At 38.9% G+C, this 142,436-nt stretch overlaps 10 protein-coding genes, 1 long non-coding RNA gene and 1 pseudogene across 37 annotated transcripts; 6 read left to right on the top strand and 6 right to left on the bottom strand.

The window, feature by feature from the left end:
• The first annotated feature begins 29,452 nt into the window (after positions 1–29,452).
• Positions 29,453–38,662, top strand: LOC110182709 (cyclin-dependent kinase-like 1). Of its 6 annotated transcripts, XM_086837229.1 has the most exons (5): positions 35,669–35,776; positions 35,863–35,900; positions 37,229–37,415; positions 37,471–38,343; positions 38,410–38,662. In XM_086837229.1, the coding sequence occupies exons 1-5, from the start codon at positions 35,774–35,776 to the stop codon at positions 38,545–38,547; spliced, it is 1,239 nt and encodes a 412-aa protein (XP_086693355.1). In that variant the 5' UTR covers positions 35,669–35,773; the 3' UTR covers positions 38,548–38,662. The 6 variants fall into 6 exon arrangements, with proteins under 6 accessions (XP_086693353.1, XP_086693352.1, XP_020806466.2 ...); XM_086837227.1 differs by lacking the exons at positions 35,669–35,776; positions 35,863–35,900 and adding an exon at positions 29,453–30,039; XM_086837226.1 differs by lacking the exons at positions 35,669–35,776; positions 35,863–35,900 and adding an exon at positions 32,211–32,815.
• Positions 31,527–34,242, bottom strand: LOC147643010 (uncharacterized). Its single transcript, XR_015272670.1, has 2 exons — positions 32,721–34,242; positions 31,527–32,672 (listed from the first exon to the last, which is right to left on the bottom strand). It is a non-coding gene; the product is annotated as an uncharacterized LOC147643010 (long non-coding RNA).
• Positions 38,663–40,440: 1,778 nt separating the features above from the next.
• Positions 40,441–42,863, bottom strand: LOC110182720 (uncharacterized). Its single transcript, XM_020950820.2, has 5 exons — positions 42,697–42,863; positions 42,502–42,640; positions 42,361–42,446; positions 42,156–42,309; positions 40,441–42,073 (listed from the first exon to the last, which is right to left on the bottom strand). The coding sequence occupies exons 1-5, from the start codon at positions 42,769–42,771 to the stop codon at positions 41,610–41,612; spliced, it is 918 nt and encodes a 305-aa protein (XP_020806479.2). The 5' UTR covers positions 42,772–42,863; the 3' UTR covers positions 40,441–41,609.
• Positions 42,864–43,041: 178 nt separating this feature from the next.
• Positions 43,042–45,540, top strand: LOC110182717 (uncharacterized). The gene is made up of 5 exons (XM_086837225.1): positions 43,042–43,168; positions 43,231–43,363; positions 44,691–44,776; positions 44,836–44,989; positions 45,046–45,540. The coding sequence occupies exons 1-5, from the start codon at positions 43,094–43,096 to the stop codon at positions 45,420–45,422; spliced, it is 825 nt and encodes a 274-aa protein (XP_086693351.1). The 5' UTR covers positions 43,042–43,093; the 3' UTR covers positions 45,423–45,540.
• Positions 43,888–44,497, top strand: LOC110182697 (uncharacterized; annotated as a pseudogene).
• Positions 45,541–45,750: 210 nt separating the features above from the next.
• Positions 45,751–49,294, bottom strand: LOC110182707 (beta-1,4-glucuronyltransferase 1). Its single transcript, XM_020950804.2, has 4 exons — positions 49,156–49,294; positions 47,703–48,215; positions 46,743–47,517; positions 45,751–46,683 (listed from the first exon to the last, which is right to left on the bottom strand). Exons 2-4 carry the CDS (start codon positions 48,140–48,142, stop codon positions 46,483–46,485), a joined length of 1,416 nt encoding a protein of 471 aa, XP_020806463.2. The 5' UTR covers positions 48,143–48,215; positions 49,156–49,294; the 3' UTR covers positions 45,751–46,482.
• Positions 49,295–49,961: 667 nt separating this feature from the next.
• On the bottom strand, positions 49,962–53,224 carry sip1 (septin interacting protein 1). The gene is made up of 3 exons (XM_020950798.2): positions 52,688–53,224; positions 50,303–52,626; positions 49,962–50,221 (listed from the first exon to the last, which is right to left on the bottom strand). The coding sequence occupies exons 1-3, from the start codon at positions 52,794–52,796 to the stop codon at positions 50,090–50,092; spliced, it is 2,565 nt and encodes an 854-aa protein (XP_020806457.2). The 5' UTR covers positions 52,797–53,224; the 3' UTR covers positions 49,962–50,089.
• On the top strand, positions 53,130–62,241 carry yuri (yuri gagarin). 8 transcript variants are annotated; one of them, XM_086837217.1, is made up of 14 exons: positions 53,130–53,263; positions 53,849–54,421; positions 54,644–54,979; positions 55,142–55,300; positions 55,838–56,167; positions 56,227–56,449; positions 56,505–56,593; positions 56,693–56,830; positions 60,211–60,489; positions 60,579–60,735; positions 60,791–60,996; positions 61,064–61,332; positions 61,401–61,707; positions 61,958–62,241. In XM_086837217.1, exons 2-14 carry the CDS (start codon positions 54,032–54,034, stop codon positions 62,129–62,131), a joined length of 3,057 nt encoding a protein of 1,018 aa, XP_086693343.1. In that variant the 5' UTR covers positions 53,130–53,263; positions 53,849–54,031; the 3' UTR covers positions 62,132–62,241. The 8 variants fall into 8 exon arrangements, 7 of the variants coding, with proteins under 7 accessions (XP_086693343.1, XP_086693347.1, XP_086693348.1 ...); XR_015272669.1 differs by having other exon boundaries at positions 53,165–53,697; positions 61,376–61,707; XM_086837216.1 differs by having other exon boundaries at positions 53,165–53,697.
• Positions 62,242–62,303: 62 nt separating this feature from the next.
• On the bottom strand, positions 62,304–63,102 carry Uxt (Uxt prefoldin-like subunit). Its single transcript, XM_020950813.2, has 2 exons — positions 62,923–63,102; positions 62,304–62,866 (listed from the first exon to the last, which is right to left on the bottom strand). The coding sequence occupies exons 1-2, from the start codon at positions 62,967–62,969 to the stop codon at positions 62,425–62,427; spliced, it is 489 nt and encodes a 162-aa protein (XP_020806472.2). The 5' UTR covers positions 62,970–63,102; the 3' UTR covers positions 62,304–62,424.
• An 11,680-nt stretch (positions 63,103–74,782) lies between these two features.
• Positions 74,783–119,122, top strand: spir (spire type actin nucleation factor). Of its 8 annotated transcripts, none has more exons than XR_015272667.1 (17): positions 74,783–76,095; positions 88,380–88,453; positions 101,849–101,966; positions 102,407–102,516; positions 104,296–104,413; positions 104,472–104,554; positions 107,581–107,711; positions 107,925–108,036; positions 108,344–108,476; positions 113,386–113,459; positions 113,522–113,732; positions 115,496–116,176; positions 116,491–116,636; positions 116,694–117,035; positions 117,097–117,300; positions 117,363–117,679; positions 117,735–119,122. XR_015272667.1 is itself a non-coding variant. In XM_086837209.1 (17 exons), exons 1-17 carry the CDS (start codon positions 75,489–75,491, stop codon positions 117,952–117,954), a joined length of 3,084 nt encoding a protein of 1,027 aa, XP_086693335.1. In that variant the 5' UTR covers positions 74,783–75,488; the 3' UTR covers positions 117,955–119,122. The 8 variants fall into 8 exon arrangements, 6 of the variants coding, with proteins under 6 accessions (XP_086693335.1, XP_086693338.1, XP_086693337.1 ...); XM_086837209.1 differs by having other exon boundaries at positions 116,093–116,176; XR_015272668.1 differs by having other exon boundaries at positions 74,789–76,095; positions 104,475–104,554.
• A 36-nt stretch (positions 119,123–119,158) lies between these two features.
• La (La autoantigen-like) lies at positions 119,159–120,824 on the bottom strand. Its single transcript, XM_020950799.2, has 2 exons — positions 119,734–120,824; positions 119,159–119,664 (listed from the first exon to the last, which is right to left on the bottom strand). The coding sequence occupies exons 1-2, from the start codon at positions 120,706–120,708 to the stop codon at positions 119,467–119,469; spliced, it is 1,173 nt and encodes a 390-aa protein (XP_020806458.2). The 5' UTR covers positions 120,709–120,824; the 3' UTR covers positions 119,159–119,466.
• Positions 120,825–124,054: 3,230 nt separating this feature from the next.
• RtGEF (Rho-type guanine nucleotide exchange factor) lies at positions 124,055–141,042 on the top strand. 8 transcript variants are annotated; one of them, XM_086837201.1, is made up of 9 exons: positions 124,055–124,570; positions 130,083–130,475; positions 130,538–130,738; positions 131,077–131,497; positions 131,560–131,799; positions 135,099–135,510; positions 135,575–135,829; positions 137,262–138,104; positions 139,826–141,042. In XM_086837201.1, exons 2-9 carry the CDS (start codon positions 130,138–130,140, stop codon positions 140,017–140,019), a joined length of 2,904 nt encoding a protein of 967 aa, XP_086693327.1. In that variant the 5' UTR covers positions 124,055–124,570; positions 130,083–130,137; the 3' UTR covers positions 140,020–141,042. The 8 variants fall into 8 exon arrangements, with proteins under 8 accessions (XP_086693327.1, XP_086693332.1, XP_086693330.1 ...); XM_086837202.1 differs by lacking the exon at positions 124,055–124,570 and adding an exon at positions 127,876–128,088; XM_086837206.1 differs by lacking the exon at positions 137,262–138,104 and having other exon boundaries at positions 140,912–141,042.
• The last annotated feature ends 1,394 nt before the right edge of the window (positions 141,043–142,436 follow it).

The following is a 142,436-nucleotide window of genomic DNA, read 5'->3' as shown; positions in this document are numbered from 1 at the left end:
ATACTGAAAATGCCGCATCATTTGCAAAACACAACCGCAGAACTTATTTGGGCGCACACATAAATCTCGGCGGTCTATAGAAAATATTCTCCTGGCATAATAGTGATGTTCCGAGCCGGCGGCTAAAGGCCGTTTAATAAGTCTGGCCACAACAGAGCCCGTGACAAATGTATGCGACTGCATTGTGGCGACTCGAAAGGAGCAGGAGGGCATCCTCCACACTTGCCACTGGATCCGGTCAGGACTGTCGATTGGGGCCGCTGCATTGGCCATAAATTTTATTGGCCGCCTATTGAAACGTTGACATGGCACAGATATTTTGTCGCATAATTTTTGATAAATTGTTGTAAATACTTAAAGGGCAGACTGCAGGCAGCAATTGAAAACAAGGGGAAAATTGTACAATTCTGGGTTCATAGCAAGCCATATCAGGAATTATATATACTTGAAACTTAATCATTGTTCAACAGTTTCAAGAGAAAATATATACTTGAATACTTGAGTTTCCTATAAATCCCTTTAGTTTTAATCACCGAAAATGCAAACTCAAAGCGTAATCAATTGATTGATAGTCTCAGTCTCAACACCATTAATACATAATACTTAAACTTTTGCCATTGAAGCTCTTTCACCTTTCATCCGTGTCTCTGGCATGCCCAATGAAGTTCATGGAGCCACAAGTTTATTTGCTCATTCAGCTCAATCACAGATCAAATAGCTGGGAAAAAGTGCTGCACTGAAAATACCTGGCAAACAATTTGAACTACGCTCAACCTTTAAACTGCCGGCAAAGAGGAGCAGATTGCCAGCTGTAGTAGCTCCGGCACACAGAGTCAGACAATTGCCCCCGAGGAGACGACGGGTCGGGCAGCATAAATTGCTCTGACACGAAGAAGTTGGATTGCCGGTCTAAGGCTAAGCAGCCTCCTCATCCTCCTCCGATCATCCTGGCTCGACTGTTCCTCTGCCTGTGTCTTCTTTGTTTTCCCTGCAAACAATTTGCCAAATCCGGGCCAGAGATTGAACAAAAGAAATGCATATGCATAACTTTGGAGAGCGTTCCTTGGGCAGACCATGCCAGAGATGTCACAATAATAGTGATTTTCAGACAGTGAAAATATCAAAAATGTATATGCTATATATAAAATTATAGAGTTATTTGATTGGTAATTGCCTAGAACTATTTAAAAGTAGATTTAGCTTAACGCTTAAGCAAAACAAAATTAAATCTGCACTCCATGCGGTAGCTTGTTTTGTGAAATTTAAACAATTTACACATTAAAGATATACAAATTCAATTTCTCACGAACTTCTTTAGTTATGTTTTTCTTGAATTGATATATTTTCTAGAAAAGAATTCCCTTTGATTCATATTTTTAATAATATCACGTTCGCAGTGAAATTTGATTGCTACTCTTTTGGCAATCCCAGCACTGGCACTGTCTAAGGCCAGGCTAATGCAGTTTTATGGGCTCCTTTGATTTCCCAATTGGATTCGCCAAATAACTCACATGCCTGCGAGGAGCACGCAAGGATGGCGGCAGACATGGTTCGAACGGAAGTGCAAATGTGGCACCCGCATTTAGATAATTTCGGAAATGACTTCGAATCGGTGTATTAACTCTCGAACTACAATCAATCTATTTTATACTCCCCGAAAAACACTGGCTCTCTGACTCTGGGCGAACAAAATGATTAAAACAACTGTCAGTGTGATTGACAGGAAACAAAGGCGTTCGGCGCCAGGCTACGAGCGCATAAATTACAAAATAAATAACATAAATTTTATTTATTTTCGACATTGTCGTTGCCTGGCACAGCACCCCCGAAAATTATGCAGCGATAACTCGTCGAGGTGTCGTCCTGACAGCCCGCAAATTACAATGAGCAGACTTTGCCATGTCCTAGTGCCAGGCAAGGATAACTCATACCATTCTACTTTCCAATATCGCACTTAGTGTATGCCACAGAATGTGTGTTGCAAAAATGGTAGAACATTTGACTGACGGCTACCCAAAATAATAGGGCGAATGAACTTTAACTTTTCCTTTTTGAAGGATATTTTGGAGAGAAGCCTTTTACCCATGGTTTAAATTGCAGAGAATTGTGAAACATGATTTTCTAGACAGGATAACAGAGGTTACCTAATGAGAACATGTTTCTTTGACGAGTAAAATAGTCTTAATTCAATATTAAATTAAGTAAGTCAAATTTTACGATACCCTTATGACAAATAGAGCTTTCTTATTTATAAAAGTAAATATAAATATACCCAAGACAGTTAAAAAATCATTTTTATTTAAAATTTAATAGGGATTTTTCGGTAATAACGTATCAAATTAAATAGTAGCAGCTCCTGGCTTGATTCGTGAATAAATAAACCATAACAAAGCCATTAGCCATTCTCTGTTTAATTTGATTTTGTCCACAAACTATAGAAACCGTATCGCAGCCTAGCCCATAAATACGTAAATATATTGCAATCATTGTGTGCCCAGCAAAAACAATGAACACACCTATGTTATTGGTTTGCCTACAGGCAAGCGATATATAGCTTTTCCCCTACCCCCTATCCGTTCCCCAAAAGGCTCTTTCCGTTGGCATAAACAAGTTAAATCCAATAAAAACATTTTGCTTAGTGAATTTATTTTGTAAACGACCTTGTCAACAGGATGATGAACACGTTTTCCAAATATTTGTATACGACTTATATCTGTGTGAGCAAACACATGCGTGTATTTGAGGGGTATTTTGTTGATTTTGGCTGTTGTTGTGCATGTTCTCTAGGTCAGTGCCAAAAGAATGCTTGTCTCGATACAAATTAAATTAAATTGATATATTTTTTGAACTGGAAAACTTGAGCTGGAAAACTTTCTGCTAATTGAATTTATGGCATAATAAAAACCTCAAAACACAAAAATCAGCAACCAAAAACGGTGAAGTGAATGCAATTAGCACTCGACGCGACAAGGACCAAAAAGGACTAGATAGTGAATAGGACCGGAAAAGTGCGGGAAAGTTGGTAAAGTGGCAGCTCTGAAGAATGAAGACCGTGACAATGACTCCGGCAAACGGAGACGTCAGAAAAATGTATAGCAGCAGGAGCTAATTAAAAAAAATTACGGAAACACAATTCATTTACAACGTCCTCCTTAGAACTGTGGCACTTGCAAATTGCCAGGACTCGCTTTTCAACTCGGAAATGAACAATTTGTAATGCAATAATTTGATAGTTGGGCAACCGCAATAGAAAGCAAAAACAAATATATAAAAAAATATAAATAAGGGAAAGCAGTTTCAAATTGGTATATACGAATTTAAAAATAATTTAAAGGTCTACCTTGGAATGTCGGTTTTAATTGGAGTTTAAATTATTTCTTAAACAAAGGGTAATAAAATGTATACATTTTTAAATGCTTTGTTTGACAATATTTTTATTGTTGATTCAAGTGGTTTATTGTTGTGTTAAAATCCTTCAACGAGCTCTTAATACCACTCATAATTATATTGAAGCCAAATTAATGACAGCGAAACGCATTGAATTTTAAGTATTTGACTATTCATAATGGAATATTAATGGCATGCCGCCGTACAATTAACTGGCACTGCAAATGCCACCCGACAGGACATTCCACCAACTGTTGCCACGTGCCGAAAACAATAAATGTATCGAGTCCAAACAACGTGTAAATTACGCATATTAATTGCATGCTGCATGCTCTGTGCGGCTCTGTTTGTAATTCGCCGATGATAAATAAATATGGAAAATGAAAAACTGTTTGCGTAGCACCCTTTCACCCAACACTCTCTGCAGCATTGTCCGGTCATATATATTATTTGTTTTATTTTACCATATTTAATTAGTTGACACCAAACACAGCGGAGAGGGGAGAAAAATGGCCGAAAGCGTTGACACAGTCGATTATGTTAATAAAGTCAAGATGGGGCAAAGGGATGGTCGGTTGGCACGTTGAATGCAACTTGACATGGCCGCAACTCCATTTGCAGCTTTACATTTAATTGTTCATTGATGTGTATCGTGGCGTGTAAATGTGCCAGCTCATTGGCTCCGCCTCCCATCTCCCCCCTGCCAACCAATGACCTTGTTTGTCGGCGAACCTCTTTCATCTTTCAACTGTCAAGCGGCTTTATGCCATACACACCAGTGAGTGTGTGTGTGTTTACTTACCCCCTCTCTGCACGCCTCTGTATGCATTTCATTGGTTTAAGTGCATTTATTTAATTGCAGGACATTTGCGCTGCGTTTAATTCGCATTAATGGGACATGACATTTTAATTGGATTAATTGAGTTTATTAAGTGCAGCCACCCCTCCTCTCCCGCCCTCTCAGCCTTTCGGCTGGGTGAAAGTGAAAAGCTGATTGAGTTTCTCCGTTCAACCGTCAGTCACAGATTGGTTGGCATATCAATCAGAGTCAGTGGAAAAACCAAAGGTACAAGGATAATTCCCCTAACTATACAGAAATTACTTAGCTTTTGTATAGTTTATATCTCACTAACTACATTGTTTTCAAGATATCATCTTATAACACAGGAAAGCACTATCTCTGTAGAAGATAAATTCATATTTTGGACCATGAAACATAACCGAAAATTCCTATAGAAACTTGTTCATTATATTCCCCTGCTGGACATAATTCAAACAAGGGCTCTCTCTCTCTCTCTTTCCTCTGCTCTTGTTCCCTTCAAGGCAGTTAAGTTAATAAAATATAAATAAGCATAAATCACGCACACAAGCACACAACAGGAACATGATTAACAAGGTCATTTAACGGCACTTGTTTTTCCAACCGCCCCCTTGTAACTTTGGTCATGTTCCGACCAGGCCAAAAGGCTTAACCATGGCCCATAAAAGCACGATTGGCCATACACAAAATTCGATTAGTGTGTTAAGCGAATGCCACGCCCACTAACCCCCAGACAAAAGCATTCTATTCGAGGCGTTTACTCCTCCCAAAAGGAAAAACGAAGGCGAAGGGAAAAACGAATGCGTATTCCTAGATATATATTACTCTGGGGAGACATTTGATAATAACTTGCGGCCAATGCGGACTATAATCAGCATAAGTTAGACAACTTTTAGTCTGTTTTGTTGTTTGCACTAGCAGTTAACAGATGTAACCGGTCGTTGATGTATGTGCACTGAGAGAATTCATGGGGTATATGTCTCATGAACCAATTATGAGCTTTAGGGGATGAATATTTAAATAAGTTCTTCTTTGGCTTAACTTATACTTAGGGGTTTTATAAAATGCTGGGTTAAATACAAATATAGGAGATCGAATCACGTTCATAAGTGTATCAATTAAAGATATAGCTTAGCCAATGATAACTACTTTTTAATTAAAAATCATTTAAAAGTAAGCTTAAAATAAGGTTTATTTTTTCCCTAATTCCTCTAAGTGCTGCGATCTATACAAAGTCGGTTGGAAAAACCTTTACACCATCGTCTTTTCCTTTGGCTATGGAAAAGTCATCTATCTGCGAGAGGGCACAGACAGGCAGCATATATTTTTCGGCTGACACAGCGTACATTAATCATTTGTAAATGTTCATTCTTATTTTCTTCGCTCTTTTTCTGGGGCAAACAAGTCAATTCCTGGATTGTTATTGAGGTGGAGGTGGAACATTTGATTAGTTCGTAGTCAAATTTAAGTAAAACCCAACATATTCCGGAAGAAATAAACGAAAGAGTCAATCTTAAATACTCACAAGGAACAGAGACATAAGCAACTAATAATTCGTATAATCCTCATATTTTGTGTACACATTTTTTTTGTTAAAGGAAAATTGCACAGGATATCTTACTCTTTTATTGTCTCTGTTCATTCCAATCCATAGATGAAAAGGATGCACAAAAAGGCAAATGAATTTCGAAAAAAAAAAATGTTGACTGTGAGTAGAAAAAGTACAATTTAGCCAAATGCTTGGCCATTTGTAGATATGGTCTGAAAAGCGAGTCAATTGTTCATGGATTTTGTGTGGATGTCTGTCCTCGAAATCCCTCAATTTGCCTTTCCGTTTTCCCACCGAAAACCAGCAGCCATTTTGATTTCTTGATGAGAGAATGACGGCGCTTTTCCACTTGAAAATGCATTGACAAGCTTTTCGGGCGTTTCCCCACTAGCAACAACATGCTCAAAGTCTCAGTAAACCACTGGCAGCTCCATCGTTTTGGTTTTTCTTTTTGCGATGAGCAGAAAGAATGGTTACCACCCGCTGAGAAGGTGCCGGGGTGAATAAAAAATTATGTTGCATGCCACATGGCGTCTAATGTCTTGGCATATGCAGCAAATAATTTAATTTGGGAAAACAACGGGCTATGAAATGGGGTGCAAGACGAAGTACGGATGCTCTTACAGGCAGTGTTATAAATCTGATTTTTAAAAAAGATATACTTATAATAAACATGTTATTTAATTGATATTCTGTAAGGTAAACAACAAAGTTTAACTGGTCCCTTAAGCTTTGTTACTATATAATAAAGTACGCAAAAATAATTTGTAATAAATTCTTTAATATAGAGATTTAATTTATTGATTAATGTGACAAAACACCCTACCAACAACCATCGCAGATCTTATATACCTTTTAACTTTTAATAGAACAAAAGAATACAATTTATGAGCACGCTTCGCACCTGATTTTTATCTGCCTGCCACAAAACCCGATTAGGGCCAACTCTGACACACACACTCCCTGCTACCTGAGCCAAAAATTTTAATATATCAAAAAAAAGAAAGATATAAAATTTATTAAGCGCACTTTGTGTCGGCATAAAAAATTGATGCAACTTTATTGCGCTGGAGCCTAAGAGTAGGCAATGGAAAATTTAAAGCAACTCGGCGAGAGTGCGAGTGTGTTTGTTTCACTGCGAGTGTGTGTGTGTGTGTGTGTGCTCGCTGGCTGCTGTTAGCTGAGCAAATAAACAGCGCTTTGCCATTTTTCATTTCAGGCGCCACCACACACACGCACACACACACAACATACTGGGCCAAATGGAAAAGTGAAAGCAGTTAAAACAAACAAAATCAAACACGGGATAAGCGACTGCAAATACGTGTGTATTTGCTGCAGATGCATACCAGTGATGGCAAAAGGTACTTTGAAGGGTTTTCTAAGGCAGATATAGCAAAGATCAGAAAGCAAAAGTTTTCAATGCTTTTTATATACATATATTTAATACAATAAGTTTACAAAAAATTAAATATAAATATCTTTTCGTTGTACTTCTGTTAATAATCCAGTTGAATAAGAAGACCAAAGTGCTTTGATAACGTAATTAGATTAATTTGAAATATGTATTATATATATTATTATAAATTAGTATTAGTATGAATATATTTTTTTAAGCTTGATACCACATATATATCCTATCCCTTATCTAAGTGCGATGATCAACCTCAAAAAGTAATATTTACTTCTAAATTAAACAGAGAATATAAATCTTAAGAGCTCAGAAAATACACTAAATAAATTGTACCTATAGGTACAAATCTCTCTAGGTACTATCCAGCACTACCTCCGCTTGCGGAGGCGCATCCATGTGTGGCAGCTTGGCGTCGGCTTGTTGCACTTGTTGCAATCGGTGCCGCAAAACGCTGGGCGTAAAAATGTTTCCAGCAAATAAAATCCCCAACCAGGACGATAGAGAGGTGCGGTGTGGATATACCCTAGTGCTCATCCATCCTGCTCTCGCCCAGCTACCTCCCACCTCCGCCCCCTCTCTGTCTCTGTGCAGCCAGCAAATGAATTAACAAATTAAAAGCGTAACAAATTGGCCAAGGGCTCAGGGGAAGTTGCATGCCGGCTGCGCTGGCAGCTTTAAGTTGGTTTTAATTAAATTAGAAAGAGCGCAACACATGTCAACGATATGGGTTACCGAGGAGGAGGCAGAGGCTTCCGGGGGTTTTTAGCCGGGCCAAGAGCGGCTGAGTAAGCTGTCCTAGATGGAAAGGCCCTCAGTTGCACTGATTATTTAACAAAAACATACAGAGCAGGAGTAACATCTGGCCTATATAAACCAGACTACAACTGGAGAGGAAAACTGTGGAGCAATCCATTCAAGTCAAGACCAGTGAAGAGTGCCTGGCAAATTTGACTTTAGTTGACTTCACTTGCGCTGCATCAACACCTCATCAGGGCCATCGATGCCAGCATCCATGGATAGCCAGAGCCAGAGCCAAAGTCTGGCCAATTCTGGTGCGATCCGTTCCGTCAACGCCGCGGGTATCTGTATCTGCGGGCCGCCGACACGGCCGTTAAATTGCAGATGCCGAAAATTGACGACACCAGCGGCGGAGCAACACCATCATCCAAAGCCAGCAAAGCCATCCAGCCAGGCAGCCATCCAACGATGTCCGGCCGGATCGAGTGGCGCCGGGAAATTGCAATGTTTGACCCCGAGGCCCCCGCACTGCGGACTCCCCTGACTTGCCAATGTTCTGACATCCTGGCTGGCTGACTGACTGCTTGCTGTCCAGGACAGGCAGGCAGACGGACGAGATGGATGGAAGGATGGCCTGCGACTGGGCCCGCGTCCACATCCGGCTGATGTGCAAATCAAATAACAAATGATTGTCTCTGCCAAGCCGGGCGACTCGGGACTGTGATTAAGCCCAGGAAAGTGGACTTCATGGAGATGGGGAACTGTCCTTCTGCCAAATGAGTATTCTATATTTCCTGCACCTCGTTCAGCACTCGCATATTTTTCCTGAGCGCAATCAAAACAGATTGTATATTGCCTTTTGTCAAGCTAAATTGAATCAAGCTTAGCCTGACGTATGGTTTTTGTGGAATAAAAATTGAGGGAAAAGCGTCGTATTTTCACAATTGTATGTGAGCCAGGTGTGATGCGATAAGCCCGGCTTTCTTTTGTAATTGTTAGCTTTAAGCCGAGGAATCCCTCAAATGGAAATTTCTCAAAAAATAAATGCCCCACAGCATTCTCTTGGCCAGCTCATAAAATCCTCATTCAAACAAAGAGCTAAGCCACAAAAAAAAGTATATATAGTATATAACAAAAGCTTCTCTGAAACCCACACAGTCACATATATTTATATATATATATATATATATATATATATATATAATTCGTGCAGGAAGATAAAAATGCAATAAAATGCCGACGGCGTCTGGGCCAAGTTACAAATGTTCCCGTTGTGTATTGTAATCACTCAGCTGACTTTCCTTTCCCCCTATTCTGGCCAGGACTGCCTTTATCTGAAGGGGGTTCCCCCCAACCGCGGTTGGCTCTAGACAACGGCGCAAAGGAAACAAATTCCAGGAAATCCACGGCTATGAAAACGGGTTTATTAAATCAAGAGAGCTTTAAAGTATAAATGTTTTATGCAGTTCAACCACGTGGCAGCTCTTAAATGTGGATTTCTTGATTGCAATTTAAGAGTTTGTGTGCGGAAAAAATAAATAAAAGGGGTAAAGAATAAAACCTAAGACGCTATTTTATCTGAATTTGAATATATATTTTTAAAATAGATATATATTTACATTCTTCTATTTCCAAATTTTTTTTGATTTTGTATCCTGAAAATAGAATAAAGCGATTAAAAACAAACATAAAACTCTATTTCTTCCAAATCAATTTCAACATAGAAGTACCTTAATTACAATACAAATGTAAATATTAATTGCTTAATTTATTTACTACTTTTTGAGCTTTTAAAATGTTCGTAATTTCTATTTTCAAATTTATCTTGACTTCCTTTGTCTGTTTCTTTCAATTTGCACTGTTGCAATCTATGCAAAATGTCCTTCTCCTTGAGACATTGTCCCTGCATTAGATTTTCGTTTGCTTTCGCTTTCAGTCCTTACTTTTTGGCCCTACAATCTCCATTCAGTTTCGCCGAGCAAAAACTTTTGTTTTATTTTAATTTTTCCCTCCCTCCCTCGCCCCATGCTCTTGGGGATACCAAAAATCGCAAGTAAATGTCTTTTACAAGTTGAATTTAAGCTAAAAACTTTTCTAATTAAAATTAAATAGAAACTTCGCCTTCAGTGAAGTTTTGATTATTATTTGGACTTGTTTTTCATATACTTGATTCGCTGCATTCTCTTATATTTCCCTGGTTACCCAGTTAATACTGTCATTGAGGTCATGCATCGAATGGCCAAGAGACGGCGATGAATGGAAAATGGGAAAATACTGAACAAGGAAAGTTTCCCCTTATATAGAAAAAAAAACTTGAACGAGTCGGTTGAAGTCAAGCTGTGAAGGTCAAGAGGCGGTTGGGAATTTACCAAAAAGTTGGAAACTGCATTCTAGAAACTGGGCAAAGTGACGTCTTGGCCAAAGTTAAAAGAAGCCGTTTAGGAAAATCACCAAGAGTCCAAGTGGATCTCATTAGCAAGAATGCTTGGCATATTTTTGCAGCCAAGTTCTTTAGTCAAACCAATTGAAACCTTTGGAAATAAGATGTAAAAATATAAAATTTCTTGACAGAATATATAAGAGAAACTGTTGCTAATTAGAGGATGGTATTTAAGACAAAGTAATTTGTTAGTGGTTAGATTATCTAACTAAAATTATATTTAACTATTAGATAAATAAGAACCAAGACAATATGTAACCTAATTTAATTTTGATACACTTCACCTTCAAAATCAGGATTCTCTACTAAAAACTTCCTTATTTTTCCTTAAAGCTCTGCATTCTATATTTGAGCCCTAAGACCTTTCATTAGCCATGCTAATTTGCATTTAATTTAATAAAAATACGACCTATCCTCTCATAAATTTGTTGACTTTCGCTTTGGCTCAAGACACTTTCCCTGCGCCTTTAATGAAGGCCATGGATAAATTTCCATTTGCCACAGTTGGAGAGGGATTTTTGCGCCTACAATTTACATAATTTATTAACGAGAGTTTGAGCGTCAACTTCCGAGCGGCAAACTGAGCCCGGCCAGACGGAGTGAGAGATCTCATGCATAATTAAACACGTAATTAACCATTATTATCAGCGTCTGATTTCAGTTAGATCCTGGTGAGCCCTTGTCCGACCTGTAATGAGTTTCAAAAGAACTCTGTGGCAAAAGTTTTACCCTCGTTCTCGGGCAATCAGACAGCCCACACGCATTTTGATTTGTGCGAATAGCCTGCCAGGGCGAAGCAGGTTCTACTGCCAAATTACACCGACTAATGAACATTAATTAATTAGGGGCGTCTCGAGTGGCCCCGAGGAACGTGCCACTCTGGGGCAGGTGCTACTGAAAGTGAAAGTGAAAGTGAAACTGAAACTGAAGGACAGGCCAACAGGTCAATTATGTCAGATAGACTTGGCATCACCCTCGGGGCTTATCCTCCACTTTCCGGGCTGAAAAGGGTTTCCGCCTAATACCTCTGAATGTCTGCAGTTTAAAACGATTTAATTGACCAGCAAAGTGAAAATCATGACAGTATAAACGTATACGAATGCCAAATATAAAACATTCCTATTGAATTGTGAATACATTCAAATTATTTCGTACCCATTTATTGAATCGTTTTGTATCGCTCAGTTAATTATTATTTTTGTGGTGCCTGGTGACTGCTAATTGGCGTGTGTAAAATCCCATTTCCGTGGCCATTTTGTGTGGCCAGCACAGCACCAATATTAACTGACCAAAATCCAGCGCCAATAATTGCGGCCGCTTCATGTAGAGCCAGTAATTAAATGCAAATCAGAAATGGAAAGCGCTTTAAAACTCTATACAGGAGCCCATAAATTAGGCAATTTTTTACCTGCCTTAAACAATTAAATATATTTTTCCGCTCGAGCATTCATATAACCTTCCCGCACTGCCGCTCTTTGTTAATTTTCCTCACATTTCAGCCGCATTTTTCACGGCTCCTTCTCCGTGGATTCCCCATGGCGGCGTACATCAAAGCAATGGTTCACCTTTTCCAGGACAACCCACCCACCAGCCACGTCCTTCAGCCATTTGGCTCATAATTTCCACAATTAGCAGACGACAAGCTGGCTTGGAATTTTACATTTGGTGTGAACAGCGGGAAAGCCAGGAAAAAAATTTTAATTTAAAACAATTTCTGAGCAAATAAATCTCCATGACGGGTTGCCTGGCTAAAGAGGTAAGCAGTCGATGGGGGGTTCTTTATACAAGTCTTTAGTTGTAAATTAATATGGCAAATATTTCAGTTATTAAGCAGAATGCTAGAAGGTTGCTAGTGTGTTTATTTTCCTCTAAGGATAGCTTACACGTTAGGTTATAATTTCAAGGAAACATTGGCTTCAATAATTAAAGATGCTCAATGACTTATATTGAATTAAAGAAATTGTTCTAAATAAGCAAATAAAAAGATATGGCAAATAATTTAGTTAATTAAGCTTGATGCTAATCACGTTGCCTTTTATTTAATATGGCTTAAATATACATATAAACATATATATTGGTTAATACTTACCTAAGTAGAAGACACGCTGTTAACCTTTGTCGTCACTGCTTAATTCCTTCCTGAGTGGAATTCTATTCCTGGTGACTTCAATTTGACTATCATCAAAATTTGCTTCTTCCTGGTTATCCGAATGTATGGTCAGCAGATATTATTGGGATCGCTGAGCAAGCACTATCACTATCACCACTATCACTCAAGATGTTAACAGGTGGAGGGCCACGTACAGACTGAGGCCAGCGGGACGGGTGTGCCTCTATTTATAGTCCCCGAGTGAAGAGAACAGAGAAAGTGAGAGCGAGAGAGTAAGAGCTACCTCTTGAGAAGGGCAGAGAGAGATAGAGGCAAAGCATCATCTAGAGCTACACAGAGAGAGATGGACATACCGAAGCAGAGCGAGAGAGGGAGAGCGATCACTTTTCTCTGCATGTAATGGCAGCTATATGTTATAGTCGTTCGATCCGCTCCGTCAAGGGAATACAAAATACCAACTGCAATGTTTCTTTTTTATATCTATAAAAGCTTAATAATTGATATTTAAATATTTTAAATTATGGTATTCATTTGAATATTCTTGCACCCCAATACTCCTATATTTAAAAAACATTGTCACATTAAAGAGACATCTTTATCAATCCTTAGCCTTAGCTTAACTTCTAAAAATTATACCAAGCCTTAGAATACCACCTGGGCTGATGGTAACATTTCACAATAGCCCCATAAATTCTCCACAATTTATAATTTCACACCTACAAAGGGGGGCGGCCATAACGAGGCGAAGAAGGAAAAAAATAAAGAAATGGGCTAACTATTTGCCAATGTGCATGGGTCGGCTTGTCAGTGGCAGAAAATGACAAATGTTCGTTAGACAGGCAGGCAGGCAGGAAAGCCAGCTAAAGAGCCTCCTCCGACAGGACTTCCCTAGCCCGCAGGACTATTTCTAGAGTTTGGGGGGTGTCCTTTCTAATGACAAGCCGCCGTTTACAACAGGCTTTGCATGTTTGCTCAGTGTTAATCATAAATGGCCGGAACGCGGAACGAAACCTAATAGGTTATGCCGAAATTCCGCAAGCCGCAGTTTACCCAAATTTATGCTGACATCCTCGCATTGATCTCATTAGAAGGACTTCTCCTCCTCGTCCTGCGTTTGAATGCAGCGTCAAGGAATGCCCAATGGCTGCTGGCTGCAGGACGATATTAAAATCACCGTGGAACGGCAATTACCCGCGCACTTTTTCCACTCTCGCACAACGAGCTGGAAATAAATTGTGGCAGCTATTTAGGCGTTCGAGCGGCGGCAATGCTAATGGAAAGCTTGTGAGCGCTTGATTTATTGCCAGGATGATGACAAAGCGGCATGCAACCATGCCGAGCTCAACGAAACGCTTTCCACGGAGTGTGTGTGTGTGTGGAAAAGAATTTCATTAAATTGCCACAGGTTGTGCGCCAGAGAGGTAACGAATGGTTAAAAGTGTGTAGTGACAGATAGTTTAAGTTTATGTAAGTGATGTTTCCCTCGATATTTAAGTCTCTATAATCTATGATTATCTATGATTAGTGTAATTAGACACTGGCACGATTTACTGGGTACGACAATTAATAATATTAAATGCAGTTGCATGTCTGTCGATTCCCATAAGAGACCTAATCGATTGGTTTAGTAAAGTTGATCAAGCTTTGGCATTTCAATACAACAGCGGCTATTAAATATTCTAAATAAAACCTTGAAACGACACGTTCTTACCTTAAAGTATATAATAAGCATAGTTTTTTTAATCTCCAACTGCTTAAAAACTCCTTCAAATGGAGAAATTTATTCTCTGCTAAACGACCGGAGATTTGCTAATCCACCTCTTGATGAGCAATGCTCCTAGGGAAGTGATATTTTATAAACTCAAGTCGTATCTTAACCTGCTATTTTATTTACATATTTAGAATAGTAATTATATATCAAAAATAATCAATCTTTCAATTTGATTTTAAACTAATAGATCTGTGTGATCGCATCCAAACCAGTTGCAGACAATCCTTTACCAACTAAACCCAATTAACTTTGCGACCTAATCAAGCTAAACTCATTTGGCAATCAAGTGATATTCGGGGGTTAATTCCGGATACTTTTTTGGGTGCGAAAAGAACCGAGTCCGAATACAACTGTCGCTGTCTGCTTTCTTGGCACTTAATCAAATTGTGTTCCATGTCTCATTCGCCCTTGGCTACTGTTCTTTCACTTTTTTATAATACCATTAGTTGGACCGAGTTTTAGTTTTCACCCGGCGTCATTTTTCATTTTCTCCTCTCGTTTTCCTTCTTGGTTTCCCAGTTTTCCCATTGCGGCCAGCCGAAGACGCTCCAGAGATAAGCGGGCGGTTTTCCTTGTGGCCGCACGTCTGTGGCCGGCGAAAGGGAAACCTGAGGAGGCAGCCGAAGAAGCCTGACTTTCCTCCGGCCGTACACCCTTGACTACGGCTGTTACGGGTAATAGATCCCAGGACGGGTCTCTTTTTTTGTGCAGATTGAAAGGAACGAGTTAATTGGCAAATGGACGGGAAATAATGTAACTGCGATGGGACTTTAAAGAAACGCCAATTGAGGGATTTCGTGGTGAGCGCTGTAACAATCCAATTACCCCAATGGTGCAGCCAAAAATGCCATAATGGCCATAAATTGGTCACAACCCATTCGAAAGACAACAGAAACCAATTTCAATTAGCAAGCTAACCGAATTGTCATAATTTTGACACCGAAATGCCAAAATGAACATAATCAGCTTAAATTGTTTTCCCGATGTTTCGCGCCGAGCATTTTGCAGTTTTAAATTTTATTCAACATTATTGAAACGAACTTCAGAGCCCCATTATAATTTCTGCTGGTTTGTTACAGTTCATAACTAATAATTTAATATTTTATGCATGACTGGCAAAATAAACAGAAATTTTTATTATGCCCGCTCCGTTTTTTTTGTTATCTTTTTTGTTTGCTGGTGGAGCTTGTTGTTTTGGGGGCGGCAGCCTAACTTTGGTGGAAAAGTTTGCAACGGAAAAAGGGAAAGAAACTGAGCAGAAAAGTTAATATTAACGAAAGGCGACGCATTTGGACTTAATATTTTTCCTCCTTTTGCTTTCCACACGCGGCCATTTTGACGCCGAACACGTAGACAGCTTTTCCTGCTTTGCCTTTTGTCCGGGAAAATCTTGTTAAGGGTACTTTTTGCTTTATTTGCATGCCGCCCGCCCCCCACTTTCTGAAAATCGTTTAGCCCTTAAGTATATTTTGTTGTGTAAATTTTCAATGCGCCTTGTCGGGCATACAAAAGCAGACAATTCCCAAGGAGGACAAAAGTATATCAAACAATTAGTTGTCAGCTGCAATTTAAATGTCTTTGTCGGGGGATTCAATACAAGAAATCATGTTTACTCCAAAATTATGCCTCTGGCTCCATTGGCAGCAAATAAATTTGTAGATATTCAAGATTGAGCCTCAAAGTGCGTTCTATTTGCATTGGCAAACTTCTGTAAAACTTTATAATTACTTAAACAAATATCGTTTGTTGTTGTTGTTTTGAAGTCCAACAGCTAATTGGCCTGGCAGGCTTACTTCGTGGTCAGCAGCAAGGACAATGAAGCAGCAGCTACAGGATATTACAACTTAATATAACTCCTTTATAGTTAATAATGAAATTAAATATTATTTCGGCAAACATCGTGTCAACCAACTCATTAAGAGAGAAAGACACGCCAGCACGGATGATGGGGCTTAATGAGAAATGCAAATGATGAAATGATGGGAAAAGGATATTCAGCTACAAAGAAGGCCTCAGGGGAGGCAGAGCAGAAAAGAGAGCGAAAGAAAGCATTAAGATAAAAAGTACAAAGTTAAGGATATTTTTACTCGTAAACAAAGTGCAGCTCAAGGATATGTGTGTGCGCTCCTCTCGAAACTTCTCCTCCGCTGCGCTCTGTCTGCGTGAAGATTTAATTATTCATCCGCCCTGTCTGCCCGCAAAGTGCAGTCAAGGAAGACACTGAACCCCCATGCAGGCGCAAGCAAAAGGGAAAAACTTTTCCACCGGCTTTTCCCATCGTCTGAAGTTGTTGTTAACAAAATATGGGGGCGTGACCGAGGGGTAGGCGGCAAGTGAAATGCATAAAAGTTGGCCCAAGTGAAATTGGAAAGTGCAAGCACAACAAATATGAAAATTTTCAAGTTGTAATAAAATTAACTTTTGTTTTGGCATTCGCAAGCAAAGAAGTGTCAACAGTTAATTGAAAAGCCCAAAATTTTCTTCATTGCGGCACAACATTTGATTTAAGGGAAAATGTATATACAAAATGATATATATACTTTATATATACTCTTGTATTAAGAGAATTAAGTTACCGAAGTCAAGAGTTGCCGCAGTATTCAACAATATTTCCATGATAAATATATATTAAGGTATAAAAGTTCTTTGAAGTTGATGTAACCACCTTATTATATTTATTATAAATACTATACAAGTGTAAAATAAATATAAATGGACTAAATTTTCACCTGTTATAGCATCTACTCTAATACCTTTTAACTTACATTCTCTGCAACTTTCGAGCTAATCCCACAAGATCCCTGCTGTCAGCTTTAAAGTGTCAACGGGAATCGGCATCGCCTTTGCATTATCAGCTATCAGCACGTTCATCAAGCTGAGTATTTTCCAGCTCCCAGTTGTCTACTTTCCCAGCTTATACACGGGCGTGTAGATGGCACCCCAACACGCGCCACTCGCTCGCTGCATTTTTATGTCCTTCACACATCATTCAGCAACAAATTGCTGCAGGCGAGGAATGCTCACATTGCTGCCGGAGCTGCTTGAAATCTATTTGAGGGACAAAAAACTCAAATGCGAACGGAAAGGAGTCATAGGGGGGAAGGGAATGGAATGTCAACAGCCAGCAAAAAGTGTCTCGAGACCAGGAAATCGTGACCAGGCTGCGTGTCCGTTGGAGTCAGCACGTGCCACCCGTTTTATTATCATGAGCTGCAAGCCCCGGCAACTTTTTATTATCCTTTGGCTCCTTGCGAAGGCGACTTCAACACTTTCTGCCCGGGGTCCAGCTGAACTTGTGCCGTAAATATGACCTAATGGAGTTTAAAGTAGTCGCCACGGCCTTGCCGGTCTGCATGGTTTTAACGATCTGACCCACGGACCAGTCTCTTCATCTACATTATCGTAAAAATCAGCTTTCGATATCTTTTCGGAAACACCAAGAGCCATAAAACCCAACTGCTCTTAGCACAAATTGGTAACGTGTTTCAAGTGCAACTCTTCAGTTTCAACCTGCAACAGGACAGCGCTCCTGATGAGTTAACATCGAGTAGAATATTAAGTGTGAATTCATTTAAGATGGCTTGATAATGTTTTATTTTATTACCTATATACAGCAAGTTGTGTTTTTCTAAGCTACTCTTGCGGCTATCACATAATTTTCAAATTTAAGATAGTTTTTAACAGACCGAAAACCTTGAAATAGTTGTAGCAGATATATAATGTAAGGGAAAAAACCCTAAGTACCTACCAACACATCATTTTTCAAGTATAAAAACCATTTTCTGGCTAAGAAAACAAACTTATGAGTCTATATATTTTGCATTGGATTCTGTATTGGCATGCGCATAACCAGAAATAAATTGCAAAACAAAATTCAATTACTAAATGCAAATCCAAGGCGTCTTTCGTGCTCCTTCAGCCACAAAAAAGAAATATGTAACAAAAATCCCACAACCCTTCATATCTGTGTCAAAAAGCCGGAGCCAAAAGGCATTTGCCGTTTATTCAACATATTTTGTTTCGCATTTCTCTCGTATCGGGCCAAGTGCTGGGCGTGTCGCCGTCGCCTTATTTATATGTTTATATATACACATTTTGGAAATTATTGAAAAGAGTTCAAGAGGCCTTTGTGTGTGCAGAGAGTGTGTGTGTAAGAAGTTGGCACAGTCTGGCGGAAGCTCGTTCCTTGGCATCCTCTGCCATTCGATGCTCTTTTTGGGAACAGGAAAAAAACAATTGGGCGCTCAGAGTTGGCAATACGAATACTCAGATCGCGTAAGGCTCTTCTATTATAAATAATTCATTCATTCAATTTCTCCTTTAATTGCTCTGCAAAGTCCTGTGAAATCTAACTCTCGACATAAATCAATTTTAATGCATTTTCTCGACCGCAAAATCCCATAAAATTCCGAAATTGAAGCAGAAAAAAAAGTACATAAAAACTTTAAGCTCAGATTCAATTCCTACATAGTTTATGGAAAAAAAATTCCGCCTAAGTGAAAAAAATGGAAAACATTCCCGAACTGTGCATAAAATTTCAGACAAAAAGAAGTAAAAAAAAAAACGAATCGAAAACAATTAAAAATATATTGCGCAACTAAAGGAAAAGTGTTTCACTGAAATCGACGTTTATATTCACTTTTTGAAATAATTATTATTATTATTTACCTTACAGAGTTTTATATAAAAAGCATACTTTTCTATGAAAAATGTATACAATTTTTTAAGCCAAAAAAGTTATATTTTTGTACCTTTGAGAGATATTTTAATTTAAGTTACAAGCTTGTACCACAATGAAGGAATCATTTCGGACCCTATAAAACATATATATTCGTGATCAGCATACAAAGCAGAGTCGATTGAGACTTCTCCGAAAGAAAAAATAAGTTCAAAAAATTTTTTAAATTTTTTAAGGGGTGGCATCGTTAAAATTTTCTACAATTGAATAAAATGCTAATTTTTATTTTATTTTAAATTTAGTGCACAGATTATAAACCTAATAAAAAACAACATAGGAAAGCTTTCCGATTTCAAATTAATGATTTTTTGGCGTAGTTTTGCATATTTTTAACATTAATTTTTCGAAGAAATCGTTATAGAAAATTATTGATTAATATTAATTAAAAAAATAGGAAATTATTGAGCTTATTTGTGATCAATTTCCGATTGCATCCTATAATTCAATTGCAAACTGAAACGGTATATAAACTTCTGTCTTCCGATGATAGTTTCCCTTCTTTATATTAATTGCACTTTAACCATTTTTTTAAGATTCAGACAAATTATATTAGTTTTAAATAAAAATAGGTAAAATGATTCCTATACAATATATTATATTTAAAATCAATTTCATTACGCTGTCATGTTATAACACATAAACCTTCTTTCTCTCTCGATTTACCACCATCTCAATCAACTTTTTCGCGCTGAAATAAACTTTTCCACTCTATCTTCAACACTTTCCGGGGGGCTTTTTTTTGTTTTGTTTTTGATTTGTTGTTTCGTAAATGCAAGGCTCACTCCTAGCAAAGCGTAAGCGTTTCCTTAACTCAAAACCAAACATGGGCCAGCCCTCGATGACGCTGAAGCTGGTTGTTGACCGCAAATAAACAACACCCACAACAAAACTAACAGCAAACAACAGGCACCAAACACCAGTGCTGTTTAAAAAACTTTATCCAGCCAGTTAAAAAGCCAGGAAGAGCAAAAAAAAAAAAAAAACAAACTAAATAAACGAAGGGAACTTCAGTTCGCAGTTGAGTTTTTCCGACAGCCGCTGGCCTCAATGCGCATTTCAATTGCTTTCGGACTCCTCTCATGCACCATTCGGTCCAAAAGTTTAAGTTAATCAAGTGCTAAATTAACTAAATTGCACCTATAGACAAAGGAAGAAAAAAAAGATCAGGAAACTAAACGGAAAAGTAAACAGTACAAATTGTATGTCTGTCTATGGTGGCGTATACGTAATGCATTTGGCAGATATATTAAGTATACGCCATGTGGTAAGTCAAAATTGGGAAAGGTACTTTTAAATGGTTCTTAAATCTTGTAATGAAAAGTTATTATAAAAAGCAATACAAATTTTATATCTATCTGATCTCTTCGGCACATATTAAGTATACGCCATATGGATCATCTTCAAGGTAGGTCAAAGATGGAAGACGCACTTTCAAATGGTTCTTAAATCTGGAATTAAAAATTAAACAACAAAACATCTCGTATTATATGCCTGTCAATAAGGGCTTATACGTGATGCATTTGGCATATATTAAGTATACGCCATGTGGATCATCTTCAAGGTAGGTCAAAGATGGAAGACGCACTTTCAAATGGTTCTTAAATCTGGAATTAAAAAATTACAAAAAAAAAACAGTTCTCATTTTTTGCCTGTCCATGTGGCGAATACGTAATGTATTTTGCATTTATTAAGTATACGCCATGAGGAACATCTGCAAGGTAAGGCACATTTTTTTCTAATGATTCTTAAATTTTGTATTGAAAAATAAAGAAAAGCATTGTTCACCACTTCATGGTGGCGTATACGTGATTTATATTAAGCATATATTAAGTATACGCCATGAGGAACATTCTACAGGTAAAATAAAATATTGAATAGGTTTTTTTTTCGTTTTCTTTAATCTGGGATTGAAAAATTATACAAAAAAGAAACGGAAAACAAATTGGATGCCTATCCATTGTGGCATATACGCGATCTATTTGACATATATTAAGTATACGTCGTTGAGTATAATCACTTGTTGATCGAAAGATAGCACGTTTTTTGTAAGCGTTCTTAAATCTATTATTAAAAACTATATCGTATTATCTAATTATAGATATAAGAATCTCGATATGAAATCGAAAGAAATATCTAGTCTCTCAAGAACTTCTTAAACTTACACTCATAGTAAACCATTACCTTTTGTTTATCATATTAAATTCTTGGAATAACATCGAAATGATGACTATTTCTAAAGGTAATCGACCTCTCCGAGTCCCTCCCCAAATATCATTAAGACGAATGAATTTCCGCCCCGTTAACACCTCAGAGGTCAACAAAGCGTAACGGGAACCGACAATTGCGATAATTACTCGCCTGACCAGTTCCGGCTGCGAATGAGCAGCCATAACAACCGACTAAGAGCATAAACACCCAAGGAGCACCATGCCTTCCCTTCACTTTCCTTTCCTTTCCCTCATCCTCGAAAAGTTGTTTGCATTATTAGCTTGTCGAGATTGTGCTCGTTTTCGCCTTTGGAAAAGCGAAGAAGCTGAGGGAGACTTGCTTGCTTCCTTGCCAGCCATGTCTTATCTAACGCAGAGGATTACCCTCCCTTTTCTGCCATGGCTTAGTGCGTGCCACTAATTATTACATAATGATTATGTTTCATTAGCCAATTCCGGCACTAAAATGGGAAAACTTTGGCCATGTATATTTCATGGCGATTTTCCTAGCTGCCAGCTAACGCGAAAATGAGAAGAGAACTTTAAGAAAACACTTTACACGCTCCTGGGGAAAGGCAGGGAGCAAAAAGTGCAAGTAATACTTGGCAGAATCACCGAACCTGCCATGCCGCACTTTGCCCTCGGTTGCATTTTAATAACAACCTGTAAAATTTTATGAAACTCCGTAACAAAACGTAGTGAGGCAATCGCATAAAAAATCACAGACGGACAGAAACCGAGAGCAAGTAATAAGAGAATACGCGATGAAGATGAACCAAAGTGTAAGAGCTCAACATGGGAAGAAAAACCACTATATAAATGTTGTTATAGAGAATTGAGTTTATTAGAAAAAGATCATCTTTAGAAGACAATAAAATGTATGGATTACAGCGCTTGAAGGGAATAAAGTAGAAAGTACTAAGGTAAAGGTTAAGTATCAGTCACAACGTCTGGTAAAGTTTTACTAGCTAAGATTATGTTTATAGAATTCAATAAGAAATTGTTCATTACATAATATTAATCCCTTTAAAGCAACTTTTTTAATAAATTCACATTAGGAATTACTCTGTAAAAATTTCTTTACCAGTTTTCTTTAATATATCATTAAGGATTCAAGTTATTTTTTCCTTTGGATTAATTCAACACAAAAAATGTCCCAAAAATAACATCTTTTCCTTTGTTTCCAGTGCAAACGCAAGTGCAAGTCATGGTGCACTTCGTGAGCAATTTTCGCTGTGCATTGAACTGCAAATAAAATGGCGAGCTGCACATAAATGTCACTAAATGCACACTCACTCACACCCACTCATACCCACACGAACACACACACACACACACATGCACACACCACCCCCATAGAAAGCCTGACAAAATGGCGAACAAAAACAGGTGTCACATTGTTGTCGCTGACTGTTGCGCCGTTTCCTTGTTCTGGTTTTTATGTCATTTTAACATTTCCTAATGCACGTGGCATATTACGCGGCCACAAAAATAACAATGGCAGGGACCCAGTGAGCCGTGGAAGAAAGACAAAACTTGCCAGCGGTGACAAAAACTACGGGTAGATGCCACAGTTATGACAACTAAGAGCGAGAGCTGCGGCATTACGAAGCACTTGCATCACACACGAGGTCTTAACTAAGTTCCTCCGGGTTTTTATGGCTCCACAGTGGCTGAGTGGCTGCTGGATGGATATTATTGAGCTGTTTGAAGATGACTAAGCACCGCCACTAAGAGTGGAAGAAAGATTGAATTGAGCTGTAAAAATAGGAAACTTTCTGCCACAAAACTCGTAAATTATTTTGGAGCAGTGAAACAAGGCCGCACGGAATGTAAACTTGTGCCTGCTCAGGCCACTCAATTAAGCCAATAAATATTCTCTGAATGTCAACAAGTGGCATGGAGAGCAGCCTGAATGCCTTACAGAACCCAATTTTGGGGCCATAAGAATTGCACAAGCGGCTAAATCGATGCCACACTCCAGCTAACACACACACACACACATGCCTGCGTAATGCAATTTAAGTCAAATTTAATCAATGCGCAACACAGGCGCTCCACCAAGGAACCCTTGACTCGAAACGCCTCCCAAACTTTTGCCATGTTTCCGAAACTACTATCGAATTGCAGTGGAGGACGCAGTAAAGGATTCAGAGTTACTGGAGAAGGGGTAGTCAATAGAGTCAAAAGTTATGCTTCACTGCCAGCTTGAATGAGTGAGTGAGTGAACGGGGCTTCATTGTACTTGCAGCAGTAATCAAAAGTAGTTTGGCCCCTTTTTCGAGGGCGGAAACTAAACCCCAAAGCGTAGTTTAGCCTTGCCTGTGCCAGACTATTGAAACTTTCAAGCAAATATGTATTCGGGTGAATTTTTGATACGCCCCCTTCCTCTGTCCTCTCCATTTTGAATGCATTTGGAAATTGTTGGAAATGGGAAATCGAAGTTACATCGAGTTATTACAAAGTATTATTAAGGGCCTCACTATATAGTGTTCTAAATGTTGTGAAATTATCAAATTTAATCCTGATCTATTTGGTTAATAATCATATTTACACATTTTACTCTTTGTCACCTTCCTTAGTTAATTGCTGGCCAAGCTCTTAGGCTTAATAATGTTTAGTTATTTTCCTGAGGCCCTGAATTGTCTGCCAAAAATCGAAATATTCCCCTCAGGCTCTGCACACTTCACACTTATCCATCAACAGTTTTGGCCAGTAATAACATCGATTCGGGCACATAAACCATAACGTCATAACAAGCACTTGTAGCCTATCCACAAGCCGAAGCAATTAAAGCGAAATTCCGTCCTCGCTCAAGGCTCCTCTATGTTGGTTCCTACCATGGATCTACTTAACCCCTGAGTTTGCAGCATTTTGGATGGACACTGCCTAGAGATGAGACATATTAATCGGAACTTGACTGTATAAATTATATTCTCAATACACAATTGTATAATAATTAAGAGTGCAAAAGAAGAGTGAAATTAAATAGTTTGGTAAGACTAAAAGTACAGTTATGAAACTCCTGTTTATATGTAGTACAATCACTACTTAATCGTAGTTATTATTAAATTTTAAGTCATTTGTATAACTATTGAATAATCCACTAGATATTTTCATATCGGTATAATAATTCCATGAGTATCTTTTTATATTTAAATTAATTTAGTTTCCTGTTCAAAAACTTAAGGAATTCCAAATATTTTTTAGAAAGTTGTAAAGTTTTAACTGACAGAGAAACGGTTGTTAAATATAAAGGATCAGTTAGTATCTTTCAAAAGAAAGTTACTATGAGAAGTAAGTAACTATGAGCAGTAATTAACTATGATCAGTAATTATCTATGATCAGTAATTAAGAAAGTATAAATGAACATTAGGTAACTATGAACAGTAAGAATCTATTACCAGTAAGTATGTATGTATGATCAGTTACTAACTTTGAACACTAATTAGGAATGACTTGCAACTTTTGTAACACAACACATTTCTGAGACTTGGCTGGCAGCAGTCACTTCGTTCCGGGGATGTGAGAACCAGTTGGGAATCATATGTCCTGATGATTAACTATGAACAGCAAGTATCAATGGACATTAAGTAACTCGGAACAGTAAGTATCTATGACCAGTAAGGAACTAAGATCAGCAAGTTTCAATGAACATTAAGTATCTATGACTAGTAAGTAACTATGATCAGTAAATATCTATTACCAGTTAGTATGTATGTATGATCAGTTACTTACTTTGAACACTAATAAACAATGACTTGCAACTTTTGTAACACAGTCTGAGACTTGGCCGGCTGAAGTCACTTCGTTCCGGGGATGTAAGAACCAGTTGGGAATCATAAGTACAGATTTCCGAAATTTGTTTTGGAACAAATTTAAGCTATTTTAATGAAACTATGGAGTTATTTTTCTATATAATTTGACTAGTATTTAAGTCGGAGCATAACGAATTGGTGGACTTTATATATACAAATATATAGCTACCATAGGAACGATCGGAAGTTTTTAAGAATATAAATAATGCCTATTCTAGTTTTCAACACATTTTCATCGAATTTAAAATATAGCCATTCTATTTTAATTCACGATTTTTTTGTGTAGAATTTTATGAAAATCGGACTACTATTTTCATATAGCTCCCATACAAACGATCGTCTAGAATTAAAGAATGATTTCAAATATTATTTGCTTAATATTTTATCATATCTCACTCTCCCATCTCTAGATCCTGGCAGCCTCCAGGACTGCGGACCTTTCCCCTATGTTCCCTTGTGCCATGCACGATATTGGTATGCACATTGACCGCAGACATTTGCATAGGCACAGGGCTCAAAACAGCAGTCAACTGGCGCTTATGTTTTGATAGCCATGTAATTTCCGCCCATAAACATGAGTGCTGCGAGGGAGTGCCAGAGTGCTGCTGGACAGGGGGGCGGGGTCAGATTTGGATCCAGTTAAGGGCAAATGGTCAAGTGCAAAGTGTGTATAATGAAGTCTGGTCAGGTCCCCTCAGGCACCGAAACACTGATAGTTTAATGGGCTAAACAGGTTACTTAACATTTGTGTTGTTAACAATTTTGGTAGCTGAAGGTGTAGTTTAGATTAAAGGACTTAAGTTAGGGATAATTTTTAGATGATAATATAATTTTACATATGTAGTAAGTGAGCTTTGGTTTCCTGGCAACCCCAAAGTTCAAACTACAACCAATAAAGCTGTATTTAACAAAGTATTCCCAAACCTCTTACCAATTCGTAAGCTTCAAATTGGTATAAAGCTCCCAACAAGTGTGTACCCACCCAATAAAGGAACTCACTTTATTTATGCCGCCAACAAAGGTAACCAAAAAACAGACATACCCTAGTCAAGGACTTAATACCCAAAGTTAACGGCGGCTGGTAAAGTCAAAACACCCATATATACAATATTTACAGCGCTATCAATGCCATTATCAGGCAACATAACTTTACACAAGCCAACACACTTAAGCGAAAAGTTATTAACATAAATTCTTGTACAAACACCGAGGAGGCGGTCTCGAACTCGAACTCGAACTCTGGAGCTCCGGCTCAAACTCTTGCCCAGGTTATAAAGCAAAAAAAAAAAAAAAATCAAAACTTTGCCACCGCAAAAGTCAAAAGTGTTGGGCAACACAGAGAGGCACCTTAGCCACCATTGCCATCATCATCAACATCGTCATCATTATCATCATTGAAAAAGTGGAGCATTTCTTTCCAGCCATTTAAACTTTGCCACATTTTCCCAGCGATCGTCTCGAGGCGAGTGCGAGAAAGCGCAGCTCGAGTATTTAGAAATTTATTTAAAAGTTCCACCAAGTGAGTTCCCCCCTTAGGTCCATCCCTTTCTCCCTATTTTTCCCGGCTTTGCCAGCAGTTTTCCTTTCACTACGCCCAGTTACGCGCATAAATTGTGTTATGGAACTTTTCGCAGGGCTGTTGTTGCCGCCGGAATGTGTGAAAGAGCTGGAGAAGCGGGAGAAATGGGAGAAATTGAGAATGCCAGTGAAAGTTTCTTGCAGCAGCAGGATCCGCTTGTCTTGCTTCAACTTTTATTTCAACAATAAGAATGTGTGTTAGGCGACCACAATTGTTCACTCGGCCACAAAATGGCCAAGTAAATAATTTTTAGGGTAAGAAAAACAAGAGATGATGAGGTGCAATGGAACTTTAATAAGAGTTGAAAAAAAAAATAAAATAATGTACAATATGTTTTATAACTTATGTATGTATTTTAAAACCAATTAAATAAATAAGCAGACTTGTTGTTTACTTATGCTTGCATAATGCTTTTATTTAGCGTTTTAAATAATAATTAGGAAACCTTTAATTAATAATATCCTTAAGCTAAACATTCGCTTCACTCCTTAAATTCCAGATATTCAGATAACCTACTACTAAGCCCCATGTTAGTATCTCTCTCCATCTGGTGTCGCCTCAAGAAATCCCCATTTTCGGGAAAGTGTCAGCTCAGGGTAATCCCTAAAAACCTGCACCCTCCAAGAAACCATCCCTGCTTGGTGGCATAAATTCCCTGGATATCGTTAACTTTCCATTTTTGCACGGGTCCCTGCACATTAGAATGCCAACCTTCTAATGCAAACGAAATGCGGCTGTGGAAAAACCGGGCACTCTGCTGCACTTTCCTTTTCACATTATCTGGGAGGACCGTAACTCTCCGTTAAGTCGCCGCCGCTGGCAAAATTCCGGTGGAAATGAGGACCAAAACTAGCACATAACTTGGACCGATGCAAGGAATTTGCGCACGCAAAAAGCTTGTAAACAAATACAATAAATTCGGGGCTTGGCGCCGCACACAAAACAGGTGTTAATCCTGCACTGTTGGAGCTTTTCTTCTACTTTCATAAACCACTTTTTACAGTTCCTTTGGCTCTCTCTCTCTGTTGCCACCAGTTTTCCACCGAATTTCACAGAACAACTTAAAGCTGCCGGCGAAGGATTCTTTTAGCCACAGACCAACCAAAAAAAAAAAACAAAAAAAAAACAAAAAACAGGATAATCATAAAAAATTTGTTGCACATGGAAAACAATTGCACTCATTTGTAACACGTGGGGAGAAGAGAGCAGCAGAGAGTGAAAGAGTAAGAGAGCCAACCGCAATTTGCATTTGTTTTTGGCTTCAAGTTGCCGTTTGTCAGTTGTCCTGGCAACCAAGTTGCCAAGAGTGAAGCAAAACGTTGGGCTAAGGACTCTTACGACTATCAGATACCCAGCAGGAAACTTACTTTAGTGATGGATATTTGCTACATAAAACTAAGAAGACTTACCAGTGCCAGTTTATAACTAAGTAGGTAAGTGGGTACTTGTAACTGATCCTCTTAGAAAATATTAGTTAAAGAAACTGTAGAGTTAACACCACAGAGTTCTGATAATCCTTACAAACATGGCTCTCTCTTATCTACAATTAAAAACATACAAATTTTCTAATATTTCAATATAAAACAAGGACTACTTCAAACTCCTTTCTCTCCACTGAATATACCCTTCTTTCCACCTCAACTCAAGGATACCTGCGAGCCAGAGAGAGAGAGAAACGAGGGAACTCCTGGGATGAGGGGTTCCTGCAGTTATTGTACTCCAAACAACTAGCATTACTATTCTCTCACTCACACACACACAGAAGGTCTTGCAGTCGGTCTACCTCTGTGTCCTGGTTGCTATTTGGCTCTAATGCCGTTATTTAGTTTTAGCATACGAGCAGCTTTTAGAAGGTTATCTCATTTCGGTCATTCTTTTGTGTTGTCCTGTGTTTTGCCGCTGGAAAAGTGAAATCGCATAGAAACAAAATAGAAGAATCCCCCCCGAAAAAAACGGGGAGAATAAAACTGGTAACGGTAAAGGACGAGTAAAAGCTTAAAATGCAAAGCGCATTCAACGCAGAAAAATAAATGTATGTGTAAGCACACATATGTGCAAGTGAATCGGTGTGTGTGTTTGAGGTCCTGGCCGGCTTTTGGTTGTTGTGAGCGTGTATTGGTGCCGGTGAATTTGCCGTTACTTTGGCAACAGGCAAAATGCCCAAGGCATTGCCAGGCTTAAAGTGGCCAGGTAAGAGCTTTCGCGGCTCTGATTGAGCCGTTGCCAATGTTATTGCTGATGCCATTGTCCGTGGTGAATTTCCAATAAACAATGATTGCATTTTGCACAATGGTTCAGGTTAACGTTATTGTTTTGATAGAAGAAAGCTTGCTGTAAGGAACTTGAATATTTGGGAATATTTCATTATAAATTTATAAAAAATATATTATTTTTAAAAGGTCCTTGCCTAGGTGCAGTCTGTGCATTTGCAGTTATTCTTCATTTCTGTAGAAACTCTTTGTCTGCAAACCAGAACTAGTTTTGTAAGAAAAATGTTTTCAAAGTGAAAACACATTATTTGTCGAGAACACAAAATATTTACTAATAGGAAAATGTGTAGGTCATAAAATAAATAAAAGAAAAAAATTCAAAGATTAATCTAAAGAACACAGCTCTAACCGAAAACAACCAATCATATTTGTGTAAGATCATAAACTGTCTTACCCAAAGGTTATAGTTACATGTCATAATCTTAATACCTTTATGAAAATATATCAATGATCAGCTAATAGCAATTAATGATTATTTGACCCTAATGACTCCCAAAAAATAAACCCGACAATGGTTTCTAATTTTATCCCTGCACGTGGGTCCTTGGTAATTGCTTTCTAAACGTTTTTCCATCACCGATACACGCAATTTCCTCACACAAATTTCTAGAATATATATTTTCGCTCAAAATCAAAGCGTAAACTTTTGGCTCAAATTTGCTGTTTGTTTTTAATGACAACAGATTGACAACGCGCAAACACAAACAACAAGCTAGAAACAAACTATAACAACACTATTAATAACTAAAATACAACGAAAACCAACCCTGGGAGGGATTCGGATACGTATTTGGACTTCCCTCCTCGAAAGCGTTGCCAATGTCAACCGTCGCCAACACCCCAACAATCCCCACCTTCCCGGAATGACGCCGACCCATTGTCTTCGGCATTTTCAATGCCGGCGCATGTGAAAAATTCCGGCTAAATTTACGGCGGGAATCTGGCTTATAAACAAAGTACGTTAATATTTTCAAGCCAACGGACGCGAAATTATTGCCTCGCATTGCGCGTGTGAAAGTAAATACAGTTTTGGTTGATGTGAAGAAAATGTGGAAAACACTTTTGAAACAAGGCCCAAAATAGGGCGTTTTCTGAACAATTTTCCTGAACAATTAGTGAGTGCTTGTCTATGGACAAATGGTTTGGAGAGAAGCGTCTGTGGCTGTTTGGTAATCACCTTCCACTTTTGCCCAGGAGGTAAGTTATATTGGTTGTAATAACTTAACGAGATTTGAAATCATTTGAAGAGCTTGTTGAACGTATTGTTGATATTTGGTAAATAAAAGTCTTACTATTCAAGTGCAAATTTTGAAGAATTACTTTCCTATATTCAAAGAATTTAAGTAGTTCTTTAAATCTATCATAAGAGCTTAGTAAATATGTAAATTAGACCCCAAAATACGTTGACTTATTTAAATACAAATCAATTATGCATTCAACTTTTTTTTACTGATTTCAAATCTTTGGAAATTTCTTTTAATAGTAACTTATGTACCATTATTATTCCAAAAACTTTGCATTGCTTTGCTTTGGCGCAGAGAAGTTCTTTGAAACATTCTTGCATTGTTTTGGCCTGAGCTTGACATTGAAGATTCTTTTGTTGATAAAAGTATTTCGCCATCGTAAATGCTATTAACCCTGATATTGTTTTCAGTTAACCTCCAGACTCGCGGTTGACCTTATGACATTTTTTTTGGCACCAGTCCTTTGAATATTACCATTATACATTTTACTTAATTACTGCCTGGTTTTCTGCCATTACTTTCGTTCTCTTAAATAATCCTCATCTAAATAAAGAAAAGAAATGAAAATACCAACAAAAGTCTACTCAACTAACACAAAACTTGGACAACAAACCAAGGAGACAGAGAGCAGACAAAAACTCCAATCAAATTGAAATTCAATCAAAAGGAATATGTGTTTGGGAGATAGGGAGAAAAAGAACAAAAGCCAGAAGAAAAGGAATCAAGTACACAGACATCAAATTGCATTGAAATGCGTTCGTCGCTTTGTTTGCCTTTTTTGTTTGGTTTTCCCAGGCCCCAAAATCCAACCCATCGAAGCCACCAAACCACCGCCCAGTGTCAGACAGTCCAGACAAGCAACTCAAAAGGAATATTGCATACTTATTGGCAGCAGGAGCAGGAGCAGGAGCAGCGGTGGTGGTGGCAGCGGATGATTTAGCGGTTTTTAATGCTTTTCCTCCATGCAGACGGAGTGGAAACCCTTTTGGGCACATGTCAACGCCATTTGCGCTTCTGCTTCGGCGAAACCGAACTGAAAATATGGAAAAAATTGTATAAAATATACACAGAGACACTTTTTTTTTTTCCTTTGCCGCACTAGTATTGCTTGATTGAAATCATTTCGAGAGGTCTGCTTCACGAGCGACTGGAATGTGAGCAGAAATGAGAGATCGATGAGAAGGGCTAAGGGAATCAATAGTTGTTAAACATACTGAAAAACATATTGCAAGAATATTTATCGAGTGAATAACAGACAAAAGAAATCAGGATAAAGAGTCATAGACCAGAAAATTAAATATAAAGTATAAGAAAATAGTTTATATGAATATATAGTTTTTAAACTCTTCCAGCCAGAGTCATGGAATGCTTTAAAGGGGTAATTTCCGATCCTATAAATCATATATATGTATTATTAATCAGTATTGAAAGCTGAGTCAATCTAGCTATGTCCGGCTTAAATGTATTTGTCTCAAAATTTAAAAAATTTGATAAGGGGTTACATCATTAAAATTTTCAAAAATTTAAGAAAATTTTACATTATTAAAATACTAAATGCAGTTTGCAGATTGGTTAATCTAAAGAAATCTAGCACAACAAATCTTTCCGATTGCAAATTTATGCATTTTTGACTTTGTTATGACTAACTTTCTCTCCCTAAGTTTCCCATAATTAGCTTCCTTTCGTGTTTTCAATTTAAGACAAGGAAGTGGTTAACTTTAACATATTGATTTTGTCTTTTAAGTAATAAGCTCATAGGAGATCTTTAAATGCCACCCGAGTGCCATAAATTTAATTTAAAATTTTAGAAAATGTATGGGTAAATTTTTGGACTTTTGATTTCTTGAAAAATTAAGGAATTTAATACGTTAATTTACCTAGTATTCTAATTACTAAGTAGATCAAACTTATAGCTTCCTTAAAGAGAACATATGTGTATAAAAAATATTCCTCAGAAATCCCGAAACCTCTAGAAAAGGACCAGCGACTAAGGAGACCCTCCAAAATAGGATTTCAGTTCCGTGAAATCACTTTTTCTGATGTTTCTTGCCCACCTGCGGGTTCATGGCATTTGACAGCCGCTCTCATTCCCACAGTAAATCTCACCTTTCCCGGTTCCTTTCCCTTCTCCTCCTCCACCGATTCCACCGAATCCCTTGCATGATTGAACCCCTGCCTCGAGTTGGCTGCTTTTTCCCCTTCACGGGTCTTGGACCCCTGATTTCGTGTGCCTCATTTTTGCATGTGGCGAATTCTGTTTTAGCCAGGTCCTAGAATCTGTTTTCTGTTCCCTCCGTCGCAACTCTCACTTCGCGCATAATGTTCTTTGGGTACATTTGCATGTGCCTCCACCATGTTTGTTGACCCAAAAAAAAAGATGGTAGAAACAAAAATGGAAAAGTGCTGCCGGCACGAGACACGTCAGAATCGGAGCTGTTTCTTGCACCTGTCTGCGCTGCTGGGCGACTCATGCATCAAATATTCATGATGTCCGATGCATTTTAAAGCCGGGTATCGATAAAATAAATAGACAAGACCCGGCCGGGCCGAGGCTTAGTCATTCTGGGATCCTGGCGCTGTGCGAATCTACGGAGGAAATGATTCAATGAGATGTTCCAGAGCTACTCATCCTACCTGCCGCAGTCGCTTCAGAACTCGTTCCTGTACCGCCTCATCCAGAAGATCCAGGTGTGCCATGAGCCCCATCTAGTCGAGGCCGGGGAGTACAGGTGGGTGCATCCATCGGTCGATTAGTTTTCCCTCTTCGTGGGCCTAATTAGCTTTGCTAACTTTTTCTGTGGAAAGAAATGAAAGTGAAAAATTGTGCTAGAGGATAAAGTTTTCCGCAATGACATTTGCGGCCTGGTGGTGTTGCAACGGCCTTGGCCTTTGTTTGCACACGCACACGTATGGCCGGTGGCGCCAATAAGTGTGCTACGATTTTTGCACATCCTCACAGGAAGCCTCGACGCGCCTCCTCTCCTCGCTTCGCTTCCGTTCGTTTCAGTTCAGTTCGGTGCGTGTGCGAGCATTTGGCATTAATGGCTTGTTATTTATTGCATTTTACGCTTGTTTTCCCACAAGGCCACGTCAACACAACACCAACTAACTATTCTTGGCTGCCCCTGCCACGTTCCAGGGGAAAGGTAAAAAGGTTGCAGCTCTGCGCTATAAAACTTTTCATTGCCTGGCATATTTATTTTTATATTTTACCAACCCCCTTACACTTTTGGCCAAAAATTCTCTCATTGCATTGCTTATTTTTAAACCGCGTTTCGTTGTTTTTAGACCACTTTATGAATTGTGAGCAAGGTTCTTCGCCAAAAAGGGCAGTTCAGTCCAAAGTTCAGGTATTTTAAGCTTAACTCGGTTTCAAGTCAATAATTGTATGCAAATTTAAAAGCTGAATTATATTTAATTAAAGAGCAGAGTATGTTGTCCAAGGTTTGGAACTTATTTTGTTACATCATAATATTAATGAGTATTTTAAATATGTATTTAAATAATAAATAAACCTTGCGGAATGCAGATTTAGGGTGCCTTTAAAATTGTTTTTTGTTTGTATTTCACACTCCCTTCACAGAATGTATACATTTTTCTGGCTTTTAAAGCTTAAGCCTTTAGAAATATTAAATGGATAAAACATAAAATTAAATTAAATTGCATTACAAAAGGATTTATCTATACAAAAAGAGATAGGTATTAAATAATCAATCGATTTTAATTACCTTTATCAAACAGTTAATGCTCTCACTTGGAAAAAATAATAAATAGAAGTAAGCCATATTTTTTGCCAATTATTCCCTCCAATCCAGACATAAGTCAATTCTCGAGAAACTTTTATATATATTTCGCACTTGTGGTGCTTCAACCTCCACACAAACCCCATGGCAAAGGGTCAATAGCTGAGGGCTTTCGTACAATAGTTCCGCCTACGGAAAAGTTAAATGGTTGAATAGCCAATGAGCTGGGAAGCATTGACCCCAAAAATCAAAAGCAAACATCAGGCTAAAGAGAACAATAAATTACTATGGTAGGCAAATAGCAAGAACAATAAATACAAGTACACACACACACACAAAAATATAATTAAAAGCCACAAGAGCCTTTAATAAACGAGAACTCAAGCGCGGGGAGGAAGTTAAAGTGTTTATGCGGAAAACAAAGGCTGTCAAATGTATAAATAGGCAAGCAGGCACAGAGTGGGCGGTGGTCGACGGGGCTTCACTGTAATTATGCAAATTAAATTGCAGAAACCACTTGAGCAACGTACTGTGGCTCTGTGGCCGTCAGTCAGAAAGGTCAAAGGCTGTGAAAACCACAAGCCAAGAAGGAGATATTTGACCAGGATCGACTCTTCTCCTCAAATGCGACCACGTGGCGTATGCGTGATACTCCTTCATAATTCATATTAGACGCTCGCTTTCGTGTTACTCAATTGCATTTTAATGCATATTTAATGCCGCACGCGAGCCACAAGCAAACAAAAACAGGGGAATCAAAGTCGCCAGAGGCCAACATGGCGTATGTGCAATGTCCGCAGCTGCAATCGAGCCGCTACAACTCCACTTTCCGTCCAAACTGGTTCTAGCCAAAAAAAGAAAGCAATAACGGCTCAGTCGTTTGCCGGCTCTTAGCGTCTTCACATCGTGTCGTTCTACCAACTCGCTTTCGCGCAGGTCTTCTGGCCCAAATTGGAGTGTACACGGAAAAGCCTCAAAGGCAGGCAAAAAATATAAACAAAAAAGAGTTAGCTTGGTGAAAATTTGGGTTAGCAATGAAAATGTTCGAGATTTCCAAGTTGTTTTCCCTGAGAAGGTAAGACAGCAAAAAACTCAAAACTAAATATGTAATTATAAGGAAACTTCATCAGAAGTATATTTACCAAAATCATATTTCATTAAAGTGTGTGCTCGTAATTTATAATGTTGTGAAATTAAAAGGCAAAATATTTGCTAAATTATGAAAGGGAAAGTTTTAATGCTGATTGAAATACAAACACGTAAGAGTTAACTTTTAAGTGGCCTTTGAGTTATCAAAATTAACTCTACCCAGGACTATTTACCATTATACAACCGAGTTGAACCAAAGATGTATAAGTATAAAGTCTTTGGTTGAACTACCCTTAATAACGATATAATTGCCGGTGATTCAAGCATTAATAAGTAATATGAAACCCGAATGAAAGGCAAGACCCTCCCTTGGGGCACTCATTGCACTGCTGCACCAGTTTGCTGGTAACTTTTCTGATATTCCATTGCAAAAGTGTACCCAGTTTGCCGAGCACTCCAGGCAGCCAAACTCCTCCAGGTAACCTCAAAAAAAAAGGAAGGAAAGGAAAAGAAACCAAAGAACCGAGCTAAGAATGCCAAAGAAGCACGCCTCAAATGCCTTCCGGTCGACGCTGGAAAAATAAAACAAACACGAGGGGGGAGAAACTTCTTGAAAAACTTTGGGGGGCAACTGCGCATGGTTTTGGTTTTTGTTGTGGTTTTTCCGCTTTGTTAACTCCGGTCGCATTGCTATGACATTGGCCAACCCGGGACAGAGCACCCGTCCGGCGATAGATTTTCCCCCATTTCAGTGCTTGGTTGTCAGTCAAAACAAACGTCTGTTCTAGCGGTCTGGCCGCCGAAAAATTATTTATTGATCCACGACGACAACGGTCGAGGGCCGTGGATGAGCGCATGGTGTGTATCGTAGAAATATCCTCGATTCCATTGAATTGTTTTGTATAAAACCGAGATTCATCCACAATTTCAATACGATACTCTAGTTGCAAATACGTCAAATCTTAGCCAGATGGGTGCCTAGGTAAGTCATCTGTTTGCCACACTTTCGGTGTCCTCTGTTTGTTGCTTACTCAGCTCAACTCAACTCAACTCACCTGTGTTAGCCATCAATCCACCTGCACATGAACATGAATACTTAATTGCATGTTATGCTTATGACCTACACACACACACATTCCATTCCGTTCTCCAAGGGAGGCTCAAGTGAAGTTCAATTACCTCGGCTTTGAGTTGGCATTGAACTGCCAGGCCGTATCACTCATAAAATCCTCGAACAGCCAAAAAGGAACATGGTCTAGAGCTACGAGTTTGGGCCAAAAAATCAATATGGCTTTCGTGCTCAAACGGGGATTCAATGGGGGGTGCAGGTGGAGGTTAATTGGTCTGGTCTCTGTATCTAATGAAGGCTTCACATTAACAATATCGATTTATTTAATTCAGTAAAAGATATAAATTAGTATTAGAAGGGATTTTTATCTACGATTTGTGGTAAAGGAAAGCAAAGAACTATTGTAGGTTTAGAGATCTTTTGAATTTTATTGAATACTTTTTTATTTAGTATTTAGTCTAGATTTTTCTTCTACCATATTGATTAATTTGTTCAAAAGCATAATCTGGAAAAGATCAATTATGTATAGGTAAATTTCATTAAACTAGAAGTTGGAATAGTTTAAAGGCCTCTTAATAGTTCGGGTGAAATTTTAAAAGTATTTTAATACTATTTTACTGTCAACTGAAAGGTATAATTAAAAAATTAACATAAAATACAATCTCTAACTAATAATTTCACTCTGACAGCAACTAAATCTGTCTAAGATTCAGAAATTCTCAAGAAAACTTACATTTATTTTTACACACTCTACACAATTTTATTTGATCACCTCCATCAAAAGTTTCTAAATAAATTTACTCATTCTAAACGATTTCTCATTTGTTATTCGTTTCATTTCATCGAAAGCAACTAAACCAAATCATAACAAATTCGTAAACCCAAAGACTCTCTCGACAACAACGTTCTGGAAAACCCAATACATGAAACCAAACTAAATGTTAAACTGAAAAAAAAAAAACTCTGTAAATATATACACATAAAAATCATCGAATTGTCCAGAACGAAAATCACTCCATTCCCGTACTCGTACTCGATCCCATATGTGTTCGTGTCTGAGCTATCAAACAGAAAAACTTTTAAACATTTTATGTGCTCAATGCAAAGCAATGCGACGTGCAAACATCAAACGTGGTCAGTGTTTGAGCTTAAGGTAAAATCCACTCTCAACTCAGCCTGAATGTTAACCGCACTCGAATGGGGATTCCGGGAATAACTCGACTTTGTGCTATTCCTTACAGACCACAAGGTAGCAGCAAGATGGATCGCTACGAGAAGTTGAGTCGGCTGGGCGAGGGCTCCTACGGTGTGGTCTACAAGTGTCGGGATCGGGAGACAGGAGCTCTGGTTGCGGTCAAGAGGTTTGTGGAGTCTGAGGACGATCCAGCCATAAGGAAAATAGCACTGCGAGAGATAAGGCTACTCAAGGTAATCATATCATAAATATTTTTATATTATTTGCTTAATTATTCTCGCTTAACAGAACCTCAAGCATCCAAACCTGGTCTCCCTTTTGGAAGTGTTCCGTCGCAAGCGTCGCCTGCACTTGGTCTTCGAGTTCTGTGAACTTACAGTACTCCATGAGCTGGAGCGGCATCCGCAGGGCTGTCCCGAGCACCTGACCAAACAGATCTGCTATCAAACTCTGCTGGGTGTTGCCTATTGCCATAAGCAGGGCTGCCTGCATCGGGACATCAAGCCTGAGAATATTTTGCTAACTGCACAGGGTCAGGTGAAGCTCTGCGACTTTGGCTTTGCCCGAATGCTTAGTCCTGGGGAGAACTACACGGACTATGTGGCCACCAGATGGTATCGGGCGCCAGAACTCCTCGTGGGTGACACACAATATGGCACACCCGTGGATGTATGGGCCATTGGCTGCCTCTTTGCGGAACTGGTGCGTGGAGAGGCCCTGTGGCCAGGACGTAGTGATGTGGATCAGCTTTACCTAATCCGCAAGACACTCGGCGACCTGCTGCCACGTCACATCCAGATCTTCGGGCAGAATGAGTACTTTAAGGGAATCACATTGCCAGTGCCGCCAACGCTGGAGCCACTCGAAGATAAGATGCCGCCCAAGTCATTGCAGAACCCGCTGACCATAGACTTTCTGCGCAAGTGTCTTGACAAGGATCCGGCCAAGCGTTGGTCCTGCGACAAGCTGATCAAGCACTCCTACTTCGAGGACTACATAGCCAAGCAGCGGGAGCAGGAGCATGTCACCAGCCTGGAGGCGGCCAATCATCGCCAGCAGCAGCTCGCCTCCCAGCAATTTATGTTGGCCACGGCAGCCCAGCAGCTGCAGACGGGGCCAGCTCAGGCGGCAGCCATTGCAGCGGCCCGTGATAAATCAAAGGTTAATTGAAACACTTTCATTTATTTCTATATAAGATTTTAAATTGAAATCCCTTTTATTTTGCAGACTTCAAACACCTCATTGCCGTTGCTTCCGAGCACACAGCATCATCATCATCCGCATCAGGACTATGTGAAGCTGCAGCCGCTGAACAAGAATGCTAACCTCCTTCATCGCACCGAGCATCATCTGCCCACAATCTGAGGTGGAAATTGTAATTAAGAACTGTCATTGCGTTGCAAAGTGTTTTGTGCAGAAAGTTGCACAGAATTTATATTATTTATTGCTGGTAATAAATGTGTAAAATGTGTAAAAGTAATCCCTAAATAAATCACTGGGCGGAGTTGGAAACGTAAAATGCAAAATAACATAAAACCTGTCACTGCAGCAGGATATCTCAGCTTTTTCTATAAAATTTTCAATTGTAAATTCGTTCTCATGAAAGATTCGCAAATCACTCTCGATTGGAGCAACTAAGTCAAGTTGATATTTAATTCACTTTCGAGCTGGAGCCATCCGCCCCGAAGGCAAATCCGTTTTAGCTTTGCACATACACGCACATTGAATTAAAAATCCCAGCTGCCATTTATATAAGGCGTGTCTCTGCCAGTGAAGCCAGTTACTTGCCACCTGCAGCTCTCTGTCCCATCCACTTGTTGGGGGATAGACCGGAGCAGATAATCACCTCCGCCTGCGATAGAATCATCCAGGAGCGGAGTTCCTATTGACTTCAGTGAAAAGCCAAAAAAAAGGGTAAAGAATCCACACCTGGAGGAACGCTTTGTCGTCGACAAGTTCTCGTCTTTTGGCAGCCCTGCCACGTTTTTTGGCAACTTAATTCAGTGCTAAGCACACGGCAGATAATCAGCGACACGTAGCGGCTTACGTGTGTCCTATCCGTGTCCTGGAGAGTTTGCCGAAGGATATACACAAATGTAAGTATAATGTTGGGCCTGATTAAGGTGATAATGTCATGAAATTATTAGCAAAACCTACAGAGCTGTATAAATATTATAAAAGCAACAATATTTTATCACTTAAAAGGTATTTAAAATAAGAAGTTATGCCTTCTTGAAATACTGCAACTAAATTATTTACAATATAAACATCCTTCACACACAAAAGGTATCAAAAAGTGTTGATTTATGTTATAAATTTAGACTCATGGACTTAAATATTATTTTCTTGCGGCATCGACAGCTGTATGCTATTATTATTCGACCCAGTTGAAACTCTCTACGGACCAAGAGGATCAGCACTGATTGACTTAACTGTGCACACTTTTTTTCATCGTTTTTTATTATGAAAACTTTTAATTAAATTAGAGTAAAAGTTGTGCCGCCAACACCAGCTTCAACAGCAGCAGGAGCCGGAGTAGAAACTGAAGCTGGAAAATAGTCAGCAGTCAACAAAACTGTCAGCACATAACGCAGAAATCTCCTGAGGACAAGCCATGTCCATGTGGCCGGGATTTTTCCTGCCAGAGAGCTGAGAATTGGAGAAAACAAGAGGAAAATGGTATAGAGAGAGGGAAATTGAGTGTATCGCTGGATGCCAGAGCCAGATTCCTGGCCCAACTCCATGCCATGCTCCATTGCAGAACCGTCACCAATTGTTAGACACTTTGATTTTTGTCGTTTGGCCAACACACAACAATGGTCCGCCGAGGACTTTCTTTCCAATTTTTTTTATTTTTGGTATTTTTCCCCCCTGTGCTCTCTGTTGCTTTTCCGGTCGCTGTGCATTTTGTTGGGAATGTAAAATGGGCAAAAGCATTTGTAAGTCGAGCCGGCCATCGAAGCATCCCGCTTCCTGGACCAGGATATGCAAAGTGTCTCCCAGACAGTTGCATAATCTGTAGTGCCGTTTATGCAAAGTGCTCACCGAAAAACCAAAACCAAAGCGCACAACCCAGGCAGATAGAAAGTTTTCGTCCTGGCGGATAGCTAAGGATATTGTCGAGGAGGTGTCCCTGAATTGCTAAGCTCGCCAAAGTGCAGAAAAGAGGAATCGAAGTTTTATTGAATTAGTTGATAAGGCTGTTTTTCCAGAAAACCACTTGGGAATTGAGTCAGTTATGTAGGACAGAGGTTTATTTGTTGGAATATTTATTGTATTTAAATATTTATGAAATTTAAAGAAGGAAGATAAGTTTTTACTAAAATTTAGTTAAAGAATATATTTTTGTGTTGAGTTTATTGTGTTTGTTTAATAAAGGATTTCAAATACCATTGTATTGCAATATCAGAAAAGGTTTCTTCTCAACTTAAACTCAGTTAAAACTAGTTCTATCGGAAATAAATATTATATAAAAGGAATCGAGATTTTATTTAAGATTATTTTCAATTAATCGCCAGAAATTGTACAAATATTTGCTCTTTAAAATCGTTATAATAACTTTTATGAGAATTTGATCTATTTTTCTAATTTTAATTCATTAAACTTTGGGATCAGTTCGTTATGATCATATATAATCGGTAAAAATGGCAAGCAAATATCATAAAATACAATTCTTGGGGTATTAATTGGATAATAAGGGTATTTTATCATTATGCTATAACTATATAAATGATATTTTTTGTATGGTTTAATCAAGGTATTTATACTATACCTTTGCAATACATTATAGTTTTAGTTAGAAGCTTGAAACGCTTGAAGAAATAATAAAGGAAAGGGCTTACATGGTTAAAATTTTCAAAAATTACTAAATTTGAATGTTTTTAAATTTGTAAATTGAGTATGCAGATTTATTAACCTTATAAAAACTAACACAGAATAGTTTTCCGAATTGAAATTAATGCCTTTTTGGCTTAGTTATGACAAAATACTATTTACACCAGTGCGTATACGTAATATATTTTTTTATAAATTCTATACTTAAAATTTAACAAAATAACGTTAAAAAGAGGATTTTTAAGATCTTTCTTTAAAGCCATCCATCAGCTAATAAGTGAATAATTCATGTTAAAGCCGTGTTTTCGATCTAAATTATAACAGTAACAAAAATTACGTATACGCACTGGTGTATTAAAGTTTTAAGAAATTTTGGTCAAAGTTTATTTCATTTCCCTGTAGTTTTCATTGAAATTAATCAAGAACTTTTGACTGAGAGTAATGTTTCGAAAATCGATTGATTTCTGATTCGATTCTATAATTCATATGCAAACTGGTAGGGTATATTAATTTCAGCTATCCAAAGTTAGTTTATATGTTTTTTCGAGGTATTTTTTCTTTCTATTATGTGGTACTTTTCCTTTCGTAATATATCAGTACCATCGATGCATCTGACTTTCTGCATACCGCCTATTAAGGTCATTCTTGCGCTGGACATCGCCACCCACTCCGTTTAGGAGCTCCCGCGGCTGCCAGTTGCGGTAGACGGAAGGATCCTGCACCTTATCCTCGCCAGTGTCCAATGCCTGCTGTTGCCACCACTTCAACTGGGGCGGTGGAAACTGCGTCTGCACGGGGAGAACGGAGACCACAGGCGGATGCCTACGTGGCCACAGGCCCAGTTTGCTCAGGCGTTTCTGTTCGTCGATGTCCGTGTCGTGCATGTCGTGCATGTGGAGAACCGGGAGTGGCTTCTGGGAATCGTTGAAACGATTAGGTTTTATAGCCAAAGGATGAAAAGGATCATCGCCATAGAGCTCACGATAGCGAGCACTCTTCACCAGCCCAATGATCTGGAACATGGCTATACAGGTAAAGGCATTATAGCCCAGAAAAACTAGGACCAACAAGACAATGATTAATAAAATGACAAATAAACTGAAAAGGTTACAAAATAGTTATTTTAAAGTTATACTTACATATGTAAAAACAACCAACCAATGTCAGAATTATAAGTAAGCCCAGATTGATCTGTTTCTTTAGCATAATCATCAAGACTATATGCAATATGGTGATGTTTATGAAGTAGACAAACTCAAAGAAGGCCAGGGGCAGCAAAAACCATTTCTGCAACTAATTGGGGGATATTAAAATGTCTTAAATTCCAAAAAGACAAGGATATACCTTCAAAGCACCCCAGATTCTAATTACGGCAACAGCCATGTGAAAAAAGGACACGACCTGAAAGAGTGTTAAGAAGCTCTCAGGAGCTGCAAGAAAGTAAATATTAAGCAAAATCCCCTATAAGTGACCTTGAAAACTCACAGTTCTCCATCCAATTTATGTACTTCCTCACCCACTTCCGGTTCTTGTAGTCGGCATCGTGTTCAAACAAATCGATTAGCGGGTCGAAAAACTTCACACCCATCGTAAAAAGTATAATACTTTGGGCCATGCTTCGTATCTGGGGTAGAAGGAGTTCATTAAATTCAGTAATGGAGACTGACCGGGCTCACCTACAATGACCATAACTGCCACAATGATGACACCGAGCCGCACCGAGCAGTAGCACATATAGGATTCCATAAATAACATATTGAATTTGGTATTTCTCGTAATTTCGGTCCATAAATCAGAACGCAACTATGTTATGTACCTCGATCCATTGAGGGTCACAAAGCGACTGTGGTGAATCAACCTCTTCCAGTGGCAAACAAACAAAGGGGGAGCAATTACCGCCCGAGCAAATGACAAAAGCATGTTCGAGATGCCAATCTCTCTGGCCGGCATGGTAATGGAACCCAGAGAGCCAAAAAAGCCTCAAACGCAGACCGGAATGGCCATCATCTATCATTCACTGGCCAGGACCCATGAAGGTAGCAACGATGTCGCGCTTTTCAGTTAGTCCTTCCCCGACATGGTTCTCATGGAGAGCTACTTTTTCTGCGCCTCGGTTCGATTGGGTGTCCTTATCATCTGTTTTGTGACCGCTGTGAGTCCTCCAAAGGATTTCAGACTGGGCTTGATGTGTTATTAGGTGTCATTTTTCTCTAGCTGAAAAGCACCATCATTATGTGGTTGATCTTCACCGATGGAACTGCCTTTCTCTATGTCATCATTAACATTTTCGAATCCCATTACAAGACGAGTACAATTGTCCATGAATCGGTCAACTGGATAGAGCAGTGTAAGTTGAAGCTTAACCAAATATATTGTTTGTAACTAAATCAGGAAAATTAATTGATTAATTCTGCATTTCTATACAAATTTAAATAAAGATATCTAACAGAGAAACCCTTATATATTATTGTATAATTAAATATGATCTGTATGCTGATCTTAAATATTTATATGTCCAGTAACCCCATTATATGTATATCCATTTATAACCATGACAATGAACTATTCATTGTTTGTCTCCTTAGGTAATCATGAACATAATTGCAAAAATAGAACACAAAATTAATTTTTAATGATTTTTTAACTATTTTACTAGACAATCTACTGGAAGAATCTGGAAAAGTGTATTGTTTTGAAATTGTTCAAGCGGAAATTGAGTCTACAATAAAATTTTTAATAATGCTTAATTTGTTTGAATAATATTTAATATACAGTTTTCCACTGTTTGCTCATAACAAATATTAGTAGGAACTTAACTCCCATAAGATGCGGTTTCAAATATTATATGCCACTCTAATTTTACTCCTAATCATGCCAAGTTCTACTGTAAGTTTATAAATTCATATTCCTCTGTTATTTAAATGATAAAACCACTTATGTAGCTGGCTGTTGTGTTCAAGTTTACAAACTTTGTTTGCCAAACCTACAACCAATTCTGATTTCAATTTCAAGAATGTCGCCTGAAGGCTGTATCTAGAGACAAGGTATTATTGAATATGAATGGAACCATACTCTATCCAGTGAATAAGGCTCAGATTCAGGGCAAGTTATTCAAAAGGGAAAGTGGCTATAAGCCATGGCTTCTTGATATCCAAATTGATGCCTGTCGATTTATGCGAAAGAACTATAACACAGCTGCCAAACTTATTTTCAACATTTTCAAAGAGTTCACCGATATTAACCACACTTGTCCTTACTTGGTAAGTTATTCTCACAAAATTATTATTAAATTAACAGATTAGTTTTTTATTTAACTTTCAGGGTCCGGTGCATCTTAGAGGATTTTATCTCCAACCTGAATTATTAAAACTTCCCTTTCCCTCTGGCCAATACATGATATCATTGAGATGGTTCTTATCGCAAACTTCAATTTGATACCAATATCAGTTTTGTATTTGTTGAGGATTTGAAGAATACATAAGCTTAAAGATGTTTAAAGTTGTTGATGGAGGAAATATCTACAGAAATAAATGTTTACATTTTCTTTAGTTTTATTTTCATTCAGGAGGTTCAGATTACCAAGCTGTAGTTTTATTAATGATTGTTATTTAAAATCAAATATATTATCTTATATACTATTATATTTTATAACTCTTAAACAACTTTTCTCTTAGATCCCAAGGAGCTCATGATGTTCTTTCAACTCTACAGCTTTTGCCACATTGTGTCTTGTGTAGTTGCAGCCTATGGAGCATACAAGGTGAACTATTTTAATATAAATGTATAACTATTATTAAGAAAAACAATTTTTTTTCCTAGCTCAAAAAGTGCCACGTCATACCTTTGGCCATCTTCGAATTCTTTTACACAGTCCAAGTCGTAGTCCTAGCAACTATAGCTCTTCGGATTGTAAGACACATAGTGCCATTGGCCACGTTGATTCTTTTAACCCTAGGCTTAACATTCTACGCAAGTTGGATATCTAATAATAAGACATTAATTTTATAATACTAAACTATTAATTTTCAGTGTTGGTTGCCTACGACACCCTTCTGCTAATTGCTTTCATACAAATTATGTTTTTGGTTTGGAGTGAACGATACCAACGATTATATGGAGCTGATCCCTTAAATCCCGTCCTCAATGGGAAGACTTTTAAGGAAATGACAGACAATTCCCCTCCCATCTCGCAGCAACCAATAATAATATATGTAATGCCAAAAGTTGGTCAAAAGTTATGGAATATGCAACCACAAAAATTGTGGAAGGATGAAATTATTCAGGACGAAAATTCTGAGGAAAAAGGACTCTTGCCAGAAGACTTCTCTGATTATTTTCAACGAGAGGAACTTTTATCGAAAGTCCTTCTGAGAAATGCCATAAATGGAAGTCATTTGAAAAAATAAGTAAAGTTATTTAAAGTTTTAGGTTTAATGACGAAATTTTGGATCTTAAAAGAAATAAAAACTATGTGTTACTGTCTGTTAAAATATACATAAGTTCTACAAAATGAAGACCACAATAATTTATTCATCTTTTAAGTTATTTTTATTGTAATACATTTTTTAAAAACGTATCTTAAATAACTGAAACTAAAGGCCAGAAAAACAAAGTAATTTAGTTCATTTTAATGTAGGATACCTTATACCAGCTTAATTTGTTTTATATTTATTTAAATATTTTTATAACCTACAGGGTATTATAATTGAAGAAGCTTGAAACGCAATGACAGAGTTATTTTCGACCCTAAAAATCATATATATTATTGATCAGTATCAACAGCCGATTTGATCTAGCTATGTCCGGAAACAATTTATTTTTTCAAAAAATTTCAAAATTTCAAAATTGATAAAAAATTTGAATTTTTTTAAATGTTTTTTTTTTACACAGTTTTGTTAGCCTAATTAAACCTAACATTGTAAAGCTTTCCGAATTGAAATTAAATTTTGTCTTAGTTTTTGTATGATAATTTCCATGGTTATACTACAAGGAAATACAAACTTCGTTTTCCAAAGTTAGCTTATTGTTTCCTTCTTGTTTTATATAAATATAGAGTGCCTAATGTTTATTTGTATCCAATTTACCTAACTTTTTATTGTATGCAGTTAACTACATTAAATTATTCACACTTGGCAACAAGTAAGGTACTCATTGTTTTTAAAAGAAATAATTCAAATTATGCATTGTGTTCTTTAAAATTAATATTCTTGAATATCCTTCTTCAGGACTACTCGTTGACTAAACATAGGAACCAGGAACGTGTCATAATTTCTTCTAGCCTCAGAGCTTTGACGCATTGCCAAGCGATTAAATTATTTACCAACAGCTTAGAATCTGAATACTTCCTTCTGAATTGGGTTTCATAATAAATTAAATAAATATTTCTGATAACAATCAAAGTATTTAACAATTTGTAACACTTAAAATATCACTAGTTATTGGGGGAAAAGAAACCTATACTTATTGTCACGTCCTGCAGGCTACATTCTGTCCATAAAGAACTCTGTACTCCGGTTCGATCTTGGCCTTAATAAACTTGGTCATTTCCTTGGCATATTTCAAGCGGGTTGCCGAGGCTTTGGTTAGTTTCTTGATGCCGGGACTATGCACCAGAAAGGCAGGATGTAAGACGTGATATTCGTAGCCCAATAAGCACATGGCATAGTTCTGAAAGATGCAAAAAGAATTTAACAAGTTTATCAAGCTAATTAATATTTAATAATCACCTGAATCCTCTTATTGGACTGCCCCTCCCAGGTGACTCGCTCATCAAACAGCGGCTCCGTGTTGTCGCTCACATAGAAGGGCTCCCAGGCTCGGAATTGCTTCTCTCTACGTCCCACCCTGAATAACTCCAGATGATCCTTTACACTGGGTGCCCGATTAAGCCAATCCTGTTGACCAGGAATCGTGTGACAGGTGGAACAGAGCTTCAAATGGAAGATCTGTGCCTTCTGCCTCCTATAGAGATCCAGTAACTCAGACTTGTTGCCAGGTACTTGAGCTTCTGCCACAATCTCGAAGACTGCCAGGGGATACACCCGTCGCGGCTGGCTGGGATCCAGAGCCAGGACACTATGGTTCTGGGCCACCATATCCAGAAATTGATCCACAAAACCCAAACTGGGGTACAACTCAATGTCGCAGGCGAAAATAAAATGTGTATTGACCGCCTGCCTTGCAATATTCCTGCCCACATTGATGGGATAGGTGAGATTGGCCTTCACCTTGTAGCTATCGTTGCGATCGATGAGTGTATAAGGAGGTGGAATCAAGGAGCCATCGGCCAGAGTGCACAAGTAAGGCCGATTCAGGACCTCATCCTCGTCGTAAGGCACATTCTCTGGCATATGTTGGTTGGAGAAGTAGACATGAAAGCTTACCCAATCGCTGATGGCCTCACTGCCGGGCAAACAGTTCCGGACATACTGAATGGCATCCAAAGTGGCATTCAGATCATAGCCAGGTGCATGAATGGCAAAGCTGATGGGACCACCCCAGCTGGAAAAGATGAGATTAAAAGGATATGATTAATATTGGAATATCTGTAAACAATTGCTTCTTATATGATTATAAACGAAGCTATCTTTTTACTTTAACTAAAACCTCTTGGAATGGGAACTAAAATGCGGGAAAACCCGGACACTTCAAGATAAGCTCTGTAGATTTATGACGAAGCCACTTACCGTTCGACCACCGTTTCCAGGTTATCAAAGAATGTATAATCTCCATTTGTTGTATAAGTAATGGACTCTGTGCAGCCAACTTGACGGCTCTTTCGCCCAATCACCAAATTCTGGAGCAACCAGAATTCACCGTGCTGGAGTCTCTGGAAGCGGAGTGGACGATTCCGGCACTTAACCAGGCGTTGCAGTTCTCGGGTGCGTGGGGAATCCTGTCTGGCAGTTATCCTTATTGGTTCCTCACAGTCCAGGTAATCATCTGGAGAAAAATCCACCGACATTGACCAATTTGGCTTTGATAATTCCCGCTTGATCTGACGATTCTGTGTAAGTTGATTTGCCTGCTGTAGGTTCTTCCAAAGTAGCAGCAGAGCCACACAGAGGAGTATAAGGATCGGCCAGAGGCGGGTATATCTCCTATTCGCAAAGCTAACCGCCGTCATGGTGAGCAGCTCCAAATTTTGGGGAACCAAAACCTTAACAAACACTCCACTCCGTTGCCAAACAATAATTAACCTGCAAGCAGAATGAGAAACCCAATAAACACTGAGACTCTCTGATAGACCCAGGGCGCTGCACTTATGTACGTGCCAACCCATCTACGTGCCGAATGGGTTTTATAAAGAGAAGCCACGGTATAGAGGGGTTAATTCAATACCCTGACCCATTATATCATCCGTAATTACTATTAGAACTCGTCCGATAAGATCCCCACATAATGTCGTTGGAGTTCCAATGGCATCGCCCTTTTGATTTGGCGTGTTCCGACAACGAAAATAATTTGGTTTCATCCTTTAACTACACACAAAAATAGCTAACATAATATATAATCATTGAGAAACTGCGTAATAAATACATATGTTTTCTATAATTGGGAAAAAAGTGAACTTGTTGGAGCTCTTAACTTATCTGAATCGGCAATGGGTTCTTTATTTATAAATATTTCTTTAATTTGATAAAAACACGCTCAAAAAAGCCTCTAACTTAGCAATGGGGTTTCTTTGGGCTTATGGATGATACTGATGTCTTAAAATTAAATTTAAAATGATAATCATTTGAGGTAAATATAGACAATGTATCATCCTCCTTAGTTGCTTATATCAATGTTATTCGATTGTAGTAAAACTTTTTATTACTTTGTATGATAATGTCTTTTTTTAACTCAATGTTTTATCAGCCGAATTTAATCTGCAAAGGTCAAATTGCGCTCAGATCATTGTTGTCACAAGAAAAATGCAGCAGTCTATTTATACAGCTTGTTTTAATTCCAACACAAAAGCTCTTCAGTGTTGTTATAAACTAACTAACCTTAGGATTAAGCCCTCTTGCCTAATACACTTTAAAAGCTAGATATCTTTTACTAGTTTACTTCTACAAAATATTTGTAATTTGTGTATGCCTAAAAAACAAGGCAATTACAATCACTTCTATAATTTATTTGTATTTATTTACATACCTTTTGTTGATGGTATGTCCTATGTCAATCTTAACATATTTATATTGATAAGAGAGATAATATTTGTGACGACTTTTTCACAAATCTAATCTATAATATACTAACTTTACTAGAAATTCAATGGAATTACTACAATAAATAAGAGCTCCACCTCTTCTTCCACTTGAAACACAATCGCAAAACAAAATAACTGACCAGTCTGGTTGATAATCACGCAATTAGTTAAACTTTTGGATTTACCAATTCTGAAAATGATCAGATAACCATGAACGAAACACGATTTTAAAAATTTACCAAAGAAAATAAAATGCTTTTCCCTTTTGTTTATCAGTTAGAATCGATTACAATTTAAAAAACAAGGTGCGAGAGCACAATAAACTATATAAAACGGAGAGAGAGATGTCACACCTGTTGAAGTCGAGCGATGAAATGTAACTAAAGTATTGGAACTTGCAAGAAAACACAATTCCTAGGTAATATGCTTATCCGAGCGCAGTTATCAGGAGAGAGAATCGGCCTTATCACAGCCATTAATATGCCCAATCAATAGATAACCGAGTTAGGTGGCGGACAGGGGTCAGCAACTACTTATTATTACCGGGATATTTGACTCGAGTTTTCAGAATCACGTTTTCATGATAATACCTTATCGCTGGGAATCTTGAAATTCAAATGTCTTAATAATTATTTGATAAAGTTTCTTATTAGCAAAGATTGTGAAGAAATTAACTAATCAAATCAGAGCGAACAGATTATTAGATTATTAGATATTAAGATAACTATATAAATAAATCCATTACATACAATTACTTTTAGTTTAAAAATGTTTATCTAATTTATGGATCACATAATAATTGCTTAAATATAAACAAGTTTTATGACTTTTTGAAGACTCTTCTTCAAGTGTTCAAATTTTCGATCTTATTTTTAATTTTTAAAGTATACCCGTTTGTGATCGCTCCAGTAGCTGGTTAAGTCCCACTGGCTGCCAGTTGCTAAAGCTTCCATCGCTGAGCATGCACACGTTGCGATCAATATAACAAAACAGCTTTCCGACGCGATAAATCTGCAAATAAAACGAAGCTCATTACGATAAAAATGCAAACACTCAATAAAGCTTATAGCTTCTAATCTCAATTGCTCTCACCTGCTTGCCCATTTCCCGTCTGCCGGGAAGGGGAGCAAAGATAATGCCCAGCTCGGCGCAGCGCTGGGAAACAAGCTCCTTGAACTCCAGCTGGGCGGGCTGATGCACCAGATCCACCATCATAACAGGCGGCAGGAGACCCGTCGGAACAGGACCCGGTGGCATTGGCGGCGGTGGTGTGGCCGTGATAGTGGGCTGAAGAAGGGCATCACTGGCGCGGTGCATCATTTCAAGGGCTCTTCGTAGGTGCTCCTTGACGCTTGGCTCGCGGATAACCTGCTCACTCAGCATGCTCTTCCAGCCGGTGTACCAACGCGATATCTCAGCATAGTCAGGAGACTGATTCAACCATAACACCAGCACCTGCATCCAGCGCGGGAAGAAATGTCTGTCCAGCAGCTGAGCCATGTACATCGGTTCAATGAGCTCATGCCACTCCCAAACCTGATGCCACAACTCCAGGTCCTGGTGCAGAGGATTAATGACAAACTCGGCGAGGGTCAACTGCAGCTTTGGTAAGATGTGACGCTGCAGGAACTCCTGCATCTCCTCTTCGGGGAAGGCCTTCTGCCAAGGCGTTAACATGGCCCTGGCCGAACGATCCTGTGGCAACCAGGCGCGCAGCGCTTCCCCAAGCTTGCTTCGGATCTGCGGATAGACGGCCTCCTCCAGTTTACTACCCAGGATAGCGTGCCAGGGCAGTACCCAGCTGTCTATGGGCACGGTGTCAGTGAGGGGATCCCATTCCTGGACGCCGGTTACCAGGCGCGGCAACACCAATTGTTCCAGCACAGAGTCCAGCACCCAGGTGGGCAGCAAGGGGGCCCAGGCATCTAGCAAAGCCGCCATTGGGGGATGCTCCTTGGGCTGCCAGGCTGCGGCGCAGGTCCGGAACGATGGCATCACCCCGGCCCAAATCAGCGAGGAGTACGGGTCGAAAACATTACGTGGCTGCTGCTCTGCCGGCTCTCCACGCTGCAGCATGGCCCGCCAAGTCTTCACCATCTGCAGCGGCTCAGTTGGGTGCTCCAAGGGTTGCCAGTTGAGCAGCTCCCGCTTCAGAAGCGGTGCGATCACGCCAGCTGCCAGATCAGCCAAGCCGAACTCCTTGAACTCGGCCGCATAGTCCACGAGCAGCTCCCGAAAGATCCGCTCCGCCTGGGGCAGTTCCAGGTCGGGATTCTCGCTCAGACGCTCAACTCGGTCCAAAGCCTCCTCCAGAGTGCGTATATGATTGCGCTCCAGCTGCACGATCTCCTCCAGCTTGCGGTGCTCGGTCTCCAGCGCTGCCTGCTGGCTGGAACACTCCCGTTCCTGCTTGTCGATGGCAATGATCTGCTGCTCGGCCTGACTAACCAAGAGCTGCAAATTGTGAGTCAGCTCAGGCATTGCAAACACGGAAACGGAAGTGGCAGCTCCTTTCTCCGACGGGTCGGCGTCATACAATGTCTCCTCCGGCGTGATTTTGGCCTGTCCCAAGGCATGATAACCGCTGAGCACTCGCTTCTCCGGACCTGTCATATCAATAACTGGGACATTGCCCAGCTTCTTGCTTAGCTTCTCCGAAAGCAGGTGACTGGACTTGTTCCCCTTGGCTATCACCTCCTCTACCGATTTGTAGTAGTAGCGTTTACCTTGTCGATCCTGCGTATCGGCTCCAGAGGCGCCTCCCTTACGCCACTTGTTCAGTTGTTCCTTAAACTCCTTGGCCTCGCGCACATCCTCGTCCACCTTGATGGCCTTGGCTGCCTGTCCGCCAATGCTAGCGGCTGTTTCCGGGCCATAGGCTCCGATGGCTCCTCTGCCCTTGCGCACATGAGCCTGCACTGGTTGTGAGATTCCCTGTAGGTCCTTGCCCAATCCCTTGCCTGGTTCGTAGCCCATTTGGAGGAGCAACTTGGCCCCTATGCCGCGTGTATGCTGCTCCCAAGCTCCCACATTCCGCTCACTGGCAATGTGCGAGCGATGTTGAAAGGTGGTTCCACCGCTGCCGGACTTGCCATGACCCCTGCTTAGAGCTGGTCGCTCTGCTTCCTCAGCGGAGCTATTTGAACTGTCCTGATCGCTCTGGTCGCCGAAGGCTGGACGTGCACTGGCTGAAGAGCCGTCGCTCTGGTCATCCCGATCCTCTCCGCCGTCCTCCTTAGTCGCACCGTCGCCTTCTTCAGCTTTGAGCGCCTTTTTCTTCTTTTTACCCGCCTGCTGAATGCCGCCGGCCACGAAGTTCACCGGCATTGTGTAATCCTTGGGCTGTCGGGCGGACCGCCCCCTCCGCTTGCCGCCCTCACCGCCGCTCTCCTCCTCGCTGTCGTCTGCCCAAATGCCTGCAGGTAACACATTTAATTAAAGAAGTTCATTTACAAAGTTGGTAAAGTCATAGCTTACCATAGATTTGCTGGTGTCGACTCTGGCGTCCGCGGGGCCTGTTGATGTTGAACTCATTGTCCAGGTCGTAGTCCGTGATCTCGAAGCGTTCGTATTCGTTGTCCGACATGGCTTCAAATTGGATTTCGACTTTATAATCCTTAAAAGCCGATTTCACACAGATTTGTAAACAAAAAAACGCGATTGATAATAGGGATGGGACTTGGAAAGTGTGACCTTTCTTCGATTTTTCGAATATAACTTAGCGGTCAAATAAATATACCAAATGGTAGGAAACTCTGATCATCGTAAAAATGTTCAAAAACTTCACAAATTTGATTCAAAATTTGTAAGAACCATCAATATACGATAATTAAAGTCTATTTTTAAAATGTTTTGTAAAAACTAAATAATATTATAGTAAGTAAAAATAAATACTAACAAATATACCAAGACTTGCCTGAAATAAGCTGGCAACACTGCTGCGGGCTTGTTTGCATTGTCGGCTGGTGAAACTGATAATTCAGTTGGAATAAAACTCGATCGTAGCGACACAAACTGTAACGGAAGATTCGCTTAAGCAACGATAAGAAAGTGGTAAATAAGAAAAGCTGATATAAATCTTAAGTAAATAAAAAATGAGTACCCCAAAATCGAGTTAAAGATTCTACTTTCGGCCCTTTCGAGTGCGTGTGTTAATTGCCTTGATAGATAACTATTGATCATAAGATAGTTGCCAAATTTAATAAGCTTTTACATTTTTAAATAAGTTTGATCTAGGCCTTAAATAAAGATAAACTGGCAAGCAAAGCTTCGTTGCTCGTTGAACTCGCAGAATTCGGATCGGGCAAAAATGTAAAAAAAAAAAAATAAGCAACTGAAACCGTATACTTAATACGCACGCGTGTGTGTAGCTCGCAAAAAAAAAACAAAAACAAAACAAAAAACAAGAAAATTATAAACAAAACTACATGCTACGTCAGAAGTCTACAAACAAAAGATATGAACGCAGTGCTGACGTCGCCGCCAAGGTTCGAATCAGATATTATATTTTTTTTTTGCTGTTTTTTGCCTTAGCTGCTTGCTGTTTCTGTTTTCCATAAACTTACAACTTAACAACGTTTTTTGTTATTTTTTTATATATATATGTTTTTTGTTGTTGTGTGTGACTTTATCGCGTAGTGATTTGCGTGCACCTCAAGGCGAGGAGAACTGCATCCGAGGCCCTCTCTCTTTGGGATCAGCAGTGCCTTGAGATTGAAGTGAACGTTTCGATGTGTCTAATTACACAAGCTTTTGGAAAAAAAAATCAACCCAATGACAGCCTGAACCAAAGATAAAGAGAGCGATCTGAACATCAGCATAATGAGCTCCCAGAGAACTGGCTTCGTCCTGGACGCCAAGTCCATGGGTGTCAATAGGGGCTCCAGACCGCCATCGCCATCGTCCACGGATTGCCTGTGTGAACCCTCCTCGAATCAGGAGGAGGAGGAGGACTCCCAAAATGTGGACAGTTCCACATCCATTCAAGTCATGGAGCGGAGAGATCAGAGATCAGAGCTTGAAGACTGTGGCAACTACGCCCAGTGTAACGCCAGCACAGATCCCCTGCCCACGGAATACTACCGCGATCTGCTCCAGAAGCTAACCCAGGAGACCGGCGATGCTGGTCGGGTGAACTGCGAACTGAATAGCATTTTCCTCAAGCGACTGTGCGAGATCGATAGCCTGAATGAACAATGCGGGGATACTATGGTAAGAATAAAGCTAAAATAGAACTTAAAATTAATATACATTACCTAAAACTCAAGATCTCTAGATACTTGCCTCAAAACTTTATAGACTATCATTCGATTGTACTTAAATTTTCATAAAACTTTCACTTATGGGTATTATTTATATACGTATATAGTTTATATAATAATTTTTGTTATAATTTCAATACAATTTAATTAAATGATACTTATTTCCCTGTAGTTCAGCACCCAATTGCGACTGGTCACCTTCCAGGAGTGGGTGGACTTCCTGCTCCATGTGAACAGTGTGATATTGGGCAACATGTCCGAGTTGGAAAATGAAGCCTATGGCAAAATAGTCTCTTATTTTAACTCCATGCAGGGACAACAGCAACAGGCTCTGGATGAGAATCGGAAGCTAAGGCGAGATATTTGCACACTGATCAAATTCGTGCAAACTGGCTACCATCGGAGCAGCTGGGAGGGCATCAAGGAGATCTCTCTGGAGACACTGACTGTTAACCAGTTGCTGGGCATGAAACCGGATCAGGTCCTGCCGGAGAGTGAGAGCGAGAAGGTAGGCATTATCAAGAAACCAGGCTCCCCAAACTCCAAGATTTCTTCACCATCCCGTTGATTTTGATTTTATTTATTTATATTCTTTCTTGTTCAATAAATTCTTTATCATTATTCATTCAGAAGTCAGTTTTTCATTGTTATTTTTTTAATCCTTTCCTAGATGGCCGAGTGCATGAAGTCGTTAGTCAACGAAATGGCGGAAAAGCATGATGAGATCTGTCGCTTAAAGACACAACTGGGAAATTTAGATGAGGTTGTGCTCACGGCCAGGCAAAAGTTGCTACTCAAGGATCAATGCATAGCGCAGCTCAATCAGCAGGTGAAAAATCAAAGAACACGGGTATTAATTCATTAACTATTGGGGTATATAATTCAATTAATTATTAGTTTAAAAAACAAGAAATTTAAGGAGAGGTTTTGTAGTTTAATAAAAAGCAATAAGATACATAGCTACTTTCTCAAAAAGCCACTTTGAGGTTCATTAACTAATTTAAAACATATATTGAATTAAAACCAACTTGAAAATACATTCAAGACCCTCTTTCATAATAACTGACGTTTGTTTATGTTTTCTTTCTAAAAAAATCCCTATCACAACCCCATCGGATGAGGGTAGTGACGTTAGAAATGCTTCTTGTTCCCTCAGCTCAGTTTATTATTAGATTAATTGGAATATTATTCGATTACTCAAGCTGAGCTTATCTCTGAATCGCCTTTCGTAGCGTAAAATTGGAAACCCGATCAGCTAACGTCTCAGTTGGCTGTCATTAGAAAATTCCAATGTAGTAAATAACACTAACAGACATTCGTGGCAGACTAAAAAATATATATATACTTCAATATGTCCCAAACACAGCTGCAGGAAGTCAACCAGAGCTTAGCCAATATGCCGCAGCAGACGAAACCCGAAGAGGAATCCCCCAAGGATTTGGAACAAGACTTGAAAGGGAGTGGTGGTGTTGAGGATCTGAAGCAGGACTCAAGTGGGAGCAAGGTGGATGTAACCACCAGCGAACAGATCACCAACTGTATGCTGCAGGATCTAACGATTCAAGATTATAGAGAGAACGAGATCCTCCGGATATTGGACAATGAGCTAAACGAGTTTCTTCTGATGCACAACATTTATGAGCATCAGAGAATGGAGTCCTGGCGGAGACGTCTCTCCACCTTGTACGGGAATATGGTAAGGATATATAGAAAATGTTTCAGTTTTATTTATATCTTTATTACCATTTTCTTCAGTGTGCTGAACGTAATGACACAGTTAAGAAACTGGAATACATTCGCAGTCAGCTCAGACTTCTTCAATCGGATGTTGACAAATCCCGCCTGGTCTTTAGCCAAGCTGTAACTGATGATGTAGACTCCAAGATGGTGGAATGCCTAAAGGATCGACTGGATACTCTCAGTCAATGCAATCGGGAGCTGCAAGATAAATACATGCGTCTCGATACGTACTCCAAAAGTGAGTACATATAATTATCTTTAATTGATATCATTGAAATCGATGAATATTTCAGTGCTGCAGACAAAATACGAGTTCGAAAACGGTTTGAATGAAAGGAATTCACAAATTTTAAAGGAGATTGCCGAACTGATTTGCAAACTGGTGAGTTGAGTTACTTTTTAATGTGAAATTCACAAGAGAATACCTCAATATGTTAGGTTTTTAATTCCAAATTCGTTTTAATTATTGATTCCACTGCAGAGTTCAAAGGAATTCTCCTATAATGATATTTACTCAGAGACTGCAACCGAGAACCCATTCTGCGAAGCCATCAACGAGATATGCGATCATATGTCTTCCGTTCAGAAAACCAAAGAGGAGCTGAGTCAGGAGACAAATGTGAGTATCATATTTGACTTGGTTTCGATTTCACACACAAACGCAATTAGACGATTCCAATAACCTTGGCTGTCATATCAAATGCAGAAAGGCGACACGAAAACACCTAACCAAACAAGGATAGAGCCCACCAAAGCCAAACCCGCAGCCATGGCAAAGGCAAAGTCAACAACTAGGACCGCCACTAAGCCAACAACAAAACCTGCAACTAAGCCAACTTCTACTACAAAGACCAGGAGCAGCAAGTAGTAACTATGTCACTTGTTGTTGACCCTCCCACACATTTAGCCTAAGCTAAGCCAAGTTAACTCTACTTAAGTACTATAGCTTAAAGTTTTGCCCTCGTTGCCCTAAGTTGTAAAGTTATTTATCATCGAAATAGTTCCCGCCAAAAAACCCAAAATGATGGCGGAAGGAACGGGTATCCTTGCGAATATATATGTCTTGTTTATATACAAAAATCAACTGATATCTATATATTCACAATGAAGTAAAGCCAGGAGCTCAGTCAGATGGGGTTTAAAAAGAATAGTTATTAAACATTTTCAGTTTGGAGTTTGTCAATATATATTACTAAGCCTCAGCAGAGTTTGATTTTAAAATTAGAATTATTATTTTAAATTGAATTTGTATATATATTAAAAAGCTATGCCTCTGACCTAACTATACAAATACATTTACCTTTGCCACCGAATAGTCTCTTATGTGGTAAATGACATTCGCCTTCGGGCAAGAAGCCCCATATATAGCTTTCCATATATATAAATTTATATATATCCTGGGCAGGAATGACAACAAATATTGTTGCCATTCGAGTCGACTGATTTATTTACCCATATATTTCGTATGGTCCCGAAAGTAAGTTCCCTGCGAACTCTCCTGTCTACCTTCGACAAATACAAATCGGTCGCGAATGTGTTTATTGTGGAGGAAAGTTCAACTGCAATTGAAGGCAGGATGGGGATTGGGGATTGGGAGTTGGAGTACCTCCTCCCGACAGGCTCACCTGCCCTCCAGGAGCTGGCGAATCGGAAATAGGTTTCGTGTTATTTATTTACCCACAATCGACACGCGAGGCAGGCGAGCGAGTGATATGCATATCGATGAGAGCCCACGGGACATGGGACGGGGATTTGAGTGTCGAGAGCTGGCTCGTGATCCTCGTGAGCCGGGAATTCCCCTTAATCGAATCCGGGATAGAGTAAATTTATCTATTACTTAAGTTAATAATAAGGAATTAAATTTGTAAATACAAAAGAGGCAAATTTTGTACATATAATAATTATTTTGGTATGCCATGTTCAGATGTACAGTTGCTGACAAAGGTAATCAAAATAATTATTTTGTTCTTAAGTATGTAGGTTGTAAAATATATATTCAATAATATAGGAACTAAGTAATATAAATAATATATCAACTATTATTATATTATATTTCCTTTAATAAAAATGCATTTAAAGAGGTTCTATTCTTTTTGAGTTACATTGAGTTAGGAGTATTCAAAAATTAGGTTTTTAAAAAAGTATTTGGGTTAAACCTGATAAAATTATTATAATAGACATTGAATATACATTTTATATCCATTTTTAAAAGTATATTAATATGTTTAATTAAAAATTAAGAAGCTGTTAAGAAAATCTCCCGTAACTCCATCCAGAAACAGCCCTTTTATTGACCACTATATCTTTTAAATTAAAGTTCTTTCCAAGTCGAAAACAAAACAATACATATTTGGATATATTCCTAGTTTATAATATTATATATTTGGGAATATCCTTTTTAAATTTTTTGTTTTTCTAGTTTGGGTTGCTGTTTAAACGACAATGAAGCTCATCAATGGGAATACTATTAGTTTCCTTCAATAAAACCTTTTAATATATAAAAAATATTAAAAGATTTATACCTTTTTGTAATATTTTCACTGCTTAAAACCCTTTAAAACAATACCCTTAAGTCATAATATTAATAGAATTAATTTTTATTAATATATAATTCCCCTAACCACTCTCACGCGATCATCTCAGCGACCAACTGCTGGGTGGAAAATCAAACACAACTCGGCTGGAAGCCGTTTGCTGCACCCATGCCGGGGTCGTCGGCGCTGGGAACCGGAGTAGTTCGCTTCAGAATCCTGTCATCCGTCGTCGGTTGCTGTTTAGTCGCGTGAAACAAATCAAGGAAGCGCCAGGATTCGGCACCGGGAATAAAGCGCGCGCGTTTGCTAAATGTCCTTTCTGAACCCGCACATTAAGCGTAGACGTGAATTTACGAGCCCTAATTAGCCGCCCGCGAAATTTGGAAATTTTCCCCAACACAACCAAAGGTGCTTTACCCTCGCAAAAGGAAAAGGCATGCAATTAGTTCGAAACTTTTCCGTTCAGTCCTAGGAGCAGGTGGACGCGGTGTGGAAAAGTTTTCCAAAAAGTGCAAATTGTTTTCGAGTGTTTCGAGCGGGGAAAGCAAACTGTAAATGTGCAAATTGAGTCAGGTGAAAAGGTGTGGAAAACAGGCAGCGAAAAGTGGGCACTCTTAATGGGTTTAATGACAGCCAGACGACACAATCCTTTTGTGGTACCTGGAAATCATAACAATTCATTGCCCCCGGGTATAGTATGTTGTCTTAATCGATTTTCACAATTCCCACCTTCCCGCTCCAAGGAGGCTATCAAATTCGTACTCCTCCACGAGTATAATAATATGCCTTTAAAAGTGTTTTAAGTGCGCGAAGCCACGCTCTCCCCAGCCCCTCAAAGGAAATACTATTGGCAATCGGAGGCACAGACAGACGATATTGTAGGCTGCCACCCGCGCGGCAACTTTATTTTCAAATCGTGTCAAACAGTTGGGCCTCGCCTAAAGAGAGAGAGAGTAGAGGGGTTGGGTGCATAGTAGAATAATATAATATCTATAAAACCCCGGGGGCACCCCTTCCTCATATATACATTGTTGTTTTTCCTTGTGTTGCCAAAGTGCCAAAGAAATGGAACTTTGAAACCCGAAACCCAAAGTCTTGCCACCTACGTACGTCTTCGTAGAGTTCGATTTGGTTTTATTTTCGTGACAAACTTTTAATAGCAATATTATTGAAATGAAATGAAACGGTAATGAAGTCAAAATTCGTTTGCTCTGTGAGAGATATACCTATATTTGCAATCTGAGCACGACATCGAAAGCGATTTAAACTAAAACTGCAAAGATATATGCACTCAATGGACAAATTGACAGGTTGACTGACAGTTGATACCATTATTTCGCGATTTCGTGATTCCCCGGTTTTACGGCAATTAGTTGCAAAATATTCCGTTCCGCCATGGTAAGCTTCGCAACTCGGAAATTGTTCAGGATTCAGGAGCTGTCTCTTTTCCATTTCGCATTCGCAGAACGAAAAGACTGCCGTTGACTGTCCCCATCGGCAGCAATTGGAGCATACGCTACTCCACTGCCAGACCCAGACGGAGATCCTGCAGGCCACCAGGGATAATTATCTCAGCATAATCGATGAGTTCAAGCGGGATCTCGAGGAGCTGACCGAGCAGGTTGAACAGCAACAGAAGCAGCAGCAACAGCAGCAGCAGCTGCAGCAGACCAACCAATCCTGCCCAGAGCCAGAGCTTCATCTGGAGGAACCACCGCGAATAAACTGTGAACTGGAGATACAAGTTCGACACATTTCACCTCACTCTATCCCTTTCAAATTCACTAAAATCTTTTCTTTTTCTCTGATTTCTCTTCGATGTTTCCTCCTTAGAATGAACGCCTTGCCTGCCAAATCGAAGGACTACAGGATACGCTAAAGGATCGCGATAGCCAGATTGCTGATCTGCAGACCATGATCCAGAGCTACTCCGATGTCAGCGAGAATAATCGACTCAAAGAGCAGATACATGAGCTCAAGCTGAAGAACAGTAAGTTAGATTTCAAGTATACTCATTATATAATTACTTATATATCCTTTTCCAGGTGATCAGAGTCGCCAGATTCGTGAGCTTGCCGCTGCAATTAAGAGCAACGAGCAGGAGAGAACGGAGCTAGCCACCAAGCACGAAAACCTAATGGGTAGTCTTGAGGAAAAGTGCCAGGGACTCAAGGGAGCCGAGCGACAGGTGGAGAGTCTCCAGACGCGTTTGAGTCAGTTGGAACAGCTGCAGGAAGATCTTAAAATGGAGGTGAATATCCTGTTTCTACTGCCTTAAAATCTTTGTTAATAATTGTTCTTTCTTCTTTTAATTACAGCGCAGCATGCTGCGAGATGAGGTGGTCGCCCTCAAGGAGAAGGAGGCCGTGTCAGCGGGTCGAGAGCGAGCTCTCTTGGACCAACAGCGACTGGGTCATAAGGAGCTAGAAAAGATGCGATATATCATCCGGGATATGCAGGGTCAGCTGCAGCAGGAAGAGTCCCAGCATCGGGAAAACATTAAGCAACTGGAGCTGACCAAAGTTTCTCTACGGGAACAGATGCACAACCTTGCCGCCGACTGCCAGCGTATGCAGTCACAACTGAAGTAGGTAGTCCGGGCGGGATGGAGTGCATCCATCTAAGAGCAGATGCCATCTTCTTCCATCTCTATAGGAAACAGGTTGAGGTCAACCAACAGCAAGAGCAGATTTTGAATTCCTTTCGCACGTGGAAGGATGCCCAGGTTAGGTCCGATGAGGCGATGCGGCGACACATCAAGGAGAACGATGAAAGAATTAATTTACTGGTGGATGAGAATCATTCGCTGGCCGAAGACTACAGCTGTGTCTACAGAGACTATCAGCTTTTGGAGCAGGAAATGAAGAGGCTTAAGCAAGCGGTCAACTATGCGCCAAGTCCCTCGATGGGTTATCCTGTGTCTCCAGGTGGCGGACGATTGGATGCCGAGACGGGCAATGAAGTGAGTTTATAAATCAAAAGAAATACCTTCTAGTTTTAAGAAAACAAATTAAATTAATTACAAATTTAACCCAAAAACAAAACTACATTGAAACCTTTAAAATTCTTTGCTTCCATTCTACAATATGTCTCTTCAAAATTATAACAAATTGGAATAACATTGGATTAATATTAGATGTTTGACCAGTTGGAATAGAACCACTTTGTGTGTATAATGTTTATAACTTACCCACTGACAATCCTCCCCGCAGATGGCCAGACGCCTTCAGAGCATGGCCACCACCTCCCAGCGCGTTTCCCATCAGTACCGAACACTTAACGATTTTCCAGCGAGTGCGGTTTCCCCGTATCAAAACCGCAAGGCCCAGGGAAGACCAGCGGGAGACCAGCTAAGACCCTTTAGCTCCTCGGATGATGTGTCGTAGGGTCAACCTCCAATCATTTTCACCAACTATAAAGTCAAGTCGAGCATATTGTAAATTACTTGTAAACTAAAGTAGAAAACAACGAAAACTAATAAACATTTCAATATAAAGTTTGGGTGTTTTTTAACAAAGGCGTCATTTGATTTAAATCCCAGAAATCGCAGGATCCAGCTTGTCTTTCATTAAATATTCTTTACGGAGCTATATTCCTGAGTTATATTTAACCGAAATTGTATATTATTTAACGTAAGGTACCCTCAATCAATCTCCCATCCTGCCTGTTGCATCCTTGTCTACTTCCCATCGTCCTGCTGGTTAAGCTTGGCCCTTTCGCTGATTGCTATTAAAGCCATTTTAATTTGAGCCCGCTTCTTGACGCTCTCCTCGCGCAGAACTTCGGATTGCTTGGTCAGTATCTTGACGCGAACGTCGCTGAACTGCTCCGCCTCCGGCAGGGTCATCTCCAGATAGACATCCTTGCCCACGTTCACCAGGATGCGATCCATCTGGCGAACTCTGGCCTGCATAAAGATATTGCTACCAATGTTCACCTGCGTTTTGTAGCCCTCGGACAAATGTGTGTCGAAAGTTTGCAGCGTGTTCTTCAACTGCACGTACTCCATTATCTCCTCGTTGTACTGTCCAATCCATTGTTCCAGCTGGCGGAGCTCCTCCTTTAGGACTTCATTGATAAACTCCTCGATTTGGGTGATGCGCGCTTCATTGGCAGCCTGCCTGTGTAAATTTAATTTAAGCAGTTTATTCGTATTTCTTGATAGCTCATTACTTACTCCTGACTCTGTTGAGACGCCGCACTGGTTTTTGACTTGTTGTGCATTGTTATTTCTTTAATTATAAGCTTTAAGCCCGATAAATCCGATAAAAACGAGCAATGTTTGATTTGTTTACCTTTTTGTCGCAAAATAAGTTAACAGAGAGCTGTTGAGCGCATTCGCATGCGCACTGTTATTAACAGCCGCTGAAAGGTATGACCATGTAGGTAGAGCGGCAAACTTTTTTAGTATTTTCAGTAACAGAAATTTCGATTTGGTCGTTACAATTCAAATATTCACAGTAAACGGAAATGAGTGGGAAATACATAATGATTGCAGGGGAATCTTACAAAAAGCATTGCTAAAAATCAAACGACAATATTGTATATATCTATTATATAGATATTCGAAGTCAGTCAGCCCTTCAATCACAAGAATAATGGAATAAATATTAATGCAACTATTATAGGATTCTGTCTCTAAACAATGAGGTAATATGCCATTTCCGGTTGGTTGATTACCAAAAAAAGGAAATATATTTTAAGAGAAATTCTTCTATCTTTATTTATTTTTTGATTGTATTCGGAAACACACTCCCCTGCTGGTTACATCAGCACAAAAAAGTGTTAAGTTGTGCCAAGTTCAATTAATCCCACACATTGCAGATTTTCGCACTAATCCGATGTGACTCCCAGTTCATCGCACACTTTATATAATCCGAAACAAATGATCACAGCCATAAGACAGAAGCGAAAAATAAAGTCAATTGTCTGCGCAGGCAATTCCAAATTAATATTTTCACATCACTCTTTGAGTGTCTTATCTGCAAGTCCGAATTGAATTGAAATCACACCCGAGGCATGAATCATTAGCATTTTTAATGCCTTTTTAGCCTTTGTATTTGAACTCTGTTGTTTGTGGTGCGTATGTTTCCTGTTTAATTTATTTATGCACAGACTTATCATTATTAATAATTCTTTATTGATTTTTTAAATATATATTTACCATCCTCTTTTGTTAGTTTAAAACGCTTTAAATACTGCGATTGAAGTTCCAGCAACTGCTGCCTTTGGGAGCATCATAAAATGCCTCCAAGTTATATACCTGAGGCATCCTCTTCATTGATGGTGAAAGTGCTCGATGTTTAGATAGCGACTTGATTTACTTTACACCTAACAAAAAAATAGATCCGCTTTGGTGTCTGGGTATGTTTCCTGTTTAATTTATTTATGCACAGACTTATCATTATTAATAATTCTTTATTGATTTTTTAAATATATATTTACCATCCTCTTTTGTTAGTTTAAAACGCTTTAAATACTGCGATTGAAGTTCCAGCAACTGCTGCCTTTGGGAGGATTATAAAATGCCTTCAAGTTATATACCTGAGGCATCCTCCTCATTGATGGTGAAAGTGCTCGATGTTTAGATAGCGACTTGATTTACTTTACACCTAACAAAAAAATAGATCCGCTTTGGTGTCTGGGTACCAATTAAGGATGCGCTCCACCTCCGCCGCTAACAATATCCAAGCAATCCATTGTCCACATCCAATTAGCTGATCTCCAACACCTCTCAGCTCCTGCTGCAAGCACCATTTTCCACGGCTGCCGCCTGGCTTGCCACAAATCAAAAGGCTGGAAAACCAAACCAAAACAAATAGAAAAACAAAACGTCGGAATATCCGAAAACCAAAACAAGCTGAGGAAACCCAAAAAAGCAAAGTGCCAACTTTCATTAAAAGTATTTTTGCGCTCATTGGCAATGCATTCAATTGTGGTCTCGGCAGGCATGGGATCCCATGCCTAGTTTAAGCCAGCGACTTTGACTTTGACCACCTCCTGTTGTCTCTGGGCCTTGTTTCGCATCCAATCCTCATGATCTACAACACACCGTGACCTTCTTTGCCTTCTCTGCCCATGAGAGAAGTCTTGTGCTGCACGGGAAACAATTTCGAAATAATAATTCAAGGATGTCTAGCAGAGCTTTGTTTGACTTTAAAATATTAAATACAAAGTTGAAACTCATATTTTACTATACATAAATAGAAAATTATGGTATCATTTTGGCTTTTTAAGTTTTAATTTGAAATGTGCAATTAACACTTACCAATATTTTTAGAGGGTAAGCTTTATTAAGGATTGAATTGCTCTTAGGAAAGTATATTTTACCTCATTTATTAATATTAATAATTGAAGTTTCTTTTATTTTATTTAAATTTATTTGTATTAAAATAGGAATTTTAGATTAATATAAAAATGTATCCTTTGGTTTCCGTGTAGAGAAAGACTTGCCACAAACCGAAACGACAAACATTCGCACACTAAAATTTGAAAAAGTAAAAACCGTCGAAGGAAAGTGAATTTCTTTTTAAGCAAATCAACTTGCCACGCCCCTCCTTCGATGGGATCCCCCTTTCATTTACCCCCGGAGATTCACAGATCTTTTGGGTGAAATTTCACGTGCCATTAAACTGGTTCTGTCAGGCACAGGCACTGGACTTGTCGATTGGCTTCGAATACGTATCGGTTTGAAGATTGGGCTTAGGTTCGGCGACTTTGCAGCACTCCTTGCCACAAAATTTTCTAAAAATTAAATGGATATATCGACAGGGACTTTACCCATTTAACGAAACACACCTAAGGTATCAAGGTTTATATGTGTTTATGATGAAAAGAAAATAGTTAATATCAAGGATTAAGTCACTTTTTCTATCTTAATTTGTTATTTTAAGAAGATTTCTTCTTTTTAATTAGGTAATGTCAAAGGATATATTTATTTTAATAAGAAATCAAAGTCTTTTCATCATTAAATTAAGTAAAACCCCTTCAAATATCCCTTCTTGGCTGATTTAACTAAAGTGTCCTTAAGTATAGATAAGATTTAGACTGAAATATTTAACTTTACATTAAATAACCTGCAGCATTTATATATTTTAAAACCTAAATAAAATGAAGGATACCCCATTAGCAATGCCATTATAGGACATCTGCAGCGTGTAAATGAGGCATGTGCTCCTGCACAGAGACTGAGACTCTTCCCTTTTCACATCGCCCACATGGCCATAAAAACATGGTTAATTTCCATTTGTGGCAGCTATGGGCTGCAAAGGAAGCTGGCGACTCCTAGTGGGCGTTGCAAGATGGAAGGCAGGCCAGGCACTTGCCGCACTTGCCACACGCTGCGTTGCGTCAGTTTAGTGTGTCAGAAGCCGCCAGAAGAAGAAAGTTGCTCCACGTTCAAGCCCCATTGATCCGGTTTAGTGGAGTCAAGTCGCTACAGGTTCGTTGTTCCTTCGAATGGCGATCACTTCGTCTTTAGCGTTTTCCTCTGGGTTTTTTCTTATTTTTTATTTTTATGTTTGCTTACTTTCTGCCGCCACGAAAAATCGTCGTCCACTTTCGGTCGCAATTAATTATGCGGCGGGCAGCTGAAAATGAAAGTGCGCCCAGGTTGCAAGTCCAGATCTTGGGTTCTCACTCTCTCTTTCTCCAGCCTCGACTCCTGCACCTACTCCTGGCCCCATCCTCGTCTCGGGTCCATGTTTACTTCTCCAAAGTTGTGTGGTGGCTTATTTCTTTAAAGTGCAGCAAACGATGCCTTTTTCCCATTATTAGACATCAGTGGACTTTATTTCTGCCCAGAGAAAAGCTAAGTAGGGGGTTTTAAATGTATCTCGGAGTGTTTTAAGCTTAAAATTAAAGTGTAATGATATTCATGCAAGTTTCCTCTTTTAACAAAAATATTGTAATAGGCATTGATTGTCTATGAATGATGATAGTTTAGAGATCATGTCCTAGAATTTGGTTTCATAATTCTAAACTAAGATTTTAAACCTTTTCTTTGAATTTACAAAGCTTTTCTACTTGGAAACCCCAAATAAATATCTTCCACAATATTTACTTTTAAAAAGGCTCTCTTCCAATTTCCAAAATCTTTCTTACTGTGTACCTTAAAAAGTGAGAACATTCTTTGCCAAGATCTTCATTATCTTCAAACGAGAATGCCGATACCGGGTCCTCCATCCAGTTGCTGCCTATCGAGATGTCGTTGTCATCCTCGTCGTGGTCGTAGTGTCTGTCGGGTCCATAAAGAGTTTGCTTTATGTTAACCAATGGAACTCGCAGGTGGTCACTTAGTTTATGGCCGGGCAACCGCAAGATCCCGCACCGATCCGCGCTGATTTGTTGTCGCCATTCCCAGGCCCAAGATTGGTGGCTAAAGTGTTCTCCGAATGCTGAACCCTAGGATATTAAACAACCTCGATTACTCAGACGGATACAATATCAAGGAAGCTATTAAAGAGATGGTAATAAAATAAATAATGTATATAGAAAGGAAGTATTATTAGTATAAATAAAATAATAGTCATGGTAATAAGATATAACTTTATTTATATATATTATTATTATTATTTTAAGTCCTGAGAAGATTTATAAATTAATTTTTAATTTGTATATCCTTAAACAAGGTATTATAACCCAAGTCATTTCCTACCCTATAAATCATATATATTCCTTATTAAAGATAACTTTCAAGTACTTACACTTATCCCAAAAATAAGTACAAATTCTCTTCTTTATCCGATTGAATTATCACCACAAAACAATCCATTTTATTACCCCAATTATGTCCACCCACGATGACTGACCCATTGTCCAGGAAGAAAGGCAACCTTCGGCATCTAATTCAAAAATTTATCAAGTCTGTCAACATGCCAGTCCCCCGCGGGCTACCGATCATCGATTTGTTCCCATGAAAAACCCATTTCGGTTGCTCGCCAATAAAACTTAAGCGCCATCCAATAAAAGTTGTAGACAATTCTGTACAATAAATAAGGGGAAAAGCCCACACAGAATGGCAATCGATCGATGACGGCGGCGACACGATCAGCGGTCTTATTTGATCTATACGGGAGTGAGACTTGCAGACTGTGACCCCGTCAGCCAAAAAACAAAAATAATAATAATAATAATAAAAAACAGAAAGAAAACAATGCGATATGGAAAAACTGTGGCATGTTTTCCCAACATCAAGTTGCCTCCGAGTTGGAGCTCATAATCGTTTAGGAAAAGGAGTCTTGAAGCTTGCAGACATTGGGTCTCAGTGGAAATAGCTCTAGACACAAATTATATTAATGGGCTTTTGTTGGACTCCAGTGGAGGAGGAGGAGGAGGAGGATAGGTGAAGGAGGGAGTCTGTGGCAGGATCGGTGAAGGAGAAGAAGGAGGAGTGCCTGGGCATTATTTGTCTCTGCACGAATCACGTTTTAGAAATTGCATTGCACATAGAAGGCACCCGAAATGATCAACCAAAAAATGTACTAAATGTGCCCCAGTCACAGCTTGAAAACACTATAAGAAATTAAAGATTTAGTATAGAAATTAAATAAATATTAAACTTAAAAATTACTACAAATAAAGTAACATTTCTTTTAAGTATTCTTAAATATCTTGATTTATTTCCTATTATTTAAGAGGTTCCAAGTAATACTTCTTCCTGTGTATCATTTAGATTGGGAGTTAGACAGACAATCTCTTTGGCTGTCAGGGTTTTTTGCGCAAGTTCTTGGGATGTGGAGGAGGAGCTCTCGGGCAACGTGGTCTTAAGTGGCACTTAGCTTTAATATGTTGCCCTACCGTTTAAATGGGTCTCTTAGCTTGCAGGCAAATCGGAGTTACCTGAAATAATTGCATGAACACAAAAATTGGAGCGCTGTGGTGTAAGGGAATCGTTCTGCGATTTCAGTGATTACTTTGGTTCTTCCGCCAAAAAGATTCCGCTTTCTCCAAATCAAATGATTTCGGTGGAGAAGAGTGCTCTTGGAGGTCTCTTGTCACGTCTACTTGAGCACGATCACTAGCGATTCTTCCGCAGCCCCGATTATGGCCTCTCCGATACTTTAAGCCCCCGAAGAATGTCATATAGCCGGCGAAAATAATGCGTATTGTGATCATTGAAGTTGGGGTTCATAAAGAAAATAGAAAATATTACTTAAAGAGAGAAGGAGAGAATATATAAGACACATTCTTATTGTCGCCCGGCATTTTCTGGGTCACCTGATGGGGGAGATCTGGTATTTGGCACTTGGGTCAATATGCCACATGTGGCACAGCCTACGAATGCGATGAGTAATGGGTGTCAAGAGGCTGGAGGTTCCCAGGAAGGTCTCAATTACAGGCTAATAAGCGGAGTGGCATTAATACACTACAATAAATTTGATTGTATATCAAAGTAATAAGAGATAAGTATAAGAAGTATGTTAAGTTCATAACTTAAAGAACGATCTCCTTCAAGTATTTTCTTACCCATGGTTTCTAGGGTTCCTTAAGTATAAATTAATTAAAATTTCTAATGATTTTCAATCCGTTTAAGAGATTTATATTTTACCCATAAGACTCTTTTATTTCCTGTGCAAAGAAACCTCAAAGTACTAACCCAGAAGTGATAGAAAGTAAGCCAAATTACTGGATTTCCATTTGCAAATTGGCTTAGATGCCTTGCATTAATTAGGAAAATACATTCTAGATTTTCTCAGGCCTCCCATGAATATTCCATATACATTCATATATGTACAAATGACTGCCCATTAAATCGTGCACAAAATTCTCACACTCGAAAAATAAAAGTTCGTAATGAAGACATGTAAAAAATTGATTACCCGAGAAGGAACACGTACGATAATCATAACTCTGAGCTCCCTTTTTACACTTTTTTCCCCTCAACTCTTTTTTTGTATTCTTCATTCTTTTGAACCAAGTGCAGTGCTGCACTGCATCCAAAGGCCTAATTGCATCACGTTTTTAGAGCCGACAGAATATTACACAATTGTGAAATGGCCAGGAGACAGAGTTGAGGAAAGGCAGGGCCATTAGTTTCCATGATTTCAACACGTGAATCGAGATCTAAGCCCTGAACTGACTCTCGGTTTCCGACTGTGTTTTTTCTGTATCTCAGGCTTTGTTTGGATCCGTATCTGACGGGTTGACGGAACGCCTGACTGGCAGGTTTTGTCTTTGTGCATTTACCTTAATGAACGCCAAGACATTGGACTGTGACAATAATAACAATTTCCGAACATATCAAAAGATAGCAAAGATTTAATTTTCCTCGCCCAGATGGAAACGGGTTCTAAAAGGAAAATAAGAAAATGCAATATGTTGTTCGGATGTTAGTAAGAGAAATTATTAATAAAGGAAATAAGCAGGCCTGTGAAAGTTATAAAAAAAAAACCGGACCAATTTAAAGAAATTGAATTATCAAGGATTTAAATAATGTACATTTTCTGTATCTTAACCTTAATCTTAAGCATTTTAAATCCATTAATATATTAGGAAATTTTCTTAAAGTAAAGTCAAGATCTTTGCTTACTTAAAACCCCTTTAAGTCTACTAATTGTACAGGTAAAGATCTCATTTAAATCCCCCTACTTAGTTAAGAAGTGCAACTGTGTTTCGGCAATTTACCTGCCGGCTGCGGGGGATTTATGCAACTTCTTGGCAAAAGTGTCAGGCGCATCGAAGCGTTGCATCCTCCTCCGTTGCTGTTGCAGCAGCAACATGTGGCAACAGTCGCGGCACGCAATCTGCAGCAGCAAGATTTGGCCAAAAAGAGCGACTCGACTTGGCTGCGTTTGACACACATTTCCCAACTCCCTTTTTACCAACTAAATGCCGGCATTTAGACGCCGAAAAAAAAAAACAAAAACGGATGCACATTTCCGGTGCTACTCGCATTTCGTGACAAAGCAAACTCAGAATCCACGCCCACAAAGCTGACCAAGTCAGCCGAAGCTATAAATCTATGTATATAATAGTATAATATATAGTTGCAGTTGGATCTGAATCCGAACCTAAGTCCAGCTTGGAGCCCCAGTTTGGAGCTTGGCCAAGTGCCGCCCGCGCGACAAACGTAATTGACCAAAAATGCAACGCTTGGCTGAACCCTCCCCAGAGAACAGTCAGCAAAGCAGGGAATTGGGATGATTTCGAAAGGGATTCGACTATGAAATATCCTATAAAATTTAATAAAAATAACACCATTTAATTTATTGTAAATTATAATGCACCAATAACTAATTTTTATGTCTAAAAGTGTCTTGACTTAGTTACAAAGTCATAATGTGACTATGTGCATTGTTTAAATTCTGACCATAGTCAAGGCGGAGATATAGTAAGTTATATACCCTATTTTATACCCTATTTTTTAGTATATATACCCCACCTTACAGGGCATCATAACTACAGCTTTTCACATTTGTTAACTGGCTTTTTGTTTTTTCGCATGCACATTTATTTGGCTTTGGCCCGTCCAGTTTCTGGTGGGTGATGTTGGGTTATGGCCATAGTTAAAGTGGGTGATTCATGCGAGTCAGGTTCTATGGCCATTACCATTACCATTCCCATTCCTATTCCCATTTCCATTGCCATATATTGTGAGGAGAACAAAGAGCGATCCGATCTGAACCAGCTGCAGTCTCTGACGATTGTGGGTTGAAGTTCGCCAGCGGCTGTTGAACTCAGCAAAGCCAAAGTCGAAGTCGTAGCCGAGCCAAGATCTGGCAAATAATTATTTTTTTATCGGGTGTTAAGCCAACGCAATGCAGCCACCAGTTGGTTAATTAATTCATTAGCGATTGGGTCATAAAACGAGACAATTGCCACATCTGGATGGGATGACTGGCTCTTGGTGGAGTCTTAGGTGTCGTCCAGCTGCTGCTTTGGGCCATCTCCCTCTAGGAGGACACACTTTTTATGGCCATCCAATGATTACGTGGGCAGACATCCCCCACTCCTCTGGCTCCTCTTGCAATTAATAAAACGCACGTACGTATAGAGAGACGTCTTCTGTTTTCTCGCTTATTTACTTTTTATTATTATTATTTCTTATACGAACGGACAAAAACAAGTCGTTAAAGCTTACCGCAGATGCCGATGCTGTAATAATATTGTATGCAAATCCCTTCCCAGCCTCCATTTCCCCTAGCGAAATCGTCGGCATTGATATAAAGTTTCAATTTACGGCTCATATATCATAACTTGGCCAGCAAGCAGGCGGGGGTCGTACTTATGGGGCTTATTAACTCGTAAAAATGCGCCTGTCACCGATCTTTCAGTTACAAATGTTGTCGGGATGCTGACTGCTGGCTGAACCTTGAATGCACGCCAGCGATCAGGCGAAATCCTATATAGATAAGGCATCATCTTCCACAGCTGAATTCCGATTTAATTAGGCGAGGGGTTTTCCATTAATATGTATATTGCATTCAAAGGTATCTCAGGCTGCTTAAGTTTTTACATAACTTGTAAGAAGATAACTTAGTTTTATTTTCTTATTTATTTTCATATAACCTAAGGTATGGCTATTTTTTTAGATTTAAGAATTATTGTTTATACAAAACTTACGATTTTATGCATTTTCCTCTATATCTAACGATCGTTTGTATGGCAACTGAAACTGGAAAAGTTATAATATTTCTTCTTAACATTTTCCGATCGTTCCTATGGCTTATATATATTTATGTATATATATAGTCCACCGATTCGCCATGCTCCGACCTATATGCTAGTTAAATTATATAGAAGAATTTGTCCATTGTTTCATTCAAATAGCTTAAATTTGATCCAAAACAAATCTCACACATCTGTGCATATGATTCCCAACTGGTTCTAACATCCCCGGAACGAAGTGACTTCTACCGGCCACGTCTCAGAAATGTGTTGTGTTATAAAAGTTGCAAGTCATTGTTTATTAGTGTTCAATGTAGTAACTGATCATAGATACTTACTGGTCATAGATACTTACTGGTCATAGATACTTACTGATCATAGTTACTTACTAGTCATAGATACTTGCTGTTCATAGTTACTTAATGCTCATAGTTACTTACTGCTCATAGGTAATTACTGATCATAGTTAATTAGTGGTCATATAATTCCCAACTGGTTCTAACATCCCCGGAACGAAGTGACTGCTGCCGGCCGAGTCTTAGAAATGTGTTGTGTTATAAAAGTTGCAAGTCATTGTTTATTAGTGTTCAAAGTTAGTAACTGATCATAGATACTTACTGGTCATAGATACTTACTGGTCATCGATACTTACTGATCATAGTTACTTACTAGTTATAGATACTTGCTGTTCAGAGTTACTTAATGCTCATAGTTACTTACTGCTTATAGGTAATTACTGATTATAGTTAATTAGTGGTCATATAATTCTCAACTGGTTCTAACATCCCCAGAACGAAGTGACTGCTGCCGGCCGAGTCTTGGAAATGTGTTGTGTTACAAAAGTTGCAAGTCATTGTTTATTAGTGTTCAAAGTTAGTAAGTGATCATACATACATACTTACTGGTAATATATACTTACTGGTCATCGAAACTTTCTGATCATAGTTACTTACTAGTTATAGATACTTGCTGTTCAGAGTTACTTAATGCTCATAGTTACTTAATGCTTATAGTTACTTACTGCTTATAGGTAATTACTGATCATAGTTAATTAGTGCTCATATAATTTTGGTACTGAAGGGTACTTACTGCTCATAGTTACTACTGCTCATAGTTTACTGTTTCTCTGGCAAGTATTCCGATTATCATAAAACTAAAAACCAAATTTTATAAAAATACAAGATAGCTTTGAATCAAATAAGATACAATTCTTTTGATAATATGTATATTCGCTGTCGTCTCAATGCTCCCTGGAAATAATGGCTATACAATCTTTGTGACGGAACATTAAGCGCAACTCTAAATTGCAATTTTTAAAGCTTTATTTTAAGTTTTAACCATTTCCGGCGACGCACAGGTTTTTATGCGCCACCTGGCGGCCCATACTTACTCCCGCTTTTGACCTTAACATGATTTTTTACCGAAATTGGCAGCAACTAAATCAAAATTGCTGAACAAAAACAAAAAATAAACCATAAAGACTCAACGAAGCTAACGCAAAAGCCAAATCAAAAGCAAAAGCAATGGCAAAGGCAAAGTTTCTTATCAAACGAAAACCGGAATCAAAATAAAAAGCCAAAGAGAGAGAGAGTGTGTGAACAAGAGAGCCTAGCGAGAGTGCAACTGAGAGAGTCAAAGCAACAAAACAGCTGAGCGACTTTCAGAGCCAACATTTACCAGCTGTTTCACTAGCCGAGCACTTGCTCGCCGAGCAGTGTTGCTAAGTCATGAATAGCTAGATTCTTAGCCAAAAAAAGCTAAAATAAGCTAAAAATAAAAAATTGTCAGTTGGTTGCTTAAACGTAAGTTACAGTTAACTTCACTAATTTAAGTAGTATTAGTAGTTTTTAGATAACTAATATTACCAAGTTTGGCTCCGAAAACAGCAATTTGTCGATTAAAAAACGCTATATCTAGTGGTAAAAGGCTAGAGTAATTCCAATAATGGCCGCCTCAAAATGAAACATTTAAATTTTTATAAAAACTAAATATATTGTAATAATAAAGCATTAAACAAATTGTTACTTGCTTATAATAAACCAATTTATCTTTAAAGTTAGTCTCGGAAAATTTTAATTTTTCTTCGGCATACATCTCAGTTTCAAATTTTTAACAAATAAATAGTATATTTTTTCAGTTACGAAGGGGAATGGTAATGAAATTTACATTAATATAAACTAATTGTAGTAATTAATTTAAATATATATATTTTTGTTTGTCAAAGACAGAACAATAACACAGGCAGTGGATTAACCTTTTTCCTTATTAATTTGAAAAATATGTAGATATATCATTTATGTAAGTAAACAAACTCTTTAAGTCTTAAAAGACAGATTGCATTTTTAGTTTATTCGTAAAATAATTAATAAATGTATTTTCTTATTATACAATTTCAAATTGGCTAGGTCTGGCCAGGATAAAGCTAAGCTGCCAACACTGCTGCAGCGGTTGTTGGGGCTGAGTCGTCCGGTGAAACCTGCTGATAATTCAGTTGGAAAATAAAACTCGCGCGAGCGGACGTGGAAACGGATAACGCAAAAGCGAACAAGTGAATAGGAGAAGAAATATATTAATTGCGATTAAAGAGACGTACAGAGATTTCAATAATAATGAAATTAAATTTGGAAAAATACATACATATATCGATACCAAGAAGTGCGCGTGACTTAAACGATCTTAATCAGTGTTGTGAAATTCCATGAAGAAGCTAAGCCGCAAAGCAGAGTCCCCGAAAACATAACGGCAAATGCGAAAAGTGCAGGAAAACGTGACCACCAATAATAATTCTCGAGCATAATTTTTCGTATTTCGTGTGTTCTTTTTTGTTTCGTACCCCATCGTCGCGCGTTTGCCTTGTGTTTTGTGTTAAATGTAGTCAGCCAACAAACAAATATTCGATAATTCTGTGCGGCATTAATATTGCCTTTAGTTCCATTTACATTCCGATTGTGTTTAGTTCAAAAACCAAAACCAGAAAAAAAAAATAGTAAACCAGATACAATAAGAAAAGCAGAAAATACTGCAAAAAACAAGCAAGAATTGTGAAATTCCTAGGTTAAAACGAAGGGCGCCTCGAGTGCAAATCAATTATATGTGGCCCAAGTGCTAAGACGCGCCAAGAATCCGCTAGCCAAGATGACGGAGCACCAGGCCTCCGAGCCGGAGTCCGCGCCCGTGCCCCCGTCCAAGTTCAAGGACTCGGAGGAGGGCTTCCTCTCCACCTCGCCGGACAGCGCCAATGGCGATGCCCCCAAGGTGGCAACCAAGAATGCCGTATCCCTTGGCCAACATCAAAGTGATTCCGAAATGATGCCGGGCCACCAGCTGGTCCGCCTGGCCTTCCACCAGTGCTCCTGCCCGGAGCAGTGCGTCACCCTCAACAACATTCTGGACTCGTTCAAGGCTCCACTGTCCGAGGACCAGGCCTGGGCCCTCATCCACCAGTTCACCACGCTCTACTACAAAGTGGCCATCCAGGCGCACAGCTGCCGTCCGGCGGACTACGAGTCGGGATTGCCCGCCAGCTTTGAGCTGCACTTCCATCGCGACGGCAGCGTGCACTTCTCTGGCAAGGAGCGTCTGCCTCCGCCTGGGGATCAGCAGAGCGCGGAGCGGACCAAGGAGCACAATGCGGAATTGAACATTTCCTCGCGGGACCAGCTGGACCACAGCGCCAGCAGCAGCACAACCACAAGCAACAGCACCAACGGCGGAGACGGCAGCGCCATTGTCATCAATCGAGGTAAGTCAACAAATCGTTTGAAATATCATATTCATAGAGGTTTACAATATTATTGGAATTTCTTGGGATTGTATACATTGCCTGTAAAATTTTATAAAAGAATATAGTTTTTCTTAAAAAAAAACATACAAAGTAAAGGGTTTAGTTCATTTTTTCATTCTATAAACACATTTTCTTATCAAGGCAATTGCCTTGTACATACCCCTTAATCTATAGAATCTGTATATAAACGGAAACGCTAATTAGAACCATATAGAACATACATACATACATATATAAAGCAAGTGATTTGATTTTTGATAACGTAAGGAACTACTAACCTTAAATGACATTTTATGTGATTTTAGTGACGCTGAGAAGTTACCAAGTCAAGTTATTTCGAGTGCTATTTATTAATTTGAATGGGTTTAAATTTGAGTACTTTTCTGAGGAAGGTAGCTACACAAAGAAATGCTGTATTTTATTTTAGTTTTATTTTTTCTTTATTTCAAACTGTCAGAGGTCAGTTGGGTGTCGACTTCAGATGCGGAACTGTAGCAATGTGATGAAAACTGGGGCTGTGATTAGCTGGGCCGGAAAACCGGTTAAAGTGATGCCTTTCCGGATGGGGACGCGGCTCTTTGTCTTTTTCGGCAAACGCTTTCATTTTCAGTTAATAAGCCGCAGTTAACTTCTTTCTTTCTTTCGTTTCTGTCTTGACTGGCCTTTTATTTTGTCGGCCAGGCATTTGTGCCGTGATGTGCGTTTCCGTGTGCCATCCATCTAACTATTGGCATCGGAATCCCCTCGCTTTCCAAACAAACAACCCACACTATCCAACTATCTATCCAACTATCCAACTGATGATGACCTCTGCATTTAAGTTATGCAGCCAGCTTTGATTGAGGTTTTTCTCCTCACTTCTGTCTGATTGCGTGCTGGCTTTTGGGAAAGTGTAAACGGCGACTCCCATGAAGAAGAAGGTCCCATCCCATCCCATTCCATCTCAGCACCCAACGTACCCAGTATTTTTCACTTTCTTTTGTGGCTTTTTTAGTTGCACAGCAAGAAAATGCACATCATTTTCCTTAATGTTTTCATGATGGCAAGCTGAAATTATAAGAGTTCCAAAATGGAAACAAAAAAGAGTTATATAAGAAATGAAAAAGAATTACTAAACTTAAAAAATAATAAATATTTACATGAAATATATCTTGTACGTACTTTGTATAAGTTTTTAGTGAAGAAGAACCCTCTCTTTGTTTGTTCCTTTTCGTTTTTCTTTCACATTAATCTTTAGAAAATTACAGAATTTTCGCCCAGTGCTGAACCCAGCTTATAGAGTGTGTTTCCTAGACCCACAACTCCCTTCTTCATCTTCTGTAATTGATGGGGGGATATATATTTTGTCTCCAGATCTACGGATCTACAGAACGTGTCTCAGGTTGTCTGCCAGCTAATTGTTTAATCATTCGTCCGGGGAGACTGTCAAAATACAGGTCGGTAATCTATCGGCTTTTAGATAAGCCACGTTAATTGGAAAATGCGTTTTCTGTGAGTGGGCTGTGCGATGGGATCTTGAATCTCCTAGGTGGCCCTTTCAATGTGACTCACAATCTCTTGGGCTGCAGAGCATTAACTGCATTCTACTGCATTTTTTATACAGACATTCTGAGCGATGTCTGAGAGGTTTCTCTAGCTCTCTATTTGGCCAGGCCAACTCTGTTTATAGCCAGACTTTATGTATTGGCAAGGCCAATTAGTTGATTCTTATAAGCAATTAGCCGGGTACATGGGTATTCTTAAGGGCACACAGATACAGGAAGTTGCTTGGAGATATTAATTAAATTGTGTAGCTCGAAGGTGAAGGAACTATTAAGCAAGTAAATGCTGTTACTAGAGAATGTGCCATGAAATATTCCTATAAAAATTATATTACACCGCCCTTTTTGGGAATATTTATGGCATTTACAATTCGCTAAGCATTCACTTTTGGAATCTAAAACATATTTAACTTTTGTTATGATTTTAATTTGTAATTAATAATCTCAAGGTTATATTTATATGTTAGAAACTTAATGAAATGCAAATTACAGCTATTATTTTGGTGGCATAAATGTTAAATAAGTATATTATTTAGTTCTAGGTTTAAAGAACCTCTTGGCTTTATTATTCAAGCATAACTTTGGCCTAACCTTTGTTTATATTTATCATTCGAGGCTTTCTTCGGGGCAAACAGAGTTCACCTTGTAACACCTTAATTGCTGCTAATTTAGAAGCTTAAATCAAAGCCATTAGGTGAGAGATATCAAAAGGGTTTCCTTATATCCCAGACAAGAATAGAACCGCCGGCAGCGGCAATTAGTCTGCTCAAACAAGTTATTACCACCGGGAGATGCCCATCATTAGGACCTAGCACCTTCTAATGGTTTTTGTTCGTTTGCGCTTGTTTTATCCAAACTAAAAATCAATGGGGGGAAATATTGTATTTTTCGCAGGTTACATTTTCAGACAGGTTGGGGATTGGGGCTTTGAACTTGCCGCCGCCTCTTAATTCCGATTTCCGCCGGTCTCGAGACTGAAAATCGCGCTCCAACGTCTCCTGATAACCGCATCGCCGGGCAGAGCGAATCATTGATTGTGTCGGTCTTCCAAAGTCAAGTCTTCCCTTGGAACTCTCGGCTTCCCTCGGGACCCCCAACCAATGAACTGCAGACCATGAAAATCGGAGGCGTGGGAGATGGCAGTAATTTTGTTGGGAAAACGTCGACGGCGCCGTCGGGTCGCCGCGCCCTCTGGCGCCTCGATTAGGCTCGCAGAAAACTCAACCAGAGTTTTCCACATTTTCACTGGCTTTTGGTAGAAATTGGCGCTTGAATCTGTCAACACACAAACTCGCCATTACGTTTTTCGCCAGGCACCCAGAAATTGTTGCAAGATGGAGCTGAAAAGCGTGAGCAGGTGTTTTTGGGGTGGTGAAAATTTTCCGCTGGAAAATCTGCCCACGAAGGGGGAGCCTTTTCACTCCAAGGTCATGGGTCATGCGCAGTTCTAGGGAATCGGAAATGGGAAAACGATGGAAAATGGTGGAAAATGTTGTGGTAGGTTCTCTCTCTGTCTTTCTCTTGGCCAGCTGTTGATTGTCTTTGACTTGTGTGTTTTTCCTGAGTTTGTTTTCGTTGAGTTTTCTTTGCTTTTGGGAAACCATCATGGCATTTAATTTTGTTCTTCCGTTTTTTGTAACAAATTTCACCTGGATTAATCAAAGAGATCTTACCTCTTTCTTCACCCGAATCTACCTTTGCCTCGTCACTTGCCCGGATGGGTGATGATATTTCATTTTCATGTCTCTATGACTTTCTTGTTTTCACTGCCACAAAATTACAGACAAAACAAACAACTGACCGCTCAACTGGTTTAATGTTTAAATAATTACACTAAAAAATTACACAAACAAAATGCCCCGAAACTATGAAAACGCAAACAAAAATTATAACGAAACTAAAGCTCAGCAGCAGCAAATTGGTACATTTTTTGTTGTCCGTTTTTTATAGTTTTTCTTTTTTTTGTTTTTTTGTTTAAAAAGAAAGGAAAGAAAAACGGTCTGGCAGTTGGAAGTATCTTTAATTGGTCTGGGGCCAATTGTATCTAATTTCTGGTTAGCCGATGCTTATCTCTAGTAAGAGCTTTTTGGGTGGAGCCTAAATGAAGAGTTACCAAATGATAATTGTAATGGGCCGCCTATTTATTAGCCAGCTTTGAATCGGCTCAATTAGCCGGATGCTATGGGAGCACTTTTTTCTTTCAAATGAATCAGGCATTAGAGGGGTTTTGGGTAATAAGTGCAATTTATTTTAAGGTCAACGATTTCTAACCTGAAGTTAGTTTGATTAAGAGGGGTTAAAAATACTTTAAAATTAGGATAATTTGAAGTAATAATTCTTTTAAATATCAGGCTTAAATTGACAGTTTCTTTGGTATTATTATAATTGTTTTGAGGCTCCCTAAACTCATCTTTCTTTCAGTAAATTTAGTTAAATGTGAGTTATTTCTTTTTTAAGAAATGAAAATATAAACTAAATTTATAATAATAATAGTTTCATAATTCCTCATTTATAGGGGGAAAACGAACACTAATTTTATAGCATTCTTAATTATTATTCTTTAAAATATAGACTTTTAATATCATATTATTGTATCATAATTATTTTACTATTCCCTGTAAAACCCTCTCAAAACTTAAGGCTCATTCCATTTCATTTCACAATTCCCCAAATATTTCGATTTAGCAATTCGTGTTAACTTTGTATCCCACTCGAATTTTCTTGGAATCTGGAAGCATATATTATGTTTTATTTCAGATTAGGTAGCTCTTCGAAATGCATTTATTATGGGCAATATGCTGCAATAGTTTATGTTTTTTTGGAGACCCCACCTGAAGCTTTTGCCACGTGTTTGCCGAAACATATATCACTCTTTTTTTTGACACATTATAGACCCAAATTTAATTGCCGGCTATTGTTGTTGACGCTCCAGTTTAGTTTTTTTTTCTACAAAATTAATATAATAATTTTTTCATAATGACAACAAATGACATAAGAGCACGACGACGAACCTGAACCAAATTTGAGTGTTCCACATATAAAAAACAGACCCAAATGCGGTCTGCTATTTGTTAAATATATTTTTTTCGGGCCTCTCCTAAACTTGTCCACCTGTGCAGTTTGCATTTGAGTTACGAAATCCGTGGCTTTGACTGCATTTTGAAATGGAAATACTTTTGTCGCCTTGGGATCAATGCAAGTCTGGGTCTGGGATTTTGAAAGTGCGTCGTCGTTGTCGTCTTTGTGGTTCAATAAATCACACGATAATCCAAATTGTGGCCGATCTTTTCAACCGTTTTGTTTGGATGACACTTGTCTTGCGAGTTTGTGTGGGGTCCATTGAGCTGACATATCGGGGTTTAAGCGATCCCAAGTGACCCTGAATCATCCGTTGTTATTATACCCTTGCAGGGTATTATAATTTCAGTCAGAAGTTTGCAACGCAGTGAAGGAGGCACCTCCGACTATATAAAGTATATATATTCTTGATCAGGATCAACAGCCGAGTCGATCTAGCCATGTCCGTCTGTCCGTCTGTCCGTCTGTCCTTTTGTCCGTCTGTCCGTCTGTCCTTTTGTCCGTCTGTCCGTCTGTCCGTTTCCACGCAAACTAGTCTCTCAGTTTTGAAGCTATCTAAATGAAACTTTGTAGTTAGCCTTCTATATACTCTCACTCGTATATATGTCGGAACGGGCCGGATCGGACGACTATATCCTATAGCTTCCATAGGAATAATCGGAAAATTTTTACAAAAAAAATTTTAACTTTTTCAGTTTTCAATAGAATTGGCTCAAATTTGAGATATAGCGATTTTACTATACTCTACAATTTTGTATAAAATTTTATGAAAATCGGACTACTATATCATATAGCTCCGATAGGAACGATCGAGAAATTAATACAATTAAATTTATAACTTTTCCAGTTTTCAGCTGATTTTCATCAAATTTGAGGTATAGCCATTTCATATAAGTCTTAAATTTTGTGGCAAATTTCATGAAAATCGGACGACTATATCATATAGGTTCCATACAAACGATCGTTTGATGTAGAGGAAAAATGCAAATCTGTGACTGTAAAATTGCAAATATAATATGTATAGGTGAATGAAATGAAAGCAGGTATTACTTCATTGTTTTTTAACACAAATATATATAATTAATATTGTATGGATTCCTATTCACAGAAGTTCTATCTGCAAGGGTATATAAACTTCGGCGTGCCGAAGTTAGCTTTCTTTCTTGTTTTTCTCTGAATTATAAATACATTTTGATGCAATTAAACGCAATCGAAAATGGCAGAAGCCGTAAAGTAAATGCGCACCGATAGAGCCTAAGCCTATCTTATCGTTTTGTAAAAGTATATGTATGTATATGTACATATATGTCAGGAGGTAATGCATGTGCCGGGTGTGAATATATAGTCCAAATGTATGTCGAGTGGCAGTCACATAAAAACAACTTTACTCAAAAGGTTTATAAAGAGACAGCGAAACTTGCTAAAAGGTTTGTTAACCCTGTTTTTGCCACTAGTTTGTGCTCTGCTCCATGGGAACCCGAACTTGGCTCTTGGATATGCCAAAGAAAGTGTGGTACGATAAGCCATTTTATATATATTTGATAAGGTTCTATATTTGGAGAATTATTTCAAGACTGAATGACCTTGCTTTAAAGTGTTGAGGGATATATATTTATTTTATGTTGAATTAAAATCTTAAGAATAATTTATAGGTTTTGTTTTAAGATAAAACCACAAGTAAAGTGTGTTTTGTAGCGAATGAAGTGATTTCTATTTATGGAAAAAATTGGGTCACTTGAGAAATAGTGAGCTAGATTAGTAATTATTGACTTTTTATATAAGTGAGAGGGTTTTTCAAATTGATTAGATTATTTGATTATAGCAGAGAATTTTAGGGAATTACGAAAAATTAGTTAATCCAAATACTTAGGATTGGTCAGGTTAATGAAGTGTTTACATTTAAAATTAGCGGAAAATGTAAGAAAGAAATTTGTATAATCTAGTGATGATAAGCTTGCTAAATTCATTGTTTACTATATATGTACGTATATTTTTTATTTTTTGCCACTCCTATTGCAATCTCTCAAGTGTTTAATGGTTGTATTCATGAGACACATTCATCTTTGGCCAGAGATCCAATTTCGATTGACACATTTACCCCAAAGAGGAGGGACGCGTGGGCGTCTTCGTTGGGGTAATTCACCTTGATGGAGATTTTCCACGGGGCCGCGATGACTGCGCAGGCGCAACTAAATTGTAATCGAGACTCTCGCTTTCTACTCGGCTTGACGTGATGACTATGAAATTAGACGGTGGATTGCAGATTGGTGTAGACCGGAGACTGAAGACTGAAGACTGGTAGACCCATAGACCCGTAGAGCGGGTGCTATCCATATCTCTGTTATCATAACCGACTAACCGACCGACTGATTGACTTGACTGAATCTCACCGGCTCTCCAGTGGCTCTTTCACTTTGCATATTGCCGGGCACGGTGACTGCTGCTGAAATTGCAATATATATTCATATGGTAGAAACGATCTTTAATCAGCATTTACGCTTTCATCTTTCACATTTCTCAAAAGAGTGGAAAACAACACCAGCAACATGGCCATAAACAACAATTGTTGTTGCCGGTCTTGGAGTTTCAACCTGTTGACGAGTTGTCTGTGCCGGCGCACATTGAAATACACTGGAAAATGTAAAATCTTATTAACGATATTTGGGATTTTGTAATGGGAATTCAGGCTGTATAGAGTTTTTTTAAACTATAAAATTAAAACAGAAAATAATTACTATTATATGAAGGAATTAAGAGCCAAAACATACGACTTATATCTAGTAACAAAATGTATCTACATTTATTTACTGTGTATAAAGATACCCAGATATTCAGCCTGTGTATGTATCTTCAGTGAATTTTTGGCCTGTCTTGTGTTGGAAACTATTTTAATTTAGTGGCAAATTTGCATAGTCTGAATATTTTATAAATTTGTTCGTCTATTTGTCGAGTTTAATTCGGATTCGTTGGCCATAAACATTTATAATTTCGCTCTTTCACTCTGGTCACAAAAGATGAAAGCAAGAGTGACATTTAAAGCGGTCCAGGCCATGGATTTTTTATGGTATTTGTGTCCACCCTTTGTTTGGAATTATATTCCAGAGAGACCTTATGCAACACATCCGATAATTGAAGAATGGAGATCATGGATATAGTATGTGTGTAATATTGTGGTTTTCTGGCTGATTTCGGAATGCCATTCAGTTGATTGGGATATTTCTTGGCCTTTTTTCGTTTGTGCCGCAGGAATTGTTACTGAACTGCGGTCACAATTTGACTCTTTTCTTGGATTTATGAAGCTTGTATTGTGGATTGTTTTATGATGTAAAATAGCCGCAATCAATGAGCTTAAAAAAAAAATAGCCTGGGAACTTCAGAGGAAATGTGTATAGTTTTTGACTTAATGATGGATGAAGTAATTTTTAAAATAACGTAATGGTCATAAGTTGTGGGAATGTATTAAAACCTATAGAAGAAATGCAGATTAGCATAAATTTCCTTTCCTTAAATTTAAAAAGAAGCACTTAATGTATTCAAGGTTACCTTAAACTTTTATTTATATTAATGCCTACAGTTCGATTCTGTAAAACTTACAAAATCGTTGTTCCGCTTGATTATTAGGTAACCACTCCAAAAACTAACGCCCCTAATTAAGTTAATTACCATCTATCTATCATTTCCTGATTCATTTTTCATCCGCGCTTATTAATTATTAATTAATTAATTAACAATTTGAATGAGGAGACGCGGCATGCACTTAATTGTTACCAAAAACAAAACCCAAAAGGAGGAAAACTCATCAACAGCTTATTGCCCGCATTTGATTGATATATATTTTAGCTATATCTTAAAGATGTTGTAAAGCAAATTAGCAGCAAATTCCAGTCTCCCAAAAAAATGCTGTAAATTATTAGTTAGAAACCAAAAAATGAAAAGGCAAAGCGCACAACCAACACCAAAAAAAAGCTTTAAAGAGCCGACGATTTTTACATTTTGACGCCTCAACGGAATCGCTTAAGATTTCAGCTTTTGCTTCATTAATTTTGCGAAAAGGGTAAACCCTGATAAAAGCTAAAGAAATCTGCATAGATATCGTGTGTTTTTTCTCCCTAGATTATTTATCAATTTCTATAAAACATGTATAGTATACTATACTACAAAAAAAATATAAGAAAAATGTGCAAACATCGTAGAGAGCAGCTCTGTCTGGGGCTGCCGTTGACTTGCACATGACTTTCATGACATTAGAAAGTAAATTGCCATGAGGCCACTTGGTCAACCATCAAAGCCATGCACTCCAGCACCACCACAAATAACACAACAAAATACAACAAAAAGAAACATAAATAATAATAAAAAAACACCTAGCACCACAGCAACATTTATTAAACTTTATTATTATATACTGGTTGGTTTCCATTGAACCTGATGAAATGCAAGCGGAGGAGGACTGCGATGATGAGATTTCTGAGGTTGTGGAAGCCAAACAATTGAAAGTCAGCCAGGCAAAGTGCTTTGGCTTTGGCTTTATTATTATTAATTGGATTCGATGGTAGGAAAGTCCATTGTCTGACCCTGAACCTCCTTTTTCTTTTTTATTTTTTCACAATTTCCCAATCGGAAATGCAATTTTCCTTAGCTGAAATTCAACTTTTCTGAATTGAAACTGTCCATGCTTTAGAGCCTGCTTGCCGGTTGCCAATCTAATCTTATCGAAATGGGTTCGTTAATTTCTGTTTTCACTGCGAGCAAAGTGCACAGCACTTGAATATATATATATATGTAGATATATATATATTTTTATAGGAAAGTAGAATCCCATTCTCTTTGGTGTGAATGTTGGATCACCAATTAAGCGACTCAAAACTTGACGCATGATGATTCATTCACAGATAACGCAAAATGATTTTATTCTCTGTGGTTTTATTGATTGTTCAAGAAACATGTGAGGTGTGGACAAAATAAACGAAATTGGACACAAATTTGTACAATAATCTTGATGTGGCAACACAATTATTGGGAACTTTGCTTAATTTCCTGTTTTAACAAAGAGAGAGCATTCATTAAATGTTGATGAACTTATGGGAAAATTGAAGGAATTACTAATAGTTTCTGTTCAATAATTTTATTCAGTGTGTTCTTTGATTATTTATATATTGCATAATATGGTTGATTTAATTTTCCTTGACCTTTCCCCTAGCATAATCCATCTTAATACAGCAACTTTGAATTGGTAATCACTTGAGATTAGTGTTGACCTGTGATCGTTTGTCGAAATTGTTAATTTCAGCAGTATCAAATCCAAATTATTCACAGCTGCCGGTTTAAATCAATCGAATCGTGAGCTGGATCCTCTGTGAATTTCAAATTGTAACGTTCGCCAACTTATTCAATGGCGATCAATCAGTTTGCACATGTTGGTCCCAGACCCCAAAGAAAAAAAACGTTACGGCCTGTCCACATAAATCAAGCATTAATAAAACCCAAATTTGTGCAAATTTTCGACAGCAAAAGAAGCTGCCTTTTTGCCATCCATTTGAAATTCTTTGCTAAATGTCAATTAATTATTAACTGGAACCGTCTGCCTGCCTGCCTCAGAACATGAAATTTATTATTTAATTATTGAGTCGGGGCATGTCTCCGCCTAAAACTCCTCTTCAGAATCTCCTTGCTTCCCCAACAAGTTGCCTTTGTGCCTCTGCTTGCCTCATTTCCTGCGAAAGTGATGGACAGCCCAGCCACATTATAATGATATCATGCTGAGCATTCGAGCTCATCTCATATTTTCATATGAGCTCTGGCTTTTTGCCCCTTTTTTTGTACTATATTTTCGGTTTATTTCCGAAAAAAAGCTGTGTTCTGGTTGCCTGACCCGCAAACTCCACTAACCTGCGGTTAGGTCAAGAGTTTAATGCGGAACCAACACAATGCTCGGACCGTAATTCATGGGATGTGTGGCAGTATGATTCACCTCGCTTTGGAATTGTATAATTTTTTAGACTTAGGTAGAAAAAGAACAGGTGGGGTAGCGTTAATTAAAATAGTGAAAAAGGAACAACAAAATATATGTATATAAACTTGGGTTTTGTACAAGATGTATAAATAGATAAATATTACCCAACACATCATGGTTTAGTGGAAAATTTATAGTGCTTTAAGTGAAGAGCTTATGAGGTAACTATAAAAGTAAATAAAAAGATTTGACACTGATTCTGCAGGTAATAAACTTTGCTATTCAATTGAGAAAATCTTGTTTAAAAGTTATGCTCCTAAAAAGGTAATTAATAAGGCATATTGAAGCTTTACAATTTAAAAGTATATATTTTAAACGTGCTCCTTAATCTCTGTACATAAATGTGTAATTGTTTTTCAAGTATATACCTTTTACCTTTATACCTTAAACTTTGTTCATTATCTACCTTTGGCCTTATTAATTCTTATTTCTTATTCAATCTTCTCTTATTGGTTAAATAAGCAATTTTAGAATTTAATCCTCTTATTGGTTAAATAAGCAATTATAATATAATATAATAATGCAGCTTAGAACAACTTAGTTTAAATGAGCTTTGGTTCAGACAGGTAATATATGTTAGGATGTGATTAATCGCGGCTTTCTTCTACTTTGTTGATTTATTTTATATTTATTTAGAGGATCCAAGTATTTGCTTTGCTAAAAATAAACTAAACCCCCAATTAACATTAGCATATTGTGTTTTAATTATCTCCAGTTAAATCAAGTTGATTGCAATCACAAGCTCTCCACCTTACTGAGGTATTTGTTGGTTTGTATTTAAAGTTGGTGCAAATTTTTGGGTGTAGCAACCGGTCGGTCAGTCAGTCAGTCACGCTTAATAAATTGCAAAGTGGAATTGCTGGGCCATGATATTAGCAGACCAGGCCCAGACCCCCTTCCCTCTCCCTGCACCATTGGTCGCAGTTTGTAATCAAAAGCCGGCCGGTCAGCAAATCAAACTGAAAAATCCAACCGAAACCAAAAACCGGGCACCTTGACGATGCCAGCGGCTGAGTCAACTATTTTTTCATTATTTTTTTTTATTTAGTTGAAAATTGCATTTAATTGTTTAACAAAATGCCAAGCGCGTTATGGATACTCCGCACCAGGTTGTGTCTGTGTCGGTTTATAGAGATATAAGTTATAATACAATTGCTCGAGTTATTCATTGACAATTTTCCGCTGAACAGTTGTTGGTCATGTGCGGACCGCTCACCCCTTACTTCATCGGTCCGTCTGCACAACAAGTTTATGATTGCTGAACCCGTTTCCAAGTTTTGCTGTTTGTTATTTCTGTTACAATTTCTGCTCTTTTTTTCTATCCAGCCAGACTTTGGGTTTGGCCATCAAGTGCGGAAGTTGCAGAGCCAAGAAAAAATAGATATATAGAGAGACTCGAGAAATGTTTGCATATTTTAAAATGCAATTGGAAAGGTGAACAATTTCTGGTGTTGTGTTGTTGTTTGTCTTTCTGCTTAATTGCAATTGACTCGTTTATGGTTGTTCCAATGATTTCCCACTAACTGTAACCGAATTTATTTATTATATTTACAGACTTTTATTAATATACAATCATTAATTGTTATCGTTTGCTTTTATTTATTCAACAGCCTTCGACAATAGCAATCATCATCATCATCATCACCATAATCATCATACGCCGCTAGTGGTTTCGCATAGAAAGGTAAGTTTTTATGAGAAAATTTAACAAGGAAATGAATATTATATAGAAATAATACTATAATCTGATTTATTTACTTTGAATACTTCATCCAAAACAATTTCGAACATATCTAGTGACAGGTTGTTATATTATTTGTTTTGTTACTATATTGAGGTTTTGTCTTTAGAGCTATTTTAAAAAGTAATACCTGGCCTTTATGGCTCGTAAAGCGTTTGAAAACTCTTTCACGTGTCTCGATACTTAAGCCCACAGATTACAGATTAGAATTATGGGCCGTAAAGTTCACTCAAATGAGTTCATTGCGGCTCAGTCAGTGTCCGTGGTCATGTTTTCTGTCTTGTTACGGTTCCGGCTTGGAGTTTAATTAAGCTTTAATGATTTATGATAAAAGAAATGGGTTCTTACACCCGTGGGATAGAAGTTGGAGACTATCAACCAGCGGAAGAGTTGAATCGAGAACGGATAAATATCGAGAGAGTCGTTAAACTCTTTGAGTGTTGCATCAAACTTTAATTGCAACCAATTCAAGTTTAGCTCTCAATCAAGCTAGTAATGGTTTGGCTTTTATTTAAAGGCTTGGTAAATTAATGAAAAAGAAAGGCTCTCTTTTAGTAGTTATTAAATATTTTATTATGAACTTTACCAACATTTAATAGTTACCTTAATAGTCCTGATTATGTGCTAAATAATTGGGTGTATCTTTTCTCTCTACCAAAAACTCCTCCCTTTTAAATTCATTCAACCCAGGACACAATCCCTCCCATACACACCTTTCTCGATAGCTTTGGGCTGACATCAAATTGAACAGGTAATAAAACAAAATGAGCTACAACAGGTGAGACAAGCAGCTCCCTAGCATAATGTGTGAAAGTGTCTGCGATTTTTATGGCAATTTCAGCAGATGTTCAACACATCTCACCTGTCCCCCACTCCACCAGATGCGAAAGTGTTTTCCTCAAAAAAGCCCACAAAGAATGCACTTAAGGGTTTCTTTCGCCTCGCTGGGTTCGGTTCCCAGCAGATAGAAAAAGACTGAAAAAGGTTGGAAAACTGAAAAACTTTAAGAGCCGAGCGCTGCAAAAGCAGCTGAGGAAATGCGCAGGCGCATCGGTGGAGAATTCACAAGCTGATCGTTAGTAACCCTGTTTTTGGGGGCAGGCATGAATTGCCTGGCAAAGGTAATTAAAACAACCAGCAACTGCACCTACAAGACACTGAAAAAAATTAGGATTAACTAGATATTTCCTATAAATCAAATGTGAATAGTTAAAACACTACTTTGCTTGAAATTAAGCTTAATACACGCTTTAAAACAAGGCATTTAAGACTTGATTTTGAGGCCTTAAAAGCAATTTTATCTTACCCTATTTTAAGCAACATCTTTAATAAAAATTTCATATATATAAGCAATATTTCTTTCAGTGGCTTAACCACTAGAGGGCCTACTGCATTTAGGCCCAAGAAGATCGTAACATGGAAGCGCCAAGTTTCTCCACGCCTGAAAATTTTTTAATGTATCTTTTAGTTTGCCTCGTCTGAGATGCAAGTTGTTGGTGTAAGATGCCGTTTTCAATTAAGCACTGTTTCTGTAATGGGTGTGTGTGTGTTTGAGTGTGTAAATTGTGTGTGTGTCTGCCTGTTGTGTGTGAGAAATATGCATGTTTCACCGCTCAATGGAGGTCGCTCCTTAAGATATTCTTCTCCATCGTAGAGCGCACAAGGCAATTCCATTGTCTTCATGAGTTCATGTGAAATTTTTGAATGCATTCTTATTGCCACTGAGGGGTTACCTTAATATTCTTATAATTTACGGTCATGGAGGGCCTTATTAAAGTTGGCAAGCATACATTCTTTGGTAAACATGAATGAGTAGGTGGTAGTCACGGGAAATTCCAACAAGAACAGGTCATTGTTTTTGTTTAAGAAAATTGTATATTTCCGTAGTTTCTGTTGAAGTAAATTTATAAAAGCTTCTGGGTAGAAGAAACTCAGTCGAAAGTCTTAGGTAGTCTTAAATTTATTTAAAATATCGATTAATTTATCGACATTCCCGTCAATATATCGAAACATAGTAATATTTTCCACTATTTGGCAAGACGAAGGCTTTTGTTGTTTTTGTTTATGTTTTTAAGTGCACCCATTGAAGGAAGTATTTGCAAAGATTCCTCGTGACATCCAAAAACTGTGACTTATAAATATTTACCAATTAACTCGGTGGCCCCTCTCCAATTGCGATCCACTAAATCATGGGGCCCGTCGCCCAAAACGAACTGAAATTGGACATTATTATACAACAATTGTAAAAATTACCCAAAGGGGGTAGATTTTCGCTGGTTAAGGTCAGTCCTCCGCCCCCACGACTGGGCGTCAAAAGTGCGACTGCAATGCGCAAAAATGTACATTTGTTTTGTTTAAAAATGGAACCCCCGAAACCTGCCACCAACCACTCGCGGACAACAATTGAAATTGAGTGGAAAAAACAATTGCCGAGAGACCAAAGACTTGAGAGTTAAGAGTGACAGCGCGTGCAGTGACATTTTCCCGCTCGAAACTGCACTTTAAACATGTTTGACCTTTGGGTTTTTGAGGGGCTCCCTCGACTTGGTCTTTCCCAGAGACTAGCTGGGCTTATGCAATTGCCCCAAAGGAGCCAAGAGCGATGCGGAACCCATGGCGCCTATATCATATGACAAAGGAAGACATCATCATTGGTATATTATGCAAAATGCAAAAAAAATCGATGATCATATGCTGCCGGAGAGTAGAGATATATGCTTATGGATACAAATTACAGCTGGCAGCAACCCACTAACCGCAGAAGACTTCATCATCGCTTTTCCGGACTCGTGGCTCGTGATCTCAAACCAACAACTGACTAACTGACTAAACTCAGTAAACTCACTAAGATGACTGGCTGACAGGCTGTCTCTGCCTTTCGGGGATGCAAACTAGGAAGTCTGTGTGCGAATATTACTGCGGTTTAGTCAGACCTAAGGTCGCTTAGAAATTTTGTAATCTATATGCCCCGATAGTGAGTCAATTTGTGATGCGCTTCGCCACACTCCACTGCGTGTGGAAAAACTGGAAAATAACCAAATACAAAATACAAAAAAACCTTCAAAAGTCCCCTTCTCATCGATTTTAAATAAGGGCTTGGCCCTCCCAGCTCCATTTGTTGCGCTTGCATTGCCATAAATAGCATTTCGTAGAGTTTGAAACTTACAATGCAGGCAGAAATGTAATTGGTTTATGGGTTTCCGATATGATATTTGGGTGCGGAATAGTTGGATATTTTCTGTGATGTTTGACAGCCGCCAAGGCATGTCTCTGAGGGGTCTGCCAAATAGGATTACTTCTCTTGACGGCTTCGTTTGTCTTTATTTTTGTGGCTGTCTAATTTCCTTTAATTGGGTTATACGGGCGAATTGCAAAATACTTAAAAAATGGGGCAGGGCATAATTAAGCTGGATTGGGTCTGTCAGCGAAAATGGATAGAAGTTAATGATGGGAGAAGAAAAGGTATACATATATAGGGATAAAGCCATATAAAGAAGTTACAAATCAATGTCAACTTGAAGAGGAATTTCTAGAAACCTATTCATATTATTCCACCAAGAAATTCCTTTCTAAAATGTTAAGCAAATTAAACCATAGTTAGTTAATTCCTTATTCATCTTTTAAGGTATATTTTTGTACTGTAATTTAATTGATTTAATTATGCCTTTTGTAATTGTAATTGTTATTCTCGTAGAACTATTACCCTAACATGAAACAATTATAACTAGTTATACTTGTTACTATAATATATAAACCAAGGTTCCCTCTAGTTACCAATTAAAAATCAAATAATTAAGCTCCCTTTAATTGCGGTAGCATGATGTAATTTCCATAACCTCTACTTGGCTTAGTATCTTTGGGCTATATCTTTTTTAATCTTCATAAATGTCTTCTCTTCTAAAGCCTCTTTACACTCGGCAAACAATAATAATATTTCGTCACAAAATAAAAACCCTTTTAGTTGTCAGGGTCCCAAGAGGTCTCGTGCATAGACTTTTTTCATATCTTAAAAACAAAATAGATAACTGCAAAGAGAAGCCGTGGCCTAAATTTACTTAAGATATCGGGTGACACACTGTAGGCCACTATATAGTAATGTTATTGTTTGTGGCAGACTTGAAAATAAATGTAAATTGAGCGGAAAATAAGGCAGTAACATCTGGAATGGAATATGGAATAATTCATTAGTGAAGTCAGAGCTTTTCAATGAGCAAACCCTTAGCTATTTTTTTATTATTTACTATGACAAATATCCATTCAGATATACAATTATTTACAGTAAATGTTTTGCATGAAATCCAGCTCGAGTTCCCTTCTATTTTTTACCCATCTTCAAAAACTCTGTTATATTATATTGCATTCTTTTAAACAAAAACAAAAAAAAAGACCAGGAAAAAAGGCGAAATAAGTCATTGCTTTTTTAGAGCGTGAACAGCTGGCCCACCTGTTCCATTTAACTGGCCCGCCCGTACTTTTATGGGTTCACCTCGTCCCGGAGTACAATACCTTATGCTCCAGTAGCAACACTGGCAACAACTGTTGCTGCTGCTGCTAATGTTGCTGCTGCTGTTGCTTCCACTTGCAAACTTTTGTAGCTCCAAAAACAATAAGAGTCGCCTCTGGATGGCGGCGACTTGGTTGAGTGCCTCGACTCGCCGTTTGTTTTATGCTTCGTCTGGTTCTCTCTGGTTTTGGCTCAGGTTCCTCCGACTCTGGATCTGACTAGCTGCTATGGCTACGCATTTATAATAGGCCAAATATGGCACAGTTGGACCTATAAGTATTTTTCTAGACCAGATATTTAGTGTCTTAATGGTTTATCTATCATGTTTACTATTAAAAAGTATTTAAAAAATATTTTAAAAATATTAAAGCTGCTTTAAACTAGTATATACTTTAGTATAAATGTCATAAAACCACTGTGCCACTCGACGCCTGTCTTAGTGACGCTCCACCATGCCCCATTGTTCTAAGGAATCAATCAATGGATGGCAGGCACAGCACCAGAACTGCCAAGGAGAGGACAACAACGATTTTATAGAGGATGGACTTTTGGGAGGGGAGAAATGATGACCATGATGACCATGATGACCATGATGACCATGATGATGACGATGACAACGCGCGCACGACGTCAACATAAAAGTGTCGATCAACTAAACGTTCTCGGGCCTCCAGATGGATGGATGGATGTATGATGATGGGGATCGCGGAAAAGGGAGTGGAAATGGGATTGGGAATGGGATACATGGGGGAAAGGCTTGAGAAGAGGCAGTCAAGAGGCAAACTTCATGGCTGGCTGAAGCTGGAGCTACGTCGTGGATTGCCCCTTGGCTGGCTAGCTTTTGGTGCTGATTCTCTGGAGCAATTGTATGTTTGAGCCTCTGTAATTGCATGCACCGCCGTGTTTTTACCCAATCCACTAGCTTAATTACACTGAGGGAAAGAAAAATCCAAGAAATTAAGAAATTTTACTTGATTTAGGAGTTCTTTTTGTTTAGAAATTGTATTTCAAGCCTGGAAAATATTTATTTCCCAGTGCCATCTCCTTCGCTGTGTGTGGTGTTCGAGGAAATCTCTTCTTTTTGGGCGCCTAAATAAACATTAAATATTTGAATCGAAAGCATGTCAATATTTGACGCCTGCCCGACTCACAAAAAAAATGACCGTTAGGCAAACAATAAAAAATTCAAGAACCCCATAAAAAAAACCATGTGTAGAGATCCTAGGAACTCAAGTGGGGTCATACACGAAATTAGAATAAAATGCAAACGACTTCGAATCTATTCTGAAGAAGTCTGTGGGAAACGCTTTCCTCCGCTAGACCACAATGAAGCCATAATTCGTGGCTCCAAGTCCAGCCCAGAGCCCGGCCCATTCAAGCCCATTTCTTGGTCTGCCATGGATGTGATAAAGGACTCATTAAAACATCACTTGAATGGGCTGGCCCAGCAGCCTCCAAAAAACGAGGTGCTGCTGCAGTCGGAGGTCTCTCACATGGCCAAGACACTCCACTTACTTGTTCAATTGCTTTGCCACTTTAAGGCCCCCAAAACAGCACTGGAAAGGCGAACCAGTCTTTTGTGTGATACCCTTTTTTAACTTAGGAGGGGTAGAATAGGTTTACTAGGAAGTTTGAATACCTTTAAGAGTTCTCTGGCTAGGAACTCCTAGATCTTAGCTTAGATATAGTAATTCACAATTTTGTATTTAATTTTATTAATTCTTATTAAGAGTAATGAGTATCTGCAAGTCTGTAGCTTTTGCTACTCTTGATCTCCTCCAGCTTAACGTATTTTTTAAGCAAAATGGAAAGAAGACGCCAAACAAGTTGCTGGCTCACTTGGGAGAGTAACAGTTACTTTTTTGCTACAAACATATATACACGGATACAGCATCGTCTATATATATATATATAGTATATCTAATTTTTTTTTTGGGACCTGCACATAGAAAAGGAGTTACGGCTGGCGTCCAGTTGGGAACCCGTCATGGGAAACCGCGGGCAACTGGTTGCCAGTCACGAGTTGGTCCCGCCACCAGCTCTTCAGCTTCAGCTTCAGTTTCAGCCATTCTATTCTATTTTCCAGTACCGATTGCTACTCCTCCTTCCTTCTCTCTCTTGGCCAGCTTCGATTCATAAGCTTTTGGCTTATACACTTGCAATTGTGTGGCATAAGAGCTGTAGAGAGGATGCTGCAGAGAAATAAAAGTGGTAATAGTAAGCAAGAAACTAGAGGTTTAAAGGAAATAATCTTCAGACTAAAGATATTTTATAAACAATTTATAATGATAGTAAATAGAGGAGTAGTAGATAGTATGCCTAACATATTATTACTTTTCAAGATAGTAGATAGTATATAGTAAACAGAAGAGTGGGAGTAGTATTTTAAACACATTATTTTATGAGACTATCCTTGAAGTATACTCTTTACAACACCATATATTTTATAAACAATTTCTAATGATAGTCAATAGAAGAGTAGTAGATAGTATATTTTAAATATTACTACTTTAAAGATAGTAGATAGAATCTAAAGATAGTAGATAGTAAATAGAGATAGTATTTTAAACACATTATTATTTTATGAGACTATCGTTGAATTATACTCTTTACAACACCATATCATACCTCTTAAATCCCCCAATTTTGGTTTCTAATTTTTCTCAATGTGTGTTCTTTTTCGTGATCTTTTCGAGGGGGCCCATTTCAGTTGAGTTAAAAGTTGACTTGGAGTTGAGTTTTGTTCTTTTCTGCAGTCATGTGCGAGTATTTCAATTTCTGTTTTGCTGGTTTGCCGGTGGTAATACGTACGGTACTTGAGCCAATTACCCAATTAAACGCCATCGTTTTGTGCTATCTCATCGTCGCGATCATCAGGCCAATGTTCTGTTCAGTTTTAGACCCCTTTTTGTCGATGGTCACCACCATCACCATCACCTCCCCCTTCTACAGATGCCCAAATATTGATATATAGCCATGGCCCCGTGGCAATTTCTTTGATTTGAGTCATGTTCTAGAGGCGTGTACAATTAGCGTTTTGTTTCGGGTTCCGTTATAATGCTGTTAGGGATTACGCTTGGACACAGCTCAGAATCGGTACCCCAAAAAAACTTGTTTATCGATTATTATCGATGCGTTGTCTGTGGGTCTCCATAAAGTTTTTGACGCCTCGATCTTGAGCTGAAGCTGAAGCTGAATCTGTGGAGTCTTGAGTTTGATATTGATGCCCGATGTTCAGTGATTGCTGTAGGGCTTTGATCGCAATCTTCGATCTCTCCTTCTAAGCCTGTCTTTATGTCTAGAGCTGTGTGTGTGTGTATCTGTGTGAGCTAAGTGCTAGAGAGGGGCTTTTCCAGGTGGCCTCCTTCGAACCCAGAGCTCAAAGAACCAACCGGAACTGCATTAAGCGTTTTGATCGAGGCATTTGATATTGATGGATGGGTTGGGTAAACTGGCAATTGGCAAAATAAGTTCCCATGGTTCCATGAGAATATGGAAGAGAAGGAGAAAATTACTCTTAAGACTTAGGGGAGACTATAGGAGAGTTCACTTAAAATAAGTATATATAGGAACTATTTGAAGATATTCCTTTAAAGTACTTTATGATACTTTTATGATTTATTTTTGGATGTCTTTGATCTATATCCAAGTTCATTATGACTCATAAATAATTAGGTCTGTGGGGGGTTTTCTCATATCACTCATTGCCTTCCTTATTTCCAACATTATTATTGTCTTATTTATCAATTCTGAACAGATCGCAAATTGGCCTCTTTTGTCCATTCATTCGTATATATAGTATATATATATTTATTTATGGTATCAACAGAGAAAGAAAATAATGGGAAAATATTATTATTATAATTCACAATTTTTGCTTGTTGCTTCTTTGGCAAGAGTGTTGCGAATCGTGTGAATTGCCATTTTCTACATGAACACCAAATACAAGGCATAAACAATAATTGTAGCACCGGCAGATACAAACCCGTATTTTATATATATAAGTATGTATATATATCTATATCTATATAGGTATAGAAAATTAACCCAGTTCGCACGTCTCTGCCGAAACAAAACAAAAGTTTCCAAGGCAAAAACAAATGACAAGAAAACGACGAAAGCAGCAAACATAAAAAAAAACAAATGCCTGCGGGGGTGAGAGATGACTATGGGGAAAAAGGTGAGGCGACAGGTGAGAGGATAGTGGAAACCACCTGCCCGATAATCATGTCTCTGGCTAATTGCAAATATTATCTCAGGACAGGCACAAATACTGAATACTCATTCGCACTTTGTATCTAAGCTCATATTCACGCATTCAGATTCACATTCATACTCAGATTCTCTCATTCCCATTCACTTTCACAGCGTTTTTAAAGTGGTGGGACGACACCTTTACTGATAAGCTGAGAACGTAATTATTAGATGACAAACGGGGTACACTGAGGGAAAAATAAGTAGGTACATTCAGAGAAGATATTTATAAAAATCTTAGAACAAGAAAATGTATGATAAATATACCATCTTTCCTGCAAAATAATTAATGAGTATAAAAACCTATTTGTTTTTTTTTTGCACAATCATAATTAGAACCTATTAATTTTCCGGAAAACATTTTTTAAAATACAACTTTAATATTATAAATTATATTTTATATTAAACTATAAATCAAACAAATTAGAGACGAATCATATATAAGAATCATTTAGTAAAGTATAAAATACCTAAAGATAATTTGTAATCCACCTTTACAAAGCATCTTCATAAATATCAATTTAAATATTTATATTTTGGTATAAGAAATTTGTACTTAAGATTCTAAGCTTTAACTTCAGCTTTTCTTATATATATCTTATATTCTAATCCTTTCTTCCCTTATCTAATTTTGTAGTTTCATTTTTCCCTTTTTCGATCCCTATTTAGTTCTGTAATGTCTATCTATCTATCTATCCTTTTCTATTATTCGTTTTATTTTTATTTACTTCTAAATATTATTTTCTAAATATTTCTCAATTATTTTCCAATGTGCATCATACTCATAATATTCATAATTCTCTCAGTTGTTCGACTCTTGTCTTGAATTTGGGTCAAACATGCATACTCATTGGCGTCCCCTGGCATCTCCTTTATCACGTCAAGCCCCCCATTCCCCGTGTGCCACCTGAGCCACCTCTCCCCTGTCGGGGTCTATGTCGGTGGTGCTTGGTGGTGGATACCTGGCAAAAAAAAAAGACAAAAAAAAGAAACTGGAAAATCTAAAATTGTATAACCTGCTCTCCGGCCGGCAAATGTGGTTTCCTTCAACCCACTGTAGGCCTGTGGGCCAGGTTTTTGGACTTGGTACGTGTACGAGTATCTTCGTATCTGCGGCCATAAATTTCAGCCACTTTGATCTTGCCACATTGAATGTAAAGTGCTTAATGGGCCCAACGGTTGACCAAACAAGAAGCAAAAACCGATCCGCACTGAACCTTTTGTGTGGCATAAAATTGCATTGTAATTTACAAAAATATTTCCAGTTCTCATTGTATCTTGGTCTTGGTCTTGCTTCTTTTCTTCTTATTTTTTCTAGTTTTTTGTTTGTTTATTTGTATGTTTATTTCGTTTTTGTTTGCTGGTCCCCAAGAGATTTTAATCGTTGTCGCCAGCGTCGCCTTGTCAACGTTGTTTTGGCCCCTCATCTCCTCCTCTCCCCCCTTTTGGCTAGAAAAAAAGAGTTTCGAGCGTTTTTATGCTGCTTTACATTGGCGTCGCATTTTTTGTGCTGCAATGTTGCAGTTGCAATGTTGCTGCTGCTGCTGTTGCTGCTGCTGCTGCCAACATTGATCACGACTGACCAGATAGCCAGGAGAAGTGGCCAAGTCTAGAGAGCTACTTGTATGCCGGCTGTTCGCCCATATATATATATGTATACCTTTTATACGTATTTATATACGGCATTCTTTCTATGGAAACAATTGCATAAAATGTGAATCCTGATAGCAACAGCAACAGCTAAAAAAAGAAGGAAAACTGAGGAAGTCAAGTGGTCAGGAACAGTAGGAGATCGGAGATCGGCAACCAGGAGACGACGTCTCATAGGAAAGACAACAAGTTAATGATTCCCCCACAGATGCTCCTTGGGACAATGGGCACTCATAATGGAGGTTTTGAGAATAAAATATAACAAAGCTAAGAATTTGTGGCTCTAAAAACCAGGAAATAAATACAAAGCAAAGTCAATTTTATTAGCATTTTTGGTAGGAAGATAAATTGTAACAAGGATATTTTAAGGGATACTAAATCTAACTAATACAACAGTATTTCCTTGCACTTGAATGGACACACCTTAGTCCAAGGTTCATTGAAATATTCACACCTGAATGGACAATCCTCTTGGTGCACTTTGGCTATAAAATAATTTCCCAATTGCCACCCTAAAAATAAAGTTGGCAAAAACAAAGGCAGTAGCTGATGAGAACCAGCAGCCAGTAAATCCCAGGTCAGGCGAAAGGTTAAAATGACAAGATTGACAAGTTGAGGTGAGGGGGCGAAAGAGCTCCCTTTGTTGGCCAGAAAATAAGAGACAGAAATGGAACTTTGGCAACTGTCTTATAATTGCCGCATTGCATGTCCGTAGTTTCAACTTTGATATTAGCCAGTTTAGGCCACGGGGAGTTGTAGTTTCTTTTCGGTGAGAATTGGCGTATTGGGAACAGGCGCACCCTCAACAAATACAATCTCATTTACTTTAGCTGGATATGCAAAGTGGAAGCAAAAAAATAAAACAAAACTAAATATATAGCCACGATGGTGGTTCCCCTTTGGCATATTACACTCTTGTCTCAGTCTCATTCTGTTCACAATGCACATTCCGAATCGAAAGAGTTGGTAATTCTCCCTTTTTGTTCCCAGTTCTGTTCCCTGTTTGCTAATTACATGGGAAAATTCACAAGATTGGGACTAGATGTAAGGGTAATGATGATGGTTTCTCCTTAAAAGTAGCCTGATATCATCCTATATACTCTGTAATTATGCTACTGAGTGTGTGGGGTATGCTGATCAGTAGGTGGAATATTTTCATTAAAGCTTAATGAGTCGGGTTTTTCATTGTTTCTGCTTGGAAAAAATCTTTTTAAAGCTTCATCTTTATAGGGAAAAAAACTTATATATTAAATGCTATCCTCCTACAGATTATTTTGGAGTTTACACATACATTTTATGGCATTTCATAAAAGTTGAAATTGATTATAAAAGTCTTAAAATATACCCTTTTGAATTCAAATTATGTCATTTAAGTTTAACGACAGGAATTTACATTTTAAAAAGGGAAATTATTTAACCTGGTTTAAAGTTTAACGATTATTAACAGTTTAAAAGAATTGCGTGTGCTTTTGATTTGGGCTTTAACCATGTTTTTGAATATGCTTTAAAATTATGTAATTTTTAAGCGTATTAATATGTAGATAATAAATATAAAGTACTACTTCTTCTAAGAGTTAAAAATAATAAATAACTTGATCTCAATGACCTCAATCTTATGGCATAAGCCAAAGCCAAAGCAAACTTGCTATTAAAATAACTAAGAATTCTTAGTTAAATTCCATAAAGCTTAAGAAACTTACTTAAAGCCTATCATAGATCACAGTTGAATATATCTTAAATTAAATCTATAAAGTTTTCTAAAGCGAGTTTTTGAATAACTATCATTCAATTAAATACTCTTACTAACTTTATAATATAGAGAACAAGATTCTCTTGAATTAAATTAATAAATTACATTACCTAAGTAATTTTTCATTTACCAGAATATATATGATAGTGTATCTCCCACTTGGCCACACTTGACTTCCACCTCTTCCATAATTTTCCCATTAATTATGTCTCTCAACCTTCAACGCCTGCAACTGTGGCAAAGAGCGATTGCAACTTTGCCACTGCAACAAAGTAATGCAGCTGCAATTCTTCGGCAAATGATGTAAGGGCCCAGGCTAAAAAGAAAAACGCTGGAAGCATTTAACTGACATTTGTTGTCAACCTCTTCAGTCTGCAATCTACAGTCTTCAGGTCTTCAGTCTCCTCCAGTCTTTGGCGGTTAAAAGCCAGTGGTGGAAATGCCACTCGGCACCACTGCACAGCTGTCACAATGTTTTATCATTTAATTTCCAGCATAAAAACAAATCCATGTGAACCGGAGGCAGTATCTGAGATATATAGCAAAATATATATAGTTTGATGTCTGCGGGGGCGACATCAACCCACGTGGGGATTTCGACTTTAGATTTCGATCAAGAGCTCGGGTTCAGTGGCTGAGGCTAAAAATAAAGCAACTGCGAATTATTATTTAACCTGTTGCTGCTTCTTCGTCTTTGATGTTTTAACACCTTGTCGTAGCTTTTTCGGCAAGTGTTTTTATTTTCTTTTTTTTGTTATTTTTGTTATTTTTTCGCCAACGCCAAAGTGAAAGTGAAACAGCAGCAGCTGACACTGCACTTGGGTGTTTGAAGTTGTCGCTGCCTGTTGTCTCTCGTGTTTCTGTTGTTGCACCTGAACTCTACAACTTCCCAGATCTCAGATATACATTTGTATATATATACATTTGTAGCTGCTTTTCTACGAAACTCCCCGTCAACTTCAAACTCCAATTAGAGTGTCAGTTTAATGAACTGCCTCAACGAATAGAGCTTGTCGACCAGGTTGTCCTCCAGTACTTCAGGGGGATTAAATGCATTACAAGATGCACATTTTCATTATGACTTAACCTTCGCTCTTTTGAGCCTTTTACTTCAATTGCATTTTTATTTTCACAAGACTTGAATATTATATTTATCTTTTTTTTTTTGTTATTGTTGCAGATAATCAGCGAATTGGCGGAAATTGTCTACACCGCCTTGGATTACAATCTGCCGGAGGACGAAGAGTGCCAAATGTCACAGGAGCTGGAGAATCTTTTCAACTTTATGACGGCAGATGGTGAGTATTTGGATTTAAAAATAATAATAGTTTTCAAGCTATAAAAACAGCTTCCTGATTACATTTATAAATACTTTCCAGAGTCATTAAAATTAAAACCCTTCTAAATTGATTTACAAAGTCTGGTGTAATTGTTCTACGCTCACTTCTAATATGTGATTCAATCACATCTCTTAAACCATAATTGACTCACTAAGGGGGACTTTGTAATAAGTTCCCCTTTCTATCAAGCTTGGGGGACAGACTTCCCCAAACGAAAACCCCATTTTATCATCCAACCACAAGCGAAAACAAGATGAAGGTTAAACTTGAAATGCCATGATTCACGTAGACTTTTGATAAATTTAAATAATATAAAAATATACAAAGCCATGAAGAGATATGCTGGAGAATCACGAGAATTTGCTTTTCATTTTTTATTATTTTACATTTTATTGCAGAAACCGACGATGATTGCATTGACGAGGGCATCGATGAGGGCGACAAGCGTTGGGACGATGATTCCGAGGAGGAGCGCAACGACACCAAAGAACTAGAGCACATTATCGAGGTAGGTCTCCAATTTTGCATCGATCGTATCTGACATTTGCAATCGAATCGTGTCATGATGTGCCAAAAAAATAGCACCAAAGCCAATGCAAATTCGAACTTTGATCGGCAAAATGTGACTCAGAGAGTCTCAGACGTGGATTTATTTGTATATATATTTCTTTTTTGTGAGGGGGTGCGCCGAGATCTGACCTTTTGACCAGGCTTCAAGGCGCCCCAATTGCCTAAGAGATCTGACATATATAAATAAAGACACACCGAGAGAGAATGAGGCTGGAAACTTAAGTTATTATATATTTTTATTACTTCTGTAATGGAAATATAAAAGAAAAGAAAGCTATAGTATCTTCAAACTGCAATAACCATTATATAAATGTTTATTAAGACATTAACTTTAACCAACATTTAAGTAAAAAATTAACCATCTTAGCTTTGTTTTCCGTGCACTTGCTTCTCTATATCTATACATTTCGATATTCATTGGTGGGAAAGAAACTAGTTTGGCGCACGTTACAGTTAACCAAAGCGGGCAGAAATAAAAGTATCTGGCAGATACTCGCACTCGCACTCGCACCGCACTCGGTATCTATTTCGCGACTAAACCGCAAAACAACAAGCTCCAGTCCACAGTTTCCCCGGGTTCTAATATTTAGATTGCGATGCCCGATCCGATCGACTGGAAAACAATTTCAATTCGATGCCCGGCTCGATTGCACTGGCCGCCGCGATGGTATTAAATAACCGAAATAACCATAAAACCAAACGCTTTCGTAATCGTAGGAAATCAGCAGCAAATCTGTAAATCAGAAATCTGAATCCGCCTTACCGGTGCTGCTGCTGCTGCTGCTGCACTTGATTTCACAGTCAACTGCGCAGCAGGAATTTTCCGCATTTTCCCCCAGATCCAAAAGCAAGGTTCCTCTTGAAGATCAGAGGATACCCGAACTCGAACACGAACTCGATCCCAATCCCGATTTGGCATTGGGGCGTGTGATAAACCTCACACCGTTGCTGATTGAGTTGGTTTTCCGCCAAGGAGGAGTGGAGGAAAGCCACGGTTGGGAGGTTCACCTCTAATGAGCCAATTTATAGAATTGACACATTGCTGTCAGGCAACAGTGAGCAGGCTGGCCCCCTGAATTTTTTTCCACTTGCCTGAGTTTTCTAGCACGCCAACGAAAAGTGGAAAAGTATCTGCAACTAATATGGATAAATTTGCATTTGTTTTTAACCCGCCTCTGGCTCTGTCTGTTGGCCAGCACCGGCGACTGTCCACGGTTAGATAAGATTTCATTTTGGCGGAATAAATTGAGTTGGTCTATATATTCCACAGATATGATTTACGATAATCATAAGAAGTGAAAGGAAATTGCCAACGGCCATAAACGTAATTAGCTCTTTTCGGTATGAAGAATTTTTGTCTTGTATCTTATGCGGGTATTCCCAGAATTTCACAAGGCAAAATGTACATACAAAAAAAATAAAATAAAGTTGATACCGCAAAAAAAATATATGTGTAAAGGTAGAAAAACATTTGTTTGAGGTTTTTCGCAGGAAAAATGTAATAGATACTCGTATATTTTTAGCATAAACAAATAGCTGTGGTTAGAATGTGATATTTTTAGTTACTTTCTTAGGTAACTAAAGTGTTTAATTTCAGAACTAAGCATGAGTTTTATTTGATTGTAAAGTAAATAGCAAAGATATCCATGCATAATTTCCAAGTCTTTTCCTTTTCTTTTCCTATTTAATAAACCATAATCTCCTATTCCCTTTGCAGACCTGCAGAAATCATATAAAAGCCACCCTGCCAGAGAATCATTATAGAGCCGTTTGCAGAGCCCTCGTTACGGAGACCATAGAGCTCCGTGTGTTTCTGCAACAGGTCCTGAACAACGGTAAGTGATCGATGATAGAAAATGTTGCTTAATTAATTAATAACATTTACACGTTTAGCAGGTGCCGAGAAGTTGATCAAAGCCTCGGAATCGTCGGCCACCACGCAACAAGAACTGGCGAAGCTGGGCTTCAACGACTGGGTAAGATTCCTCAAGATCTTTCCCCTTCATTCTCCTTCGTTCTTCTCATCTTCGAGGCATGTGGTTATATAATAGACCATCTCGTGTGTGTATATGCTCCATTAATGGCCTATGGAGTGGCCAAAACAGTGGCTAAGGCGACTCACGATTTGCTTGGCGCACCTCTTGGAGCTCGGCTTTTTGGCCAAAAGCCATCATCATCATCATCATCATAATCATTATCGCAGACAGATCACGAGCATTTCTGGTGGGCTTTTCCGCTTGCGAGTATATATAGTATAAAAAAAGTGAACTATTTCATGCATTGCCAAAATGAAATTCACTTTTAATTTCAATAATTGGCCGGAGGTGGTCGCCTCCATTTCGGCCATCATCCTAATGAGTTCAACGCTATTTTAATGGGCGCTCATACCTACATATATCATCTATATATTTTTGTGACCTTTTGGTGAATATGTCGAGGCCATTCGCAGGCAGGAGTTTGCCATCATCCAACCTCTGAAAACTCATTGAGACACACACGCAAATTGGCCAGACACGCAAACCCAAAAAATTCGCTCTTGTTTTTGTTTCTGCTTTTCAATATTTATTATTCGCGTGAAAACGTATACTAGACTTGTTTTTACCGTTCCGAGGTGTGTTTGTGCTTTAATCAGATCGGAACCCAGAACTGTCAAAGAACAGTTTTTGCCAATTTGCCTTCAGAAATAGTTGATAAGAAGGCGTTTTCTTGCCATTTTTATTTGCATAATTGGTTTTGCCTTACCTTAGAAATGGAGAATATTAATATTGAGTCATAGGGAAATACTTAAAAGTTAACAGCAAAACAAATTCATAATGGAAGAATGTTTTAATTCAGTAAGCTGATAGTTTATAAAAAACTATGTAAAAACAGCTTTAAATTACAAACGAGAATCCTGCAATATGATCTCGTAAAAACGCAATTGTTTTCTTAATTAAAATCAACAGGCTTTTAATTATTTAAGCTGATATTTTATTTGCTTAAAATATCCATATGTGGTTATTAATTGCACTTTTGTTGTTATATTTATATGAACTGCTAATTGCCTAAAATCAACTCTTTCTTTGTTGCGGCAGGTTTTTAAATGAAATAAAAGCAAACCATAAAGGCTTTGTTAAACAAAGTTTTACTGCAGTAATAATAGTGTTATTGTTGAACTGAAGTCGATCTTTTTTATGCATTTTTTTTATAAAGTAGCTAAATTTTTAAGCAAATATGTTAGATGTGAAAATAAGTAAACCTCGAATTGTACTTTGATGTACATTTTCCTTAGCTGGGTTTGGCTTTTCTCCAGCAATGTTTGCATGTCCAATAGTTTAAAAACAAAAGACAAATAAGAGACCTTTGCGTGTGGAATAGACGACACATCATATGCCATAATATTTGCTCATACGGGTCCGAGACTTGCCATGAAATAGACCATAAATATTATTTTATTTTACATTTTTTGTAAACCCCCTTTACTTTTTTGTGGCAATAAATTTGCATGTGCTGAAAGCCAGGGATTAAAAAAGGTGCAGCCCTCGAATGATCCAATTAATTGGCCAGACAGGTGACTAAACAATAGGTACATTTATCTTATAAAGAAGACCGTTTCAAGTGTGTTTATTTTTCAGTGTGTTTGTATATTTTAGGTATTGCAAAACGTAATTTCAGGCAATTGTGTGTTGGGCCTTGATTAAAAGGTCTTATCATTTTTCTAGTTCTTCGATAAGCATTCATTCTCTTTTCCTGCTCTTTGTCTATTGTTTGGCATGGAGAGCGTTTTTCCGTTTTCTTATGAGACTTTTCTTTTATTTGACTTTTGGATTGCAAGAAGTGTGTCTTTAGTCAGCGTTTTTTATGGTGTCTTCTTGGAAGCCAACAGCCTTCAGAATGTCACACAGCCAACAACTGGTTGTTGTGAATAAAACATTACAAACTCAGAGACAGACTTCAAGGGGTTATTATGCTGGAATGGCGGAAATTCAGCTGGTTCTGTATTTCTTGTACTTTTTGCGTTGTTTAAACGTGTTGCTGCTGGTATAGTGGGAAAAGGTTTTCACTGGAAAATCAGCTAGAGTTTCTTATAGGTATTTCTTATACTTTTGTTAGGCAATCACATCCGCAGACTTTTCGCTTAGCTGCCTGCCAAGATGATAATGCTTTCCTATGCTAATTTTCCAATTGAAATGATCCCAATGTTGTACGCACAACAGCAACATCCAAACTCTTCCGGAAGCCGATGTTGCTGCCACACAGCATAAAGGTGTGCCGATGTTGCTGCAGTAATTGAAGCATGGAGCGGCATCTTCAGCGCATTTGCTTGTCTATGCAACATTTTGCGGCTTGTTGGCGATGAAACGATTGTGTCAAAACACATGTGCTGCCATCGATGCCTTCAACTTGAGGCTGTAATCGGACCCCAAAGCCATATTTTACTCCCTTTTTGCCGTTTTGCATGTTTAATGAGGTGTCTCAAAATGCACATTTGGGGTTCGACTTGCGAGAGGCTGACAGGAACAGGAAAGAGTAGTGAAAGTGAAATTGCGGATCACTGTTACATGTGGCGGAATATATGATGGATATAATGTATAATGTGTGGCGGTGTGTGCCCCATTGTGTGCTAAATAGTCTTCCTGCTGCCAGAGTGCAGCATTCAACACACATTACTCATACGCACAGTTAACTTGTCATGTGGCAAGTGGCATGTCTCGCATTAATCAGACGATGCCGATGGCCTGGACCGTCGCAGCGGGAGTCTAAATTATTTGCTAATTAAATGAAAATAATTGCCAAAGTGAAATGTGCCTCTCACTTGACTTAACGGCCGGTTTTTTCTTTCTTATATCTTTGTGTTTCTTCCTGTTTCAAGCACGAGCTGCAGCTGTGGAGGGCATTGCAAGTAGGTTTCAGCATGCTGCATGTTCTTTCAGTCATAGTCATAGTCCCAGTCCCAGTTCCTGTTTCTATTTTTCTATCTATAACCATTGACTTAACCACAACTCTCTAACCGTATCCACAGGCGCGCTTCTGGGTGCAGGTGATCGATGAACTGCGGCGAGGTGTTCGCCTTAAAAAGAGCAACTATGAGCGCACACCCATCGAGTTTGAGCTGACTCCCTACGAGATCCTCATGGGGGACATTAGAGCCAAGTGAGTACTGCTTAATTAAAACCTAATGGAGTTGCCAATTTGACTAAAAGCAGCACTCTAAAGAAATTTATTAGCCATTAAAATAATACGTTTTTAATAAAACTAATACTAGAATTATGACCATAATATCCTGAGTGTTTCAGGAAATTATGCTTAATTAAAAGATAACCCTTATTAGTTACGAAATAATTAATATCCTATATCATCCCACAGAAAATATCAGCTCCGCAAAGTGATGGTTAATGGAGATATTCCACCGCGCGTCAAGAAGGATGCCCATGCCATGATCTTGGAGTTCATCCGATCCCGACCGCCGCTCAAGAAGGTGTGTAAAGCTCCCAAACCCCCCGCTGCACCATCAAATTCCAAATTGAACTATGTCATCAATTTGAAACTCAATTTGAAGTCTAATCCCCAATCAAAATCCTCATTTGGCCCTTGCAGTGTGTGAAATTTTTAAACGTTGTGATATTATTCTCCTCCGCCGATAACAATTTAATTTGCCTTGACCTCCCAACCTTTTGCCTTCTTGCTTTCAAATAAAAATTGTTAGTTGTTCATCGAACACTGTCTAACTTCGAGTTCTTCTTTTCTTTTGTTTTTTTGTATCCATATCCTATGAATCTACACAGGCCTCAGAGCGACAATTGGGACCGCCGCGCATGTGCACACCTTCGCCGAGGGAACAGCTGATGGAGTCCATAAGGAAAGGCAAGGAGCTGAAGCAGATTACCCCACCGGAAGCACCCACACTGAGGCAGAGATGTAAGTAGAAGAATTTTTAAATATTTAAAGTTGTTTCTGATACTCTAAAAAAGGACAGACCATTAAGTATCCGCCTGTTGGTTTGTATAAAACGTTGCATACTTTTGGGAGTTAGAGAACACCCGAATTCACTCTTGAAATCTTTTCTCATGATTTATTCATTTGAATTTAAATAAGGAATAGTATCATTTTTACCCTGCTTCCTTTTCAATCCTCTTAAAACCAATTCCATAGTCAAACATAAAAAAAACTTGGGACACATAGTGACTGCCAAAAATAGATGCCGCCTCTAATCTTTTGCGGGTGTCCATCGCTGGATGGATCCTGCTCTTGGGCTTGGCGGTGTCTCTTCGTCGTGGTCGTCATTGATTCCTAAATTTTAAACGCCAACCGACCATAAATTGTTGTCACCCCAAGTGTACCTGTGTGTGTCTGTGTTTGGGCTTATATAGACAACCGATGTCTCCTGCCGCCGAGCCAGAGAAAGAGAAAGAAAAAAAAGAGAAAGAGAGAGAATGCAGAGGAAAACTCGTTGCCAGCCGCAAGACTTTTCACTGCACTTGTCGCCGTGGGAGCCCCATTGTGTTTGTTTGTTTGTTTCTTTGCTGGTGTGTTTGTGTGTGTTTGCCGGGTGCAGCGCGCATGCCAACATAGATCAAAAACGGCAAAACATTTTCCAATTCATGCACTGAACAAAATATGTGTATAACACTTCAAATCGAACGGTTAAAATAGATTTTCTATATTATTACTCCTTATATTAATATTAATAATATTTCCTCCTAAAAATAGTTTGTCAAAGAATTTCTTCAAATTAAAGATTTAAAAAAATTATAAAACCACCTTAAATTTCGTTTTTCTAAGAGGATTTTGGAAATACTAGAATTTTAGGATACTAGAATCTTAAGAAATTTTCTTCAAAACCTATTTTTAGGAGGTATTATTACTATTATTTTAATATAAGCGTATAACTTTTAGAAAGGCAGAAAAGATAATCTTATTTCTTTATCAGTATTGATATTGAACTCCTAATGTTTAAAAAAAAAACTTAAAATGTTGCTTAAAAATGGAATAGTTTTTTTTAAAGGAATAACCTAGAAAGGCTTATATAAAACATGGCTCAAAATATTTTTCAAGTATATTTAAATCAATCTTTTGACTAACCTTATTAAAAGTTTCTATTATAATATCAAAGAAAGGATAGAAAAAAAGATCTGCTATCAAAAATATTTAACCCCTTTTCTTCCTGTGCACTCACCATCCCGAATGGCCTATCCTCAATCTCGAATCCCCCCCAAATCCCTGCTCCTCTTCCTCCACCAAACTCTACCAGAGGAAGCGTGCAAAATTGTGACACACAAAGATAGCGACAACCCGACGACAACAAAAACAACAACAAAAATAGCAACATTATAGCAACAACAACAATTTAAGCCAAGAAAAGCCAAGGCACGACAACCTCACCTCAGACTATGTTTGCTATTGTTGAATGTTGAATGTTTTTTTCTTTCCTCTTTTCGGGGTCTCCATCTCCGGCTGGGAATCTGGTTTTCCAAAGACTTTGGCATTATTTCCAATATTGAAAACTTTAGACAACAAAATGGTTATATTTTAATTGTGAAACAATTATTTTGAAGATATTTATACGTGAAATTGGAATAAAATGTGTATTCCATATTTTAAACAGTTAAATAACCAGATTAATTTTACAAGAAAAATTCGAATTTAAAATAATAAAAATAAGAAAAGAAAAATTAAAAGTTACATTAAACTGTTAGATAATATGTTAAGATTTTTAAATCCATCATAATTAGAGTCTTCTTTATTTTACTTTGAGTATTTAAAGCTTTTAAAAATTCACAAGTTTAAGATATGATATCTTACAAAACCTAGAAGGCATTTAAATGCCATTAAAGTAATTCTTTTAATTGGAAGATAACACATCATTTGTAATTTATTTATGTTGTTTAATATATTTTCAATTAATTTAATTTCTTTTGTTTTGTTTTAAAGAAAAAAATTAGGATTTTATTGAACTAAAATTGATTTTATGATGAGAAGATATTTATTTTATTTATTACTCTGTCTCCATTCATGCTTCTAATCTATACTTTCTTTAAATACTTTTTGTATTATATTTTAATGCCTATATTATTGTTAAATCAAAGTAATATTTTCTATACATAATTTGTTTTTACATTAACTTAATACATTTGACTTTAAATTATTTTAAAGCCTAACCCAAGGCGAAGACCTAAGCTTTTTCGGAAAAGTAAAATAAAAAAGAGAAGCATACTTATCAGAGATCTATAATAAAAAAAATGATTCTATATGAAGCACCTTTATTAAAAGGGAATCCCATTGAAATCCAATTTAATATATCCTATAACTTGACCCCTAAGGTGACCTCGACTTCAATCAATTTTTCTTTCTCTCATGAAACTTTAATTGCAATGTCCTCGCAAGGGAAATTCAAGCGCTTAGTCATCCGCATGTGTGTTTATGATGCGTGTCCTTGTCACTGTGCCGACGACGTCATCACCCCAAGAGTGACGTATAAATCACCCACGCAACAAAAAAAACAACATTTATTTTTATAGAGTTTAAATGTCAAAACAAAACATTCAAGCTCTCTTTCTGCCCCTCTCTCTATCTCTCTCTGAGCAGGTAAGAGCGGTGTTAAGCGCAGGCGCGAAACGAGGTTGAGTTGACAGCTGCCACATTTCTTGGCTCTCAGTTCCGTACTGAGCTTCACTCGAGACGCCTCGCTTTTCTTAGCCACTTACCATTCTTGGCCAAGTGAAATTAAAAACGAAAGCGGACACAGGCATTAAATAAATAGAATAAACAAAGACAAGAAACTAGTTGAAAAAGTGTGAAAATCATCTTAAAATCAAGTTAAAATCAAGTGTCAAAAGCATGACAAAGTTGTGCCACTGTTATCATCAACCCTCTGTGAATTGAGAGACGAGGGTGGCTTCCCTTTTTTCCGCTGCCTTCCGTTTTCCTTTCTCCGGACTTCAAGTCACCGGATCGATAGCCCCAAATGCAACTGCTGTGAGCTTAAAGTGTGCGTGTGTGTGTGTGTGTGGAAAAGTGCGGAGTGGAAATGGATGCCCGGCCAGCGAAACGTTCTACGGCGGCCTCTGTCTTCCGGTCACATCATGTCCTCCGGGAAGCCGACTTGGTGGACATTGGCAGCGATGCCTCTCTCTATTGCGGCTCCGATGGCGAAACGGCATCAACTGTAGTCAATTCCAGCAACATATCCGGTTCCACTTCCAAGCAGCCAAAAAGCAATCCCTGCCAGAATGAGGAGCCACAGCCACAGCCAACGCCTCGGGCGGCGCCCAGAGCAACAGCCAATAATCCGCCAACTCCCAAGCCTCGTCAGGCCATCAAGTCATCAAAAGGTAGTCAACCCACTAAAAAGTATCCCAAAACGTAACATATACACTTGTATATATATATTGTAAAAAGGGAAAAACAATATATCGCTTTTTTCCCATTGTTGAATGTGCGCGCTTGCTCCACTTTGACCTGGTTTCGATTTCAGGCCGCCCCAAAAAGTGGGAGGCCCTCCGATGGAGGAGAAGTCAGGAGCTGAAGGGGAAGCCACCAGCAACAGACTTCCCCCCAAAAGGCAGGGGGCTCTTTGTGCTCAAGGAGCCACTCGGTGAGGCAACTGCAGTGGCTGCGGTAATTGCCGTCAAGATATGACTTTGGCTTTAAGCCGGAGCCATTAGAGCCACGAACAGCAAAACAAAAGTCCAGAAAAATATGTGCCAAGTTGTGAAGAAGATTGATTACTCTGCCATATGGCATAATATTAACTATGTTTTGTCATTTATTTGTTGCTTAATCCTTGGGTTATTTGTTTATTTAAAAGAATAGTATTTATGATTTATTAAAAGTCACACAAAAATGGGTCAATAATGCGTGATTACTATGAAGGTTGTTGTTTTATTTTGATTTCTAAACGCAAACAATTTAAAAACATGACTAGACAAAGATTTTTGAAGTCTTAAAGTGTCTTTAAAATATGTTAAGGAAAACCTTGAAGTTAGATTAAGTTTTTATGGCTTTAGTTTGTGTATTTATTTTGAATTTTCTTTTGTATAAAATATAAACAATATTGCTGCAAAGGAAACTCTTCAAATTACAACCTTTTCGTATCAAAAATATTCTATTCCAGACCATATTCCTTTAGAAACTATAACAAATATCAAAATAATATGAAATCTCGGAAGAACTAGAAAGATTATTTTAAATACTGATCTTTCCACATTAAGATCTTAATATGTCTTTCAAAATCATTTTAAAACCCTTCAAAATCCATTTCCCTATCTATGTAGATTCCATTCCCAACTTCCTTCTAGACCACCTAAATCGATAAACAAAAACTTTCGTGTTTCGCTCCGGGGCAAAAAGGTTATAGTTTTAGTTAGTGGATATTATGTAGCCCCCGGTGGTCATCCACCAGACGGATCACGTAGCAGTTATTATGGAGCAAAGCTTCGACTTGCATAAAAGCAAAGTGAACTCTGGCACTGCAAAATACAAGTTTCCCAGGCGGCATTATTGCACAAGCGCCGGACGGTGGTTTCATAAGTAGAACCATTAAGTGCGTTGGGTTTAACGGTCTTGGTGGAGTATTAACCAAGAAAAAACTGAAAAAACAATGAACCGGAGCGTCGACAACTTCAGGAGAAGCAAGAACCAAGATATGTCACCTTTTAATGGCGCAATGACATGGCACAGAAGCAGGCAGGAAAAGCCGGTTTTATGGGTTTTGCATGGGATGCCTGCCTGCTCCCCATTACCCAATGATATTCATTAGATAATCTAATCAAGCGTATTTTTCCCACAACTCTTACTTATTGTTTTCGTTGAACCATTTCTCTTGCAGTGCTTCCAAGTGCAAACTCCACGCTGTCGCGATCCCGACAGCGGCTCATCAAAGTGGATTTCTCCAAGTTTCAGGTGAGTTTCCTGCCTCTTACAGCATTTTATGAATATGCATATTAATTTTCTTGCATTTCCAGGACGACGAGCTCTTCTTCGATGAGTCCAGCATCAGTAGCTCCCACTCCACAGCGGCCACCCACCATCACAATCAGTATCCACACCTCAGCGAGCTGCATCGCTGTTCGCAGCCCAAGATGCCACCATATCCCATTGGTGGCTATATGGTGGCCAGCCAGGCGAGGCAAGATTCTCGGGAGACGGCGTCAATGATGCGACCCCGACGCACAAGTGAGTATCCGATTCTAACCGGCGATTGGGCAATCTCTATATATACTCTATGATGACTATAACCCGCACTTGGGACAACTGGGGCAGCACGAGCTATGGGCTACGAGCAAAAAACAAAGCACAAAGTACAAAGGCGGTGTCGGTGTCGGATCGATTGTAATTCGAGATGATTTCAATTGAGAAATATGCACATATTTTAGCTAAGATATTTGGCTTAAAGTTAGCTCACGGTTATGGTTGAGTTTTTTAGAGACTATTTAAAAAAATATTGGAAGTATTTCAAAAAGAAATCAGTCAAGTCCTGGAAAAAGAAGGATAAAGTTCTAGACATCAACTTGTTTAACTTAATAAAAACAAGAAATGAAGTTAACTCCTCCACGCCGAAGCTTGTATACCCTTGCAGATTTAAATTCGATCACTAGGAATTAATACCATATAAAATTATATATATTTCTGATGAAAAACAAAAAAGTAATGCCTGCTTTCATTTCATTTACTCCATTTTCCTCTATTTTTAACAATCGGTTGTATGGCAGCTATATGATATAATAGTCCGATTTTTATAAAACATAAGAGAAAATTTTAGATTAATAAACAAATGGCTATATATTAAATTTGATGAAAATCTGTTGATAACTGGAAAAGTTGTAATATTTTTTCTTAAAATTTTCCGATTGTTCCTATGGCAGCTATATATATGTATGTATATATATAGTCCACCGATTAGCCATGCTCCGACTTATATACTAGTAAAATTATATACAAGAATAACTCCATAGTTTCATTAAAATAGCTTTAATTTGTTCCAAAACAAATTTCGTACATCTGTACTTATGATTCCCAACTTGTTCTAACATCCCCGGAACGAAGTGACTTCTACCGGCCACGTCTCAGATATGTGTAGTGTTACAAAAGTTGCAAGTCATTGTTTATTAGTGTTCAAAATAAGTAACTGATCATACATACTGATCATACATACTGATCATACATTCTGATCATACATACATACTTACTGGTCATAGATATTTACTGATCATATATACTTACTGAACTTACTTCATCCTTGCTGTTCATAGTTACTTACTAGTCATAGATACTTGCTGTTCAGAGTTACTTACTGGTTATAAATAATTACTGATCATAGTTACTTACTGATCAAGAATATATATAATTTATATGGTTGGAGATGACTCTTTCACTGCGTTGCAAACTTCTGATTAAAATTATAATACTCTGCAAGGGTATAAATATATAGTATATTCGTTATGCTAAAGGTTCCAAATCTTTTTTGAGAATATACCTTAATGTATTATATTATTATTTTATTTAAAATATAACTATTCAAAAGCTTTCTTTACCATACAAAAACTATATAAACTGTCCCCTGATTAATTACCAAAGTTACTTTGCTTTCATAACATATAATTCATAGCTTTAAGACAAAAAAAAAACCGGCTTACTTTGTGCTTTAGTTTAAATGGATTATGGCCAAGCCATAGCTTTAATTTTGCACTAAAATATATATTTTTTATGGGTTTAAATTGCAGACAGAAAGTTGTAAAAAGCTCTCAAGACAAATAAAGGCAAGGTTTAGCTTACAAATATTTTTAAACTAAATTTAAAAAACTGTCTTATAGCAATGACAACTAACTGTCTGCGATATGGTTTAAGTTTTTATGATTTTAATTTATTTTATCTTTATTTCTTACTTTTCCTTTCCCTTCCACAACAACAAAAAAACACAAACTTAATTTCGCAAAAAGGTATTTGATCGTATTTTTCTGTGAACACAAATGCTAACTTATATATTGTTTAAATTAACTTTTATGATTTTGTAAGACACAAGCAAAACGCCCCTGCAAAATCGAGTGTATTATACTTAGTTTCCAAAAACAAAAAAACAAAAAAAACTCGCACTAAGAACAAAAAAAAAACACCAGTCAAAGTAATAACAAAAAGAAAAGGAAAGTTTGGTGTGGGCAGAAAAGTTAACAAATTAACAACAATTTGGCGATCGGTTGAGGAGCCACTCACGCACACACACACTATGAGCCGCCACCCACACACACAACACACACAAATATACACAACAAATAATCTCGAAATATATTTTGTAAAAAAATAAAAACGAAAACCTAAACGAAAACGAAAGTCTTCTGCAATTTGCCTCTTAGTATTATTTTATATCACGCACCCAAAAGTAGCTTTCTCTCTTAATTTTTGATTTGCCAAGAACGTAATAATGTATTTCCAACTTTTCGACTTCAAAATGCCAAACAAATTACGCTTAAAAAAAATGAATCAAAAAATATATATAAACAAAAAAAAAACGAACAAAATTAAATGCTGCCGATAACCAGTGGAGCCAACGAGGCAGGCGCCTCCGGAGGAGCCATCCTTCACGGAGGACGAGTACCACAGGTTCTACGACACGGCCCTGGAATGTAAATATTTGCCAAGATAAATGATATATAAATGCATTGCCATCTTGCATGATAACGTCCACCGCCCACATATGTATCTATATATTGGAACTCGAAGTCAGCTCAGTCTCATGACAGCATTATCTCACAGCTTGCTTTAAATAATAATAAACATTTGACCCTGGCAGTCGACACATTTAACATTTAGCATTTACCACCGCCACAATACCTCCTTGTCCTTTCTCGTTTACCTCGTACATACATACATAGCTCATCCGCAGTGTCCTGACCCTGACTTATGGCTCTGGCCTCCCTCTGCTCCCTCTCGTTGACAGCTTACGACCTGGCCACTCAATGCGAGTCCAGGCGCGCCTCCCTGCGACGCCACACCATTGTCGGGTGTCAAAGTAATCTGGACGAGACGCACTCTATGCCGCCAACGCGGCCAGAGTCGCGTCAATCGGATGACGTCAATAAGGAGGTAAGTCCGGGAAACAAAAGGATGTGAAATATTATTTAAATGTTACTTTCCCTGCAGACACCCAAACGCAGTCCTGTGGATCGTACAAATCCCACAGACGAGGCGGCCAATTCAACATCCTCGCTTGGGCCATGGAACAAGTCCTTTATGGACAAACAGACCTGGATGGAACGGGGGGACGATCGCCTGTCCGTCACCCTGGCGGAGATCGTTCACATCCGTTCCGTCATGACCAAGGCGGAGCTGGAGGGCCTGCCGATGGACGTGCGCGTCAAGGAGGATGTTGAAAAGCGTCGCGTCTGCTTCCTGTGCCTGCGCACCCGCTTCTCCTTCTTTGGCCCCTGGGGCATCCAGTGTAAGCTGTGCCAGCGCACAGTCTGCGCCAAGTGCTACACCAAGGTGAGTCTCTTTGAGAGTCCTTTTTGAGGCAGGAAGCTAACTTTGATTAATATCTTTCCAGATGCGCATCCCCTCGGAGCACTTTAGGAACGTGCCCCTTGTGTTGATCTCACCATCGCTGCTGTCCAGTCCGGCCAGCTCGAGCACACCCTCCCCATCCCATCACGCCCAGCAGGCGCACTCGTCCTCGACAGGGAATATCATGGATGACCAGTTCCCCAAGTCGCTGATCGAGCGTCTCCTGCGCTCCGAGTCAGATCGTAAGGTAGGGATTCAGGTTATACTTTGGAAATAAACACCCTTCTAATATTTCACTTTAATTTCCAGACTCGCAGCACTGTGGGCAGTGCCCCATCTTCACCCAAGCACCAAAGATCAAACATGAGCACGCCGGGTATTAGCGTAGGTCCCGGCGCATCATCATCAGCAGCTGCCACCGCACCTGGACAGGCTGTAGAGGCGCTGCATGATCAGGCGGCCATGTCGGCCTCCTATTCAGCGGCCATGCGACCCTCCGGAGTTCATCAGCATCAGAGGCAGCAATACAACAATGCAATGTCCCGGAGTATGGAGGGACCACGGAGTCTGCCCGTGCACAGCCCAGCATATCGACCGCTCTCCAACAACAGCACGCTGGAGAGGAAGTAAGCTAGCTTTAAATAGAATTCAAAATGTGAAATTAATTTTGACCCCTTACAGATCCCGTTTCTCAAGGGGCTTTAACCTGTTCTCCTCGGGCAGCCACCTGGCCCAGACGCCGGAGCAGAAGGAAAACCTGCGGGGCGAGCAGGTGACCGTTTGCAACGATTGCCAGGGCTTGGTCAATGAGATAACCAGCTCTGTGAAGCAGAAGCGCAGCTCGGCCCGCAACCGAACCATACAGAATCTCACCCTGGATCTGACGCCCGTCTGGAAATAGGCGACAGAGGATCCACATGGCAGTGCGTTTCGAGGTCATAAGATAGTTTCAAAGAGATTCTAACGACTGACAATTGACTTGATGACTTATAATTACGTACAACTGACTTTATTTCTGATTTCTGCGACTGTTTTGATGGCCTCTGAAACGCACTGGAATCATTTGCTATATAGATATGGATTAGATGGACTGTTGTACACTTTAAAAGAATAATAGAGACTCCAGGGGGAGACTCGTTTGTAAATCGTGTTAGTCTAGTGAATAAGCAAAGGATAATAACGAAATTCCTGGAAGCTAAAGCTTTGTACATTTTCTGCCGGCTACAGAGAGAGATCCGCTTGAGCGCACCCCCACCACATACCACATATGCTACATATAAATCTATATATATATAAATATAAAGGAGATAACTATACACACACTTTGCTATTATATATATATATTATCGCAATACAAAGCCGTTGTTTATAACTGTTTAATTTATGCATAAATGTTGATTAAGTGTACTCATAATTACTCCAACGTACAAGTTCGTATTTATACGCTCCGAGTTTATATACATATATTCCGGCTTGTGCTCTCGATATAGCACTAACCCCGATTATCATAAAGAACATGCAGTAATTTGAAGTTAATTCCCAGTTCGGAAGAATATAATTTCGCTTAGGAAAATGATGTGGTGCTTGCGCAGATCCTTTGTTCACTTGTGAAGTTTTCGTTTTCGTTTTGTTCCCTCTGATTAATAACGCAAAAGCACTATTTAGTTAATAGTTTAAATTAATTTTAGTAGGCGTTGCAATGCAACCAACACTATTTAGTTAGTTTTAAATCTCCATTTAATTTGTAAGTGACCTCTTCTTAAATTGTACAAGCTGATGATGCAAAGCAAACACACACACTTAACAGATAAAAACTTTAATTAATTAATTATAAATACGTAATCGTATCCTGCTTACCCTAATTATAGTTTTTGTAAAGAATTTTTCAATATTTTGTTTATTTTTTTCCTGTAATTGTAAATGCATTTAAATACTTGTAATTACTCTGAGTTTATATATTAAATTTTTATGCTTTTAAGATACATTTAATTTGAAATCATTTAACACAAACACACAAAAAAGAAAATACACATCAAAACAGCAATAAAAAATACAAAACAATGACGAAAGTAAGTTATTTAATTGTGAAATAATAACAAGTCCGCTTTGTTGGGTTTTACAAATTGGTTTTTATTATTTTTAGCTTGCTCTCTCTCTCTGTTTAAGAAAACAGAATTCGTAGTCTTCTAAATAAAATAAATTAGAGTTCATCTCGTTATCTATGTAATAGACTATACATATTCTTGGTGGAGACTTCTGCATCTCTTACAATTATTTTTGCCAACTACAGGAAAGCACATATGTTGTAATATATGAAGTAAATTCTTAAAGCTATCATAACTAGATCTACCAAGTAACAGTTTAGAATGGTCAACTGCATGGGAAAGGGGACTCGGGATGAAAGGATGAGGTGTTAATCCTCACGCGCCTTCTTATTGCGATGCTTGTGGTCATGGGCACCGCCGTGACGCTTGCGGTTGAAACGCTTGCCCTTGTTGCGGGCAAAGTCGCGGCGCTTCTTCATAAACTCAATGGCCTTGTCCAGGAACTCCTTCTCCTCCTCCTCGGTGGCCTTGCGGAGAGTCAGGGAGACTTCATCGTTGAACTTAAGCTGTAAAAGCAACGAGAAATAGATTAAAATAGAGTCAAGAAGCTATTGTTAGCTAAATGTTATGCTCACCTTGCCCTCCTCGACCTTGGCGATATACTTCTCGGCCGTATCCTCTTCGGTTAGACGCACTGAGCCCTTGGTTTCGCCCTTGCTGAACTCAATGTAGGCAATCTCGAAATCGCTAACCTTTTCGAAAGCTTCGCGGATCTCCTCGCGGGTCGAGGACTCCGGAGCTCCCTCGAAGACCACAATGGCATTTTTGGGCAGCTCAAAGGCCGGCTCAGGCTTCGCCTCCTTTTTGTTCTTGCGCTTTTCGTTCTTCTTCGCGAACTCCTCCTGCTTCTCCTTTAGGTAGTCCACCTGCCACTTGCGGATCAACTCGCGCTCTTTGTAGGTGATCTTCTCCTGGTCCAGGAAGCTCTTGGCTTGCTCCTTGGTCTCGAAGGTTAGGAAGATGCTGCCCTTGAATTTGTACGATTTGGTTGGCTTGTCGAAATGCTTGCGCATGGTCAAGTTAACCACCTTGTCGTAGGCATTGGCAAAGTCCAACAAAGCGCTCATCTCAGAGTCGAGCGGGAAGCCCTTGGCGTAGGCAGTGCGTTCTTGGATCTCCTTGCGACGCTCCTCGTTGTGCTCGGGAACGGGACGCTCCGGGTGACGGCGCAGGCTCTGATTGTCCTCGCTAATCTGGATCAGACCCTCCTCGGACTTGTTCAACGCAGCGATAATTTCATCAAGGTCCGTGGTCAACGCGGCCAGGCGCTTGAAGGTGATCAGCACACTTAGAGGCACCCAGCCCTCCTCGTTCTTGGCAATCTGCTCGCCCAGGAACTTGTCCCGGTTGAGATTGGCATCGCCAAAGTAGTACTCCACCTGCCGGATAATGGCGCGCTCCTGCTTCGAGAGTTCGCCGCCTTCTTCGGCCGCCGGGGCCGGTTCCTTTTTGGCAGCGCCGTTCTTGGCCTCCACCTCCTCGGCCGGCACCTCGGCTATCTTCACCTCTTCCTGGACCTCAGCACTCGTGGTTACAGCAACGTCAGCCATTGTAGGTTTCAGTATTTCGCGAAGAAATGAAAATTAAACGTGCATAGACAAACACGTGTGTGGCGGTAAGGAATGAGATGTTGGTGTTTCTCAACACTGGCGCAAAATGGTTTGATAGTGATGTGCCTAGTTGGAACCAGGGCTCCCTAATAATCGGTATATCAAAAGTTAACATTTTTAAATATAAACAAATTATATAGATCCTTATAAATAGTGCATAAATAGTTATTACGAGTCTGTTAACACTTGTGAACGCTTGTGAAACATCAGGCTTTCGTAAAAACAAACAACTTGACTTCTATTGGTATCTTCATGATTATGTTTCGATTGTTGGCAAAAAAACCATATGGGAACAAATGTCTACAATTGTATTTTATCTTGTAAAAATAACGCACCAAAATAAATAAATAAAGAAAATTAATGTATTCTAATTATTTGCAGCTGCTAAGCATAGACACTATTCGTATAATATTTTTCTAACGATTGTTGGAAAAAAACCACAGCACAATATATGACTAAAATTATATTTGGTGTTGAAAATAAACTAAAACAATTAAAATAAAGAAACTTAATGATATTTATACATATATCTTTCGTTTTAAGCGAATCGCATAACAGTAACCTCAGGGTCGGCTCCATACAAAATAAGACATCCAAAATTGTAAGGCTTATAACATCGATTTACGAGCACGTGCACATATGCACGGTATATAGGCTTACTAGGGGAAGATTAAAGAATATTTGGTGAAAATTGAAATTGTTTTTAACCCTCAGATTTCGAAAAAAATCAAATAACAGTGGGTGGTGTATTTGGGCTGATAGTAAGGCGCGAGCTATGAAAATGGAACCAGCAGAGAACCACTCGCTGAACCAGACCATGGAACCATGTTAAGACAATTACTAAATTAAATAAAAATAGCAAATTGTTGAATAAAACATTAAGAAAAGTGGCTGCCCAATAAATGGAAAAGCCATTCAAAGCAATTTGGTGGGATTTTCATCTAAATCAGGGAAAACTACCCATTTTGTTCTTTTCAGATTATTTTAGTATATATCACGGCGGAATGTTATGCCCCTCTCCCACAAGCAAAATCGACGGTAACATATACAAAAATCTTACGCCCTTAAGTGAACGCGTGGGAGCTTGCACGGTATCTCAAACGATAGGGAAAAATATTCTATAATTTCGAATTAAATCTCTATTAAATCTAACCCACAGATTTTTAGAAATTAGCGTTTTCTTTTTCCGATCTCAATCACAAACACTGGCTTTATATCGATAGGGGCGCCTCCCACACCCTATCGATGAATATCCCGCCAGCAAATATTCCTATTGATCATTTGGACAATTGTATAAAATATACATGCCCCATGAATGGAATTGACATTCCAAGCATTTTGGTAGTTGTTTTATCAAAATCCGTTCAGTCCTTCATAAGAAAACGCCACTTTTGCATTTATTGTCATAAAAGTTCATACGAAGAATAAATATATCTGGCAGCACTGCCTGCCTAAAATTAAGTCAATTTGATTTTAACTTTATGGTCAAATCTATGCAAACTGAAGATTGTCACATAGACGGCATTGCAATTCTGAACATTTTGATCTATGTTTCATCAAAATCCGTTTAGTCGTTAATGAGAAATCCCCACTTTTTCATTTATTGCCGTAAATGTATGTATGTGTGTATGTTCGACGAAGAATATTAAATAAAAGAATGTGATTTAAACTTAATGGACGTATGTATATATGCAAAAGCAATAAAATGCATCGCAGTTCTGATCATTTTAATCCATTATGTACTAGTTATAGTATATAGAAGACTAACTGCAAAGTTTTATTTAGATAGCTTTAAATATAAGGGTCTATTTTGCTTATAATTGTACAGACAGACTTGTGGACAGGCTATATACTCTCGGCTGTTGATGTTGATTAAGAATATATATACTTTATAGGATCGGAAATAATTTATTTACTGCGTTGCAAATTTTTGACCTGAAATCATATTACAAAGCAAGGGCATTGAAGCACTAGATTTGAGAAGCAAATTTTCGAAATAACATATAATAGTCTGCTCAATAAATGATATCGTTATTCTAAGCAATTTGGTAGATGTTTCATCGAAATCCGTTCAGTAGTTTTGGAGAAATTAACATTTGAATTAGTAATTTATATACAAAGGGCGCATGACTATGCACCCCTGGTACCCAACTGCAATAAATGAAAATGACGGATTTTTCATTAACGACTGAACGGATTTTGATGAAACATAGATTAAAATGTTCAGAACTGCGATGCCGTCTATGGGGCAGTCTTCCTTTTGCATAGGTTTAGCCATAAATTTTAAACCAATTTTTCTTGTTTTTAGGCAGGCAGGGCTGCGGGACATACTTTTATTTCGCCGGTACATTAATGGAAATAAATGAAAAAGTCGGGATTTCTTATGAACGACTAAACGGATTTTGATAAAACATGGATCAAAATGTTCAGAACTGTGATGCGGTTTATTGTATTACCTTTCTGTTGCATTAACCATAAAGTTTAAATCAAATTGACTTATTTAAACAGGTAGTGATGCCGGACTTATTTATTCTTCGCTGGTTCAGCGAGCGGTTCTCTGCTGGTTCCCATCTGGTTCCATTTTCATAGTTCGCGCCCTAGCTATCAGCCCAAATACCCCCACCCACTGTTATTCGATTTTCTCAAAATCTGATGGTTAAAAACAATTGAAATTTTCAACAAATATTCGTTTATCTTCCCTTAGTAAGCCTATATTCCGTGCATGTGCACGCGTTCGTAAATCGAAGTTATAAGCCTTACAATTTTGATTGCCTTATTTTGTATGGAGCCGATCCTGAGGTTGGATCACTGTTGTGCGATTTGCTTAAAAACGGACGGCTTGAAGAAATGTTGGATTAATAATTAAATCGTTTTATTTTTAAAGAGTATAAAAATTACATTCAAAAATGTATGATTTATGTTTAAATACTATTTAAATATTTTTCTTTTTATTTACTCTACTTTTACTTTTTGGTTTGGAACGTAACAAAGCATTAAGAATTACTCTTATAAATATTTTTATTAAATTGTTATTATAATTATGGTGTATTAATAAGTAAATTGCTTTATTTTTTATAAATAATTAATATTAAAGAGTATAAAAATTACTTTAAACAATTACTATTATAATTATATTGTTTCGCTCTGTCGTGCTGGCTCACAACTGATCTCCTCTACGGATGAGATATCTGTTAATGCATTTTACTCTCTACGTGAGAACTCTACCCGTGTTAAATGTAAAATAAAAATGATTTCAAAACATCGATAGTGCAAGAAATCGATGTTTTGAAAACACTATCGATAGTATCGTCTGTGCATCGATGTGTTGCCAGCACTATCGTCCGCTGTTTTATTTATGTTTGCGATGGGAAAATTGTGTTGTTAATAGTGCTTAAATAGATACATAATACACTTAAAGGGCGTTTCGGGCGGTCCTACATGCACTCCACACAAGTGCAGCCATAGTAAACGAGCATTGCGGGCGTTTCGTGACTTGGCGTTCGCATCGACCAGAAATAGAAAATCAGGCAGTTTTTATACCTGTAATATACACATATGTATATATAGTGAAAAGCGTGCTTTCCTTGGTATATAACTAATAGTGTATATAATTATAAGTGTGTTCGGGCCGAGGAAAAAGTGATAAAAACAACGAGCTGCAGGGAGAGAGAGCGGAAGCAGAAGGAAAATCCACTATTACTCACGCTTCTATTTCCTGTTCGACGAACGAACGACCACCACCACAACGAAAACAACAACAAACGGAGCAACAAATGTTTGTACAAACGAAGCGTAGCTGAAGGTGAGTTTAAACTTTAATACAAAATAACCGCGATGCGGCGTCTCCAGACAGCTTGGCTGGGACATGACTCAGGTTTTCCGGACAATTACAAGCGTCTAGCCAAAGGTTCACTGGCACCGGAGGAGAGCACCCTCCCCGCCATGAGTAACTTTTTCGCCTGCTGCCGCCCTTCCTACGATGCGTCATCCAAATAGAACGAATCTTGAACACACAGTGCAACTTCCTTAAAAGAAAACCTCGCCCATGAATGTGTTTTGTAGAATGTCAATAGCTAGGGCTATTATGTACCTTGTATCTTTATATATACTCTTAAAGGCTCGATTTTTCTTTGCTTGCTGATATTGTTTTGTATCGAGTAAAGTAAATTAATAATTTAAAATGTCTAGAAAGCTTTATGTGCCTGCAGTCGAACTTCTTTTGTATTTGTACTTATTTCTTTGGCAACTTCCGCCTTGTTGCCGAGTCTACTTTTTTTTGTTTTTTTGTTTTTTTTTTTTTGTTTTCAAGAAAACTCCCAAATGCGCCGTCTCCATGAGGTCGTTGAGGTTGTAGTACCCCGGCTGCATAATCCATTGGGTCAATAGCAGTGGCCCCTGCGTGGCATTCATCCCAAGGCCCAGACCTGGCAAGTGTTTGTTTGCTGTCGCCTACTGCTGCTCCTGCTCCTGCTCCTCCTCCAGTGCCATTTCGTTTTGGGAAAATAAACTGCACTGTCGGGGAGAGCATTCAGCACGTTTCGGGCCCTGCCTGCTCCTTGGTTCTACATCCCCTCGTGGATCCCAGACCCAGACCCAACAAGCATCATTACCCGAACAAATTTTGAATTGCTGCCAAGAGAAAAATTCTATGAAAAGCGAAGGCAAGGCTAGTGCAGTCTTTCTTGTCTGTGCTTATCTTGAAATCTTCGAATCGAGCTTGAAAAAAGGTTCTTTATATCTATAGAAGTTTAGTTTTTGTTTACAAAACACATCATTTATATATTGATAAGGATTTCTTTTACAAATTTTAAAGAGACTTCAGACCTATGGCTTTAAATTACTACCTACCAATAAGGCTTGGTTATTCTAATTTCTTTTACAGTACTTTACTTTAAATCTGTCTTGTTTTTTACTTCACAACTTAATAATATCTTAGTTTTTCTAGGATAATCCCAAAGTCGCTTCTACCTTGCATCCGTCTCTATTCTCATTCTGCCTTATTATTGTTATTTTTGCGCTTTAATGAAAGCGTTTCGGGAAAATCCGTTTGTATTTGTGTTTTCACAGAAAACAACAAAACGTCTGCCCGTCAGTCAAGTCATGCGCCCAGATTTTCATTCGAGGATGCCAAAGAACAGCATTTCTTCATATTTCCACCGTTGACCTCGTTCTCAGCAATGCGATACTCACCATAGAGGTGAGGAACTTCAAAGTGGAATAGACCAATATTAGAAACCAATCAAATTATGAACTCCCACTCGCTCACCTCTTTTGTCTGCCCACATAAACAAAAACATATACACACAGATCCTCCTCCATGACTTCCTCCTCCATGAAGTGTCTATAAATACAGCGGGAGCAATTAAATTATATTATGTCCATAGATCTTTTGCTATGAACTGTGGGGGAAATGCATCTCGAGTGGTTGTGGCTGCAGCCTGTAAATCTCAGTATTGACACATTGAAGGGGCCGTCGAGTGGCAAAGGAGGAGATTTCGGGAGAAGAAGGGAACCGATCGGATCCGGCCATGACAAGATCTCACCGGCTAGGGAACTGCATTAATTTGGTTTTGTCTTTTCGCCTGACTTTGTTTTTCTTTCACTGACTTTGGCCGAGAGCAGAGAACCGAGAACAAAGCCAAACAAAAACACAGAAGCAGCGACTTTTGTTTACATTTTCTTGTCGCCCCACCAAAAATAAATAGTCCGCAATTTGAGGTTTTCCCCGCCGCTTTCGAGACGTTTTTCTTCGTCAAATTGCGCATTTCCGGAAGCCGTAGGACATTTCATTTGATTTCTGCCTTCAGTGACAGATCGTTAATATCCGAGAGATCCGAGTTTATATATTTAGAGAGCGTGGGCACAAAAGTATCTTTGTATGGGAGCGTTTTGTATCTGCGAGGTTGCACTTCTGCTGCCGCCGTCGTCGCCGTCGCCATTCAGCGCCATGTGCAAGTTTAATGAATTAATTAAAATTTCGTGCTGTGGCAGCTTTCAGTTCTGAGAGCTTCATGGGGTGTGTCATGTGTGTGTGTGTATCTTTGTATCTTTGTATCTGCAGCTGTGACCTCTGCCGGCAGTGCATCCATCCATCCATTCCACCTACGGAAATTTGATTGTTGCCGGCCATGGACTTAAAGCGGCATCAGGGTTACGCAAAATCCCCATAGAAAAATGTGTTTGCCTTTGAATTGCAATTGAAAAGCAGAGCCAAAAAGATGGATTATCATAGAAATTAATGGAAATTTATATAGATTTTTATAACTTAGTTAAAGATGTTGTTCTTTTAGTTTCCTAAATCATATATCCCTTAAATTACATATAAATCCACATAGCTAAAGATACATAGAAACAGCTACAAAAATACACAACTAGATACAGATAAATCTCACTAAAATCTGTTTTGATATAATATATCTTTACGACATTTTGTTTTTTTTTTTATGGTTACTAATGTCATAAACGCATCAAAAAACCACAATGCCAAAATGATTGCTCAAATGGCAACATGTGTATCTCGGAGATTCTAGATTATTTATTTGCCTAATCTGTGACAGAAACCACATTCCATGGACATGTCTGTTGAAAAAGATGGGATGATTCAGAGACATATCTCGTATAGAGAGGAAACTGAACGGAACAGGTGAAATTTCTTCGTAAATAATTCACAAAGTGGTCTGACCAAGAACTACATATATGCAGAGAGGTTCCCAATTCCCAATTGAGATGACCGAAACCGTCAACATGGAGGATTTCGCATCCCAACAAGAATTTTAGATATATGTATATACCTTGGCACAAATATTTTTATGGGACTTTTGAAAATACACAAAGAAAAGCAAAAAGAAGCAGCATTGCTGTCGCCTTATTTTTTCTCAATGAAATTTAATGAAGATCCCCATTTTGGAAGCTCAAGATGGAAAGGTTGTCCGATTCCCCCGGATCCATAATTTTTGTCACATTTCTCTGTTGATTTTTCGTGAAAAATACGCGATATATCCGCTCGAATATGAGGTACTTGTGTGTGATTATATCTGCATACATATGTTATATATGAACGATTCTCTCACGATCCCAGGCGAAGAGACAGCGCGGAGAGAGTGGCACTTTCGATGTTGCCGTGGAAAATTCGGTGGCCATTTGTCGCCACCGAGTTTTCTCTATATATTTTCTGTATTTTTCTCTATTTTCCGTTCTGTTTTCTGTATTTTATATTCTGTCGTCTGGTCCGGCAGTTTCGCTGAAGCAATGAACGCGTGCGGTGCAACGTCTGAGAGCAACAGAAACGGCGAAAAACGGCAACAATTTATTATTGAAAAAGTATATATAAATCGGTCTCTACATGCCTATATATTGTAACGGATACTAAACAGATATACACAAAGTGTTCAAGTGAAAAAAACAAGAGACAATCTAAAGGCATTTTCATGCGTGTGTTCAGCCCAAAACGTGACCTTGTCTCAGGGAAATATTGTCGGTCTAAATTCTTAAGAAAATTGTCTAATTAATCTAGACATCTTGGCGAGGCTCTCTCTCTTGGGAAATGTAAAATAATGGAGTAAACTGCTCGGAAGAGCCTCTAAATGGTCCATCAAGATATATAGTGAGGTTCCTGTTAGCCATATGGGACTCTCTAGTCGCCATGATTTATATTTTCATCGGTTTTTTTATTTTTAGTAACCCAGCAGACGGAGAGGAAAAAAAATATTGTTTTGGGCCAAATAAAAACATGTTATTCATATTTTTGCGTTTACTCATTGCGGCAATACCGCAAAAATGTGATTAATCTATTTATATGTATGGAGAGATATGGAATTCTTCAAAGTATATGGAAAATATAACCATTTTTATGGTTTTGTAATGGACAATAGTTTACCCTTATTACCTATTAATAACTGAGTTGTTTAGTTAATTAATCATCGATTAAATACACTTTGCATTAAACACATAACTTTATCAAGCTATGAAATAATTGATAACGTGTTTTGCAATCACCTAAAGTTATCTTTTAAAATGGAAACTATATTATATGTACTTTAAACATGTTTGACAAATTGTGTTTATCATGTTTGAACTTTTGTGCTTTCTTTTAATGTGACTCAACTTGGTTATAAAGACGACAATTTACTTTCACTGTGTTATTTTGTGTGTGTTATGACAATATTTACAACTTGTTCTCAGATATACAATAGATAAAATCAGTGGGCCATGGAACATTGAGAATTTAATATAGTGTATTTATTTGCTTAATGTCTTTGTACATTTCGGAAATATTTCAAAAATAATGCTGAATTTCTATTGTGTATTTTGGCAATAAGCTTGACATCTTTTGTTGAAATTCTGGAATATTATTTTTGAGGGAAAATGTTCACAAGAAGCCCCACAAATTTTTACTAGAATTTCCTAGGAACTACTTTTAATCTTACAGTTAGTTTGCCAAAGAATACTGCTTTCTTTTAAACATAAAAGTAGCATTAATAATTTATTTTTTAAAATCTGAAATCTGTAAAAAGCTTTTCTACACTTATTTTTATGGATGACACATTTCATTGATGGAATGCACTTGCTCTGGCCTTGGACTGGCGCTAAAGATCTGAATGACCGCATCCGTCAGTTTCCGCCAGGGAAAGTGTTGTCATACATTTAACATTTTACGATAACCATAAACATTCATCGATTCGAACTGTTTTTATGGCGATCTCTTAAAGTATTGTTCGAACAAGCCCATAAAAAACTGGCTCGTAAATATCTTTTGTACACGACATGGTCGTTGTTTATGATTTATATGTTGCCTGTCCAGCTTTTTTAGATTGTTTTTTTTAACGGCCCTAAGCGAAATATGTTTTTATTTCGAAATTTTTGTGAGTGATTTTTGTGTTTTGTTGATTTTCCAATCCACCCAATTTTCCGAATGGCTTTTGCGCCGCTTAGGTGACCTTGGCCATCGTCGTGTTGCTCGCACGAGTTTTCCAGACACTTGCAGCCGGTTAAAGAGGAAAATCGGGAGCAGAGGGTAGGGAGGCTGCCGGAAAAGTGTCAAGAAACTTGCGCACGCGTTTCTCGACAAGCCACGCCAGATGTTTTCTTTATGTTTTCTCTGTTTTTCTTTTTTTTTCGGGGGGCCATTATAATGCTTGGCTAATAGAGAACGGAATTCCGAGCGCTCATCATTGCAATAGTGCGTAGGTGCGCCATTATATAGGGGAGATATTTGGGATATGTTCACATATGCTGCTCAATGGGGGATCGTTCCATTGAACAAATTACCCGGCCGTTGATATTTCAAGTTCAACATCCATCGCAAATCGTTTCAGTTGAAGAAAACTAGAGCGGACCCGCAGCAGCAGCAGCAGCCTTGAAGAGCCAACAATGGAGCAGCCACTGATGGTGCAGGCGGAGTACTCCTTCATGGGCAGCAACAACGATGAGTTGTGCTTCCAAAAAGGCGACATTATCACGGTCACCCAGCGGGAGGATGGCGGCTGGTGGGAGGGTACGTTGAACGACAAGACTGGCTGGTTTCCCAGCAACTATGTCAACGAGTGCAAGGTGCAGCTGCCACTGGCGGAGACTATCCGGCCACCGGAGGAGATCCAGGAGTACCGTTCGGTGGTGCTCAAGGATCTGCTAGACTCGGAACGAGCCCATGTGGCCGAGCTGCAGGGTCTGCTCGAGAATTTCCTGGAGCCCATGCAACAGACGCAGATGTGAGTATCGATTGTGATTTTACCTTACAAGAGTCTTTCTTTTAAATCTGATTTGTTTACAGACTCAGCCAGGATGAGTACTCTCAGTTGATGTGCAACTTTGTGGAGATTGTTCGCACACACGAGGATCTGCTGATACAGATTGAGGAGTGCAATGATCGTGTGGGCAAGCTATTTCTTACCAGTGCTCCCTTGATGAAGAAGGTCCACCAGGCCTACTGTGCAGCCCATCCCAAGGCGATTGTCATATTGGATAAATACAAGTGAGTCCCCATATCCATAAATAATGAAAATACTGCCTAAAATCTTGAATTTATGTGTATTATAAATTTAGAAAGATCTTGATTTATGTTTGCATAGATCCAGAAAAGAATTCAAAAGAATGTTTTAATATTTTCGTCGATGGTTTTATTGATCAATTCGGATTATGTTTATTTATAAATCAGTTCTCCATTTCAAGTTTGTTAAATATAGAGCTCGAAATTCCTTCAAGCTATTTTGTTTGTTTCTCCAACGATTTCTTCATCGATTTTATACAACTAGATAGATATTAATTATTAGCATACGATTTTAATTAATATTTTCCCCTTTTTCCTCCCAGGGATGAACTGGAAAAGTATATGGAGCGGCAGGGTGCTGCCACGCCTGGCTTACTCGTTCTCACCACGGGTCTCTCGAAGCCCTTCCGTCGCCTGGATAAATACTCGGCCATGTTGCAGGAGCTGGAGAGGCATATGGAGAGCAGTCATCCGGATCGAGGCGATACCCAGCGGAGTGTGGCTGTCTATAAGGATATAGCTGCCACCTGTTCAGCCACGCGGCGGCAGAAGGAACTGGAACTGCAAGTGCTGACGGGTCCGGTGCGTGGTTGGCAGGGCCAGGAGCTGAGCACACTGGGCGACATAATACACATGGGTAGCGTGGCTGTGGGAGCTGATCATCGCGATCGTTACTTTGTACTCTTTCCCCAAACATTGCTCTTCCTGAGTGTGAGTCAAAGAATGAGTGCTTTTATCTACGAGGTAGGGATAATAATTTAATCAGCTTCAGGAAATCCATAACTAAGATATTCTTCCATTTGCAGGGTAAGCTCCCTCTGACTGGAATCATTGTGAACAGGCTGGAGGACACGGATGCCATCAAAAATGCCTTTGAGATAAGCAGTCCTCTAATTGATCGCATCGTGGCTGTTTGTCAGGGTCCCAACGAGGCCAACAAGTGGGTGGAGCTACTCAATGCTAATAATCCCAGCCTGCCGATGGGCATCAAGCGGCAGCTGAGCAACCTGAGCAACTCCTCGGTGGGACACCTGAATGCCGCTCATGTAAGTATTGATTACCCTTCGATCTAGCATTATTTTGAATATTTTTCGCGTGGGCAGCTGAGTCAGCACTTGGATTCACGGGGCTACTGCACACGATTCTCGCTGTGTGCCTACTACTCGAGTCCACCTGGTCAGCTGCGTACTCGTTTAACTCTTCCGCCCAGTAATTATCCGCCCACAGCGCCATATGCGAACCTCAGTGCTCATTTTGCGAGGCTCGTTAAGGCGGGGGGCTTAAGGAGTGCCATCGTGAAGATGCTGCTCTATCCGCAGGCTCGTCAGAGCATTGATCTCAAGAGGATAGCGCTGCGTAAGAAGCGTTGCCACAAGGCGGCCGCCAAGCTAAAGGATCTCAATGCCAATCAGCAGGAGTCGGGGCAATCGGAGCTGGAGCGGCAGGATGCCATCGAGTTCCCCACAGACTCGGAGAGCTTCGAAGATGATATTGAGGATGAGTTCTTGCATTCCTGCGACTCGGATCCGTTTGAGTACGTGCAATTCTATCAGAACAAACGCAACGATTCCATGTGCAACTCGGCGGGCACATTCGTGGACCATGGCACCGGTGGCCGAAGGCACTGTTCCTCCATAAATCTCATTAAATTGGATTCCCTGGATGCGGATGATGTTCTGGCACAAAACGAGTTGAAAAAGGAGTCGCTCATCATTGGTTCGAGGGCCCTCAGAGCCTTGGCTCGCAAATCCACCAATCGGAATTCCAGTGTTCACACTTCCACGGCCACCTTGGAGCTGGGCCTCGGGGGCAGCATCACGAACTGTGTAGAGGAGGAGCCGGAGTCAGAGAAGATGTTCAGGCCCCTGCAGCAGCAGAGTTCTGATGCCAGTTCCATGTATATGGCTCGACTAGGTGGAGCTTTCACTGCCTGCGAGAACCTTGCCAGTATGCCCGATGATCTCAGCCAGGAGGCGAGTGTCCCAGAGCCACCAACACCACTCCCAGCCTCTCCCACCGAACGGCACAGCATGCCCACCATTTTTGTGGGCAATCGTTTCAATGCCAGCAAAAATACAGAGGTCTATGTACCCACGTGGCGAGATCGTCAGGATATGCAGAAACAGAGTGTGGATGCTGAGCAAGATGGGGAGTTGCACTCGAGTTCCATGGATCTGCCAGCGGCATGTCGCACTGCTCCAGATAAGCTGCAGGCGGAGTTGCTCTACAACTATGAGGAAGCCCTGGGGAACCCCCTAAACCTGAAGCGAGAGGATACAGCCTTTCAGGGTCATAATCTGAACTCGGACAAAAGAGTTTCCCACAAGAGTGACAGTCCTTCAACAGGAAATCCCAAGGCAGAGCCAAATCCCGCTGCCAGAAGCAGTTCCACCACCGAGCTTTGTATAGAAACGGCCTCAAAGAAGCGTAACCCACCGCCAGAACGAAGCAGGGACTCTATAAGGCGCTGTATTAGCTACCAGTTCATGCAGATGTCCAATCGCCCGCCACCTCCGCAGCCTCCTTCGCATCGCCGGGATCCAGATCTCCATTTGGACACCAAGTGCCGATGCTGTGAGAGCTCGCAGTGTCCCAGCCCAAGGTCCAGCGATAGCGGAATGGCTGGTAGTTGCACCATAACCTCTCCTGATCCTCCCAACCCAGAATCATACTTTCCCATGGAAGCCGCTGGTCAGGATATGCTCGATAACGTGGAGCCAGAAAGGTTCGATGTGTGCGGCATGTTTAGGGAAAAATTTCTCACGCCAGAGGCCACACAAGAGGAGGTGGATCCCATGGATGAGGTGCAGACAGCAACAGCAGCCACTCCCCGATGAGCCCACTACGCCCACCAATCGCAAAGAGGACTCTTCCTGCATCAGTTCTGCCCAAGTGCAGGTCAACACCAGGAGTATTTTCTTGCCCTCCAGCTCCAGCTTGGATGAGAACAATAGGAATCCACCGTCCAACGAGCTTCTATTCAGTTCAAGTTCCACGGATCGACTGGGACCACAGGCCACCTTCCGTTCTGGGATGTATGCGCACTGGTGGAAAAAGGAGCGACTGCCACCGGAGGTGGTTCGTGGCATAGCTCACGCCTACAACAAGAGCCTGCCTTCCAAGGACTCGAAGGATTCGGGTTCAGTGTGTTCCAGCTGCTTCTGTTCGATGATGGGAGCCAGTGGCTACAGTGAGGGTGCCCTGTACTGCTCAGTGTGCCAGAACTGTGCGGATGGCTACAATGGGAGCACCACCAGCACCACCAACACAGCGACCACCACCTCCAGCTGTCCGCTGTGCAGCGAGGATGAGGGCATGATCGCCTCGATCCACGACTCCTCCTCGCTGGACTGCCCCATATGCCAGGGCTTCCGCACCTCCGGCGCCGAAGAAGGCAAGCAAACCGAAATGAATCGCCGGCCAGGTGGCCTGGAATGGTTCTCCCTTCGGATCCAGGTGGCCTGGTCGGCGGGCGTTTGTTCCGTGCACGTGTTCCGTTTGATTGTTTTGTAAATTCGTTTTGCTCTCTCATATGTTCCTCACACATTCCAAACAAACTACAAATCTCCTAATGCTCATTGACCAAAACCAGCAAGCCATTTGGCCAAAATGCAGCACGTTCAAAAAAGAGATACCAATTGCAACCACACACAATGCTTCCTCATCATCAGTACATCCTTGACTAACCCACAGAGCGAGTTTATTCATATTAAGAGGGAAATTTAATGATGAAAATGTTATAGATAAGGATAAATTGTAAACTAATTGGATGGTTTTTTAAAAGGAATTTGGATTTAACTAAATTTCTGAAAGAATTCTGGCATTAACTTCTTTCTGGAAACAAATCACACAAGTTTTCTCCCTAAATTTGACTTGTTTTCAATACTTTTAATATTCAAAAAATAAAATACCTTCTTGGAAAGTAGTTTAGTTTTCAAAAGTTTAATTTTAAGTCCTTTGAATATCTCCTCCCCCGACTGCATCTGTTGATGTTGTGTTCAAGAATTGAGGTTTCCCATTCCCATTTAAAAAGCTAAACGAATTACAAAACATTTATCTAACGCTCAAGCAACACACAAAATTCAAATTAAGACTGAAGATCAAATCAAAAATCAATAGAAAAATAAATCAAACAAACAAACGCATTCGATTCGATTTGCTTGCTGCGCTTTGCTCGCTGCAGGATTTGCCTGAAGGACTGTGCCTGCCGTTGTACGTTACTCTTATTTTGTTATTACAGTTCTTCGCAGAGATTCTTTCACTCTCTGATCATAAAACTAACTTGAAGTTGTTTTAAATTGTATAAATTAGATATTAATTAAAGTTTTATATTTATCTCTTGTAGATGTCACCGCCATCGAACCACAGCCTGTTGCTGTTGCCACCCGGCGGCCGTCTGCCGGCCACGCCCAGCAGCAACATACCACAGGCCAACAGCGGCGGGAGCAGCAGCCATCAGGGATCACCGGCCACCAACTCGATGTCACAACACAAACGGAGCCAGTCGTTCAACCATCACCTCAGCTACAATCAGTACACGCACACTCAGCCTCCACCACATCATCTGCATCCACCACAACCACCAAGTCTGCCAAGTCATCTGGGGGCAGCCGGCCCCAGATCAAGTTCAGTCCAGACACCAAACAGCAAGACAGCAGCTCCGGCCCTGGGGCCAGCCATGGACGCCAGTCCAGCGGCAGCAGCAGCGGTGGCAGCGGCAACGGGGGGGCCAAACGCAAGGAAAGGAAGCACAAAGGGTATGAAGTTCTCCGCCTTCAAAAAGGTTCATCTCAGCTTATAATAGCATTTTGTATTCCTTAGCTAACTGGACCATCAGTTGCCTGCGTCCTACGCCGCCCTTGCGGCCCAGTTTGTTGAATGCCACCAGCGGCTCCGGAAGTGGCAGTGGAAGCGGTAGCGGCGGTGGTGGTAGCAGCTCTAGTAATGCTCTGGCCAGCTACTGTAGCGGCAGGAAGAACCAGCAGCCCACCTACGAGGAGGACGCCCTGGTGTTGCGGGTATTTGAAGCGTATTGTGCCGCCTATCAGAACAGTGCCAGGAACACCATCCACTCGGGTAAGTGGCGCCGGCCATCCGAGATGTGCTACATCTAGCTGTAAGGACTGTCCATGTGCTCCCGAATCAAATTCTATTATCAATTGCTGAACGAAACCAAACAAATGCTATAAAATGTTGGCAAAAATTGCTTATTACCATACACTCATACACACACACACAGCTGTACAATCCTCACACACACATAGACACAGTCCAAGCCAAAAGCTAAACAAACCATTTATCATTTGTTGGATTTTTTTGGTCACTCTTACTCCTTATTTCATTGGTTTTTATTCATTTTTAACACCAAGAGCTTAACGTTGCACTTAACCAGACAAAAGAAGAATCTTCCAAATTTAACCAGGATTATATTGTATTAGGCTTAGTCCAACCACTTAACTGTAAGCTTAAAAATGTTAACAGATTGTTACCGAAACATATTTATAAGAGAAAAGTTATTCATTTTAGTTGTACAATTGGCAAATTGATTTTGTTTTAATATCCACAAAACTCTCGAAAACTCTGCAAAGCAAAATGGAAGCCAAAGCTTTATTTCTACCAACAAAAAATGTCCATTAATTTGTATAACAATTGGAAAATAATTTGTTTCTTTACGTTTAATAAATATATTAATTTGTTATCCTATTTAAAACCCATGTAAACTTTTAGTTTAATTTTTTACCAACTTTTATTTCTCGTTTCTATTCCCATCCTCTGTTCTATTTTCTTCTTATTGAAAAAAATATCGTTATTAATACCTTTTTTAAACCGCAAATTTGTTCATTATTTGTCATTTTAATTTAATTTATTGGAATTAACGATATTTTACGTTAATTAAGTTGTATTTTGATAAATTTAATATATTTTCGGTATGGTATTGATATAGATATTTTTGTTAATATATCATATTAGACTTTTCCTCTCGATATATGTACGTACATTCCTTATTTATCATCCCAAATCATATTCTTCATTATGTCTCACCTTCTGTTGCTTTTGTATGTTAGTTTTATGGTCAGGGTCCTTGGTTTAACCTCTTTATAACTCATCCATTCCGCTATTTTGATTCGATCCACACTAACTGGTAATTGGTAACTTGTAACTGATTGGTTTGGAGACTCGTATATATATCTGTATTGTGATCCTGTGATCCCGTGCTCTTGGTTTTGGTTTCTTTTGTATCTTTCGCTGTCGTTGTACTCCCTAAATTTCACCTCTCCGTCTTCCTGCTTTTAATTCATCCTTTGTAACTATGTTTTGATCACTTCACCTTGTATTTATGGCCAGGTTTTGGTTCTCCCTTCACTGTATCCCTGCATCTGTGGTTGTCGTTGTTGGTATTTCGTTTTTCCGTTTCTTCAAATCTCTTCATTTTTCTCTCTCTCTCTTTCCAACCACACCTGACCTGAAAACTGAAACGATATATATGATCCACCTTCGATCTGTATAGCCTTGCAACCCTGGACTCCATGTCTGCCCATACGCGGTGGCAAGCTGAAAACGAGCAAAACCTTCTCGACCTCCAATCCCCAGCTGCCTTTTATAGCCAATGCGGCCGGCACCTCACCCTACCTCAGTCAGCAACAGCAACAGCAGCAGCAGCATCTCCAGCATCATCAGCACCAGCCTCCAAACGGTCGCCAACAGTCGGCTGGCAGTCTTAATTCCTCCTTCATTTGGCGCGAGGCTAGTCCCAACAACTTTAACCTGTACTCCAGTTCGGTGTCTTCCTCTTTAAATGCTTCACCAGCTCAGAGATACTCTCTGACAGGAGCAGGCGGAGGATCGCCTTCCATCAAGGATTACCAGAGAGCTTTGTCGGAGGAGAGGGCCACAAGGAAGTCGTTGAACCGTCTTAAGAGCGGCTTTGGATCGGGCTACGACAATGTTTGCACTTCACCATTGCTGCCCAGGAAGAATAAGCCAGCTCCTAAGCTGGTGGCCAACCAGCAGCAATCGTACCAGCGATCCCCAGGTAATAACCAAACGACCACCATTGTGAAACCGAATCCTGGTGGCCATCCCGGACTCTACGATCGTCGGCTGAATCGCTCCTTTGAGACCTCAACCTCGCATCGCTATGCAGGCTATGGAGCTGGTTATCTGATGAATTGCGGCGGAGCCTTGAGAACCAGCACGCTGCAGAGGAGCACACCCCAGTTGGCGGGCGGAGAACGATCGGATGACAGTGATGTGGAGCGGGAGCTGATCCGGGGCAATGGAGCTGGTCCATCGGCTACCTTGGAGCTCAACGCCGATGGAAGTAAACGGCAGTCCGGGAGCTGGTGTTGCGGTAATTTTGTGATGAAACAGTGGCGCAAGATCAACCATCTTTGAGTCGGGGTCGGGGCACATCCAGCCTTCATCCGTCATCCCCATAAACATCCTCAGTATCAGCATCAGTCTCAGTCTCAGCATATTCAGCATACTCAGCATATCGCATATCGGCGCATCGCCGCCTGCTGCTCCTGCTCCAGATTCAGATACAAAATGCAAATGCTTTGCTTTGAATGCGCTCAGTGTGCAAAATGTTTATTAATTTTTAGTTGATTTCTTGGCTGCGCAAAGCTTTTCAATGCCACAAGCCTTAGATTCTAGACCAACGATCGATTTATACAAACTTTGTAAGCGAATGGACAAATAATTTGTATTCACTATTGATTGTACAAACTGTCTTAAGCTTAAGCGCCTTGATGTTGTTTGCAGTTGAATTTGCTGAGCCTGTCCTGGTTATAAATTATGTAGAAACAGATATCCAGGACAGTGTTAAGCGAATTTCCCTGCATTTAGACTGTACCTAGCTACGTTTGTGCTTAGCTTGTATTGTTTTATATATCGTAACTTTAATTTTAATAACCTTAAAATGTAATCTAGTTGTGGTTGCCTCTGAGAAAAGACTTGGCAGAAAGAGGTGTACTTCCTTAGAGATGCTATTTGATGTTTTTTGGACCGAAGAAGCTTGCCAGTTACTGGTTACAATTATTTTTTTGAATTTTTATAGACCTCTGTGTTTAGCAAGCCAACACGAAAGGGCTTTAACTTTCCGTCCACGGCCTTAGACTTTATAGTTCTTTTTTTAAAACATGGCCAAAACGAGAGTGGATCACAATTTTGCCATGCAAGAAAGCTTGATTGCCATAGCCTAAACCTAAACTGTTTACTAGAAATACTCGTAACTCTAAGCAAAGATCTTGTAATAACAAGATGCTTAATTGTCTGGTTTTTGAAGAATATTTCAAGGTAGTCAGCTCTAATTCTCATCGTTTGGCGTTACTCATCTTGTTATTAAGATCTTTGCTCTAACCGTATCTGTGTTTTTTGTGCGTACTAGACCAAATTGAAGAGGACATCGCCTAGTGAGTTGTACTAAATATGTATTTAAGTGTCCGTTACCTGCCTAAAAAAGCAACTAAATCAAAGATTGTGCATTAAGCGGAGTTAGACGCGCTTCAAGTGGTTAGGCTTAGCTAGTTCCACCAACTAAAATCAAAGTGAAAAAAAAAACAAAACAAAACTACTGTTGTGCATTATTATTAAACGAAGGGATAATCCGAGCTATTTTATAAGTGTTTTGTGAAAGCAACGTTGTCTAACCAAATGAACTACTACTATAATCTATTATTAACCAGTTTATACGTTTGTACTGTAATTTAATTGAGATGCGAGAGAAAGGGAGAGAGTTAACTCAACGAAAGCAAAAAAAATGAATAAAATCCTTTACACGACGAATCTCTTTTTGGTTGCCTCTGTGTGTGTGTTTTATTGTTAATTAATAATAGTAATAACTAGAGAGTAGCCCCGAAATATACTTGCACTTCAAGCTCCCATAGATTACTCATCCCCTTAAGTTTTCTCAATAAGTTTATATATTCCTCTACACTATCAACATTATTACATCATCTCATTAAGTCACAAATCCCCTCACATAATCTCACAACACCAACACTAACATGTATTCTGTTCTCTCTGTTCGATCTTCTTTTATCCACCGCGAACATACATATTGATACGCAGGCCTAGAGAACGAGGACATGACCCCCACATTGCGCCAACTGTGGACAGCCATTCGGCAGATGCAGCAGGACATGTCGCAGATCAAGCTGCAGATCAACGAGGAGCGAGCCCTGCGAGCGGATCTCCAGCAGCTGCTCATGCAGCACCTGGAGACGAGCAGCGTGAGCAGCGGGGCCAATACGCCCAAGTGCTGACTATGCAAGTGAAATGGGTCTCGAATGGGGGTTCCCCCGAACACTGCAACAACGAAACGATACCCGCCGCCGCTGCTTTTAGCTTTAAAGTTTTCCCACTTCTTTTTTTTAGAGACTTTACTTTGCATCTCGCCGGGGGGAGGTCAATTACCAAAAAGAAAATAATTATCTACAAATGGACTTTATTTATACAAATCGTGTATGGATTGTATTTAGCCAAGTATATAAAGTATATGTGCATGTTATATTTGTGAGTGGACAATATGCCAACAGTGTGTAAAATGATTTGGCAGCTGCTATTCTTTTTTTTAAAACGATTAAGAGGTATATTGTTTTCGTTTTTAACAAAGGCAATCTATTGAATGCAGTGCTGAAACCTTTAAAATATTTTAAATAATATCTGAAAAAGTAAATACTATATTTGTTCTTGATTGTAACTAAGCCTAATATTTTGCTGTCAAACTTGATCATATAATTAACGTTCTACAATTGTTTTCTAATTTATTCTTGTTAAAAAAAGTAATTTTCAAAACACTAGTCCTGCTTGGCCAATAAATCTACAAAAGTATTAAAAAATAGTAAAATATTGATATACTTTAGGTCTGCTTATATTTTATTTTATATAAATTCCTTAGACCACAATATTCTTTTTAAATTCTTAGAGGTTTCAGCACACACCATATAAATAAATATTTATAATAATTTCTAGACTTAATTAACGCACAACATGCACTTTGCATTAGTTTAGATCTAACTTAGTTTAGTTTGAACATAGTTTCAACTTTTAAAAGCTGCTTGTGTAAGTTATGAAAATAGTTAGTCCCAGTTTTAACTAAATCGATTCAAGATTCAAGCATCTGGACTCTTGTCTACGTTTTTTGGTTAATTTTAGATGGATATATGACAGAATTATGAACAAAATGTGCCAATATTTTAGTGAAGGAAACATCGCTCAAAAAAAGTTGTATTTACGTATTACACCTAGAACATTTAATGGATAATATAAATGTACACAAATGTAAATGAGTTAATTAATTGTTTTTTATGGAGCAGAGATGGCCATCGAAACAGAACAGAAAGCGGCAAGATTTAACTGGCGTAAAACAATGTATAACCGCTAAAGCTTCTCTGACAATTTTTGCTAAATAATTCGAAGTGCCTCGGGATTTTTCTGCTCTGCTTCTTGCAACCCAGACTATGCGAGGCTCGTAAAGAGGAAACCCATGTCGGACATAATGAGATTGCAATCAGTCAGCGCGCAACGGCAACGGTGTGGCAGTGGCAGTGGCAGTGGCATGGCACACAGCGGCAGATGGCGACAAATGAGCAACAAGCCACGTCAAGAGCAAAGCCAACATTGTTGGCCAAACAATTTCAGTGTGTCAGTAAGGATTTTGGGAACAATGCAGACTTGTCTATGTGTCACTTCCACTTCCTGGACACAATCTCGGGGAGGCCGTGGAAACCTGGGTGCGAACAAACTTGAAGACTTGGCGGATGCGAAGGCTTGCGGAAGTTTTCGCATGCAATCCCCATGCAACTTGGCCCAATCTTGCTTGTTGGCAAAATTTATTGCAGCTGCTTAACTAAACGGTTAGATACTAAGCCCTCTAGCACCATCTCCCGCTCGGTCCCCAGACTTAATGACAATCATTAGCGGTGCTATATCTTCCCGGCCCGTCTCTATCATATTTTCCAACTATTAAATTATTAATAATTAGTAATTACCGGCTGCCTGGCAATTTATCAAGGCCTACACGCAGCAAAAGAGGATGCTGGTTGGGGTAATTCTCATCAAATGTATGCCATAATAAGATAATTTTCGTGCAAATTTATTCAGACTGGTAGGTGTTTTATTTTAATATAGGTATATGTGGCTTGAGAACATAACTTTCACAGACGAGATGTAATAAATAATATAGTTTAAACTTCCTTTCTTTAGACATAATAAATTAGCAGCTATTTCTATGATAGTCACGGTAATTTTGAAAGGAATCAAGTCCTTATGGGGGTTGTAATAATTAAATAATATGCATGAATAAAATAAAGAAAAAGAAAAGAAGCTAATTTTGGTAAGCCGAAGTTTGTATTCTAGATTGAAATTCGACCACTAGGAATTAATACAATATAAATTATATATATTTATGTTAAAAAACATTAAAGTAATGCCTGATTTAATTTCATTCACCGTTTCGCATTTTTCTCTATTTCTATAGTATTCTATAGTAGTCCGATTTTCCTATAACTTTACCCAAAATTCTATATTAATATGTAATGGCTATATATCAAATTTGATGAAAATCTGTTGAAAACTGGAAAAGTTTTAATATTTTTTCTTAAAATTTTCCAATTGTTCCTATGGCAGCTATATATATGTATGTATATATATAGTCTACCGATTAGCCATGCTCCGACTT

The sequence above is a fragment of the Drosophila serrata genome, unplaced genomic scaffold (genome assembly GCF_035046125.1).
Source record: "Drosophila serrata isolate PLE 108 unplaced genomic scaffold, ASM3504612v1 contig_302, whole genome shotgun sequence".
NCBI classification, from domain to species: domain Eukaryota; kingdom Metazoa; phylum Arthropoda; class Insecta; order Diptera; family Drosophilidae; genus Drosophila; species Drosophila serrata.
This window is presented reverse-complemented; position numbering and strand designations above follow the sequence as displayed.

Bases quoted from the DNA above. Each gene is read 5' to 3' on its own strand.
- LOC110182709 (XM_086837226.1), top strand. From the start codon at position 32,697: ATGTTCCAGAGCTACTCATCCTACCTGCCGCAGTCGCTTCAGAACTCG. The intron at 37,416-37,470 runs GTAATCATATCA...CTCGCTTAACAG, and splicing joins GAGAGATAAGGCTACTCAAG to AACCTCAAGCATCCAAACCT. The intron at 38,344-38,409 runs GTTAATTGAAAC...TTTATTTTGCAG, and splicing joins CGGCCCGTGATAAATCAAAG to ACTTCAAACACCTCATTGCC.
- LOC110182720 (XM_020950820.2), bottom strand. From the start codon at position 42,771: ATGTTATTTATGGAATCCTATATGTGCTACTGCTCGGTGCGGCTCGGT. The intron at 42,310-42,360 runs GTATATCCTTGT...TCCCCCAATTAG, and splicing joins GAATCTGGGGTGCTTTGAAG to TTGCAGAAATGGTTTTTGCT. The intron at 42,074-42,155 runs GTAAGTATAACT...TGTTGGTCCTAG, and splicing joins GGTTGGTTGTTTTTACATAT to TTTTTCTGGGCTATAATGCC.
- LOC110182717 (XM_086837225.1), top strand. From the start codon at position 43,094: ATGGTTCTCATGGAGAGCTACTTTTTCTGCGCCTCGGTTCGATTGGGT. The intron at 43,364-44,690 runs GTAAGTTGAAGC...CTTTTCTCTTAG, and splicing joins GGTCAACTGGATAGAGCAGT to ATCCCAAGGAGCTCATGATG. The intron at 44,990-45,045 runs GTTGGATATCTA...ATTAATTTTCAG, and splicing joins AGGCTTAACATTCTACGCAA to TGTTGGTTGCCTACGACACC.
- LOC110182707 (XM_020950804.2), bottom strand. From the start codon at position 48,142: ATGACGGCGGTTAGCTTTGCGAATAGGAGATATACCCGCCTCTGGCCG. The intron at 47,518-47,702 runs GTAAGTGGCTTC...CATCTTTTCCAG, and splicing joins CTGGAAACGGTGGTCGAACG to CTGGGGTGGTCCCATCAGCT. The intron at 46,684-46,742 runs GTGATTATTAAA...TGCATCTTTCAG, and splicing joins AGTCCAATAAGAGGATTCAG to AACTATGCCATGTGCTTATT.
- sip1 (XM_020950798.2), bottom strand. From the start codon at position 52,796: ATGTCGGACAACGAATACGAACGCTTCGAGATCACGGACTACGACCTG. The intron at 52,627-52,687 runs GTAAGCTATGAC...TGTTACCTGCAG, and splicing joins TCGACACCAGCAAATCTATG to GCATTTGGGCAGACGACAGC. The intron at 50,222-50,302 runs GTGAGAGCAATT...TTTTATTTGCAG, and splicing joins GACGGGAAATGGGCAAGCAG to ATTTATCGCGTCGGAAAGCT.
- yuri (XM_086837217.1), top strand. From the start codon at position 54,032: ATGAGCTCCCAGAGAACTGGCTTCGTCCTGGACGCCAAGTCCATGGGT. The intron at 56,831-60,210 runs GTGAGTATCATA...TCGCATTCGCAG, and splicing joins AGCTGAGTCAGGAGACAAAT to AACGAAAAGACTGCCGTTGA. The intron at 60,736-60,790 runs GTAAGTTAGATT...ATCCTTTTCCAG, and splicing joins TGAGCTCAAGCTGAAGAACA to GTGATCAGAGTCGCCAGATT.
- Uxt (XM_020950813.2), bottom strand. From the start codon at position 62,969: ATGCACAACAAGTCAAAAACCAGTGCGGCGTCTCAACAGAGTCAGGA. The intron at 62,867-62,922 runs GTAAGTAATGAG...AAATTTACACAG, and splicing joins GCGTCTCAACAGAGTCAGGA to GCAGGCTGCCAATGAAGCGC.
- spir (XM_086837209.1), top strand. From the start codon at position 75,489: ATGACGGAGCACCAGGCCTCCGAGCCGGAGTCCGCGCCCGTGCCCCCG. The intron at 108,477-113,385 runs GTAAGTAGAAGA...TTTCTCTTGCAG, and splicing joins ACCCACACTGAGGCAGAGAT to TGCTTCCAAGTGCAAACTCC. The intron at 113,460-113,521 runs GTGAGTTTCCTG...TTGCATTTCCAG, and splicing joins TGGATTTCTCCAAGTTTCAG to GACGACGAGCTCTTCTTCGA.
- La (XM_020950799.2), bottom strand. From the start codon at position 120,708: ATGGCTGACGTTGCTGTAACCACGAGTGCTGAGGTCCAGGAAGAGGTG. The intron at 119,665-119,733 runs GTGAGCATAACA...TTGCTTTTACAG, and splicing joins CCAAGGTCGAGGAGGGCAAG to CTTAAGTTCAACGATGAAGT.
- RtGEF (XM_086837201.1), top strand. From the start codon at position 130,138: ATGGAGCAGCCACTGATGGTGCAGGCGGAGTACTCCTTCATGGGCAGC. The intron at 131,800-135,098 runs GTAAGTATTGAT...TATCTCTTGTAG, and splicing joins GACACCTGAATGCCGCTCAT to ATGTCACCGCCATCGAACCA. The intron at 135,830-137,261 runs GTAAGTGGCGCC...CGATCTGTATAG, and splicing joins CAGGAACACCATCCACTCGG to CCTTGCAACCCTGGACTCCA.